This window comes from Pan paniscus, chromosome 5 (assembly GCF_029289425.2).
Source record: "Pan paniscus chromosome 5, NHGRI_mPanPan1-v2.0_pri, whole genome shotgun sequence".
In the NCBI taxonomy this organism is placed as follows: domain Eukaryota; kingdom Metazoa; phylum Chordata; class Mammalia; order Primates; family Hominidae; genus Pan; species Pan paniscus.
The window spans coordinates 46,873,904-47,018,082 of NC_073254.2; the positions used below are offsets into that span (position 1 = coordinate 46,873,904).

Genomic DNA, 144,179 nt, shown 5'->3' on the forward strand with positions numbered 1-144,179 from the left:
CTGAACGCCATAATTATTTGCATTATTATGAGAGTTAGGTGTGCCTGAAAGAAGCAAGGTAATGTCACCAAGATCAGAGCTACTAAAGAAAGAGCAATTATCAAGATTCAGATCTTTTTGACTACAAGGCCTGGGATTTCAATCACTAGAAATATAATAAAGGTGTATGAGAAGTGGATGGCCCAGTTATTACATAAACCCACAGAAAATGAAAATGAAGAGGCTTAAATGAAAGTGGACACACCATGACTGGTGATACTATAGGACTTAATTTTAAGAACAAGCAATAACGTAACAGGCGTTTGAAGAATAGGCAGGACCCCATCCTGAAAACCTTACCCTGGAAGACTTTCAGGTGTGACAGCCATCCTGGCTAGACAGTCCTAGCCTGGCTGGAATAGATGGTTACTGAAGATCCTGTCCAACCCTAGCCTTCTAGGACTTACACATCGTGTGTCTCCTAGGACGGAACGCAGTTTTACCTAACCTTCCACTTTTCTTCTCCCTCTTGTTTTTCTCCATTCTGCCTTCCCAGTATTTGCAGCTTTCCTCCTTTTTTTTTTTTTTTTTCCAACTATACATGCAGTGGCTGTTTCTCTGGATCCAGATGCAGCTCATCCCAACCTCATCCGATCTGAGGGTAGAAGATACACTTCTTCAACAGAGAATGTTCCCCGAACTGGGATGCCCCCACACACCAAGGACAAGGGGAATCCGAAACCATCTTCAGTGTTCTGGGTTTACCACAGGGGAGACATTACTTTACCACAGGGGAGACAGACATTACTGGGAGGTAGAAGTAAATAATGGGACAGAAGTTGGACCAGGAACGAGATGAGCTCTGGGTGTTTGTTCAGCACAATGAAGAGAGAGTGGTGGTTTGTAGAAAGTCCAGAGAAGAATTTCTGCATGGTGACATGTGAAGAAGGAAGGGTCATGGCTCTCACTTCCTGCCCAGAGACTCTGTCAGGAGCCTCCCTGTCCCCCTAGAAGGTTTCCAGGACAGCAAGGCTGGAGACATGTCTTTTCACAATGAGGTCGATTAGTCCCACATCTATTCTCTTACTGGAATCACCTTCTGTGGGATTTTCCATCCTTATTCTAGCCTTCAGGGTGCTGGCACATGTGTGTCCTTCTGCTTAGATCATCGTGAAAATTGTCCTGATTCTTTTCCAGTTGCCTCTGTAACTTCTTTAACGAGTTGTGATAGAGATGTTGCCCAGGAAGCTAATGTTCTATTAGCATAATAAGCAGCGAAGTGTTGGCACCTCTGCTGTCTCCACTGGAGCATCTTCTAGGTACATTCACCAGGAAAGCTGTCCTTGGATGGTGAGTAGGTCAGTTTCACTAGGTGTGATTTCACCTTCTGTCAAAGAGGAAGAGGCAGAAAGTGAAGTGAGAGAACTGGAAAATGTCCAGGGAGATTTCCTCCAGTGCTGCTTTTGGGGAAATAGAGTCTCTTTGTGGGCAGCAACTATTTCTCACAAGAAAACTCCAAACAAGTGCATGAGTTTCTCATCTGTTTTCATGCTGAGTGTGTGTTGAAGTATATAATTTTAAAGCTACATTTACGGGGAAATCTCTTCTTACTATTTTTGTTATCAAATATGGAGGGGGGTGGCGTTTGAAGGGAAGTATTGCAGTAGAGTGAATTCTCACTTCCATTACCACTGTTGGAGATGCACAGGAATCTGTCCAAGTCCTTTAATAGCTCAGCGTGTTTGCTCTTCAGGCTCTAGTGTACAATCAGCTGCTAATCTTGGACTTTGACAAGGGACGGAGAAGGCTCATGAATAATTGTAAATAATTGGAGGAGGAGCCCAAGCCTTCTGGAAGGAAAGAGCCTTTTTCTTTAATAAGTTCTCACTGGTCAGCAAGTCCAGAATTGTGTCCTATGTGAGAATGTGAATGAAAGAGGAGTCAGTGTTGCAGTTTATACTTTAGGAGAGAAAGCAGTAAAGTAGAAATAAAGAAACATCTGTACCAAGAGTCATTGCTAACATTAACATTCTTTTTCTTCCTGACCTGTTCTGCCCACTGTTGAGGGTTTCCCTTGTCCTTGCTGCATGTAAGACTTCTCCAGCTGTTTATCATCAAGTTGTCTTCAAGGATATAGAATATGAGCTTCTCCTGCTTTTTGTTTGTTTGTGTATTTTTGTTTGTTTGTTTTTTTTGACGGAGTCTCGCTCTGTCACCAGGCTGGAGTGCTGTGGCACCATCTCTGCTCACTGTAACCTGCACCTCCCAGGTTCAAGCGATTGTCCTGCCTCAGCCTCCTGAGTAGCTGGGACTATAGGCATGTACCACCACGCCCAGCTAATTTTTGTATTTTTTTAAATACTTTAAGTTCTAGGGTACATGTGCACAACGTGCAGGTTTGTTACACATGTATACATGTGCCATGTTGGTTTGCTGCACCCATCAACTCATCATTTAAATTAGGTATTTCTCCTAATGCTATCCCTCCCCGCTCCTCCCACCCCACGACAGACCCTGGTGTGTGATGTTCCCCGCCCTGTGTCCAGGTGTTCTCATTGTTCAATTCCCACGCAGCCATAAAAAAGGATGAGTTCATGTCCTTTGCAGGGACATGGATGAACCCGGAAACCACAATTTTTGTATTTTTAGTATAAGAGAGAGGGTTTCACCGTGTTGGCCCAGATGGTCTCCATCTCTTTACCTTGTGATCCACCCACCTTGTCCTCAGAAAGTGTTGGGATTACAGGCGTGAGCCACCGCACCTGGCCGAGCTTCTTCTGTTAAATGAACCCTTTCTTCCTGATGATGGAAGAGATCCCCTTAGTTTTTCTTTTACAGTATTTGCAGATCTGTAAACCACAAGTGCCTCTAACAATCTGTCCTGTAGATGTATCTCCTTGGTGAAATTTCACGTCACACACTAAGTGGCAAAGACAGTATTCGAAGCCAGGAAGAATCAAGCCAGAGCCTAGTCCTAATTTCACTGACCCTAAAGGGAGGCTTACATATTTCATCAAGAAATAATCAAGGCAGGACAGAGGTAAATAAATGGTGATAAAATATTAATAGTTATAATCAAATGGACATGGTGGATGAGAAGGGATTTCTGGACATGTGAGCCCTAAACATGGGGGTAACAACAAAACAGGAACAAATGGGGTGGAACTGTGGTATAGAACACGAAAGGTAACAGGTTCAGCCTTAGACATTTTACATTTTTATACACTTAGGACATTCAGCATGAGGTTCAAGAGGAGTTTTTACTATCTCTTTTTCAGAGTCTAAATTCATATTTTTTCTACAACAAGATTCTTAAACTTGTCACTTCTTTACTCATTTTAATGGGTGTTTGTCCTTCTAAGCTTAGAGATTGGGGAGCAGTGGCTGCAGGTGGACATGGTAGAAAACGTGAAGGTGGATGGTTGATTGGACTCAGAGCTTTAGACCTGTCAGGGATAACAGTGTCCATCTTATTTTCATTTGTAGCTTTGAGTAAATCAATAAGTAGTGCAGGGTCTCCAAATAGCCTATCCTTTCTGGAAAAGTGAATTCACCACCTGGCTACATCAATTAATTCTTTATTGCTGGACTACTCTGGCACTCCCATTTTTAGTAAAGTTTATGAAGGTATAATAAGACATTCCAAAAACAGAGTGACTCCACTGCAAAAAAGAAAGACCTGAGGGCAGGAATTATGTCTTATTAAGGATTGTATCTCTAGGCCTTAGCATAGTGCATTCAACAGGTAAGATATTCAATAAATATCACTTTATGAGACAATTCATGCATTTTACAAATGTTTATTGATCAATCAATATATGTCATTTTTACAGGTTGTGGAGCTAGACAAAAAAGAAAAAAATCACTGTCCTCATGGAAGTTAAATTGTACTGACAAAGGAGGAAAATGTCAGGGAGTTAACAATTCAGTCTCTGTGGCTTCCTCCTGTCCTCTCCCTGAAACTGAGATCCAGCCAATCTGCACATCTATTCTGAGAGTGGCCCCGCTTTAATGACTACACCCAGCTGTCTACACACCAGGAGGGGAGGGAACTGCATCCTGAGGCACCAACCCGATTACCCACCCAACAGCCACAGGGACTTCCAGTGACTGGGGCATCATCCTCACGCCACCAACCCCTCTCCTTCCTGTGGCTTTTCTAACTGGAACTGGAACTCAGAAAGTACATTAATCACCAATTTGGGAAGCTATAGGAAAGTATGTTTTCTAATATACAGTGAGAGAATGTGACTGATAAAAACCAATTTTCTTGAGACTTTCTCCCTGGAAAGTGAATATATTTATTCATAGGGCCTTCACAAGCACAGACTAACAAGCAAAGAGCTACATTCACTAGGAAGGAAGACTCAAAAGTAAGTGAAAAATAATAGTTAACCTTTAGATGTTGTGCAATAAATTATTTTTAATTACATTAAATCAAAATAGTGTTAACATATTTTCAGGTAAACCTAGTATATTTACTAATAAATTTAAGTCTTCATAAATATAAAGATAGATCAATGTAAATGTAAAAATCATTTGTTAAACTCCAGAGATTATATAAACAAAAAGTGAACCTAATGTAAAACTGTGGACTTTAGTTGAAAATAATGTGTCACTATTCTTTCATGGGCTGTAACAAATGTGCCACACTAATGTAAGATGTTAATAATAGCAGAAATAGGGGGGAGAGAGGAGGGATCTAGGAGCTCTCTGGATTTTCCATTTTATTTTGTTATAAATCTAAAATTGTTCTTAAAAATAATGTCTGTTAATTTTTTTTTAAAAAAGGAAAGAAGCACTGATACATGCTATGACATGGAAGAACTCTAAAAATATTAGGCTAAGGGAAAGAAGCCACATACACATACACAGATAGTTTATGGTTCCATTTATATAAAATATTCACAATAGAAAAGTTCATAGGGACAGAAAGTAGATTACCTGGGGAGTAGGGGGTGAAAAATGGATAGTAACTGCTTAATGGGTATGGAGTTTCGTTTAGGGCGATGAAAATATTCCAGAACTAGAAAGTGATGATGATAGTCACACAGCAATGTCACATACACAATACCACAGAACTGTACACTTTAAAATGGTTAAAGGGTAAGTTTTATGTTATGTATTTTACCACAATTGAAAAAAATGTTATTAAAATTAATGTGCAAACATTTGTGGAAGAATAATGTGTAGTTTCTAACGTTTATGTGTTTAAATTTATGAGTTTAAAAATAGAAAAAAAAATGATGGCCCAGAAGAGCAAGTCCAGACTGCTGTTCATGAGTGATCCTCACAGGACTGTGTTGCCTCTGACGTCGGCCATCCTGGAGACCAGCAGAGCATCACTGGCAGGCCTTCGTCTTCTCACTTCATAACATTCTTTCCAAAAGTCTTGTTGACATTCTTCTGTCTTCCACATACAGTTTATCTTCTTGAACTCATTATGACTTTAAAATATTTTTACTGTGTTACAGGTACTGCTTATATTTGTTTATTTTATAATTATTAATTTTAAATTGTGCATTTTATTTTGCTCTAACAATAAAATTGACATGTTCATATAGATGATACATAATTTTTCGCTTGGATCGGAAAGTCTAAAACTTTTTTCCTGACTCAATTTCCTGTATCAACTTTCTCAAAAAGTCTGGAGGAGGGATTTTACAACACTTCATAAGATTTTCAAGATTATATTTTAGTGATCAGATTTTTCTCCCCCTTATGCAGCTGTATTTTCTCTCACTTTTTTTAACTGTATTTTTTTTTTAATTTTCTCAGTTCCACCTATGTGGACAATTAATTGTCACCATCTTAAATAAACTGATCAGGCCAGGTGTGGTGGCTCATGCCTGTAATTCCAGCACTTTGGGAGGCTGAGGCGAGTGGATCACTTGAGGCCAGAAGTTTGAGACCAGCCTGGCCAACAAAGTGAAACCCCATCTCTACTAAAAATACAAAAATAGGCCGGGCATGGTGGCACATGCCTGTAATCCCAGCTACTCATGAGACTGAGGCAAGAGAATTGCTTGAACCCGGGAGGCAGAGGTTGCAGTCAGCTGAGATCATGCCACTGCACTCCAGCCTGGGTGACAGAGTGAGACTCTGTCTCAGAAAAAAAAAAAAAAAAAAGAAAGAAAAGAAAAAGAAAAAAAGAAACTGACCAAATGCTTGATTATTCCTTTCATTTCCTCCTGTAGGCTAAATTGTATTTCCCATGGGATTTTCTAAGGGTCCTTGATTATCAGATGTCAGATTGTGATTGATAGGCCGGATCTCAGAGAACCTGGAAGAGGATAGGTCTCTGAAAAGATCAGTCTCCAGCAGATTTTCCTGAGTAGAATTAAAGTACCTTGAGTTGGTACTTCAATGATCATGGGAGCCCCCTTCAAGCAGTTAGAGAAATGAGAAATGATCAGGACTCAGAATATCATTCTGGTTTCCAGAATCCCAGATTGTTATTTTCCTGATATGTTGGAGATGTTCTTGTGGGTACAGAAAAAATGTCCAGAGAACCTACATTAGGGAACCAAAGAATGAAGCGGGGTGCAGAGCCCCAGAGAAGGAAGTTTTGGGGAAGGTGTAGATAGGGCACTTGCTAATCATGTTATAAGAGGAGAGGTATTCAGAGGCACGGTCAGGAGGATTCTGACTTGTTCAGGGGCCACCTTCAAGGGGATGGGGCTTGGAAGAGAGGGGATGGCCCAGAACTCATTTCTTTTGCAATCCATTGCCTAAAACTCACTGTCAGGTGACACAGAGATGACTCTTTCTTTGCAACATGTGCTTGGCAACCTCCGGGACCCATCGCGCCCTGTTCCCAGTCTCCACCTCTCAGTACCAGCTCTCTGACAGGAGTTCCCCCTGGCCCATAGAGCAGATAGTCTTACTATCTTACTGCACAGGTCATCCCATCACCCAGGTGTTAAGCCCAGCATCCATTAGCTGTTCTTCCTGATGCTCTCCCTCCCCCATCCCCCAACAGGTGTCCAGTGTGTGTTGTTCCCTGCCATGCATCCATGTGTTCTCATCAATCAGCTCCCCCTTATAAGTGTAAACATGCAGTAGTTAACCTTTTTCTATACGGTTTTGTACACAGCCTTCCAGATAATTTTGTGCTGAAATATATTGCTTTGTTTTGTTTCGGTTATTGTTTGTATGTTCTGAAATGCCTTCTGAATATCCATTGAAAAATTAATTCCCTTCTGGAGCGTGAAGTACACTGAATTATACACTGATTCCTTGAAACCTGATAATATCATCATCATACCACATAATCCTCTTTCAATCAGCATATTCAATTAATGCACTATCTCATTTCTCAAATATGCTAAGTTATATCAAATCTCTTAGAACTGGACACTACATTAGAGATTAAATTCAACCTGTTCACTTTAAAGATGAGAAAAATAGAGATGAATGAGCTGACAAAGTCACACATAAGTAATTAAGGACTTGCACTGTTAAGTTAGATAGATGTAGATTAGAAGGTAAACATCACCATTTCTTCCTGATTTTTGGCAAACCATGTATGTCTCTAAGATTGTTTCTTAGCTGTAAAATGAGGATAAAGCAATTAAACTTTATAATTATTGTAAGAAAAAATGAAATAATTCCCATAACACATTCAGCATCGTGCCTGGCATACAATTAATATTTTAAAAAACTATTATTTTTATAAATGAAAAACATTATTTGTAAGACTACAAGCAGCGATTTCAGTCTTAGGACTTCCATAGAGAGCTGGGTGTCCCATCATTAGAGCTTACCTGCAAAGCTTCCGTGCCCAGAGCCCTCCTCTCCCACCTGACAGGAAGCAAAGGGAAGCTCCATCTTTCCGTGTTGGTTAATTGTGGCCCCAGAGGTTACCATGACTTAGGAACAACAGGACATGGGGTCGTATTGTGTGTGCTGGGTCTCCAGTGGGTCTCAGAGAACTCAGAGGAGTGACTCTTCTCCTAAAACCTTCTTGAGAGACAGACTTGTGTCAACCTGCCCCAAACACTGGCTTGACTTCCTGATCTCAGAAGGGTAAGGTACACAGGTGTGTGTCTCTCCTCAGATTGTGGAGTTACTTTGCGCCTTCCAGGGACCCTTCCCTTTATGTTTATGGCCTAATGGGGTTGAAGGTGCCATAGTAGACTCTGGTAGAGATTGGGTTGTGTTTGTTACCCTGATTTTCCTCAAAAACTCTTTTGTGGGCTGAAAGGTGTGCTTAAGCTCACCTAAAGCACACACATGGACACACATTCCTGGAGCAGGTGACTTGATGGAGAGCAAGGAATTGATGGAAAGAGCACATAAGGGATCCACATTCTATGCACCTAGGCAGGGAGGCAGGCTGGTTGCCTTGGGCTGGGAGAAGAGGCCATAAAAAGGAGGGAGCTAGTAAGGAGGTAAAGGGGAAACTCAAAGGGGCTCAGACATCGGCTGGTTATGTTTTAAACCACTTATCTCAGGTACAGCAAAATAATACCCTCAGTCCAACTCCGAGATTTAAAAAACAAAAATTAGGCTGGGTGCAGTGGCTCATGCCTGTAATCCTGCCCTTTGGGAGGCCAAGGCCAGCGGATCATGAGGTCAGGAGATCAAGACCATCCTGGCCAACATGGTGAAACCCCATCTCTACTAAAAATACAAAAAAAAACAAAACAAAAACAAAAAACAAATTAGCTGGGTATGGTGGTGTGTGCCTGTAGTCCCAGTTACTCAGGAGGCTGAGGCAGGAGAATAGCTTGAATCCAGGAGACGGAGGTTGCAGTGAGCCAAGATGGCATCATTGCACTCCAGCTTGGGCAACAGAGCGAGACTCCGTCTCAAAAAAAAAAAAAAAGCCCAGCGCCGTGGCTCACACCTGTAATCCCAGCACTTTGGGAGGCTGAGGTGGGGGGATCACGAGATCAGGAGATCGAGACCATCCTGGCTAACACGGTGAAATCTCATCTCTACTAAAAATACAAAAAAATAGCCAGGCGTGGTGGCGGGCGCCTGTAGTCCCAGCTACTTGGGAGGCTGAGGCAGGAGAATGGCCTGAACCCGGGAGGGGGAGCTTGCAGTGAGCCGAGATCGCGCCACTGCACTCCAGCCTGGGCGACAGAGTGAGACTCCATCTCAAAAAAAAAAAAAAAAAAAAAAAAATTGCCACACTCACAGGATCCCAGGTTGCACTCAGAAAGTAACAGCTCCCTCCCAATAGTGATTAGCTTAGGGGTGTACTGGGGTGAGGAGCAGGTGCAGGACCCCATAGCAGAGTTGAGCAGGGAGGTGCTGGGTGCAACCCTGGTTGTCATAATGATGCTGCCCTTGTTCACACTTGAAATGTTTTCAAAGGGCCTCCAGGCCCTGGCCAGCTGTCTGCTGTCATCCCGCACACATTCTGAGGCAGCTCCCTTTCCCCTCAACACATAGAACAGAGATGATGCCATGCTCCCTATAGGTGTCCATCTGATGCTCACTGGAATCTCCATGAGCCCCCAAAGTGTCAGGTAACACAGCTGCAACCTCCTTGAATGAGGCCATTACTTTGCTGGTCTCCTCTGGTATTTAATGAACATAGGACCTGGTAAAATCGTGCCTCAGTTTCTCCTCTGGGTCACATGGTCTCGTGGTAGCTCCCCTCCCTCTGCTGGGGAGGGCAGAGGCTCCCTCCACAGGTGTGTGCCACCACCTCGTACTTACCCAGCTCAGTCTGGAGTTTCTCTGGAAAAAGAAAAAGAATAACATATTAAGGAATTTGGTGTAAGGGAAAGGAGAGAAACTATTTTTTAAAAAAGAAAGCAATTTATACATTATATAGGGAAGCTCAATTCATTAAAAAAATGAAATGCAGAAAAATACTGATTCTTTCCCACAGATTACCCAATGATACAGCTTTTTTTCCTTTTCTCTGCACAACAAAAATGCTGTCACTTCTATCTCCCCATGATTCTGTTGGTTTCTTCTGATATTTACAGCATAAATACTTAGCTATCAGCATGAAAATAACATATGTTCCTTTTATAGATACACAGAAAGTACAAAATTATATGGACATAAACAGTATCACCTATAATTACAAAGTAGAGAGACGAATTATATGTAATATACAATCAGCTTCATTTAAAATTAAAATGTAACATTAACTTTAAAGTTTTTTTAATCTATCCATTTATATGAATAACTGTATACTTATATCCAAATGTGGAGGGTATCCTGAAAGTTTTAGTGCAGTTATAAGTTATTTAAGGCCAATAACTTTTATGTGATTGGAAATGTCAATTTATAGGTAGATGTCATGTTTATCATTGAATAGTGCATCATGAGGATTTTTTTCAAACATTAAAATTATTTAAAAATATCCTTTTTCATTAATGCTATAATGTATAGTAAGACAAGATTCCACACTGTACTGTTGTATTGGGGGGTTGGTTGTTTTTGTTGCTATTTATAAATAAGGCCATAATTAATATTCTATTATGCAAACAGTTGTCTACATCTCTGATTATCTTCATATGATAGATTTCTAGAAGTAATCAGCACAAGACAGCATAGGAAAACATTTCAGTTGAAGAAATATAGCTTTATTTTCTTTACAATGCAATGAATACTTGTGAGTAAAAACAATCAATGCAGAAGAAGGAAAGGTAGAACTCAAAAATAACGGAGGCGCCATAACAGCTATTCAAGTAAAATGTAGTGCGTATATTTCCAGTCATAAATGTTTTATGGCTTTCAATACATATGGCTATATGATAGATAATGTCTCTTGATAAAAATACGAGGTGCTGTGGTGCAGTCCCTGGGACCTCTCCTGCTGATCTGAGCATGTGGGTCCTAGAGGCAGAGCACTGACCTGGGAGGCTGATGACCGACCCCTTCTCCTCAGTGAGGACGGGGTTGTGGACCAAGCAGGACACTGACTCTGCAGAGGCGTTCCTGACCACCAGGGTGGCTTCCACATAGAACAGGCCATCTTCATCTTGGATGTGATGCTCAGACACGGCCAGCAGCTTCTCCCCCTGGATGTCTTCCCAATACACCTGGGGCTCTGGGAACCAGCCCCTTGTAGTGCACACAAGCTGGACTCCACTCTCCCCAGGTCCCTCCATGTGGATGTTAGGGGCAGACCCCAGATCTGCAGAGGGAAGCCACAGCTCTGACACCCAGAGCCCACAGAGGCAGAAATCACAGAGGCTGAGATCCCAGTGATGTTGCTCACAAGGAGGTGGCCGGAGTTCAGGAGTCTGAGAAGCAGAAAGTCGACCTCAGTCTCCCCATTCAAATGTGAGTTGAGATACACTTTATTTGTTCCCCAGGCTGGGTCTTTACATTTTAGCATCTGACCAGTACTTTTCTCCAGATCCAGAAAGGGGAATCGGAGAAGGGGGACATCATGACATTTTGCAACGCCTCTAGCACTGCAAACAGAGATGAGGTGTAATTTATTCATTAATTCCTCTGTGCCATGAACTCTGCCTTTTTCATCTTAAAATTATCTGTATTGGGCACACTGTCTGGTATTTTAGATGATGTCTTGAACTCCAATTTAGATTGAAGATTTAACACAAAGTCAGAAATCACTCCCCAGGGGCCTGTTCTTCCTGCATATTTTGCTGGTGGCTGTGATCTTCGGAAGCAAGTGGATAAACGGGAGCATGTGAAATGCGAATCTCCACGAGTCGTTATTTGTAGCTAAATATTCTATTCAATGGGTGAGATGGTTTTGAGAAATCCTAGTTTACAACAGTTTATGAAATCATGAATTTTTTTTCTCTATTTAACGTGAAACTCCCACACCCAAACTAAGGGGACTATATTTTCCATAAATGGGAATTCTGTCTTAATCACTTGCTGGTAAAAGAGAGATCCACTCCCTTCCCTTGGAGCCTTAGAAAATGTGTGACTTATTTGTAAATGTTCCTGATATTGAAATACATCAGTACATTCCCTGTCCCCCCATGTCAGAAATATATGTATTCCTCCATCCATTTTGAATCACCTTGAACATAGTAACAGTAATGGATGTTAAGAAAAAAAAAAAAGGTATTAGGAAACAGCCTCCCAGGGAAGTAAAGAAGGAAGCAGTATCAGCTGGAGACGTTAACATCTCCAGAGAACTATTTTCCCCATTTGCCTTAGTAATTGGATTTACTTGATTTTCTCTTTAGAGCATGGAGGAGTTAGCCCTGTCAGGGAATCATATGATAGTTTACTTTTCATAAGACAGATCCATTCTTCAGTTGTCCCCTTCTTCCCTATTCCTTCCTGCTTAGCTAATACAACAGCAATATGAAGAACCTTCCCATTCACAGAGGGTGTGTCCAAAAGCATCTGTGAGTCCCCAATTCATAGAACACTAGTATATAACAATCTCCAAAGCACGACATTCTTAGCCTTTTCAGTCTTGTTGATAGCTTTCTAACTGAGGGCATTTCACAAGGAAAGAACATTTTCACGTCTCAGTTTCTGCATAGATGGGATTGGGTAGAGAAAAACCAATGCCCTGAGATACAGATGCCAGATGTCAGCTGGGCTCATTCACGCAGCAATTGGTTTGCTCTTGCGCACCAGCCTTAGGTAGCACAAATGTGTGTCTCAGCAAAATTGCTAAAGACTGCATGTCATGGATTCCAAATAATCCTCAAAAACAGTCAAAACTGTGCAAATTAAATTTGGGAAAATATTTTAACACTAAGCTTGAAGACTCCAGAACCACTTATTTTTAAATCAATCAGGGTAGAGAACTAAGCATTAGGAATTACCTTGATGATTCAAAAGGATTTCCTCAACTGTCACAAAGCTTACCACAAATTAATATATCTCTGCCTCTTGAGACCCTGTGTCTTTCCCCAGATATTCACCTGCTACTTTGAGCAGCAAGCTTGTTTCTCCACAGTAGTTCCCATCCTGGAAATGGCACCAGTATTGTCCATTGTCGGAGGGCTGGATGTTGTGTATCTTCAGTGCCACATTTCCCTTTGCAATGCCATTCTCTATCCACTCTACTTGGCCTCTGTACTCCTCCATCTGCATCTCAGTCACCTCCACTCCATACCTGTGCACAAACACAGGTGTGCTGGGCTCTGAGCGGTACCACCTCACCTCCATGTGCATTGTGGTCCTCTTGGGGAGTAGCTGGCAGGTTAACAGGGCATCTTCCCCAACCCTGGCCAGGATAGGATGAGCAGGGCCAATGACTCTAAAGTCTTCTATAAAATAAGTGAAAAAGAGGAACGAGGAAATGCCAATCAGAAAATCATATGCATACTTTGGGGTGTCCAGCCTGTCAAAATGGAGGCAACTAGAAGAGGGAGAGATATATGTTTAATGTTTTAGAGAAATCCAGCATGATGATTTGCACATCTGTTTGTTACAGAGTCAATTTTGTGTACTGAAAACAAATGCAGTTCAAAAATGTGGGTGAGGTTGCTGTCTGTCACCTACCAGCTATGTGATTTGGTGGCAAATCTATTACTCTTGGTAAGATTTTGAGATTTGAAGTCCTAATTTCTTCATCTTCAAGATATTAATACCAGCATACCTGGGTTGTTTTTATTCTCAAGTAAATTATTTATTCCTTGAGTCATTTATTCTCATGTAAATTGACTTTTTAAATTGGAAACCCGTATTCTTGTTATTAACATTTTATTTTCCTGAAGTTTAGATAATAAATCCATTTATTAGCTTTTTTAGCCTTTCAGGATTCCTCTTCTCTTAGATATAAAACTGTTTTTTGTTTGTTTGTTTGTTTGTTTGTTTTCCCGTCTGGAGTTGGCAGGAGGCCAGTTACTGGGACTATGTACAATGCAGTTTTCACAAGGACATTTTGTGCTGGATTAAGGACACTGGTTTGTCTAGAGATTTTTGGGTCTTCCAAACAAATTCTAAGACATGTCTGATCTCTTCCTTGTTATCTGCAAATTGAAGAGATGTTTAACAGTTATGTATGTTATTATGTTTGATCATTTTATTTCATGTATGATATGTTCTTTCTCATTCCAAATGCTCTGGGGCCATTTGCTCTTTCTCTATGCAGATCCAATCCTGCTAGGAAGAATCTCACCCTACTTAGCTGCTGCTGGGTATCAAATAGATGCTGCTCAAAAGGTGGCTAAAGAGCCTAAGTGGAGATCTGCTTGTATTCTTCATTGATGAAGTCTAAATATGAAGCTAGAACTGAAGACATTCCATCAGATTGACTGTTTCAGGGTAGGGAGCTGCAGCACAAGCACAGAGAAGCCAGCAGCCTCATCACATCACACCAGCTCTGAGGCGCCGAGGCAGACACACCAGCTCTGCGGCGCCGAGGCAGACACACCAGCTCTGCGGTGCCGAGGCAGAGCCTGCGCCCTCTGATGCTCTGTGTCGTGTTTTTTCCCACTTCGCCATGCTGCATTTTCCTTAGGGCTCTGACATCTCCTTCTGACACTGATTTTTTTTTTTTGACACTGAATTTTTAAATAATTATTTTTCAAGGTGCAACATTTTGACGTCAAAATTCAGCTAGTGAGATTTCCAAAGTCCCTTTCTTCTAATTTCTTATTTCCAAGTATTTTTTTAATTGCAGCTTAATTTATGGTAAGAAGCAGCTGCATTTCTTGACCCCAAAGTACTAGAGTGAATTAATAATTTAACGTGGTGCAACCACTGATTCAAGTGCTTTTAATGTCTCATTTAATCCTAAAGCCTGTGCTGGCCTCTGAGATGTAGTTACTGCTGTTATTCTCATTAAAAAGATGAAAGAACTAAGGTATGAGGTGCTCAAGTAACTTTCCAAAGGTGACTCAGCTAGGAGTGGAGGAGCTCCTCAAAAGTGAGGAGTTCCTTTTGGGATACAGGTGGCTTGGCCCCAGACTTACACTCTTAGATGTTGTTCTAGACCTTTGGACCCAGACTAGCTCACTGGGACATTAGACTATACAGTAAAGGGAGAAGGGAATCCTACCTGACTGCTTCATTGTCAGCAGGATGAATAGGAAGGAGGCGACTGCACCAGACAGATTGTACCCTGGAAAATCCACCATCCTCCCTGGAACAAACACAAGGAAACGCTGTGCCTAAGTGAGGCTGTGACACACCCGGCACACTCCATGGCTTCCATTGGTTATGCAGTCTTAGCAGAGAATCCACATCAACCCCTGCACAGTCAATGAAATGGGCTTGGCTCCATTTCTCTGCAATTATTGGTCACATCCAACCCTTTACCTAACGTGTTATATTGTGAGACAATGTAGCAAATGTAAGAAGCCTTGCTTGCTCATTTCTGCTTGCTAGCATACTTTCACAAAGCCCCTAGGTCTGTGATGACCTGCAGCTCTCCAGAAAGATGCTTCAAAGACAAAACAAGATTGAGCACACGGCCTCCCATCTCTCTTGCCTGAGTCACTCTACTCCTTAAAAGATAAGCAATAATAGTCCTTGCCTTTTCCTACACATAAGATAACATCTGATTGAAGGATACCTCTGTAACCTATAACCAGATCTGCTCATACACCCAAACGTTGATGTAGTTCAGCTTCAATGTAGCTTCTGAGCTAATCTGATGTAGTGATTAATATGTAACCTCCTGACATCGAAAAGGATATGGATTTGTTTCTGAATCATAAAGTTTTACTGATTGTTTTGTGCATGAAATATTTTAGTCTATATATTATCATCTGTGTCCAATGATTGTAACCTCTGTATTGTACCCTCCAATGAAAAGAGACAACTCCAATATGAAGAGCCCCTTTCTTTCTGCCTGAACTTCCTTACAAAAGCCTTCCAACTTGTAACAGACTTTGGACCACCCTCAACTTCGTTGGTGTGTCTTCCTACATCAATCCTGACATTTGCCTACCAATAGAACTTTATGAAATTATTCCTGCCTCAACAACCCTAATTTCATGAGACAATATTTTAAGCAATTTTTTAGGTATAAGGAAGTCTTGTGACTGAAATGAAAAAACACTTGAGGTAAAGGAACAATAATATTAAAAAAACCCCAAACCAAACCAAAGCAAACAAAACTCCTTAGGTTCATCTGTTGTGAGCTTGCAAAACTTATAGAGCAAGATTCAAATATTTTTTTCCTGTCCTCCTTCCAACTCCTCCTGCAAAGCCTTTCTTTACCACAGTTTTCTACACATGGAGGAAAGGGCAGGAAGGCTCTGCATCTCCACACTGCAGCCAGAAAGCCAACATTCAGTGCTAGCACTCAGGGAACCCGGGACACAGAGATGCCGTGGAAAGTGAAAGAAAGAGTAGTAGAAAGATAGTCGGGAAAATATCTGTAAGTGGCCTTTTAGAATAGACTTAAAAACACGAATGAATTAAAAAAAAAAAAAAGCCCAAATGGCAGAAACTGGCAAACCCAGCAACGCCACTGTACCAGCTTAACAAAAATACTTCACACAGCTAAAAAGTTTAAAACTTACCAGGACAAGGATAGAAGGCTAGTTTTACCATTGAAAAATACAAACTTCAGAGTGAAAGAAGTCTAAGACTTATTATATGTGATGTGTCAAGTATTTTATTGAAAGAAAACTTGCTTCACACAAAGTAGAGAAACCAGCTCAGGAGCAATGTCAAGTCAATTACAGTTTCCCCCTTTCCAAGAAACTACTGCTAGTAAGATTTTATGGGACAGGGGTAAAATTCAACATTCTGAAATGGAGATTTAACAATCAAATGAGTCAGGAGATTGTTGTTACACAAATATTGCCCATTTGCTTTATAAAAAATATGTACTTTCATATAAGATATCTCTAAGGAAACTTATATGAGCCCATTCACAATACCTAGATCGAAAAGGGCGGTGTGATATTTATGTGAAAATGGGGTTGGGTGTTAGAAGACAATGCAGACCATGAGCACCTTGCCACCTGAAACTTACCAGTCACCTCCCCTTAGACTGAAGGGTGTTGCTGATGCCTCCTTGACTCCTTTTGTGAAAAGCAGGAACTTTTTTTCCCACCAAGTAAGAGTAAAGAAAGCCCCACAACATCCATACCAAGCATGATTTCTCAGCCGTGTGAACTAAAATGAACTCACACTTGCTACAGACCACTTCAGAGGCTTGCGTTCCTGTAGGTCTTTTATGTCAAAGCGGTGGGAGGGAAAATCTACAAGTGAACTCTCAAAAAAATTGCTCAAATCAATGAAGCTTTCGAAGAATGTTGGGAGAATCCATCTCCAGTGCTCAGATAGATTGTGAGAGAATATATCAGGGAGGATAACCACCTTGGACCAGGGTTCTTAATGGGAAAAGAGGCTGTTTTGCCCTTGGAGGACATTTGGCAATGTCTGGGAACATTTTCAGTTGTCACAACTGGGGGAGGGGACATATATTGAGTAGAAACCAGGGATGCTGCTAAACATTCTATGAGGCACGTGGCAGCCCCCACAACAAAGAATCATCCAGCCCAGAAGGCCGGTGGTGCCAAGGAAATGCCCTGCCACAGGGTTTGCTGTCAGGATGCTGAAAAGCTTTGGCACATTTTTTGAAAATAGATAACTAGACTTAAATTGCCATCTTTAAGTAAAAACCTTTTAAAATGATAAGCTTTTGACCCCTCCATTTTACTATTTGGATGTAATGCAAGAATCTTCTGAAACTGCTGTTCCTATTAAATATAGTAAACTTTGGTGTTGTCAAGATATATGATCTAATATGCAAATGTATCATCAAATTCTCAAAAACCCATGTTTAATTTAATTTAATTTTCTGGATAAAGTATAAGTGTTAAATTGTAACAATAAGTGGTAGCTTATGTTTAGGCATTAGATGATGAACAATTCTGAATTTCAAGGCCTATCCTGCACTGCTAAAACTCATGTCAAAGAAAATTGCAAATTACTACGTATCATGGGTCATTAGAACTTTTTTCAGTAAAAGCCTCAAATGTTGCTCCTCAAAATGCCAAGCAGCCATAGTAACTAACTGGTAAGAATAAATTAACTTAGTTCACGAAGTCGGAAGCTTATGTATCTATGTAGACATTAAAAACAGCCATAGTTTATCATATGTTAAAACAATACATTTTTATAGAGAAAGCTAAAATAAGATTTCTAGGAGACAAAGTGAATTGGGTTTTTGTGTGTGTGTGTGTGACCTTGGACATCTTTCTTTACTTTCTTGAGCCTGTATTTTCTTTGCTGTGTGGTGGAGATAATCATCCTAACGTTTTCCAAGCTGTGTCATGACCATGTGACAGAAGAAGACGTTAAGGCTCAGGGACACATGCCCCACATCATCCATGACAAATGAAAATGTGATCCTGGTTTTCTTGTTTTTAATTTCGTGCTTCTTCCTCACTCAGCCTGCTTCACGAGAACACTGTGAGGGTCAAATGGGCTACAATCGCACTTTGAAGACTGCACAGTGGGATATAAATATAAGTGGGAGGCAGTGTAACAGGTGGCAGCATTTCCCTAAAGGACATTGATTCCGTCCGTATGTCCTACTCTCTAATCTGAGACAATGTCCCCAGCTTCCCGTGGCCATCCTTCACCAGGGAATCCAAACCACTCACGTGTCTCCCTCTCTCCTTTGGGGCAAAACCCGGTGCTACTGGGTCTTCTCACTTAGCCCCAGATGTATCTTCATCCACATAGCAGGTGGTCAAAAACAGGTCAGAGCCCTGGGGTGTGCTGATCAAAGACAGAACTGTGGGAGAGCCAGAGAGTGTGGAGGCCTCCTCCAGGACTTTGGGTGAAGGAGGATTTAAGCCATCTCACCCCAGTTGAAGGCAGAGCCAAATCCCAGAGGCCCTCTGAAAATGAGATTGCATTCTGAAAATCAGAATAGCACATTCACCTCCTAACAGCTATAATCCTCTCAAAAGTGAAACTCCGGGGACAAGTGGACTTTGGCTGGGTTCAGTTGTGAATTCTGCAGACGTGCACACAAAATCATGACACTGGCAATTCTCACCTTCCCCAGAAAGCCAAGGCCTTCATGGAGGCCTCATCTGCAACCCCCCAGTTAGGTCCTCACACAGACCCCACCGTCCCACACATCAGGGGGTGCCATCCACCCTTCCCTCCACCTTGCCACACATCAAAGACTCCCAACTAGTGCCAAGTCTCCACCAGAGCATGGCACTCATCGGGCTGGAGTTGGAAGCAAAACTGAATATCAAACGTGCCATCCCTCATTCCACTGATGAGAAAACAGAGACCCAGAGAAAGGAACTGCCCTCTCCAGGATCAGAGCTCTGGGCCAAGGTCCCTTGTGGGCTACTTTATTGCTCTTTTTACTCAGGTACTTTATCTCCCTTTGCTGAGTAATAAAAGGTTTAATTACTCTCAGATATTTACCAAAGAAATGTAATTAGCTTCTCAGCATAATATTCGGGCATGAAGAGTATAATGATAGGCACATTTTGTGTGTGTTTTTGTTTCTGCCAGATTTTCCTTTACGTTCCCCTTAAGTCTGTGTTCCTTGAGCTAGAGGGGGTCTCAGATATAGTCTCAGGATTTCAAGAGTTCTCCAGAACAATTTTTAATTTAATTGCAGATTTTCATGTCGATGTAATAATAAAAGCATATGCAGCATTATGATGTTTCAAGGTTTGAGCCGATTTTTTCCTGAAGTTTCTTTCCCTCCCGTTATGAGCAGCCCATAATTGGGTCCCCTGACTTACGGTTATGATTCTTAATGTAAGGGTTTCCCCCTCCATCCTTCATCTAGACAAAGACCCTCCCCTCGCTGTAGAGGATGAGAGGTTTGGAGGGAAGAGAAACATAATTAAACATGGATGGGGATAGGAGGGTCTTTTTACCCTGGTTCTCTCTCAATTGCAGTAGAGGGGAATGAACCCCACTTCACCTCTGGTTCCCAGAATGGTAGCGATGCCCACAGATGTCCCTCTCAGAGTGGCAGCAAAGGAAAAGTTCCCCAAGGCAAGAAGTGGCAGACTCTGGAATGCTCGAACAGTGGGATGAAAGTTTGCTGCCTAAAATGCTGGGATGGAATGTTCCAGCAAGAGGAGAGTGGCATCAAGGACATAACAGTGATCGTCACCACTGTGGGAAGGACAGTGACGACCAGGAAACACGACGGGATAGTGACATATTGTCGGAGCTGATGATGCAAATGTGAGGAGAGACTTCTACACCAGCCCTGCACCGCCTCCCACCTCAGAACTTAGAAATCACACGGCGGGTGAAGGAGAGGCTGCTATTAAATTAATTGTGTGAAAGCCACTGAATTTATCCGGAAATTACCAGATGAACTCCTCTGTCAGAAGACATACTAATGCTTGGCATACAAATTAAAATCCGTAATAGGAAAATATAGAAATTTATACACCTGAATGTGTGAAAAGATGCCGCTCATTGCATGCATTCTGTAGTATCATCTCTATGGTACCAAATGCTGGAATTATTTGAATTTTTATGGTCAGTCACATCAGCGCCAACTCACCGCGTAAAGAAGCTCTGTTTACATTCGCGTGTGTGTGTTCTCACAAATCATCTGCATACACTTTCTCAGAGGTCTGCCTGTGCTGAGAACTGTGTCCTAAATTATGCTACATATTATGGGAGGCCATTTTGTGCAGGAAGATGTTGGTGTGTGGGAGAGAAAAAAAAGAGTCACAATCTCTGCCATTCTGACTAGAGTCCACCTCCAGGAGAAGCAGGAAAACAAGGCATAAGCTGCTAGAACTGAGGAGAGGGAAAAACAAGCATCCGGCGAGGGCAGGAGGAACAGGAGAGGGGAGTCATGGATCGGCCTGGCCACCAGAGGGCAGCAGAGACGGGCTCACTGTCGGCTTCAAGGCTGTTCCGCAAGTCGATTTACTTACAGACCCTTCTTCAAATGCGGCGGTCACCTGTGACCCATTCATAACTCCCTCAGCCACTAGACGACAAAAGAAGCCCTGAGTTTAGGCTGACTGAGATTTTCATTCTAGCTTTGCTATACATTTGGGCAAGCTTTACTTTGGGTAAGTCTGTTCTTTCCAGGGGTCTCAATTTTCTTAGTTTTTACACAGGGATAGTATGTGGGTGGCTCACATTAAAGTATCGTTGTAAGGATAAAGTAAGAATATAATCGTGATACAAAATCCCTGTATAGCTATTAGGTGTCATTACTGGGAGTGGAAGGTCTTGGAAAGAAGGTGGATAGAAAAACAGAGGAGATTAGAAATGAAGATAAGAAATCAAGGTCAATCCAAGAAATGTCAGGAGTGTTGCTATGAATATGGAGAAGTTCAGGCGACGCCATCAGCTGTTTCTTGGGGACCTGGTTGAAAGATGTTTTGAGAGCTCTCAGATCAACTCACCAGAAAGATGATTACTTTGCGGGGTCTCCCAGCAGTGAGACTTATACAGGTATCGTTTCCTCAGGGAAAGGAAAGAAAAATCAGCAGCTCTCATCTCCTGGAGGCACAGTGGCTTGTCCTCCACAGTCCCCTCGGTTTGCTGACTGACTGGAGGAGAGAGAGCACCTGCAGAAGCCCTGCGACTCCTCCCCCAGATGTGAGTGGGGGGCCTGGGATTCCCGAGGCCAGTGAGGGGAGGGTGGTGCTCACAGGACAGAGGCCTTTCCTCACAGCGTGGCTATGGTTCAATCTGCACCTCTGGCCATTTTTCTTGATTGGCAAAAAGAAGGAAAGAAGGAAAGAAGAAAGGAAGGAAGGGAGGAAGGGAGGGAGGGGGGAGGGAGGAGGGAGGGAAAGAAAAGAAAAGAAAAAAGAAGAAAAAAAAGAAAAGAGAAGAAAGGAGGAAGGGCAGGGAGTAGAACTTCTGAATAGGAAAATGCCCAAACATTTAGGGATGGAGGACTGAGGTATTCTTAGTTCTGGCTGACCTACAGTCTAAGTTGAGCTCTTTACATACATGGCTATCATATACTTTACAAAAAGTGTCTGACAAACCAGTTCCTCTAAAACTTTTAATTTTAAAAAATTTAGGTTGGGTGTGGTGGCTCACACCTGTAATCTCAGCACTTTGGGAGGCCGAGGCATGTGAATCACCCGAGGTCAGGAGTTTGAGACCAGCCTGGGCAACATGGTGAAACCCCGTTTATACTAAAAATACAAAAATTAGCTGGGCGTGGTGGTGCACGCCTGTAATCCCAGCTACTCCGGAGGCTAAGGTAGGAGAATCACTTGAACCTGGGAGGCGGAGGTTGCAGTGAGCTGAGATTACGCCATTGCACTCCAGCCTGGGCAACAGAGTGAGACTCTGTCTCAAAAAATAAATAAAATAAAATAAAATAAAATAAAATTTTACTTTTAAATTTACTTTTATGAAAGAGTTACAGAAGTTTAAGACAATCATAATAATCATCTATTAGTTTTTGAAAATGATGAAATTACTTAAAATTGATTCTACTGCAGGTGGGAGCCTGTAAGACTAAAGTTCCCAGGAAGAGATGTAAGCTTCGGTGAAGCCCACCTCAGTTGACTCCTAAACTAATGCAGATGCCCCCTTGGGGAATTGCGGGGAGAGGGTGCACAGAATGTGTTAATACCATCACACTCCTCCCAGGACCCCAAAGAAGCTGCACTCACAGAGATATCCGGGCATGTCTCACACTGGAAATAGGGTACCCTTCCAAATATTGGGAGAAAGAAGGCAAAGAAAAGCACACCGATCTACTAAGCCTCCTGCATTTGCACCCATCCAGCCTACCATTCATCCTGGGTTCTTTTACTTGGTCCTCTTGGGGCCTCTGAGAGCCCCTCCATCTCTGCGAAGTGCATTCCCCACCGGGCTGTTGCAGTTCCACACATGGCCAGTAGATGACAGGTTTGTTCAAGAACCGCCTCCAAGATTTTACGACTGCACCGCGATTTCAGAGTGGCGGGAGGGACTGAGAGTCCTATTTAGAAACTTCCCAAATCTTAACTGCCAATATCTTTCTTTCTAAAATTGTGTTTTTGTATTTCGTGGTAAACTCAGTTCAAAGCCGCGGATGGGGGCAGGAATAGGAAAACTGCTGCTGCTGATGATGCTACTGCTGCTGCTGCTGAATATGCTTCTCTCTCTTAAAGGTCCCAGCAGAATTCTGCCACTGAATCACCCTGGGAGAATGCGGGGGAAAGAGAGGAGGAGAGAAGGACAGAGAGAGAGAGAGCCAGAGAGGATATGAGGGAGATAGGGAGAGAGGACTGCTTCATTGTCTTAAATTCGTTGTGATCACGTCGCAATACCAGGCACTCTTAAGGTAGCAAAGTAGAAAATACTACAAATTCAGTTCTTAATGTCATTTGCACTTTTGAGAGTAGAGAACATAGGCACTAATATTATAATAATTCAATAACTATGAAGGAATCAAGACAATCTTCAGGAAGGATGTGGTTCATGGGATGGAATGTAAGGAATCGTTCATACTTCATGTAGGTTTAGCATTTCTTGATTACAAGCTAAATAAGGGGTGGATTACTCATGAGTTTTCCGGGAAGGTGGTGGGCATTTCCTGGACTAAGGGTTTCTCTCCTTTTTAGACCTTATAGGGTAATTTTGGATGTTGCCATGGCATCTGTAAACTGTCATGGCGCTGGTGGGAGTGTCCTTTAGCATGCTAATACATTATAATTAGCGTACAATGAGCAGTGAGGACAACCAGAGGTCACTCTTGTGGCCATATTGGTTTTGGTGGGTTTTGGCCCGTTCTTAACTGCAACCCGTTTTATCAGCAAGGTCTTCATGACCTGTATCCTGTGCAGACTTCCTATCTCATCCTGTGACTGAAAGTGCCTTAACCTCCTGGGAATGCAGCCCAGTAGCTCTCAGCCTCATTGTACCCAGCCCCTATTCAAGATGGAGCTGCTCCGGCTCAAACACCTCTGACATTTGTGGACACGTAGAAAAGGATAATTAATGGATTAGCAGGATGAAAGGAAAACTATACCCCAAAGGATAGCCTAGCCATTGAAATTGATATGAACTGGAATATGAAAATAATTGGGGACAATTTAGTTTCATGACCATATATAAAACATTTAACTATGTCTGGTTATGTTTTAACATAAAATTGGGCATGGGAAACTATTTTTTAAATATTTTTAAAATTGACCTGGCTTTTTATTCCAAACTGATATTATTTTATTGTATATTTTTTTGAGACAGAGTTTCACTCTTGTCACCCAGGCTGGAGTGCAGTGGCGCGATCTCGGCTCACTGCAACCTCCGCCTCCCGGGTTCAAGTGATTCTCCTGCCTCAGCCTCCTGGGTAGTTGGGATTACAGGCACCCACCACCACGCCTGGCTAATTTTTTATTTTTAGTAGAGACGGAGATTCACCATCTTGGCCAGGCTGGTCTCGGACTCCTGACCTCATGATCCACTGGCCTCGGCCTCCCAAAGTGCTGGGATTACAGGTATGAGCCACTGCACCCAGCCTGAAACTGATAGTATTTTTAAAATTAGTTTAAACCAAGCAGATTTCACAAAATTTCAGACTCCTTTTGGCGAAGAGTAAACATTGCAGCCTGGAAAGCTTGATTGCTTATATATAAAACCCTAAGAGAGCTATTGAAAATGCCTAGAATGTGTGAATTTAACAATGGTAAAATACAAAAACAAATCGTAATTCTATACACCACAGCAGAATATCACATATAAAATTTAAAAATCACTTCATTATGACAGCAATAAAAACATAAAATACTTAGACATAAACTGAACCAAAAGATGTGTGATGTGAAACAATAAAATATTGATGAAAGAAAATGATAAAATTCTAAATGTGTAAAGAGGTATAATATGTTTTGATTTGGGTAGAATTGATATTTTCGAAATACCAATTCTCAACACAATCTTGATCAATATTCCCACTGGGTTTTTTTGTAGCCATAGAGAATTCTAATATTTATACAAAAATGAAAAGGATCTACAATAGCCAAAACGTACTTGAAAAAGAATAGAAGAAATATGCAAAGCTTGGTTTCAAGTCATGCTTCAAAGCTATGGGCAACATGTCAAGGCTAGTAATGTAAGTTAGAGAAACTTCAACAAAGAATTGTGCTTAGTTATGGGAATACATGAGAGCTTCTGGAATGAAGATGCATAGGAAAGAAATGCAAGAGATGAGTCCTGGGCCCTCAGTCATTTAGAGGTTGGGAAGATGGGGGACTTGGCAAGGTAGGCTGAGACCTGGCTGTTATTCTTGTGTGATGAGAATCCCAGGACAGTGAGATTTAGTAACAAGTCAAGAAAATACATCAACGATGCAGTAGTGGTTAACTACATAAAGTGCTTCTGATATGATGAATAAAATGACGTCCTAGAGATGACCATTGGATTTGGCAACATGGAGCTAACACATGTCAGTGACAAGGAGTTTAGTTAAAGATGTGGACTGTAGCCTGATCTGTGAAGAGTGGAAGAAGAATGGGGAGGAATGGAAATAACAGGTGAAGCCAGTATTTTTAAGGGTTTCCTTCAGATTAGAAGTAAAAATTCGTTAGCAGAGTTGGATTTAGGGAAAAGGAAATGCCGTGGCATGTTTATATGCTGATTGGAATCACTCACTAGAGAGAGGAAATTTTTTTGATAAACTGGGTAAAGATACTTACAACATATTAAACCATGAAAAGGATTAGTACCCAGAACATAGAAAAGCCTCCTACAAATCAATTAGTAAAGGACTATATTTATCTGAGAAAAAAATGGTAAAGGCAAGAAAAAACATTTTATAGTAACATGTATAAATGACATGTGAATATGTGAAAAAATTTCAAACTCTTCATTATAAGTCAGAGAAATGTAAATAAACACCACACTGAAAAAACAATAAAAATATCAAAACCTGGCAAGGATGTGGGTCAATGTTTCTACCAATAGACTTTTCTGAAGGAAATAGAAATTGTTAGGATCATTTTGGAAAACAAGTCAGCATAACATAGTAACGTTGAAAATATATATCCATTATCATACTACGTTACTACTACAATACTACTCTAGAACATACATCAAGAACTGTTGCAAGTTCTTGACAACTTCATTCCTAATAGCAAAACATCAAAACCACTTAAGTATCCATTAACAACTGAATAACTTTATATATTTTCATATCAATTATAGTTATTTATACTATATAGTTATTTATAGTTAAATTCATAAACAGAAATCGCTTTTTTTTTGAGACGGAGTCTCGCTCTGTCGCCTGGGCTGGAGTGCAGTGGCGTGATCTCGGCTCACTGCAAGCTCCGCCCCCCGGGCTCACACCATTCTCCTGCCTCAGCCTTCTGAGTAGCTGGGACTACAGGCGCCCGCCACCACGCCCGGCTAATTTTTTGTATTTTTAGTAGAGACGGGGTTTCACCGTGTTAGCCAGGATGGTCTCGATCTCCTGACCTCGTGATCCGCCCGCCTTGGCCTCCCAAAGTGCTGGGATTACAGGCATGAGCCACCGCGCCCGTTCAGAAATAGCTTTTTTAGGGCTGGTGAAATGGACTTCATCTAGATTTTCTCATGCTTGTTTGTGAATTGGCTCCCCTCTCGATGAGCTGGTGCACTATCATTATGAGTTTTGTGCAACATTGAGTTCTTGCTTGGCAAGTTTTGTAGAATTTCTTTCCTGGGTTTTGCATGCTGAAAACATGGCTTCATTGGGCATTGGTAAATCAAACGGGGAGGAGGCAGTGCGGCAGGTACAGACCATAGTTACAATACTTTAAACCAAAAAGTATCTGAGACAGGTCTCAATCAATTTAGAAGTTTATTTTGCTAGGGTTTAAGACAATGCCCAGAAGACAGGTCTGTGGCTTTCTCCAAAGATGATTTAGAAGGCTTCAATATTTAAAGGTGAAAAGCAGACTGGAGGGAGAATGGAATAGCTCCAATAGTGTACTTTCCTTGGTAATTTTCACTCTTCCTTGGACTATCACATAGGTTGAAACTCTGATATATGCCAAGGTTGTAAACCAAAAAGTATCTGAGACAGGTCTTAAGCAATTTAGAAGTTTATTTTCCCAAGGTTAGGGACATGCTGGAAAGAAAAAATCATCGAATGACACAGGCAATCTGGTCTGTGTCTTTCTCCAAAGATGATTTCGATATTTAAAGGGGAAAAGTGGGCTGACAGGGAAAGAGAGAAGGTATGGCAATCCACATGTTGCAAGGAAAAAGGGGCAGGTAGGGGAAGAGTCAGTTATGTATTCATCTTGCACTCAGTAAATCATCGCTTTGCATATGATTAGGTGAACATAGAGTAGCTACCAGTGGGGATATTTTTAACCTTTTATCTGTAGCTATCTGCCTGGAAACCAAAGGAAAGGCAATTTCTTGCATGACTCAGCTTTCACCTTAATTCTTTCCTTTTGACATGGTGAATTGGGGTGCCAAGTTTTTAGTTTTCTTTCACAATTTATACAAAACACAACTCAACAGACATCCTTATGGCTCAGTGTATGTGGCGGCTCTGGATTCTATTCCTGCTCACCTGGACCTGATTGATCTAATACAGGCAGCCTGGAAACTACTTAGGTAGATGGTGGGGAGGGAAATGTTCCAGCTAACCGTGAGCAAGTAAAATACAACTTCATATCCGTCATTATCCAGCCCCAAATCATCCAACATCTAGGTAATTCCTTGGAATAAGGGAACAAGATAATGGCCATGACCATGTAGGAAAGAATCACATATACAGACGGTTTTCATTCCCAGTCAAAGATCAGAAGATGTAAAGGCAAAGAGAAAAGGTGCTTCCTATGATGCCAGCTCCAGCTTGATAAGAATATATGCTATTTATTATGTGAGGGGGAAACATGTTCAATACAGCTAGCTGCTTCGGCTTCCATGTGGTGTTTGATACCTCTGTTCCTTTTCATTTGGCTCAACTTCCATTAAGCACAAAAACCTCACAAAATGTTCAAAGGGCCAGGGGGACAAATTTGGATTTCATGCCTCACAAATAAAGGAAGGACTCCATAAGATAAAAATACACTTTCCATAGAAACCTTGGAAGTCTAATATGTGGGATAAGGTGAAATAGAAACAGATCATCCTTCATAGGAACTGAATCCTGAGTTCTAACTAACCAATCCTAGACTAGATTTGGGTGATTTGAGATATTAATGCCCTTAGCCTCATTGCCTGACACAAGCAAAACTAAATAACCTCTAGAGAAATATAATATTTCCTGGAGCCTCAAATTATCACTCATATTTTTCTTCTGCATGGCCTCAATTAAAAAATCAATAAGAAAACAAAAAATAATAAAATCCAGGAAAAACATAACAGAAAATAAATATAGGACTTTGACTTCTCTGTGGGATACTGCTAGATTAACTCAACACTCCCAGTACAACAGCTAGAAAAGTTCAAGATTTAAAACACAAAATTCGTACTTTAAAGGAAAAGGAGAGCTGTGGAAGCAACATGCACTAGATGAAATACAATTGCAGAGAATAGGTGACCCTTTTGAGGTGAGCTGACAATCACAGCTCTTCCCCTGCCACCCATGGGGCATTTGCCAATTCATTGTTCATACAGAAGAGGTGTCATGGGCTCAGGAGGGAATCCGCTGGAGAAAGGGAAACCAAGCAAGGGACACAGGGACTGAATAACGAAATTAGATATTTGAGGTTCTCAAATTCTCAAGTTCACGGCCAGATTTCCCCACAAGATATTTCTTGAGCTGTGGTGTAGCAATGAGCTATGAGCCAGGCCCCAAACCCCAAAGGCAGAATGAGGCCTCCTCCATGTTGCTTGTGTTCAGGACACAGAGAACTGCCTTCAGCCTGGGTCTGCTGGGCACAAGGTGGGTCTCCCCATTTTCACATGTGCCTGCTCCTGAAGCCACCTGAGAAGGAGGCCAGGGAGCTTGGCCAGCAAGTACTGAAGTTCAGGGCTGAATCTCTCACTGACATTTGTAGGAACAGAGACCTACCTGGGTCTTAATTAAAAGCTCTGGAAGGAGAGTCATGGCCTCTGATACTGACGGAGTAGTTTGTATTGAAATAACCCTCTTGCTGGTAACAATGATAAATTCTGGACCACCTTCATTTTCCAATTTATTTCATTGTGTTGTGATAAGAACACCTTACATGAAATATACCCTCTTAAGAAGTTTTTAACTATAACACAGTATTGTTAACTATAGGCACAATGTTGTATAGTAGATCTCTAGAACTTATTCATCTTGCATAACTAAAATGTTATATTTGTTGAACAGTAACTCCCCCATTTACCTTGCCCCCAGTCTCTGGCAACCACCAACCTATTCTCTGTTTCTATGAGATTGGCTACCTAGACACCTCATATAAGTGGGATTGAAGCAGCCTCGTTTGTCTGGGGTGACCTGAGGTTTGTTGTCTCGTGACCATGGAGATCAAGGATGCAGACACACAAAAAGTGAGGCTAAGAGTGGAAATTTAAAGAATGTCTTTATTCCTGTCTTCGTTTTGTAATTTACCCAGTCATTCAGGAGCAGGTTGTTCAGTTTGCATATAGTTGTGTGGTTTTGAGTGAGTTTCATAATCCTGAGTTCTAATTTGATTGCACTGTGGTCTGAGAAACTATTTGTTATGATTTCCATTCTTTTGCATTTGCTGAGGAGTGTTTTACTTCCAATTATGTGGTCAATTTTAGAACAAGTGCGATGTGGTGCTGAGAAGAATGTATATTCTGTTGATTTGGGGTGGAGAGTTCTGTAGATGTCTATTAGGTCTGCTTGGTCCAGAGCTAAGTTCAAGTCCTGAATATCTTCATTAATTTTCTGTCTTGTTGATCTGTCTAATATTGACAGTGGAGTGTTGAAGTCTCCCACTATTATTATGTGGGAATCTAAGTCTCTTTGTAGATCTCTAAGAACTTGCTTTATGAATCTGGGTGCTCCTGTATTGGGTGCATATATATTTAGGATAGTTAGCTCTTTTTGTTGAATTAATCCCTTTACCATTGTGTAATGCCCTCCTTTGTCTCTTTTGATTTTTGCTGGTTTAAAGTCTGTTCTATCAGAGGTGTTTATAGTATTCTCTGATGGTAGTTTGTATTTCTGTGGGATCAGCGGTGATATCCCCTTTATCATTTTTATTGCATCTATTTGATTCTTCTCTCATTTCTTCTTTATTAGTCTGGTTAGTGGTCTATCTATTGATCTTTTTTTACAAAAAAAAAAAAAAAACCAGCTCCTGGATTCATTGATTTTTTGAAGGGTTTTTCATGTCTCTATCTCCTTCAGTTATGCTCTGATCTTAGTTATTTCTTGCCTTCTGCTAGCTTTTGAATTTGTTTGCCCTTCTCTAGTTCTTTTAATTGTGATGTTAGGGTGTTGATTTTAGATCTTTCCCGCTTTCTCTTGTGGGCATTTAGTGCTATAAATTTCCCTCTACACACTGCTTTAAATGTGTCCCAGAAATTCTGGTATGTTGTGTCTTTGTTCTCATTGCCTGAAAGGAATTTAACCCATAAGGAGGCCAAGTCAATGCTAGCTTTCAAGGCTTTTAAGTACAGATAACGGTCTTACTTGAGGCAATGTTGCAGGCTACAAATTAAAGCCCTTTGTGATCCAGCAAGGTGAAAACCCCAGGACCTTCCTTTAAGAATATAAAAAGAGGCCAGATACGGTGGCTCACGCCTGTAATCCCAGCACTTTGGGAGGCCAAGGTGGGTGGATCACGAGGTCAGGAGATCAAGACCATCCTGGCTAACACAGTGAAACCCTGTCTCTACTAAAAATACAAAAAGTTAGCTGGGCGTGGTGGTGGGCACCTGTAGTCCCAGCTACTCAGGAGGCTGAGGCAGGAGAATGGCATGAACCTGGGAGGTGGAGCTTGCAGTGAGCCGAGATCGCGCCACTGCATTCCAGCCTGGAAGACAGAGCGAGACTCCGTCAAAAAAAAAAAAAAAAAAAAAAAAAAAAAGAATATAAAAAGCATACCCTGCCAGTAGACTACAGGTGTAATAAAACATCATGGATGACCCATCTCCTCTTCCATGATTACATCCTAAATTGCTATGCCAGAGAAATAGAGAGGCATTGTTTGAAGAATACCATAACTTTCAAGATTTTGTTTAAGGTTATTTGTTCTCCTGCACATCCTCCTGTTATTAATGATCTTTATCCCAATATCGAAGTGGTGCTTCTCCCTCTTTAATCCAACCAATGGATCAAGGAATTATAGCAGCTTTTAAGGTTTACTATCTGAAGAGGGCCTTTGCCCCGGTTATTACGGTAACTCAGGAAGACATTGAGAGGACACTGATGCAATTCTGGAAGGATAACAACAGCTATGGCTACATCAAGAACCTTGCTTGGGATGGGGATGATGTCACCAAAGACTGTGTGAATGGCATCTGGAAGAAGACACTCAGGAGGTTTGTCTGTGAGTTCAAAGGGTTTGCCAAGGATGAGGAGATTGCAAAAATCTACAAGGCTTTTGTTGAGATGGCAAACAACTTTAAACTGAGTGTGGATGAGGATGGCATTAGGAGCTCCTAGAGGTAGTTCCTTGGAATTGACTAATCAGGAGTTGTTGGAACTGAGACAGGAATGCATAGTTGAAGTAGTGGTCAGAAAAAAAGGAAACTGAAGAAGAAGAAGAAGAACCCCAAATAAAATTCCCTGTGCAGGGTTTAGCAGGAGCTTTTGCAGACCTCAACAAGCTCTTTAAAAAGTTTGAAAACATGAACCCCAGCACAGCACGGTTTTCATTAATAAAGAGGAATGTTCATGGTGAATCATCTGCTTATAAGCAAACTATGATGAAAAAAGGAAACCAAGCAAACCACCACAGATCTGTTTCTGAAGAGTGACACCTCCTCAGGAAGAGCCTCAAGCAGGTCCTTCAGGAGGAATTCCAGAAGAAAGTGTAGTTATCATAGGAGATGGCCTCTCCATGTGTGCTATGGCCCCTGAAGATATTTTGGTAGGACAAGATGTGGAAATGGGAAACAGTGATATTGATGACCCTGACCCTGAGTAGGCCTAGGCTAATGTGTGTGTTTCTTAGATTTTTTTTTTAAGTTTAAAAAGTAAAAAAAAAAAAAAAAAATTAAATAGAAAAAAGCTCATAGTATAAGGATATAAAGAAAATATTTTTGTATAGTGTGTTTGTGTTTTAAGCTGTGCTATTACAAAACAGTCAAAAAGTTAAAAATTAAGCTTATAAAGTTTAAAAAGTTACAGTAAGCTAAGGTTAATTCATTATTGTAGAAAAAACATTTTTCATAAATTTAGTGTTGTCTTAGTTACAATATTTATAAAGTCTACAGTAGTGTATAGTAATGCCCTAGGCCCTCAAATTCACTCACCACTCACTCACTGACTCACCAGGGCAACTTCCAGTCCTGCAAGCTCCATTCATGGTAAATGTCCTAGAAAGATCTACCATTTAAAAATCTTTCATATGGTATTTTCATTACACCTTTTCTATGTTTAGATACATAAACAGTTAGCATTGTGTTACAATTACCAATAGTATTCAATACAGTCACATGCTGTACAGGTTTGTCGCCTAGGGGTAATAGGCTGTATCATATAGCCTAAATGTGCAGTAGGCTATAACATCTAGTTTGCATAAGGACACTCTGTGATGTTCACACAAAGATGAAATCACCTAATGACACATTTCTCAGAGCCTGTCCCTTTAGCTAAGTGATGCATGACTTAAGTTTTGCCCCATTTGTAGAGCATGGTCCTCCATGACTTTCAATGAAAAACCCAATAGTTTTCATCTTCTCAATCCTGAAGGGCTGAAGGAGATTTAGGCTGAACTTAAAGAAATTTTCAGCTTAGCTCATTAGTCTTCTACTCCATACATCTTCAACATTTAACAAGTGTTTTGAAAAGGACACCTACAAAGTGCTTGAAGCCATCAACTCTCAAATCTTGTCATTTCAGCACCACATCAAATGACAAAACACTTGCTATTTTCTTAGTCCATTGGAGGAGCCCATTGTCAGGGGCCAAACCTGGATTATTAGCTCCAAACAAGCACTCAGATCAGTAAGTGTCCTCAGGTGATAAGTGGTTGTTGCTACTTGGCATCAATTCACCAGTTCTTCTGAAACTTATGTCTGTTTTGTTTTAGGCCCCTTATCAATGGTAGGTCTTTGTTTCCTCAACACCAATGGACAGCGAAAGATTTTGAACTGCCTTTCAGAAGTTGACACTCTAGTTTTTTGTTTTACCTTCTACCGTACCATCAGAAGTTAACCAACGTGTTTTGAAGAAACCAGTGTGTTTGAGATGCCCCAGTTTTCTAGTTACATCACACTGGCCCCATAATTGCTGCTGATTTCTTTCTTACAGCAGAAAACTGTAGGAAAATTGTAGCAGAAAACTTTCCTACAGCAGAAAATGGTAGCAGAAAAATGGCACTAAAACGCAGCGCACACTTGCAAACAGCAAATGCTACCAAGAGAAACAGTGATGTCCAAACATCAGCTTACATTTGCATGGTTCTTCTTTGGAATTTTTGTTCATCTAGTCCTATTTACTTTCTTAGCTAAACAATGCTTTTTTAAAATATACCTTTAAAATTTTATCCTATTTTGGTAGTTGTTGCCAGTGGGACAATTTGTCCTACTGTGACCCTAATGCATCTTATACTGTGGTGGAAAAAAGAATAAGATTTTAAATTGTGCTTACTGAAAAACTGGATATTGAAACAGACAATGGCCAGACCATATATAAAAATAGGCCTGGCTGGGCAGGGTGGCTCACACCTGTAATCCCAGCACTTTGGGAGGCCAAGGCAGATGGATCATGAGGTCAAGAGATCGAGACCATCCTGGCCAACATGGTGAAACCCTTGTCTCTACTAAAAATACAAATTTAGCTGGGCATGGTGGAGCACAGCCGTAGTCCCCGCTACTCGGGAGGCTGAGGCAGGAAAATCACTTGAGCCCAGGAGGTGGAGGTTGCAGTGAGCCGAGATCGCGCCACTGCACTCCAGCCTGGCAACAGAGCAAGACTCCGTCTAAAAAAAAAAAAATAGACCTTTGACCCACAGCCTACAGCAACCTGCCTGGGGAACCAATTCCCTTATCTACAATGAACAATCCAGCAAGGTAGTCTGCTCTAAGTCCGACTTGCAGGAAGTCAGATTGCTGTCTCTAGTGACAATCCAGGAAGCTAAATAATAACTTTTATAACAATTGTTCTAAAATGGCCAGGACTTGATTAATAACTGACAGTTCCCCCAATATTTGTGCCTGCTTCCAACTTAGGACCAACCAGGGAAAGCTAAATATGCATCCTAACCAATTACATAGGGTACTCCACTTCTAGTTACCCCGTAAGCATTCCCCATGCCAACAGCCTCCAATCAGGTCCCTTTTAACCACTATAAAGTTTCCTACTTCTCTGCCTGCCTTTGAGTCTCTGCCAAAATGCAAATGATGGTGGCTGACTCCTTTGTCATAGCAATTTGTGAATAATCTTTGCTCTTTTCATTTGGTTGATCTTCATGTATTTTCACATTATTAAGCTTTATATAAATTAAAACCCAAGAAGCTAACATTTAATTAATGCCATTTAAGATCTTCTATATCGGATAATGCTATACATTATATTAGGTTTAATATTTCTATTGAATATAGATTTAGTAAATTACTAAAAATGCTAAAAATTCATCAAATATATATGTAAGTGCAAATAAGGAAAATGCAGAGAGATATTAGAAAGGGGTAATATATCCAGGAATAAATATTCAAGATATTTTAAGTTGGAGATATTGTCTGTTGGTACTAAATCAATTTTCCCCTATTTTGTGCTTTTTTCCGTATCACTTGGGGTTGAAGCCTGGACACCACTTCTTCCAGAGTCCCTTTCTTACGAAGGCACTCACTTGCGATTGGAAGGCAGTGGAAAAGTGCTGTCATTCTGCTTCTGACAGCAAGTAGCAGCAGCTGCCAGGAGTGTGGGTTTGTTTAGTGCTGCAGGGCCAATAGTAGCTTCCTGCAGTTCCTGACCTTTGGAAGCACAATTTTGCTTTTTCTGTCCTTACAAAACTTTTGCAATGCACTTCACTGTATTACATCTCTCTGGGCTTAAAATACCTTGAGTGTGTTTTTTCCCCCTTGTAAATCTGGGCTAGACTGAATAATCTTGTAAGTATGTAAACATAAGCAACTATTTTAAAATAACCTGGGTTTTTAAATGTAATACAGATGCTGTTCAACTTATGATGGGGTTAACTCCCAATAAATCCATTGTAAATTGAAAATACTGCGAGTTGAAAGTGTAGAGTATAAGTTGTTCACCTTCATGATTATGTGGCTGAGGCTGCCTGGCATTGTGAAAGAGTATCTTACTGAGGATCGCTGGTCTGGAATAAGATCAAAATTTAAAGTATGGTTTATACAGAATGGATATTGCTTTTACACCATTGAAAAGTCAAAAAATCCTAAGTCAAACCATCTTAAGTCAGGTGTGTCTGTAGTTTAAAAAAGAATTACAAATAAAGAATATCCAATGTTGTTGGGAGTGCAGAGAAGATTTACAAGGTAAACATTGATTTGTTTAAAGTTTGAGAGAAAAAATTAGATAATATGCTTTATGATTTTTAAATGTTAATTTCAAAATAATTATACATTCACAGGAGATGATGCAAATAGTACAGAGAGGTCCCTTGTACCCTTCACCCAGTTTCCCCCAATGGTTACATCATACATAACTGTAGCATAATATTGAAACCAGGAAATCGACACTGATACAATGTGTTTGCAGTTTTCTACTTTATCACGTGTAGATTCATGTAACCACCATGATCCAAATACAGAACTGTACTCCATCACCACAAAGATCTTCCTCATGCCACTCGCCCTCAAGAGTCACACAATTCCCCCACCCCCCACCGTCCCTACACTGTGCCAACCACTAATTTGATTTTCATCTGTATAATTTTATCATTTAGAAAATGTTATATAAATGGAATTATACTATACGTGACCTTCCGAGACTGGCATTCTGTACTCAGAATAATGCCCTTGGGATCTGTATTAGGTGCTCCAGAGCAGTTGTACTAATAGGATATGTATATATAGAAAGATATTTCTTTTAAAGAATTTGCTCACATGATTGTGGAAGCTTACTGAGTCCAAATTCTGATGGAAGAGGCCAGCAGTGGAGGAGACTGGGACAGAGTTGCAGTTTGAGCCCATAGGTAGTCTGCTGTGGAACCAGGAAGAGCCAGGATTGCAGATGGAGTCTGAGGCAATCTGTTGGAGAGTTCCCTCTTATGCTAGTCAGGCACTCAACTGATTAAATGAGGGGAACCCAGTTACGGAGGGCAATGTACTTTACTTAAAATCTACTGACTTAAATATGTAACTCTCACCCCAAAACTGCCAGATGATGTGAAATTCCATGTCCTCTACTTGGCTCCATTGACACTCAGATGGAGTAGATTAAACAACAGACAAAGTCCTCACTTAACATCATCAATAGGTTCTTAGCTGTGACTTTAAGCAAAATGACATATAATAAAACTAATTTGACCATAGGCTAATTCAGCGATCCCCAACATTTTTGGCACCAGGGACTGGTTTTGTGGAAGAAAATTTTTCCATGGATGGGGGTTGGGGACTAGCGGTGGCAGGGAGTGGGATGGCACAACCTCGATCCCTCGCATGCGCAGTCCACAATGCAGTTCACAAAGGTTTGCACTCCTGTGAGAATCCAATGCCTCTGCTGATCTGACAGCAGGCCATTAGTGGTCTGTGGCCCAGGGGTTGGGAACCCCTGGGCTAATTGATGCAAACAAGATTTAAGTTCCTATGGCTTATTTCTGGTCACAAACACATCACCAAACTCCTAAATAAAGACTCAGAACACTTCTAATATTAAACATTAAAATAAATGGGAACTATATATACATTTAAGGTAGGTTTATAATAACAAGTAAGATAATTAATTACCCAGTTTTTGGTGAATTAGTGAGTGATGGCGGTCACAGTGGTGGTGGGTTACATTAAGGAACAAATGTCTGTAAAATGAAAATGGTAAGGAGCACCTCCTGCCACCACACAGCTCAAACGCAAAGAAGAACAAATACGTTGAACTCACTGAGTACTTTTGTACCCCATTGTTTACTATTGTGTAGTTGTATGAATATCATGTACTTTACAAATTTTTATTTTAGAAACACTTCTATTCATTCGCTTATTCATTTTCCAACCTGCTTATTCCAGTTCAAGGTCGTGGGTGACTGGAGCCTATCCCGGAAGCTCAAGGACAAGACAGGAACCAATCTTGTATAGGATGCCATCCCATCCATTGTGGGATGCAGACACACACACACACACACAGAGTCACTCTGCTGGGACAATTTAGACTCACCAATTAACCTAACGCATGTCTTTGGGATGTGGGATAAAACTCAAGTACACAAAGAAAACCCATGCGGACGTGGGGAGAACACACAAACTCCTCATGGACGGTGGCCCTGGCCAGGAACCTATTTATTTTCTCACCAACATTGTAACAAAACGTTGAATAAAACAACGCTATAGGAGGACCCTCTGTGTTTCTCACAGTCCTGGAGGCTGGGAAGTCCAAGATCAAGGTGCTGACAGGTTCAATTCCTGGTGAACTTTGAACTGAAGGCTCTCTGGCAGGGGTGCCTTGTGGCTGCAGGCTGGGTATAGAAACTCAGGCTCCCCAGTAGGCCTCCACTTACAGAATCCTGACTGGGAGGGAGAGGGTCTCATCAATGCTCCCACATGGCCTCTACTGACACCAGGAAGGGAGGAGTGCCTCCTTACACCTGGACAGTGGTGAAAGTCCCAGCTTTACTTGGCCTCCTCTGACAACACCTTGGCAAAGTGGGTGAGGAGTGCTTCCTTGCAACAGGGCAGGTGGAAGTCCAGGCTCTTCACACGGGCTTCACTAACACCACAGTGTGGAGGTGGCTGATTACTGATAGGCGGGGTGAAAGTCCTAGGTCCCCATTTGGCTTCCTCTGACATAAGCCCGATGGGTCTAGGCAGTGTCTCATTATTGCCAGGCAATGGGATAAGACAAAGCTCCTCACTCAGTGTTTGCTGACTGAGGCGGGATGGAAGCCCCTGATTTTTCTGTATTTGACTGGAGTAGTGCGGTTACTGTCAGTTATCTGCCTGGTAGGCTGCTCTTTCTTGTTCCCTTGGATAGAGAAACATGCTTTCCTTAGGATATTTTTGTCTGTGACTACTGATGTTTCCTGTTTTCTAGTTTCTCCAGCACTCATTCCTGGATATATTAGGCAGAAAGAAGACCCATGAAACTCACCACTCTGTCATTCCCCAATCCCATGGTCTGAGGCCAACCTGCTTCTCCTCTTCGTCATTCAAGGGCTTTTTATGTCTGTCTGTAGCTGTACTTAGCAGGAGGAATAGGAAGAATTGTACCTACTCCATCTTGTCTTAGAACCAGAAATCTCTCACCATATTTTTTAAAATATGTTTTTGGCATATATTAAAATATTATACATCTATCCTTAGATCCTTAAATAAACATATCATCTATCCTTAGAGTTAAGTTAATTTGGTAACAAAAATAAAACAAGACTAAAACTATTAATTATGTTAAAGCCATAAAAAATATGCAAATTTTTTCCTAAAATATGGGAAGTGTGCGTGTGTGTGTGTGTGTATCTCCTATGTATACACATATACCATGTGACATATACACATAAAAAAAGACATAAAATGAAAATTGCCGATATATCAATACCCGGGGACAGGGAGTATTCTCAGGTTTAACTAAATACTCATATTAAAGTTTTTACCATAGGCCACACCTGGCTCTCAGATTCACTTAGAAGGATATTAGACAGGAGTCAAAGTACGCCAAAGTGCTGAATCAGGTCATTTTCTTCAGTGGGAGAAGTTCTTGAAACAGTCCATAATTTATTCCAGGTGCTAGTTTCATCCTCTGCCCCCATCCCCCAAGTGACAACTCAGGTACAAGGAGCTGAATTTACACCTGTGGAAGTTGTGTCCACCCTAGCTTAGAATCCTCATGTCATCTACGAGCTAGTACCTCTTATAACAAACCCATGGGCACAGCTTCCAGAGTCCCTGTAAAGGGCATGCTCAGTTACAAGGGTCACTGCATTTGGAAATACCCAAACTATGGGTCCCCATCATTTGTTACGGTTCATGAAATATTCTTCCCAGTAAAGATACAAAATGCCAACCAGAAGCCATTTGTGCCATAAGCAATGTTGTCTAAAAATCCAGCTGACATTCTTCCTCCATCAGGTTTCCAGAAAACAGCTAGAAAATTAGCCTAAGATTAAATACATCATGGAGAAGTAGAAAGGGTGTTATAAAGCATTTATCCACAAGATTCAAAATGAAATACAGTTAATTTTGTCCATTTTAAGAGATTATTTCAACCTTCAAATTATTTAAAAGAAGTACATCCTATATTTTGCGTGCTTATTCAAAAAAGGCATGGTAATACTTACAAAAAGACTAAATATTTTTATAAGTTTTAAATATTTTATAAGTAATTTTATAAATAAAATTACAAACCATTTAAGCGACCTAATTAAATCAAACACACTTTGAGTACGCACATAAGAAAAAAATTAGTTGAAGCATCCTGACTTAAGAAATCCTTGATCTTTCATAAGGTGTCTGAATACTCAATGTCAAAAACACTTATGAAGAATTAAACACTGTTGACCACAAGAGGGAAACCTAGTCCCGGTTATACTACACATTAGAAAATCAAGGGAAAAAGATGTGTCCTGAGAACTTTCGAAATAGTCACATATAAACATAGTATACAAGAAAAAACCAACCGTCATCCCTACCCAAGGATATGTTTGTGGTATGAGTGGTTTTAGTGTTTTGAGTGGACTGGTTCTTGGACTCCACATATTATTGGCTACAGAGATAGAGACTTGATTTAGAAAATCACAGTTGCCACTTTCTAAGTAAGCCCTTGACCAAAAGACTAGATTTCTTTAAACCCAGTTTTCTCAGGTAAAATGGAAATACAACTATTATCTAATAAATATAAGTAAGCTTTAGTGTCATAGTCATAGCAGTAGTATTTTCAATTGGTAAAAAGAAACTGGACCCCAAAAAAGAATTTCAGTGAAAGCAGTAACAGTCTTCTGGCATATTTCTCACCTTTCTTTCTACCTTAAAGGTTCAAAGTTCCTAAGTAATCTCAGAAACCTAAAATAGTTTATTCTCTATCCTCACTATTGGTTTTTAAAAAACATTTTGCAGCATGGACCACTGCTCGTGTACAGATGCTCTCCAACTTAACAATAGGGTTATGTCCCAATAAACCCATTATAACTTGAAAATATCTTAAGCTGAAAATGCATTTAATACACCAATAAACCCATCATAAAGTTGAACAATCATAAGCCAAATTATAAGTCAGAGACCATCTGTATTAGCTTAAGTCTTGGAATGGTTTATTTTTTAGATGCCATTTAGCCACTTATATTCTCTTCTATTTTATTGTGAGAACTAATTCCCCTCTTACATTCTGTGCTTGACCCATGCTATACTTAGTGTGAACAAGAGCCACCTTCTTCTCATGACTTCTATTTTTTTGTGAAAATTTTCTTCACTCATTCACGACATTTGGATTTGAAATCTTACCTACTTAAGTACTTTAAAAAATCATTTTCTACCATCTTTCTTACCAGGAGGCTCTAGTGATTCCTTCTCCACATTTCTAACTTCTCATCTTCACACTCCTTGTCTTCCTAACTTCACTACAGTAAGTGTTTTACATGTTTAGAACCCAGCTCCTTTACTATGATTGCTAACCATGTACCTTAAATAAACCGTCTTCTAGTTTTTTGTTTCTTACTCTCAATTATACCTTTTAGAAAAGAATTAAGAATAGAAAAAGACTGCTACACAGACATTCTTACGATCTTCAGAAATGAGCACAGATCATGCTTAATGAAAAAAGATTTCCAAATAATGCTGCATATGTCCAGAGAAAAGTTGGCAGAAATGACTGTCATCTGGGGGCACTATTGTCTGGACATGGCCAGTTCTCAGAACTCCAGTCCCTAAATTCCCTTCTAACTAAAGGAAAAGCCTCTTAAGGGTCGTATAGAAATCCTGCCACTTTCACCTGAAAGAATAATCTTCAGTTATGTGGCACATGGCCAAGAGTAAAAGTCTTTAGTCACTTGGAAGCAGACAGACACTGTAATGCTAAATAATTGGACATAACATGGAACTTACTGAGGCCTCAAATATCAATTTTACTTTGGGAAAAAGAGCAGGACCCTTAAAAGTGGTTGAAAGTAACTCAAATTTATTCCTTAACAGAGTGATGCTTAATCTAACAAAAAACATGTTATATGCATACTCTTCTCCATTACCTTGTAAGAAAACTGGACTAGGAAACACAGCTTAAATGGCCAGTTCTGCCTCCATTTCCTAAACCGTGTTATAATTATGTCTATGTGACCAGTAACAGACAATGACCATGATTTATACTTTTTCATATGTTTGTTGTTTTGTTTTCAATGTTTGTGGTCTTTCCTCAGTATCAGCTAAGAGGCCATTAACACAGATATCTATTTATGGACATGCGAGACTGTTGTTCACCTCTTTTGCAGAATTCATAAAGAAATGATGGGGAAAACACATCAAAGATAGAGTGAATAAAGCAAACGTGCCACATATACACCATGGAATACTATGTAGCCATGAAAAAGAATGAGTTCATGTCCTTTGCAGGGACATGGATGAAGCTGGAAACCATCATTCTCAGCAAAATAACACAGGAACAGAAAACCAAACACTGAATTTTCTCACTCATAAGTGGGAGTTGAACAATGAGAACACATGGACACAGGGGCCTGTTGGGGGGGTGGGGGGCAAGGGGAGGAGAGCATTAGGACAAATACCTAGTGCTTGAGGAGCTTAAAACCAAATGACGGGTTGATGGGAGCAGAAAACCAACATGGCACATGTATACCTATGTAACAAACCTGCATGTTCTGCACATGTATCCCAGAGCTTAAAGTAGAATAAAATAAATAAGTAAATAAGGAATGATGGGACAAACAAGTTTCTGTTATTGTCTCTCTACTGACCAAAGGGTGGTCAGAGAGTATAGGATGAAGCAGATTTGTGATATCCTTGAATAGATCTGCTCTTTACTATGAATTCTATCATCTACTCCCAGCGTATGTGGGAAAGGGGCCAACTTACTTGCCTGGAATTTAGTGAAATTGTTTTCTAGGGGGACCAAGAGTTTCCTCTACTTGATATGAAGTTGGGTGGTTGAAGATGATAGGATTGGCTTCTGCTTCCATCAGAATCCTAAAGGGCAGGGTATATGGACTAGTTGGTATTGGATCTTGGAAACTGTGATGCATTGGGAATGGTCACACTCCCAGAGTTTGTGGACACAAAGAATGTTTTAGTGTTCCCTACACACCAGACACGGGCTATGAGGGAATCTGAAGAGCCTACCAAACCTTGCACAAGAGAAAAGCTTTACTTGGAACATCATCCAGGCTCAGAGAACACAAATATTTCATTTCCAGTAAGACGTTTCTGGTCTTTTTCTCTTCCTCCCCTTCCCTGAACCTACCCTAGATGAGCTATGGCCTCAAAGTGCCAGTAGAACGTAAGAAGGAAGGAGAACCACACTCATTCCTGCCTTCAACAATTTACACAGGGATAGAAAAAGATTTATATTAAATCAAGTTGGGACTTTCAATTATTATATAGTACCAAACAATCTAATTGCTGAACTAAGATATACTTGTGCAATTTAAGGGAATTGTAGAATAGCATATTAATTAGAATCAAGAAAATAATTCATGAAGTATGCTATAATTCCTACCCAAGCGCAGGGGAATAGCATCTCTAATGAAATTCTCTAAAGAGGCAATAGCAGGCACAATGAGTTTTTGTTTGATTAAAGATTCCATTTAGTGCTTATCCAACCTAGCAATTACATTTGTATGCTTCAGATGTTTTAAAAAAATAAACAAAAGAAAGTACCTTAAATAAAGAATAGGATCAAATAGTATTTAAACAATTGAGTAAATTAAAAAATTATATGAATTAGATTGATTGAAATTGATACTTTCCTAATTCTCCTCCTTCAACACACACACACACACACACACACACACACACGTATGCATACAAACACATCTGAATTCTATAAAATCATTCTGACCTTGATGAGATTCCATAGTTTACTCATGCAACAGAACATAATGTCTAAATGAAGTTTCTGGTCTCTGTTTTACATGGATGATTGAGTAAAATCATTCCCTATTCCTGGAAGAATAGCTAAGAAAGGATTCACAGGTGAGGACATGCGTTTTTTCAGAAGATGAGAACAAAGATGAGAAGATGAGAGCAACAGAATGTCCTGTATCCTAATTCTTTGTGCTGACTTCGGAGTGGCCAATATGATAGAGATGGAAGGAACTCTGAAAACAAATTGCCAGAATTTCTAAGGAACAGGAGATGTTGAGTGAGTGAACCAAGCCATGGACTGGCTGTATGGGGGCAGCTATTAGAGACAACTACCCTTAGACTTCTTTGGTGATTGGTCAAGCTAATCTTTTCCTTCAGAGTCTCTCAATTATAAGACTTAGCTTGTGCCATTTAGAACAGACAAGAACACAGAGAATTATAGAACAATCTGACTACAGGTTCTCAAGTTATAGCAATGAAACTTGTAGTTGGCCGGCAGGAAAATATTCTGAGATGTGGATTCAAAGTTTCTAAGTGTGCACACGTACACACACACACACACCCCTACCTGCATGCGTTTTCTAATTTACAAAGACTACTCAGGTAAAGAGGGGTAATTTCACACCCCAGGAGGTCTGTATAAAGATAACTCTGGTCTTTAAAGCATCAGGTTTCAGGTAGAGGTGAAGAGAGAATGAATCAAAGTCAAACTGCCATCCTCCCAGGTTAAAGATGAGTCCAGTCATCGTGGAGCCCTCTATTAACACAGGACATGCTAGGAAGGCCCATTAACCCACTGCCCTAGCACATTTGTTAACATCCTAGTGCATTTGTTGATATCAACTGTTCACAGTTTTTATTCTGATAGGGATCTATTCCAGCAGACCAGCTTCTGTGACCTCTCAGGATGCGAAAAAGTAACACAAGAAAAGCTTCTTATGTAGTGAATTGAGAAGGAAATACCTAGATCAATATTCCCTCAGCACCTCTGGTAGGAAGTCCTTAGTAGGAGAAAAACACCATGAAGACCCTTAGTGCAGAAGGAAAAGGGGGTAGGGGGTGGTGGAAGGGAAGCTAAAAGAAGGGGCTGGAGGTTCTCAGAATTCAGACCACACAAACAAATGAAGTATTGAGGTCCCAGACTTGATCTGGGCGCAGTGTGAAAGCCCTAACTTATTTCTCCAGAAGAATATGTCCTCTGGTTTTAGACTTGGCACTGTGGGGAGAACCAGAGTGATCTGTGGTGGATATACACACAAACATAGACACACATATTTGCATTTAGTAATTTTTGTAAAATTTCCATTTGCTTCTCTGATCCTGTCTGTATCTTTGGGAATAGATGTAAGAATATTACATCTCTCAGGCTTGCTCTGCCCCAGGTTTCTGAACGTGGAATACATTTCTCCAGTGAAACTCAGTATTATGAGATTTGGGAGGTGGAAGTTAGGCCACAGCCATCTCAGGGACAGGTTTCACAGACATGAGTTTTGGCAGCAGCCTTGTGTTCTAAAGACATTTACTCCTAGGGGCTCTACAGGATCTGCAACATCAGCAGAGGCTTCCTGTGGGTTCCTGATCTTTTAAAATTAGGGGTCTGCAGTGACTTGTGCTCCTCCAGACCCCCTAACAGTTTTAAGGGCTAATTCCCTGTAATATATTCAGTTCTGCTTAGACTGATTACAGGGATTCCTATTTCTTGACTGAATTCTCATGGCTATAGTGGCTCGTCACCATTTGACATCACCAAGAAGTCCTCATTCAGGTGCCTTTGGAAATTCCCTCAAACACACAGGAAATTAGAGTTTGAAAGAAAACGGAGAACCATGAGCACTGTCCAAATAGGAACTTCTCTCCTATCACAGAGAAAGGGAACTGAAAGTCATTTCTCAAGTCTCCCAAATTTAGTAATCTCACAAGAAGAACCAATCAGTGTTCTAGGACTAAACAGTGTCATAAGTTGCTGAGCAACAACTTGGATTGAAGATGCTATTATAATATATGAAATGTCTTTGAATTTACCATGTTTTTCTCAAGCACCATTTAAGAACAAGGCATTATGGCAGCCAGCAAAGGGCAGACATAGAAAATTATACATGGTTTTGCCTCTAAAAGAGGAGATGACAAGCTTAAATCATAGGATCAGACTCTTAGCACAGACTGATACCATAGGCTCTCATCTGGCCCATTCTCCTGACTCTTTACCTTTCAGGAAAGGTATTCCTGAAAAATTGCAGGAGAGACCATGCTGTAGGTCTCTTTCTAGCGATCTAGGAGTTAATGCCACAGTGTGTTCAAAGCCCTTTGATGTGATCAGATAATCAGTAATGTATGGAATATTTGTGTTCATAACTTGTGAGAACGGCTGCATGGCAGGACAAGACCCCAGCACAACAGTATGGAAAATCCACCCTAAGCAGACATGTCATGACTGATGTTGAACAATGGACTCACCAGCCAGGCACGGTGGCTCATGCCTGTAATCCCGGCACTTTGGGAGGCAGAAGCAGGCAGATCACGAGGTCAGGAGATCAAAACCATCCTGGTTAACATGGTGCAACCCCGTCTCTACTGAAAATACAAAAAAAAAAAAAAAAAAAAAAATTGGCCGGGCATGGTGGCGGGCGCCTGTAGTCCTAGCTACTCGGGAGGCTGAGGCAGGAGAATGGCTTGAACCCAGGAGGCAGAGCTTTCAGTGAGCCGAGATCGTGCCACTGCACTCCAGCCTGGGCGACAGAGCAAGACTTCCGTCTCGAAAACAAAACAACAACAACAAAAACAATGGATTCACCATCCGATGGGCTCCCTCACTGCCAGGTCACTCTTCATGGAAGTATTTGTATTCCAGTCCTTTCTGTGGAAAGAACTTAACATTCTCCTTTTCATAACACTGTATCTTCAGAAACAAGAGAGTCGAAGTCTCCTAATTTTCAGGACTGTCTATGTTGAACATCAAAATATATTCTTTAGAGCAGATCTTTAATAATCATATGACAAGAGAAAAACTTTCATAATCTTATGACATGAGGGAAGGAATATTAAAGCCGTTCTGTGGGTTATTATCTCTAACGTTCCCAATAGAATAGGCTTTGCCAGCTGGGTGCGGTGGCTCATGCCTGTAATCCCAGCACTTTGCGAGGCCAAGGCGGGCAAATCACGAGGTCAGGAGTCTGAGACCAGCCTGACCAACATGGTGAAACCCCGTCTCTACTAAAAATACAAAAATTAGCCGGGCATGGTGGTGGGTGCCTGTAATCCCAGCTACTCAGGAGGCTGAGGCAGGAGAATCGCTTGAACCCGGGAGGCGGAGATTACAATGAGCTGAGATCACGCCACCAACTCCAGCTTGGGCGACAGAGCAAGACTCTGTCTAAAAAAAAAAAAAAAAAAAAAGAATAGGCTTTGCCTACTATACTCTCTCATATTCATTGACCTGAATCCTCAAATGAGGTGTGTCCATTAGTCAACTCCAATCTCTTGTCATATGTAAGATGGTAGAGATGAGAAGAAGATAGCTCCTTTACAGCCCACTATTTCCACTAACTACTACCTGTGTTTCAAGATACAGCCTTCCATCCTTCTCCAGTGTTGAGAGTGTTGAACCTCAGAGTTTCTCCTCTCATTTTCTCTAAATGAGATACAATGCCAGCCATCCCAAGCGCTCTTGGCCTGAGTTGATCATCTTGAAGTCTAGGACTCCAAGAAGCATGAAAGAGCTTCTTTAGTGAAGCTATGTCCTCAGTACTGCCAAAATTCAGACAATCTCCATGGCCTGACAATTTACCTTCTATTTGGGTAATTTATTGTCCCTTACGCAAACTCTCCAGCTGTCATGGCACAGACATATGATCTGTATTTAGCTCTCACTTTAGTTGTTTCCATTGATTCTATTCTCACTAATGTGCTTCAGGTATATCCCTGTCTAGAACTCAGATTGGGGTTAAAGAGTCTGTCCGTGATTGACTAACAGTCTTAAATACTTGATTTGTTGTCGTTGTTGTCCTGTTTGTTTGATTAAGAACTTTACTTCTTTATCCAATGAACGGAGTATCTTGTGTCCCGGACCCTTTGCAAGAACCCTTCCCCTAGCAACAGATGCGTCATCTCAAAATATTTTTCTGATTGGCCAATGAGTAATTGATTTGCATTTTAATGGTCAGACTCTATTACACCCCACATTCTCTTTTCTTTTATTCTTGTCTGTTCTGCCTCACTCCCGAGCTCTACTGACTCCCAACAGAGCGCCCAAGAAGAAAATGGCCGTAAGTGGAGTCCCTGTGCTAGGATTTTTCATCATAGCTGTGCTGATGAGCGCTCAGGAATCATGGGCTATCAAAGGTAGGTGCTGAGGGAATGAAATCTGGGACGATAGACTACGAAGCATTGGAGAAAAGACCTATGGACATTTGGAAGATAATGTGTGGAGTGAAAGAATAGTGTGACAGGTATTATGTGGTCTAGACAGAAAGTATAACAAATTGTGGTTTGGTGGAGTTCTTCCCTCACCACAAACTGAAGTAAGTCAAATTTGGTTTAGAGGATCAAAACTGAGTTGTGTATTGATGAATAGCACGGTCCTGCTACAAGCCAAACTGGGGGTGGGGGTGGGGGTGGGGGAGGAAGAATATTTTCTGGCAAGCATTAACAAGTTATACTTCTGGGCTTTAATTATTCTTTCTGGAAAATTAGTAAAATTAAAAACTAAAAACCACACATAGTTTTGCTAGAATTAAATGAAAAAAAAGTTATTAGCCCTGTTCTTATCTGAATACATGATACAGTAGTTATTTTTTGGAGTGTAAATCCTGTCGGTATATATTGAGCACATATATTGTGTTGAAGATTACTAGAAGGAAAAGTCATCAAAAAGCAACAATTTACCCCAGGAAAAGGGGAGGGAAGGCATGCTGATATGAGTTGCCTCATGGGACAGTGATAGCCATTCCCTGCCTTCCCATCTCCATGGTACAGCAGATCTTATATCATGTTAACTTAGTAATATTTCCAAGAGAGTAGAAAAATAAGTAAGGAAATGGGGAATCTGATATTATTCTCTCTCATCTCCAGAGCAACATTGGTGCTGTTGTACAGATGTACTGTAGAAAAGTATTCTTCACCCAGAGTGACTCCCACAGAAGGTGTCAGGTAGACTTGAAATAAGCAAAGTAATAACCCAGCTCCCATACCCATAGTGGCAATTGTAGATTTCTGTTGCCCCAAAAGAGCCATACATAGGGACACTTACCTAGAAAGACAGAGGCTCTTCCCTTGGTTTGTGAAGAGGCAGCTAGTATATTTGTGTGTGTTTGCATAGATGCAAACGGTAAATAAATTCCTAGGTTTATCAATACACAGTCAAACATTAAAATCTCTCATCTTGGCTGGGCACGGTGGCTCACGCCTGTAATCCCAGCACTTTGGGAGGCCGAGGCGGGCGGATCACGAGGTCAAGAGATCGAGACCGTCCTGGGCAACATGGTGAAACCCCGTCTCTACTAAAAATACAAAAAATTAGCTGGGTATGGTGGCACACGCCTGTAGTCCCAGCTACTCGGGAGGCTGAGGCAGGAGGATTGCTTGAACCCGGGAGGCGGAGGTTGCAGTGAGCTGAGATGGTGCCACTGCACTCCAGCCTGGCGATAGAGCAAGACTCCGTCTCAAACAACCAAAACAAAACAAAACAAAATATCTCACCTTATCTTTGAAGACTAAGGAAAAAAAAAAATCTCCCACTCATCGATACACTCCACAGAGGCAGCATACTCTCCAAGTGTAGCTTTCTCTTTTCATGTTCATTATTCCCTTGGTGTTGGTTATTCTCAATGTCAATCATAATAGAACATCTTCCATAATAACAGTCCCAATTTAAGGAGCATTAAGATAAAAGGTGGAATTGCCAAGGTCAATCCAGACGAGAACCTTCTCACAGAGGTAACCACCGTGTGGGTTTGGATGCTGGGAAGCAGGGGGACTATGACGCTACAAGGTCTCAGTCTTAATTTTTGGAGTACTTCAGTCCCCAGGTATATTTTCCATAGATTTGGCCCTTAAATAAAAAGAAGCTTCTGACTCTAAAATGTAAACCGTGCTTGTTACAGTCTTGTTGATATATTAAGAAATTACTCACCTTATCTCTTAAAAACAAACCCCTGACAGGATCAAAACCACAGCAGGGCTACATAATAGGAAAACTATACATAAATAGGTAGAATAATCTGCTCAGGATCACTAGGTAAGTTGCTGAATAAGAATTCAAGATGTTTTTGATCCCAGAGTTTAAAACCCAACCTTTCAAACAGCGTTTCTTTCTTCTTAGAGTACAATGTTCTGAGAAAGAGATGCTTTGGAATTCTGGCCTAAGTGTATTTAATGCCCGGGTAAAGAAAGTGAGAGAACATTTCTCTTTAGGGGCTGCTGCTGGATTTCTAAAAAGAAAATAATTTCTCAGCTAGTAACATGGAGCCAAACAACAGCTTCACAAGGCTCTGGGTTCTTTAGCCCTCATCTCCTTCAATCCACCCTCTTTATAACCAGTCCTTCTTGTTTTTCCCCTCCCAGCTTTGTTCAGCAGCATGCCCTTCACCCAGACCTTGTCTTGTCACTCATCCCTACTCGCCATCATTCTTTCATTCCTCTTGGCCCAATCTCTCTCCACCACTTCCTGCCTACATGTATGTAGGTTATTCATTTCCCTCTCTTGATTCCCCCCACCCAACTCTCTTTCTCCATTTCTTGCCTTTCAGAAGAACATGTGATCATCCAGGCCGAGTTCTATCTGAATCCTGACCAATCAGGCGAGTTTATGTTTGACTTTGATGGTGATGAGATTTTCCACGTGGATATGGCAAAGAAGGAGACGGTCTGGCGGCTTGAAGAATTTGGACGATTTGCCAGCTTTGAGGCTCAAGGTGCATTGGCCAACATAGCTGTGGACAAAGCCAACCTGGAAATCATGACAAAGCGCTCCAACTATACTCCAATCACCAATGGTACCTCCCTCTCTGCTGCACTCCTGGACATGGGAATCCATAGTTTGAAAGTAGTTGCTTCAGCTCTTTGTGTTAGATTATTGTAACTGATTTTCCCTCCAAGGGCCTAACCTTGCCATTAACAAGCCCCAAATTCTCATGCCAGAGGTCTGAGAACTTTATGGGTTTGATCCTATCTTGTTGTGCTCAAGTCTTGTCTCTGTCATCCATGGTCTCCTACGAAGTCATTGCCCTAAGTTCATGCTGGGGGAGCCAGAAGGGAAGTCCTTGGATATCTTATACCTCAATATTGGCTCAATTTCTTGGGGAGGGGGTGCTGTCAGAGATTGTTATCTGAGGATGTGACATAGATTTCTCAGGGCACAATTTCAACTACTTTTTCAGCTTTAGGGTTTTTAGATACGTTTGTACCACAATTGAGCATGGGAGGGAGAGGGGTGAGCCTAAGCAGTGATGGCTGATTTCTGTCATGTCTGTCATGTGTCCCCCAGTACCTCCAGAGGTAACTGTGCTCACTAACAGTCCTGTGGAACTGAGAGAGCCCAACGTCCTCATCTGTTTCATAGACAAGTTCACCCCACCAGTGGTCAATGTCACGTGGCTTCGAAATGGAAAACCTGTCACCACAGGAGTGTCAGAGACAGTCTTCCTGCCCAGGGAAGACCATCTTTTCCGCAAGTTCCACTATCTCCCCTTCCTGCCCTCAACTGAGGACGTTTACGACTGCAGGGTGGAGCACTGGGGCTTGGATGAGCCTCTTCTCAAGCACTGGGGTATGGACCAACACTCAATCTCCTTTATTTCAAGGTTTCCTCCTATGATGCTTGTGTGAAACTCGGTGTTCTAACTGTTTCATAATATCTGCTACAATTAATATAACTGTCTTCTCCTACTATCCAGCTTCCTCCTTTTTTTAATCTGTAATTCTCTCAATACATCACTCTGTCTTCCTCTTCTTTAATCTATGAATAACTTTTCTCTTTATTAAGAATCCTACATTTGATTCTGAGTGTTACTTCTTCCCACACTCATTACCATGTACTCTGCCTTATTTCCCCCCAGAGTTTGATGCTCCAAGCCCTCTCCCAGAGACTACAGAGAATGTGGTGTGTGCCCTGGGCCTGACTGTGGGTCTGGTGGGCATCATTATTGGGACCATCTTCATCATCAAGGGAGTGCGCAAAAGCAATGCAGCAGAACGCAGGGGGCCTCTGTAAGGCACGTGGAGGTGAGTTAGGTGTGGTCAGAGGAAGACATATATGGAGATATCTGAGGGAGGAAAACAGGGTGGGGAAAGGAAATGTAATGCATTTAAGAGACATGGTAGGAACAGATGTGGCTCTTGATTTCTCTTTGCTAGAACGAATCAGACATTGGTATCATCTGGTATCCCAAAGCTTCAGGGTCTGTCATCCCTTTCCATAGACGGGCACCTCGATCATGGCTCCAGTCTTAGAAATCATCTCCAGTACCTAAAACCATTGTTTCACATTAGAATACTGAGTCTAGGGATCTAGAAAATACATTAGAATATGGAGTCTAGGGATCTAGAAAATACTGAGTCTAGGGATCTAGAAAAATAAGCCTCAAGATTTGGGCACATCCTAGCTTGTATTTTCTGGGGCAGGTCATCAGTCCAGAAGCATTTCCAGATCCTGGCTCCTTTCAGGTTAGGGTCAATTCATTGCATGAAATGGGAATCTCTTAGAGGCCAATGCCTGCTTCTGCTCCTTTAGTTTCAAATGTAGTATCAGAAACTCTAAAAAAAGGTAAAGCATGGTTGCTTATTATGTTCAGTTGGAGAGTAGGGTATACAGTTAGTTCATGTTGGAAAGGTTAGATGAACATTGAATTTTGCAAAGTCAAAGGATTAAGAGAAAAGAGGAAGGAATCTGAAGCAAGGGGCTCAAAACTGATCTTAAATTCCTTAGTAAGTATGTGTGTCTTGCTGTAGGTGATGGTGTTTCTTAGAGAGAAGATCACTGAAGAAACTTCTGCTTCAATGGCTTTACAAAGCTGGCAATATTCCAATCCTTGACCTCAGTGAAAGCAGTAATCTTCAGCATTTTCCAGCCCTATAGCCACCCCAAGTGTGGTTATGCCTCCTCGATTGCTCCGTACTCTAACATCTAGCTGGCTTCCCTGTCTATTGCCTTTTCCTGTATCTGTTTTCCTCTATTTCCCATCATTTTATTATCACCACACAACGCCTCTGGAATAAAACATACAGGAGTCTGTCTCTGCTATGGAATGCCCCATGGGGGCATCTCTTGTGTACTTATTGTTTAAGGTTTCCTCAAACTGTGATTTTTCTGAACACAATAAACTATTTTGATGATCTTGGGTGGAATTTTTGGTGTTTAAGCCAGTTCTTTGGGTGGCGGTGTAGGGTGGGGAGTCGGTCCTGGGGAATATATGTGATCCTTTCCTGGTAAAATATCTGAATGTTGAATTTATCTTATAAATTCTAGAATTCATCAGACATATCCCAGTTCATTTGGGCTTGGTCTCATTTTGTGCATCTGCAGGCAACCCTCTTGTTGTGGTCTAGTCCTCATCAGGAAAACCTAAAGTGGGGTTGGTTTGTTGGGAGATCTCTACTGAGCAATGATAAAACTATATCTTCAGTAGAGTGAATCTGAAACCCCAAGGTATGGATCTCAGAATGCATGGGATGGAGGGGAGTAGATGGGGTTAGAGTGGGGAGAAGGAAGACAGAAGAATCCATAAACATTGCAGGATTTACGTGTCAACATCGTTCATTCCAGATTTAATGAGCAAAGAGATTGGACACTGAAAACTGGCCTTACCCATTCTGTTAGACATAGTCTCAGATGCCTATTTTATTACTGAGAGAGTAGTCTGACTGATTCTTGAAACCACCTTATATTTGAAGATGTGTCTTTGAGTGGAAAAGCTGAGTGAAATTTGGGGTTGGGGAGAAGGATATGACATTAAGATGAGAGGAAAGAATATTTGAAACACAATGAACTGTTGTTGCTCATTTGTCTATAAAACTATGACTTGATATTTATTTCTAAAATAGTTTCCAGAACCTGCCATAAACCACAAAGATAAACTATTCATGATAGTGTGGTAGACTGCAAATAAATGCTGTTGAAATGAGTTAGGCTTGGGTTTCATCTTGGCTGTATCATTTACTAGGTATGTTTTCACTGGTATCTTACTTAACTTAGCCTCACATTACTCATGAAAATACTGGTGTTAATTTTTACTACATTGAATTAATATCAGAATTAAAAGGAAAACGCAAGCAAAGGAATTAGATACATGCTTAGTGATAATAAAATATTGCAAAAAATTATACGTTCTGTTGTTTTTCTCAAAATTTCTATAGCCTGATGATAAAAATCTAAGAGAAGCTAAACAAAACAAGGATAAACCAAAGCATCATGACCTTCTAAGCCTTACTAATAAATAAGAAGTTTCTCGGCCGGGCGCGGTGGCTCACGCCTGTAATCCCAGCACTTTGGGAGGCCGAGGTGGGTGGATCACAAGGTCAGGAGATCAAGACCATCCTGGCCAACATGGTGAAACCCCATCTCTACTAAAAATACAAAAATTAGCCGGGTGTGGTGATAGGCGCCTGTAATCCCAGCTACTCAGGAGGTTGAGGCAGGAGAATCGCTTGAATCCGGGAGGCAGAGGTTGCAGTGAGCCGAGATAGCACCTCTGTGCTCCTGCCTGGCAACAGACTGAGACTCCGTCACAAAAAAAAAAAAAAAAAAAAAAAAAGTTTCTCTACTGTTGGTTCAGAGAATCAAAGCAGAATTTTGAGACTACTGAAGGTAGAATAGGTACGAGTGTCTTTCTTACATGACTACAAACTTTATTATAAAATAAATAGCTTAACACAGAGAATACACTAAAACTTAGATAAGTATGGATTAAGAAAGCAAAAAGTAAACCCATATGCTACCATGTAAGAAAATCATTTTTGGATGGGCACGGTGGCTCACGCCTGTAATCCCAGCACTTTGGGAGGTTGAGGCAGGCGGATCACGAGGTCAGGAGATTGAGACCATCCTGGCTAACACGGTGAAACCCCGTCTCTACTAAAAATACAAAAAATTAGCTGGATGTGGTGGCGGGCGCCTGTAGTCCCAGCTACTCGAGAGGCTGAGGCAGGAGAATGGAGTGAACCCGAGAGGCAGAGCTTGCAGTGAGCCGAGATCGCACCACTGCACTCCAGCCTGGGAGACAGAGTGGGACTCCGTCTCAAAAAAAAAAGGAAAACCATTTTAATAGACTTTTATTTTTAGAGCTGTTTTAAGTTAACAGAAAAATTGCAGAAAATGTATAGAGAGCTCCCCCATCCCCAGTTTCTACAATGCTTAACATCCTGTATTAATGTGGAACACTTGTTACAACTGATGAACCAATACTGTTAATTATTATTAACTAAAGTTCATAGTTATACAAGGGTTCACTCTGTATTACACAGTTATATGGGTTCTGACAAATACATAATATCATATATCCACCATTACAGGATCATACAAAATAGCTTCACTGATCTAAAAATGCCCCAGGCTCCATCTACACATCCTTCCCTCCTCCCTCTGAACCACTGGCATTCTCTGAGCTATTTACTATTATTTTGCCTTTTCCAGAATGTCACATGCTTGTAATCATACAGTATAGAGCTTTTTCAGATGAGATTTTTTTGTTTAGCCATATGCATACAGGTTTCCTGCATATATTATCATAGCTTGATAGCTTATTTTTCTTTAATGTTAAATAATACTCCATTGTATAAATGTACTATGGTTTATTTACCCATTAGTCTATTGAAGGACATCTTGGTTGCTTCTAATTTTTGGCAATTATGAATAAAGCTGCTATAAACATCCATGAACAGATGTTTGTGCAGACATAAGTTTTCCATTTTGGATAAATACATAGAAGTGCAATTGCTGGATCATATGGTAAGAGTATGTTTAGCTTTGTAAGAAATGACTAGAATATCTTCCAAAATGGCTGTATCATTTTGCATTCCTACCAGCAATGAATGAGAGTCCCTGTTGTTCTATATCCTTGCCAGCATTTGGTATTCTGGGGTTTGGGATTTCAGCAAGAAAGCCATTTTAATTTTTTTTTATTTTAAAATAATTATAGATTCATGGGAAATTGCAAAGACAGTACAGAGACATTCTGCATACGCCTTCACCCAGTTTCTCCAAATGTTTATATTTTAAGTAATTATAGCACAGTAGCAAAACCAAGAAAATACCTTGATACAATGTGTGTGTATAGTTTTATGTATATGTCTTATCACATTTGTAGATTCATGTAACCACCACCACAATCAAGCACAGAGCTATTGCATATCACAGAGATCTTCTTTATGCTTCCCTTTATAGCCAAATTCCCCCCACACAATCACCTTAACAACTTAAAACCACTAATTTCTTTGCTATTAATCTCCAGAATAGTGTCATTTTGAAAATACTAGTTAAATAGAATCACGCAGTATGTGACTGGTGTTTTTCACTTAGCATAATACCCATGAGATCCATCCAAGCTGCTGCATATATCAACAATCTTTTTTTTTTATTGCTAAGTAGTATTCCATGGTCTAAATGCAGCACAGTTTGCTGAACTATTTGCCTGTTGAAGGACATTTTGGCTGTTTCTAGTTTGGGGTCACTATAAATAAGGCTGTTTTGAACATGTGTTTAAGGTTTTTCTATGAGCATGAGTTCATGAGTTTTCATTTCTCTGGTATAAATGTCTGGGATATAATTCATGGGCATATGGAAATATATGTTTAGTTTTTCAAGAAACTGCCAAACTTAGCCAAGTATGATGGCTTATACCTGTAATCTCAGCACTTTGGGAGGCCAAGGAGGAAGGATAAATTGAGGCCAGGAATTTGAGGCCAGCCCCAGCGTCTACATTTTTTTTTTTTTTTTTGAGACAGAGTCTCACTCTGTTGCCAGACTGGAGTGCAGTGATGCGATCTCGGCTCACTGCAACCTCCGCCTCCCAGGTTCAAGCAATTCTTCTGCCTCAGCCTCTCGAGTAGCTGAGACTACAGGTGTACACCACCACGCCCAGCTAATTTTTGTATTTTTAGTAGAGACAGGGTTTCACCATGTTGGCCAGGATGGTCTTGACCTCATGACCTCGTGATCCGCTTGCCTTGGCCTCCCTAAGTGCTGAGATTACAGGCATGAGCCACCGTGCCCGGCCAAATGTTTTGTTTTGTTTTTGTTTTTTGTCAGGTGGATGAGGTGGCATGCCCCTATAGTCACAGCTACTTGGGAGGCTGAGGTGGGAGGATTGCTTGAGCCCAGGAATTTGAGGCTGCAGTGAGCCACTGCAGTTCAGCCTATCTGACAGAGCAAGATCCTGTCTCCAAAAGGAAGGAAGGGAGGGAAGAAGGAAGGAAGGAAGGAGAAAAAAGAAGGGAGGGAGGGAGGAAGGAAGAAAGGAAAGATGGAAGAAAGGAAGGAAGGGAGGGAGGAGAAAGAGAAAGAAAAAGAAGGAAGGAAGAAGGGAAGGAGGGAGGGAAGGGAGGAAGGGAGGGAGGGTGAAAGGAAGGAAAGAAGGAAGGAAGGAGAAAGAAAAGGAAGAGAGAAAGAAAGAGAGAGAAAAAAGAAAGAAGAAAGAAGAAAGAGAAAGAAAGGAAAGAAGGAAGGAAAGAAAAGAAAGAAAGAAAAAGAAAAGGGAAGGAAGGAAAGAAGGAAGGAAGGAAGAAAAAGAAAGAAAGGAAGGAAAGAAAGAAAGAAAAAAGAAAGAAAGAGAAAGAAAGAAACCGATATTCTCTAATTGCTTTGTGGGAGTATGGCCACTTTCATCATATTGATTTTTCCTTTCTTTTTTTGAGATAGAGTCTGGCTCTGTCGCCCAGGCTGGAGTGCGATGGCGCGATTTCGGCTCACTGAAACCTCCGCCTCCTGGGTTCAGGTGATTCTCCTGCCTCAGCCTCCCTAGTAGCTGGGATTACAGGTGCACACCATCACGCCTGGATAATTTTTTTGTATTTTTACTAGAGATGGGGTTTCACCATGTTGGCCAGGCTGGTCTCAAATTCCTGACCTCAGGTGATTCGCCTGCCTTGGCCTCCGGAAGTGCTAGGATTACAGATGTGAGCCACCGCGCCCCGACAATACTGATTCTTCCTTTTCCATGAACATGATATTTTTTTCCATTTATTTGTGTCATCTCTGAGTTCTCTGAGCAGTGGTTTGCAGTTTTCCTTGTAGAGATCTTTCTCCTCCCTGGTTAGCTGTATTCCTAGGTATTTTGTGTGTGTGTGGCAATCGTGAATGGGATTATGTTCCTGATTTGGCTCTCAGCTTGACTGTTGTGGTGTATAGGAATGTTAGTAATTTTTCCACATTAATTTTGAATGCCAAGACTTTGCTGAAGTTGTTCATTAGCTTAAAGAGCTTTTGGGCTGAGACTATGGGGTTTTCTTGATATAGGATCATGCCATCTGCAAATAGGCATAGTTCAACTTTCTGTCTTCCTGTTTGGATGCCCTTTAATTCTTTTTCTTGCGTGTTGCCCTGGCCAAGACTTCCAATACTATGTTGGATAGGAGTAGTGAGAGAGGGTATCCTTGTCTTGCGCTGGTTTTCAAGGGGAATGCTTCTAGCTTTTTCCCATTTAGTATGGTATTAGCTGTGGGGTTGTCACAGAAGGCTCTTATTATTTTAAGTTATGTTCACTTAATACTCAGTTTATTAAGAGTTTTTAACATGAAGGGATATTGAATTTTATCAAAAACCATTCCTGCATCTATTGAGCTAATCATGTGGCTTCTGTCTTTAGTACTGCTTATGTAATGAATGAAATTTATTGATTTGCATATGTTGAACTAACCTTGCATCACCAAGATAAAGCATACTTGATCATTGTAGATTAGCTTTTTAATGTACTGCTGGATTCGGTTTGCCAGTATTTTGTGGAGGATTTTTGCATCAATCTTCACCAATAATATTTGCCTGAAGTTTTCTTTTGTGTGTGTGTCTGCCAGGTTTTGGTGCTGATCCTGATGATGCTGGCCTCATAGAATGAGTTAGAGAGGTATCCCTCTTCCTCAATTTTTTGGAATAATTATAACAGGAATGGTACCAGCTCTTCTTTGTACATCAGGCAGAATTCAGCTGTGAATTATTCTAGTCCTAGGGTTTTTTTTGTTTGGTAGTCTACTTATTACTGATTTAATTTCTGAGATCATTATCAGTCTATTTAGGGATTGAATTTCTTCCTGGTTCTGTCTTGGGAGGGTGTACGTGTCCAGAAATTTATCAATTTCTTCTAGGTTTCCTAGTTTATGTGCATAGAGGTGTTTTTAATATTCTCTGATAGTTATTTGTGTTTCTGTGGGGTCAGTGGTAATATCCCCATTGTAATTTCTGAGTGTGATTATTTGAATCTTCTCTCTTTTCTTCTTTTTTAGTCTAACTAGAGGTCTATTTTTTTTATTAATTTTTTTTTAAGAAACCAATTCCTGGATTCATTGATCTTTTGAGTGTTGTTTTTTTTTCTGTCTCAATCTCCTTTAGTTCAGCTCTGATTTTGGTTATTTCTTGTCTTCTGCTAGCCTTGATATTGGTTTGTAACTGGTTGACCAGTTCTTTTAGTTGTGATGTTAGGTTGTTAAATTGAGGTCTTTCTAACTTTTTCATGTGGGCATTTGATGCATAAATTTCCCGCTTAACACTGCCTTAGCTGTGTCCCAGAGATTCTGGTCTGTTGTATCGTTGTTCTCATCAGTTTTAAAGAACTTCTCAATTTCTTCCTTAATTTCATTATTTACACAAAAGTCATTCAGGAGCAGGCGGTTCAACTTCCATGTAATTGTAGGGTTTTGAATGAATTTCTTAGTCTTAATTTCTAATTTGATTGCACTGTTGTCTGAAAGATTGTTTTTTATGATTTCAGTTCTTGTGCATTTGCTGAGGAGTATTTGACTTCCGATTATGTGATCAATTTTAGAGTACATGCCATGTGGTGATGAGAAGAATGTATATACTGTTGTTTTAGTGTGGATAATTCTATAGATGTCTATCAGGTCCATTTGATTCAGTGCTGAGTTCAAGTCATGAATATCTTTGTTAATTTTTTGTCTCGATGATCTGTCTAATATTATCAGTGAGTTGTTAACATCTCCAAGTATTATTGCGTTGGAGTCTAAGTCTCTTTGAAGGTCCCTAAGAACTTGCTTTATGAATCTGGGTGTTCCTGTGTTGGGTGCTGATATGGTTTGGCTGTGTTCCCATCCAAATCTCACCTTGAATTGTAGCTCCCACAATTCTCACATGCCACGGGAGGCATCTGGTGGGAGGTAATTGAATCATGGGGGCCGGTCTTTCCCATGCTATTCTCATGATAGTGAATAAGTCTCATGAGATCTGATAGTTTTATAAAGAGGAGTTTCCCTGCACAAGTTCTCTTGTCTTGTCTGCCACCACGTGAGATGTGATTTTCACCTTCCATCATGATTGTGAGGCATCCCTAGCCATGTGGAACTGTCAGTCCACTAAATTTCTTTCTTTTGTAAACTGCCCAGTCTCAGGTATATCTTTGTCAGCAGCATAACAGACTAATAGAGGAGAGTGGAGCACTGCTGAAAAGATACCTGAAAATGTGGAAGTGACTTTGGAACCATATAACAGGCAGAGGTTGGAACAGTTTGGAGGGCTCAGAAGAAGATAGGAAAATGTGGGAAATTTTGGAACTTCCTAGAGACTTGTTGAATGCCTTTGCCCAAAATGCTGATGGTGATGTGGACAATAACGTCCAGGCTAAGGTAGTCTCAGATGGAAATGAGGAACTTGTTGGGAACTGGAGCAAAGGTGACTCATTATGTTTTAGCAAAGAGACTGGTGGCATTTTGCCCCTGTCCTAGAGATTTGTGGAACTTTGAACTTGAGAGAGATGATTTAGGGTATCTGGCAGAAGATATTTCTAAGCAGCAAAGCATTCAAGAGGTTACTTGCGTGCTATTAAAGCCATTCAGTTTTATAAGGGAAGCAGAGCATAAATGTTTGGAAAATTTGCAGCCTGACAATGCAATAGAAAAGAAAATCCAATTTTCTGAGGATAAATTCAAGCCGGCTGCAGAAATTTCATGGGTAACGAGGAGCTGAATGTTAATCATTAAGACAATGGGGAAAATGTCTCCAAGGCATGTCAGAGGTTTTTTTTTGTTGTTTGTTTGTTTGTTTTTCCAGAGTCTCGCTCTGTCGCCCAGGCTGGAGTGCAGTGGCACGATCTCGGCTCACTGCAAGCTCTGCCTCCCGGGTTCATGCCATTCTCCTGCCTCAGCCTTCCAAGTAGCTGGGACTACAGACACGCGCCACCATGCCTGGCTAATTTTTTGTATTTTTAGTAGAGATGGGGTTTCACCATGTTAGCCAGGATGGTCTCGATCTCCTGACCTCATGATCCACCCACCTCGGCCTCCCAAAGTGCTGGGATTACAGGCGTGAGCCACCATGCCTGGCCATGTCAGAGGTCTTGATGGCAGCCCTGCCCATCACAGGCCTGGAGGCCTAGGAGGAAAAAATGGTTTCTTGGGCTGGGCCCAGTGTCCCCGTGCTGTATGCGGTCTTTGGACTTGGTGCCCTGTGTCTCAGCCACTCCAGCTGTGACTAAAAGGGGCCAACATAGAGCTCAGGCCACGGCTTCAGAGGATGCAAGCCCCAAGCCTTGGCAGCTTCCATGTGGTGTTGAGCCTACGGGTACACAGAAGTCAAGAGTTGAGGTTTGGGAACCTCCACCTAGATTTCAGAGGATGTATGGAAATGCCTGGATGTCCAGGCAGAAGTTTGCTGCCTGGGCAGGGCACTCATGGGGAACCTCTGCTAGGGCAGTGCAGAAGGGAAATGTGGAGTGGGCACCCTCACACAGAGGTCCCAATGGGGCAGTGCCTAGTGGAGTTTTGAAAAGAGGAACACCATCCTCCAGATTCCAGAGTGATGGATCCACTGACAGCTTGCATCATGCACTGGAAAAGCTGCAGACACTCAATGCCAGCCCATGAAAGCAGCTTGGAGGGAGGCTATATCCTGCAAAGCCACAGGGGCAGAGCTGCTCAAGACCAGGGGAACCCACCTCTTGCATCACTGTGACCTGGATGTGAGATATGGAGTCAAAGGAGGTCATTTTTTGGAGTTTAAGATTTAAGTGCTCTGCTGGATTTCAGAGTTGCATGGAGCCTTTAAGTCCCTTCATTTTGGCCAGTTTCTTCCATTTGGAATGGGTACATTTATCCAATGCCTGTACCCTCATTGTGTCTAAGAAGTAACTAGCTTGCTTTTGATTTTACAGGCTCATAGGCAGAAGGGACTTGCCTTGTCTCAGATGAGAATGTGGACTGTGGATTTTGAGTTAATGTAGAAATAAGACTTTGGGGTACTCTTGAGAAGGCATGATTGGTTTTGAAATATGAGGACATGAGATTTGGGAGGGGCCAGTGGTGGAATGATATGGTTTGGCTCTGTCCCCACCCAAATCTCACCTTGAATTGTAGGTCCCATAATACCCACGTGTTGTGGGAGGGACCTGGTGGGAAGTAATTTAATCATGGGGTAGGTCTTTCCCGTACTATTCTTGTGATAGTGAATAAGTCTCATGAGATTTGATGGTTTTATGAAGGGGAGTTTCCCTGCACAAGTCCTCTTCTCTTGTCTGCTGCCATGTGAGATGTGCTTTTCACCTTCCACCATGATTGTGAGGCCTCCCCAGCCATGTGGAACTGCGAGTCCATTAAACCTCCTTCTTTTGTAAATTGCCTAATCTCAAGTATGCCTTTATTAGCAGCGTGATAATGGACTAATATAGATGAATATATATTTAAGAAATGGATAAATTCCTGGACACATACACCCTCTCAAGATTGAACCAGGAAGAAACTGAATTCCTAAACAGACCAATAATGAGTTCTGAAATTGAGTCAGTAATAAAAAGCCTACCAACCAAAAAAAGCCTGGGACCAGATGGATTCACAGCTGAATTCTACCAGATGGATAAAGAAGACCTGGTCCTACTCCTATTAAAATTATTCCAAAAAAATTGAGGAGAAGGGATGACTCCCCAACTCATTCTGAGGCCAGCATCATCCTGATACCAAAACCGGGCAGAAACAACAAAAAAAGAAAATTTCAGGCCAATATTCTTAATGAACATAGATGCAAATATCCTTAACAAAATACTAACAAACCAAATTAAGCAGCACATCAAAAGCTAATGTACCACGATCAAGTAGATTTTACCCCTGAGATGCAAGGTTAGTTCAACATATACAAATCAACAAATGTGATCCATCACATAAAGCAGAATGAAAGACAACAACCACCTGATCATCTCAATAGATGTGGAAAAGGCTTTTGATAAAATTCAACAGCACTTCATGTTAAAAATGCTCAGTTCATGCCTGTAATCCCAGCACTTTGGGAGGCTGAGGTGGGCAGATCACAAGGTCAGGAAATTGAGACCATCCTGGCCAACATGGTGAAACCCTGTCTCTACTAAAAATGAAAACTTAGCTGGGCATGGTGGCATGTGCCTGTAGTCACAGCTACTCAGGAGGCTGAAGCAAGAGAATCGCTTGAACCCAGAAGGCGGAGGTTGCAGTGAGCCAAGATCATGCCACTGCACTCCAACCTGACAACAGAGAAAGACTCCATCTTAAAAAAAAAAAAAACCTCAGTAAACTAAGCATTGGAGGAACATACTTCAAAATAATAAGAGCCATCAATGACAAACCCACAGCCAACAACATAGTGAATGGGCAAAAGCTGGAAGCATCGCTCTTGAAAATCAGCAGGAGACAAGGATGCCCTCTCTCACCACTGTTTTTTTTTTTTTTTTTTTTTTGGAGACAGAGTCTTGCTCTGTCGCCAGGCTGGAGTAGTGCAGTGGCGCGATCTCAACTCACTGCAACCTCCGCTTCCCAGGTTGAAGCAATTCTCCTGCCTCAGCCTCCCAAGTAGCTGGGACTACAGGCACATGCCACCACGCCTGGCCATTTTTTTTTTTTTTTTAGTACAGACCAGGTTTCATCATGTTAGCCAGGATGGTGTTGATATCCTCACCTCGTGATCCACCCACCTTAACCTCCTAAAGCACTGGGATTACAGGTGTAAGCCACTGTGCCCGGCCCTCCCTCACCATTCTTATTCAAGATAGTATTGGAAGTCCTGACCAGAGCATCAGGCCAGAGAAAGAAATAAAGGGCATTCAAAGAGGAAGAGTGGAAGTCAAACTATCCCTGTTTGCAGATGATATGGTCATGTGTCTAGAAAACCCTAAATCTCCAAATCTTGGCCCAAAAGTTCCTTTAGCTGATAAACAACTTCAGCAAAGTTTCAGGATAAAAAAAATCAACACATAAAAATCAGCAGCATTCCCATACACAAAGAACACTCAAGCCGAGACCCATATCAAGAACATAATCCCACTCACAATTTCCACACACACACATATTACCTAAGAATACAGCTAACTATGGAGGTGAAAGATCTCTACAAGAAGAACTACAAAACACTGCTCAGAGAAATCAGAAATGACACAAACAAATGGAAAAAATTATCATGCTCATGGATAGGAAGGCTCAATATCATTAAAATGGCCATACTGCCCAAAGTAATTTATAGATTCAATGCTATTCCCATTAAACCACCATTGACAATCTTCACAGAACTAGAACAAACTACTTTAAAATTCATATGGAAGCAAAACAGAGCCTAAATAGCTAAGGCAATCCTAAGCAAAAAAATAAAGTAAGAGGTACTATGTTACTCAACTTCAAACTATACTATGAGGCCACAGTAACCAAAATAGCATGGTACTGGTACAAAAGCAGACACACAGACAAATGGAACAGAATAGAGAGTCCAGAAATAATGCTGTACACCTCCAACCATCTGATCTTTGACAAAGATGACAAAAACAAGCAATGAGAAAAGGACTCCTCATTCAGTAAATGGTGCTGTAGTAACTGGCTAGCCATATGCAGAAGACTGAAGCCGGACTCCTACCTTACACCATATACAAAAATCAACTTAAAATGAGTTAATGACTTAAATGTAAAACCTAAAATCATAAAAACCCTGGAAAGTAACCTAGAATATACCATTCTGAACATAGGACTTGGCAAAGATTTCATGGCAAAGACACCAAAAGCAATCACAACAAAAGCAAAAATTGACAAATGGGACCTAATTTAACTTAAGAGCTTCTGTGCAGTAAAAGAAACTATCGACAGAGTAAATAGAAAACCTAGAGAATGGAGAAAATGTCAAGTCCTAATTCGGGAAAAGGAGTCAGGCTGGTGGGACCAGAAGAAAGCAAAGAGGTAAAGCAAATAAGCTATAAGTCTGTCTTTCTTCATAGTCCAGGACACACAGCCCTCCTGTGCAAATAACTCACAGTCTTCCTGTGCCCAACTATCATCAGACATCTGTAAGCTAGCTCACTGCAACCCTGGCATTATTGCTACTGCACGTAGCACTCTGCAGCCTGAGAACCATCCTATAAAATCTCCTGCAAGCCTTTGTTTCCGTGCAGTTAGCTTCTCTTCTGCTGGCCTGCCTGTTGCCTCCTTGCAACGTATTTTCCTACTTTCTCTAATAAATCTGCTTTTTTTTCTACCTACAACTGTCTTGGTAAATTCTTTTACCCTGGCGCCACTGGCCCAGATAGTTATTGCTCACCTGCAACAGAAAATATTTGCAAACTATGCATCTGACAAAGGTCTAATATCCAGAATCTATAAGGAACTTAAACAAATTTACAAGAAAAAAACCAAACAACCTCATTAAAATATGGGCATGGACAGACATGAACAGACACTTTTCAAAAGAAGACATACATGCAGCCAACAAACATAGGAAAAAATTCTCAACAGCACTAATTATTAGAGATATGCAAGTTAAAATCACAATAAGATACCATCTCATACCAGTGTGAATGGCTACTATTAAAAAGTCAAAAAATAACAGATGCTGGTGAGGTTGCAGAGGAAAGAGAATGCTTATACACTGCTAATAGAAATGTAAATTAGTTCAGCCATTGTGGAAAGCAGTGTGGTGCAAAGAACTAAAAAGAAAATTACCATTTGATTCAGCAATCCCATTACTGTGTATATACCTAAAGGAATATAAACCATTCTACCATAAAGACACATGCACACACATGTTCATTGCAGCACTGTTCACAATAGCAAAGACATTGAATCAACCTAGATGCCCATCAACAGTGGACTGGTTAAAGGAAACGTGGTACATATACACCATGGAATACTATGCAGCCATAAAAAGAATGAGATTGTGTCCAGAATTGGTTCCTTCCGGTGGGTTCTTGGTCTCACTGACTTCAAGAATGAAGCCATGAACCCTCGTGGTGAGTGTTAGAGTTCTTAAAGATGGTGTGTCCGGAGTTTGTTCCTTCAGATGTTCAAATGTATCCCAAGTTTCTTCCTTCTGGTGGGTTTGTGGTCTTGCTGATTTCAGGAGTGAAGTCGCAGACCTTTGCCATGAGTGTTACAGCTCTTAAAGGTGGCACATCCAGATTTCGTTCCTCCCAGTGGGTTTGTGGTCTCGCTGACATCAGGAATGAAGCTGCAGACCTTTACAGTGAGTATTACAGCTCATAACGGTAGTGTGGACCCAAAGAGTGAGCAGCAGCAAGATTTATTGCAAAGAGTGAAAGGACAAAGCTTCCACAGAGTGGAAGGGGACCTGAGTGGGTTGCAGCTGCTGGCTAGGGTGGCCAGCTTTTATTCCCTTATTTGGCCTTGCCCACATCCTGCTAATTGGTCCATTTTACAGAGTGCTGATTGGCACGTTTACAAACTTTTAGCTAGACACAGCGCTGATTGGGGCGTTTCTACAGAGTGCTGATTGGTGCATTTACAAACCTTTAGCTAGATGCAGAGTGCTGATTGGTGTGTTTTTACAGAGTGCTGATTGGTGCATTTACAATCCTTTAGCTAGACAGAAAAGTTCTCCAAGTCCCCGCCCAACCCAGAAGCCCAGCCAGCGTCACCTCTCAAGATCATGTCCTTTGCAGGAACATGGATGGAGCTGGAGGCCATTATCTTATGCAAACTAACATAGGGACAAAAAACCAAATACCACATGTTCTCACTTATAAGTGGGAACTAAACATTGAGTACACATGGATACAAAGAAGAGAACAGTAGATGTGGGGACCTACTTGAGGGTGAAGGATAGGAGGAGGGAAAGGATCAGGAAAAATACCTGTGAGGTACTATGCTTATTACCTTGGTGATGAAATTATCTGTACATCAAACCCACCTGACATGCAGTTTACCTATAGAGCAAACCTGCACATGTATCCCTAAAACTAAAATAAAAGTTTAAAATAAAAAAGAAAGAAAGTAGTCCAATACTTTTTTCTCAGTGAAATGCTTATGCAAACAAATATCATACACTTTTATTTCAGAGATTTCGGGATCATAAAGGGTGTGTACCAAGGACAGTTTGTGACTAGCCTCCTCACATTATCCCTCACATTATCATTTCTCATCTCTTCTCCCCTAAACTTTCATGCCAACAGCAGACTAGGTAAGTTTCCCTTTCCTGCATCTCTAATGACCCAGGGCGATTAAGGTCTCTTTCTCCAGCCCCCTGCACCACCATTCCAACCCCCCTCTCATCTCATCTCTGCCCGGAAGGCTGGAAGGACAAGCTGAAGCTCCCTCCTGTGTTCCCTCCGACAACAGACACACAGACAAATCCCCACTCTACACTCACCTACCTGAGCCCTCCTAATTCCTTCTGGCTCACAATCCTACACCCTCCCACAGGGTGCTTACGTGTGCATACACAAACACTCCCTGTTCTCAGGGACCCTACTCCCCTCCCCCACCCGCCTTGCTCACCTCGCCTTTGCATGGAGAAGCTCTCAAAAACCCCGTAGTTGTGTCTGCAGTAGGTGTCCAACAGACCCCGCAAGCAGCCCAAGAGTTTCTTCTGGCTGTTTGCATTCCTGGACTCTTCTCCGCTCCAGCTCCACCACCTCCCGGAACTTTCCCACGTCGCTATGGAAGCGCGCATACTCCTTCCGGTGTGGATGAGTCTCTGCACAAACCGCATCCGCTCTGTCCCATTGCAGAAATAGCACTCGTGTTTAATCTGCTCCAAGAAATGTGCCGCAGGCACATGAAGAACCGGTTTCTTGGGCGGCATCCTGCGAAAAGAGTGATGGCTATGCCCACAATTAGCAGGGTGCGGGGCGAACACCTTGACTGGCCCCCACCGGCCACCCCCGACCACCTAGGGGTTCGTCTTCCATCTGCCTGAGGCGGAGGGAGGCTGCGAGGGGCGTGGAATACAATTTGGGATCCGCTACCCATTTCCGAGCTGAGCTGGACGCCTCTTTGTAAGGCTCTGGATCAGGATCATCTTCCTCATCACTGTCTCCTGCGATTCCTCCTCCTGGGAGCCTCCATCCAAAAGACACTTCCTGCTTCCTCCTATCATGCCACACTCTACTCATTCCTTAAACAAGACCCACTGCCTCCATTCTGTAAATGCTTCCTTAGTGCTTACCTTGTGTCTGACCTGTGCTGTCTCCTGGGAATCCAAACGGGAAAAATAGACCTCTCCCCTCCGCTGGAGGAGCTTAAGGAGAAGTGAAATTGATGGCAAAAAACCAAACACGCAACACCTTATACAGGAACGAAAAATGTTAAGAGAAGTGTGGAGTTCTAAAAGGAAGAATAGGATGATCTAAATTACATTAGGGTGCCAGAGAAGGACTCTGAGAGTGACAGTTCAAATGTGAACTGTGGGAACATGTGTGAAATGTGAACTGTGGGTTCAAATGTGAAACCCACAGGTTTAGTGGGTGTGAGCCAGGCGGCAGAGTGGAGCCCGTGTGTGTCTCTGGACAAAAAGGGAGGCACATTTCAGGTAAGCATAATACCATGTACAAAGGCCTGAAAGAATTGATGAACTTCTTCAAGAAATCAGAAAAAAAGTGCACTAAAGCACAGCATGAAGGAAAGGAGGGGAAAAGATTAAACTGGAGAAATCACAAGAAGGGAACAATTAAAATCATTGTCATGTTAGGATTTCGATTTATACTAAATGTAATGGGAAACAGTTGAAGAGTCCATGACCCCAACACAGGTCCACAAACTTTTTTTTTGGACTTTCTAAATCCAGAAAACTCAGGAATTCACTTGCTGTTGTTTTTAATTTGTTGCGGAAACTCATTTGGCAAATCTGATCTGAAGAGATAAGGAGTCAAAAGTGTCACAGAGCTCTTATTGGTGACATGTGCATCTGTAGTTTCAATATCTATAAACATAAAAACATACATATGCATGTGTAAATATACACAGATTTCAAATACTGTGCATGTATATATTTTTGATGTTTTTGTATTTATGTTTAAATGAACTATGAAAAATCAAAAATAAAGAAAAATCCTTGTGTTTAATAAAAATGAGATGAATAGAAAGCATTTTAAAAATAATTTTTTATTGTTTTTTTAAGTTCTGGGTACATGTGCAGGATGTAGAGGTTTGTTACATAGGTAAACGTGTGCCATGGTGATTTGCTGCAGCTATCAACCGATTACCTAGGTATTAAGCCCAGCACGCATTAGCTCTTTTCCCTAATGTTCTCCCCAACTCTGCCCTCCCCCAACAGACCCCAGTAAGTGTTGTTCTCCTCCCTGTGTCCATGTGTTCTCATTGTTTAGCTCCCCTTTACATGTGAGAACATGCGGTGTTTGGTTTCCTGTTCCTGTGTGAATTTGCTGAGGATAATGGCTTCCAGCTTCATCCATGTCTCTGCAAAGGACGTGATCTCATTCCTCTTTATGGCTGCATAGTATTCCGTGGTATATATGTACCACAGTGAATAGAAAGCATCTTACATTATCAGTAGTATAAAATGTAGAATTACTGCAGAAATCTGAGGCATTTTACTGAAAAATATTTGTGACAGTCATCACCATTTATGACTTATAATTACCAGTTGTTGAAAGTTAACAGAGATAGTAATTATCAAGAACACATCAAAATTTTGAAATAAACTGCATAATGCAAAAAATAAAAATGAAGATCTTGAACCTGCATTGATTGAATGGATTCATCAAGAAAGCAGTGAATTTATGCAACTGTCTAGTTTTTTTTTTTTTTGGTAATGAAACAAGCAAAACTAAACCATGAAGAGCTGAACTAAGAGATAAATGTGTTTTAAAAGTTTGAGTCTAGAATTTTTAGAAGAAACACAATGTAAACTAGTGATCTCAGCCTTGGCACTATTGACATTTTGGACTAGATAATATTGTCTTGGTGAGAGGAGCTCTCTATTAGCGTCCCTAGCTTCTACTTGTTACATGTCAGAAGAAACTCCTGGTGTGACAACCAAAAATGGCTCCAGACATTGCCAAATGTTCCCTAGGGAGTTGGGAGAGGGAAGGGAGGGATAGAGGGGTGGTGAACCATCCCTGGGTGAGACCCACTAGTGTAAACCATCTGAAAAATCTATGGTTAAAAAGCCGCTATTAATTATGGAACATTTGAGATTTACACTGAAAACTCTGTCAATATTCTATCTATTTAAAATCTTGGTCCTACATAAAACTTAGGATTTTTAGGAATCTGATCCCAGTGCAGAGCTATTTTTCTAGCAAAATTAATTCATTCAGAACCAAGGTTTACTGATTTATTTGCCTTGCCAATCAGTTGCCAAGTCATATTCTTAATTTCTGTGTCACTGGTCCACTACTCACTGCCTCAGCTAATTCATTTTCTAACTTTCAGTTTCCTACTCCCAACAATACAAGGAGGCATCAAATTACCAACCTTGGACAGAGGCAGAACTCTCATTTCTGTAGTTAAGCCTTCTCAGAAGGGGAGTGCTATGGTTTGGCTGCGTAAGCATTCAAATCTTGTCTTGAATTGTAGCTCCCACAATTCCCACGTGTTGTGGGAGGGACCAGGTGGGAGATAGTTGAGTCATGGGGGCAGGTCTTTCCCCATGCTGTTCTCATGACAGTGAATAAGTCTTATGAGATCTGATGGTTTTATGAAGGGAAAAACCCTTTTGCTTGCTGTCATTCTTCTCTTGTTTGCCATCATGTGAGACATGCCTTTCACCTTCCGCTGTGATTGTGAGGTCTCCCCAGCCACGTGGAACTGTGAGTCTATTATAGCCCTTTTTCCTTATAAATTATCCAGTCTTGGGTATGTCTTTATCAGCAGCCTGAAAATAGACTAATACAGGGAGAAACTAAGAAGATGGCATTCTCTCATAGATAGTTTCCAAAAAACGAGCAAGTCCCCAGATTTTGAGTAGAGACTTTCACAAGCTCCCTTCACCCTTCAGAAATGATAGCAGAGATGAGAGCACTTTGGATGAGATAAGGTCTATCTTATTATTCCCAAATTCTCTGAGCACCTTCTTCACAGATAAGAATGTTGAAAAATAAAAATATGTGAAGTTGCCGTCACTGTAGCTTGCATGGTTAGCACTGCAGTCTATGCTCATGTGCCAAGCTTAGATTGCCATATTTAGCAAATAAAAATAGAGGGTGCCTAGTTAAATTTGGATTTCAAATACATTATTGTTGTTTATCTGAAGTTCGGATTTAACTGGGTATCCTGTACTTTATTTGGCAACCTGAGCCCAACTTGCTAATAATGCTCAGAAGGAGTGAATTTAACACTTCTTTGTGTTCTTTAACACATGCCTATGACAGCGTGCACATAGGGAAGTTTTCAAATGATAAATGCAAAATGAGTGAAAGTTTCTCCTTTACATTGGGACTAGTAGACCTTGCATCTCTCTCCCACCCTGAGACACACCCTGTATATAAGAAATTCTATCAATAATTCAGACTCAGTCTAGTCACTATTCACTAATGCTGGTTGTAAGCTCAGGCTCTAGAATCAGGAAATCTGAATTTAAACATGACCCCTTCTACTTGGGTTAATTTTAACAACCATTAACCTTTAAAAATATATATAAAATGGATCCAACAGTAATATATTCCTCACAGGATTATTGTTGAGGGTAAAACTAAGTAGTGGCTCTTCTTAGTGCTGATAATATAATAATCACTCTAATATATTACCATTTTATTTTTACAATCCCTATAAAGGAAAGCTTCATTATTTTTCTATTCCTTAACTTCTAAAGCAAGTAACATCTACATCATGATTTGGCAATTGTCTTTTATTAATTTATCACTAATTACCATTTTAAACACATGAGGGCAGAAACACTGGTTTATGTATAATAATTCATATGCCTAAACCTCACACAAAAGGAGAGTGCTGATATCGAAGAGAGGGACTTTGTATATACTCAGATTTAAATTGCAATCTGATTTCTAGCACTAACTTTGTGACAGTGGGTAAGTTACTTATACCCTTTGAATTTTAGATTCCAAAGATGTATATGCTTTTAAATACCAAAGATATGATAGGATAGGTATTAGATTTCCATACCAAAATTCATAAGCCTGGTAATTAGTCACTGCAAAATATTACAATACTCCACGCTGATACAGACCAGATTTGCTTTGTTTATTACTCCATTCTCATCACCCAGAGTAATAACTAGTATATTCTAAGTCACTAATAAATATTGGCTATATGAACTAATAGCCTTTTGCGTAAGCTGTCACCACTGTACCCGGGGCCTTCTAGTGCTTCATTGCCAATGACTGAGCATCTGTCTCTGGTTCACAGGTCATCCTGCTTCTCTTCAGCTTCTTTGTTCACTTTCTTTAGGTCCAGCTGGCTCCCTGATCCCAGAGCATAATCTTTCCCTGAGGCTTGCTACTCAAAAGAGTCAAACTTCATCCAGCCCTCACTTCTTCCACCCGCTCTTCAAATGGTCCAATCCACTTTCCATCCTGGATACTCCACTGACTGCAAATATCAACTCCTCCAAACTCAGCACTTGCTTCTCTGTCACATTCTCACTTCACTCACCTGTCAGTGGTTCTCACCACAACTGGCCACTCCCTCGCCTCGAAAAAATCATTTTTCTTTGATTCCCATGCATCACATTCTCTTGGGTTTTTTTTTTCTCCAGCATCTCTGGGGAATCTTCTCAGTCCCTTATGCTCTCCTGTGGCCCTCTGATATTTTTTCTACACAAAAATCTATCTCCCTCTGCAACCTCTTCCACTTCCCTGGAATTTAACACAGAACCTGCATCGACCCCAACATAAATACCTCCAGCCCTGGCCTCACCCTGAACTCCTCTCTGATATTCAGTTGACTTCCTGATTGCTTCATGTGAGTTCAAAAATCATCTCAATTTTAATAAACACAATTGTCATTTCTAATCACCCACTTCAAATCATTTCCTCCCACATTCTTCCCTATTTCAATAAGCAGCACCACCATCCACCTACTTATCAAGGCAAAATACTTAGAAATAAGATACATTTAATCCATTAACAAGTCATGCAAAAAGACATCCCAAGTCTGTTCACTTTATTTGGATCTGTCTTTGTTACTACTACACTACATGAAGCCAAAAATTTGTCTTCCCTGGAGAATTCTGCTGTTTTCCACTTGTGAACCCCAACAATCCAATCTCCACATAGCAGCTAGAATTATTTTTAAAATTGAATATTATCGGGGGACCTGCCCCAATAATCACGTAGGTTCTTTTCTATTTTCCTAAGCGTCGGCCAGCTTGAGAAATAAAGGGACAGAGTAGAAAAGAGAGAAATTTTAAAGCTGGGCATCTGGGGGAGACATCACACGTTGGTAGGATCCGCCATGCCCCACAAGCCACAAAAACCAGCAAGTTTTTATTAGGGATTTTTAAAAGGGGAGGGAGTGTGCAAATAGGTGTGGGTGACAGACATCAAGTACTTAACAGGGTAATAGAATATCACAAGGCAAGTGGAGGCAGGGCAAGATCACAGGACCACAGGACGGAGGCGAAATTAAAATTGCTAATGAAGTTTCAGGCACCATTGTCATTGATAACATCTTATCAGGAGAAAGGGTTTTGAGATCAACCGGTCTGACCAAAATTTATTAGGCGAGAATTTCCTCTTCCTAATAAGCCTGGGAGTGCTATGGGAGACTGGAGTCTATCTCACCTCTGCAATCTCGACCATAAGAGATAGGTACGCCCCGGGGGGGGGGCCAGTTCAGAGACCTACCCCTAGCTGCGCATTCTCTTTCTCAGGGACGTTCCATGCTGAGAAAAAGAATTCAGCAATATTTCTCCCATTTGCTTTTGAAAGAAGAGAAATATGGCTCTGTTCTGCCCAGCTCACCAGCTGTCAGAGTTTAAGGTTATCTCTCTTATTCCCTGAACAATTGCTGTTATCTTGTTCTTTTTTCAAGGTGCCCACATTTCATATTGCTCAAACACACATGCTGTACAATTTGTGCAGTTAATGCAATTATCACATAGTCCTGAGGCGACATACATCCTCCTTGGCTGACAGGATTAAGAGATTAAAGTAAAGACAGGCATAGGAAATCACAAGGGTATTGATTGGGGAAGTGATAAGTGTCCATGAAATCTTTACAATTTATGTTTAGAGATTGCAGTAAAGACAGGCATAAGAAATTACAAAAGTATTAATTTGGGGAACTAATAAATGTACATAAAATCTTCACAATCCACGTTCTTCTGTCATGGCTTCAGCCGGTCCCTCTGTTTGGGGTCCCTGACTTCCCGCAACATAATATTAATGGACTCTCCTTGTAACCTCCCAGGAGCTTCCAATATGTTTAAATAAAACTTAATTCCTTACTATGGCCACCAAGGCCGAATATGATGCAGCTTCTGACTTTCTCTCTCTCTTACCTCATCTTCTGCCACTCCACCCCTTGCTTTCCATCCTTCAGCCCCTCTAACCTTCTTTCTATCTCTTCAACACAGCACACACCTTCCCATTCCTTGACCTTTCCCCTTTTCTGTCTTGTCTGGAACACTTGTCCCTTAGATCTTCACATGGCTGTCTTATTGTTCTTGTCTCAGCTAAATGTGAGCTCTCCTCAGGGAGGGCTCCCAAACTACCTGTGAATCCAATGTGAAGTGAAGTTGGGTGAATCCAATTCTCTCTGTCCTATCACCCTGATGTCTTTCTTTAAAGGCAATATTGCTCTCTGAATTTTTCTTTTTGTTAAATATTTATTGGGATATTGTCTGTCTCCTCTGGTACTGAGTTCCATGAGAGTAGGGATCTTTTTTATCTTATTCAGGTAGAATTCTCTGAGCCTAGAACAGAGACCAGAACATAACTTTTGCTCAGAAACATACCTGTGGTCTAAATGAATAAACTGAAGTTCTGGGAACTGATCACTCTGGGTATTCTAGAAAGCAGAAAAGGTCTCAAGCTCCTGGACCCTTTCATTCTAATGACATGCTATATCCCTTCACCTCCCTGTGAGAAATTAAGGCAAACTTCCTTTCTCTCCTCTTTCTAGTTGGAAGAAGGATTCACAGATAAGGAAACAGTGATTGTAAGAAAGAAAAAAATTTTCATTAAGAATTATCTCTTTTCTGCTGGGCGCAGTGGCTCATGACTGTAATCCTAGCACTTTGGGAGGCTGAGCAGGCAGATCATGAGGTAAGGAGTTTGAGAACAGCCTGGCCAACATGGTGAAACCCCGTCTCTACTGAAAATACAAAAATTACCTGGGAGGTGGAGGTTGCAGTGAGCCGAGACTGCACCATTGCACTCCAGCCTGGGCAACAGAGCGAGACTCCATCTCAAAAAAAAAAAAAAAAAAAAAAGAATTATCTGTTTTTTGTTTTAATAGTTTAAGTTTTAGGGTACATGTGCACAACGTGCAGGTTTGTTACATATGTATACATGTGCCATGTTGGTGTGCTGCACCCATTAACTCGTCATTTACATTAGGTATATCTCCTAATGCTATTCCTCCCCTCTTTCTCCACCCCACAACAGGCCCCAGTGTGTAATGTTCCCCTTCCTGTGTCCATGTGTTCTCATTGTTCAATTCCCACCTGTGAGTGAGAACGTGCGGTGTTTGGTTTTTTGTCCCTGCGATAGTTTGCTGAGAATGATGGTTTCCAGCTTCATCAGTGTCCCTGCAAACGACATGAACTCATCCTTTTTTATGGCTGCATACTATTCCATGGTGTATATGTGCCACATTTTCTTAATCCAGTCTATCATTGTTGGACATTTGGGTTGGTTCCAAGTCTTTGCTATTGTGAATAGTGCCACAATAAACATACATGTGCATGTGTCTTTATAGCAGCATGATTTATAATCCTTTGGGTATATACCCAGTAATGGGATTGCTGGGTCAAATGGTGTTTCTAGTTCTAGATTGTTGAGGAATCGCCACACTGACTTCCACAATGGTTGAACTAGTTTAGAGTCCCACCAACAGTGTAAAAGTGTTCCTATTTCTCCACATCCTCTCCAGCACCTGTTGTTTCCTGACTTTTTAATGATCACCATTCTAACAGGTGTGAGATGGTATCTCATTGTGGTTTTGATTTGCATTTCTCTGATGGCCAGTGATGATGAGCATTTTTTCATGTGTCTTTTGGCTGCATAAATGTCTTCTTTTGAGAAGTGTCTGTTCATATCCTTCGTCCACATGTTGATTGGGTTGTTTGTTTTTTTCTTGTAAATTTGTTTGAGTTCTTTGTAGATTCTGGATATTAGCCCTTTGTCAGATGAGTAGATTGCAAAAATTTTCTCCCATTCCATAGGTTGCCTGTTCACTCTGATGGTAGTTTCTTTTGCTGTGCAGAAGCTCTTGAGTTTAATTAGATCCCATTTGTCAATTTTGGCTTTTGTTGCCATTGCTTTTGGTGTTTTAGACATGAAGTCCTTGCCCATGCCTATGTCCTGAATGGTATTGCCTAGGTTTTCTTCTAGGGTTTTTATGGTTTTAGGTCTAACATGTAAGTCTTTAATCCATCTTGAATTAATTTTTGTATAAGGTGTAAGGAAGGGATCCAGTTTCAGCTTTCTACATATGGCTAGCCAGTTTTCCCAGCACCATTTATTAAATAGGGAATCCTTTCCCCATTGCTTGTTTTTCTCAGGTTTGTCAAAGATCAGATAGTTGTAGATATGTGGCATTATTTCTGAGGGCTCTGTTCTGTTCCATTGGTCTATATCTCTGTTTTGGTACCAGTACCATGCTGTTTTGGTTACTGTAGCCTTGTAGCATAGTTTGAAGTCAGGTAGCATGATGCTTCCAGCTTCGTTCTTTTGGCTTAGGATTGACTTGGCAATGAGGGCTCTTTTTTGGTTCCATATGAACTTTAAAGTAGTTTTTTCCAATTCTGTGAAGAAAGTCATTGGTAGCTTGATGGGGATGGCATTGAATCTATAAATTACCTTGGGCAGTATGGCCATTTTCACGATATTGATTCTTCTTATCCATGAGCATGGAATGTTCTTCCATTTGTTTGTGTCCTCTTTTATTTCATTGAGCAGTGGTTTGTAGTTCTCCTTGAAGAGGTCCTTCACATCCCTTGTAAGTTGGATTCCTAGGTATTTTATTCTCTTTGAAGCAATTGTGAATGGGAGTTCACTCATGATTTGGCTCTCTGTTTGTCTATTATTGGTGTATAAGAATGCTTGTGATTTTTGCACATTGATTTTGTATCCTGAGACTTTGCTGAAGTTGCTTATCAGCTTAAGGAGATTTTGGGCTGAGACGATGGGGTTTTCTAGATATACAATCATGTCGTCTGCAAACAGGGACAATTTGACTTCCTCTTTTCCTAATTGAATACCCTTTATTTCCTTCTCCTGCCTGATTGCCCTGGCTAGAACTTCCAACACTATGTTGAATAGGAGTGGTGAGAGAGGGCATCCCTGTCTTGTGCCAGTTTTCAAAGGGAATGCTTCCAGTTTTTGCCCAATCAGTATGATATTGGCTGTGGGTTTGTCGTAAATAGCTCTTACTATTTTGAGATACGTCCCATCAATACCTAATTTATTGAGAGTTTTTAGCATGAAGCGTTGTTGAATTTTGTCAAAGGCCTTTTCTACATCTATTGAGATAATCATGTGGTTTTTGTCGTTGGTTCTGTTTATGTGCTGGATTACATTTATTGATTTGCGTATGTTTAACCAGCCTTGCATCCCAGGGATGAAGCCCGCTTGATCATGGTGGATAAGCTTTTTGATGTGCTGCTGGATTCGGTTTGCCAGTATTTTATTGAGGATCTTTGCATCGATGTTCATCAGGGATATTGGTCTAAAATTCTCTTTTTTGTTGTTGTGTCTCTGCCAGGCTTTGGTATCAGGATGATGCTGGCCTCATAAAATGAGTTAGGGAGGATTCCCTCTTTTTCTGTTGATTGGAATAGTTTCAGAAGGGATGGAACCAGCTCCTCCTTGTACCTCTGATAGAATTCGGCTGTGAATCCGTCTGGTCCTGGACTTTTTTGGTTGGTAAGCTATTAATTATTGCCTCAATTTCAGAGCCTGTTATTGGTCTATTCAGAGATTCAACTTCTTCCTGGTTTAGTCTTGGGAGGGTGTATGTGTCGAGGAATTTATCCATTTCTTCTAGATTTTCAAGTTTATTTGCATAGAGGTGTTTATAGTATTCTCTGATGGTAGTTTGTATTTCTGTGGGATCGGTGGTGATATCCCCTTTATCATTTTTTATTGCATCTATTTGATTCTTCTCTCTTTTCTTCTTTATTAGTCTTGCTAGCGGTCTATCAATTTTGTTGATCTTTCAAAAAACAAGCTCCTGGATTCATTGATTTTTGAAGGGTTTTTTGTGTCTGTATTTCCTTCAGTTCTGCTCTGATCTTAGTTATTTCTTGCCTTCTGCTAGCTTTTGAATGTGATTGCTCTTGCTTCTCTAGTTCTTTTAATTGTGATGTTAGGTTGTCAATTTTAGATCTTTCCTGCTTTCTCTTGTGGGCATTTAGTGCTACAAATTTCCCTCTACTTTAAAGCTAGAATTAGTTTCTAAAACTGAACATGAATTGACTCTCCTTGTAACCATCCAGTAGTGTCTCACATCTATTTAAATAAAATTCAGGCTGGGTACGGAGGCTAATGACTGTAATCCCAGCAGTTTGGGAAGCCAAGGCAGGCAGATTACCTGAGGTCAGGAGTTCGAGACCAGCCTGGCCAACATGGTAAAACCCTGTCTCTACTAAAAATACTAAAAAATTAGCCTGGCATGGTGGCAGGCGCCTGTAGTCCCAGCTACTTGGGAGGCAGAGGCAGGAAAATCATGTGAGCCCAGGAGGCAGAGGTTGCAGTGAGCCGAGGCCACGCCATTGCACTCCAGCCTGGGGAACAAGAATGAAACTCCATCTCAAAAAATAAATAATGAAATAAAAAAATGAAAATAAATAAAATAAAATTCAAATTTCTTACCATAGACATCAGAGCCTAATATAATGAGGCTCCTGACTTCCTCTCTGCTTCCTACCTCATCCTCTGCCTCTCCATTTCCTTGAATGCTGTAGTTCAGTCTCTCTAGCCTTCTTTCTGTCCCTGCACATAATTTCCCACACCAGGGCTTCCCACCCCCCGCCAGCCCCATATTCTGTCTCCCTGGAACTTTCGTCCCTTAGATCTTCACATGGCTCTCTACTTATTTTGTTGTCTCAGCTGAATATCACTTTCACAGGCAGAGCTTTCTAAACACTTGAACTAAAGTTGGGTGAATCTATTTCTCTCTTTTCCACAAACGTGATGTCTTTTCTTCAGTGCACTATGACTCTCTAACGTTATCTTCTTTGTTAAATGCATATTGGGTTAATGTCTGTCTCCTCTATTGTTGTGTAACTTCCATGAGAGTCGGGACCCTCTCCATCTTAATCAAATACAATGATTTGAACTTGGAATGGAGCCGAGTACACAGTAGCTGCTGAGAAAAATAAATGTGGTTTACATGAATAAACCAGGGATCTGGGAACTGATCACTGTTTGGATCCTGGAAAGCAAGAAGGGGCTCAAACTCCAGCACTCTTTCATTTTGATGTCACACTAGACCCCTTCTCCTCCCGGTGTGAAATACAGGCAAAGTTCTTCTTTCTCCTCCTTCTAGCTGTAAGAATTCACAGATAAAGATTAACAGTGATTTAAGAAATAATAAATTTTTAAATTAAGATTCATCTATTTTTTGCCTGGGTGCGGTGGCTCAAACCTATAACCCTAGCATGTTGGGAGGTCAAGGCTGGAGGATTGCTTGAGTCCAGCAGTTTAAGACCAGCCTGGGTAACATAGCAAAGTCTCATCTTTAGCAAAATTACAAAAATCAGCTGGGCGTGGTTTCCTGCCTGTAGTCTCCACTACTCTGGAGGCTGAGGAGGGAGGCTCGCTTGAGCCTGGGAGGCAGAGGTTGCAGTAAGCCTAGATCATAACACGGAACTACAGCATGGGTGACAGAGCCAGGCCTTGTCTCAAAAAAAGGAAAAAATCTCTTTCAATGGATCTCATAGTGCTCTGGGTCTGTGCAAGCTTTAGGAATTTCTGGAAATGATGACAACATAGCTGGGGAAAAATAAAAACTGGAGGAAGAGGTAAGCAGACATGGCTAATTAAGGAAAGCTGAGGGCATGACGGGTGAACCTATGAAATTTCAGACAAGACCCCAGTAAGACAATGAGTTCCCAGGACTTGCTCATTGACTTTCAGCCCTATGGGATGTGAACAATGTCCGCATTGTCTCTGTAACCCCACACAGTATATAGTTTGAACATTATTAAATTTCTGATATTTGACTGTTTTTGACTTACAAAAATAGAATTTCATATAATTTATCCTACGTTAGTTAAATATCTTCTTGTTATGTCTAGTTAGAGCATGTAGGACATGTAGGAGAAATATCTATAGAAAGGTTAGAAGAGATTCATAATAAACACTAAGCCGGGCCAGGTTTTCCGAGGATGCCTTAAGTTCTTTAGGCACCAAAGAACACCCCAGAGATGCTCTTTATCTGTAGGGTGACTCCAAGTACTAAATATCTTAGCTTCAGTTCCAGGGATTTTTCCCCATAAGAAAGACAGAGCACTAAGTATAACTTCTGTCGGAGAACCTACATACACCACAGGGATATAGGCTTTATAAACATTGGAGTTCAGAAAGAAAAAGAAAGGAGATAATGGGGAGGCCATTGGTACATCCTCACATTTGAGGAAGAGGGGCCAACACCAAAGTTCCTGTGGAGGACATAACCCAGGATCCTCTAGAAGAGACCCTTTGAATTACCTTGACTCCCACAAAATTTTCAGTAAAAACGTCATTTTGTCTGACGTAAGTCAACATAATAAAGGGAAGTGCTGTATGGGGAAATTATTTTAGCATCCATATTGCCAAATCCTCTAAACACCCTGAGGACACGTGATGCAAAGGTTTTATTGGTGGAGAATTAAAAAGAAATGATCTGTACGAAGGCCCCTTACACAGTCTCATGGACTGTGTCATGAGCAAGTAGTCAAGCTCCTTTCGTGGAGGAGGTAATTTGGGATCCAATAATACAGATGCACAATCTCTGACCAAAACGTCACAAAGTCTTAAGGGACATGGCCTGGGCACAATGTTAACAAAACTCCCTATTTTCCCCACCCTATAGTAGCTCAGCACCCACAATGTGCACTTATGTCAGGTGTCCCCAGCCAAAGCCAGTGGGAAGCTCAGCACCATCAGTGTCACTGTCAGCGCTGCCATGCAGGAGCCTCCAGGGAGCTTCAGACACACCATGCTGGAGAACAGGAAAGGACCAGGGGCCAGAGGAGGAGGCAAGTCTTACTCAGGAAGAACTATGAACCCCTCCACCCACATTCCAAATTACGGGGAGGAAGTTACTGACTTTCTTGCTCCTGGGTCGGGTAATCTCGTGTTGGAGAACCAATCAGCATCTGAGTTCAATAGCATCATCAGTTGCTGGTCAGAGATGCTGTATGAAGGTCCTCTTCTGAAACAGAATTTCCTTCTTTAAAGGATTGTTTTTAAATTAGTGCTTGAAAGATTTGATCCAGTTGCATGTAAAACACTTTAATTGGGTCCGATTGTGAGCCAGCTCTGTGCTGGTCAGTGATGTGTTCATAAGTTTGAGCCTTGTAAGAGCATTCATTTCCCACTTGACAAGACAACTGTTTGCAGAAGTGAGTGTGTGAGTGTGTTTAGGAGTAAAGGAGATGGAAGGAACATGGTTGTAAATCCGGAGACATTTAAACTGGTCCTTATTGCACCATATCTTAATGTTGTAGATTTGGGAAAATTATTTCATGTCTCACAGTTGAAATGAAGGCACTGTGATCTTTCAGGTCTTTCAATACTGGAAAATGCTGTGATTCTGTGGATGCCTGAAGGAGCAGCAGCCCCGGGTATCTGATAATATGACAGAATGACAGCTATTGACTAGAGAGCTTAATCCGTACCTGTTTACAGGTAGGGATGTCTTTAATAAGTTAAAGGAAATTGAAAGTTTGTTAATAATTTAATCTGAGTAAAAATATCTTTTTCAAGTGTGTCTCCTGATGCTGCCCCCAGGTTTAGTGGCCCCTCCAGAACACACACAGGCAAGGGGCTAACAGGGGCCACTTGTGTGGAATGGAGGGTCTGAAGGTGCCTTTGTATGGCATTTACCCTAACAATGTGATAAGGTCAACTGTGCAATCCAAGTATTCATGGGTCTGAGAGATCGATCGAAGACTGTGAAAGTCAGCTGTTCATAGAACAACTCTTTTTTTTTTTTGAGATGGAGTCTGTCTCTGTTGCCCAGGCTGGAGTGCAGTGGAGCGATCTCAGCTCACTGCAACATCTGCCTCCTCGGTTCAAAGATTCTCCTGCCTCACCCTCCCAAGTAACTCTGACTACAGGCACTTGCCACCATGTTTGGCTAATTTTTTGTATTTTTAGTGGAGATGGGTTTCACTGTGTTAGCCAAGATGGTCTCGATCTCCTGACCTCATGTTCTTCCTGCCTCGGCCTCCCAAACTGCTGGGGTTACAGGCGTGAGCCATCGTGCCTGGCCACATTATGTTTTAAAATAATGAATGTTTTATGTGAAGAGTGTTCAATCCCTCATTCTTGGTTCCCATTATGATTTCCTCATTTGATTGAGGCTATAGCACTTTATATTATGTTTCTCTTGTTTTATCATAAGGGAAGATACAAGACGACTTTGCTAACTAATACATTTCACAATATTCAGGAAAGAGAACACTAGGGAAAACTATGAATTACATCAGTCGATGTAACTATGTAATATTAAACATATTATTATACATTTAGATAATTACTATGCTTTTTATTAATATAAATATAACATCTAAGATTCAGAATGGACTTCAGAATACAACTATGCTTATAAAGTTCTGCATTAATTCACATGCTACCACATAGGCACTCATTTGTCTTTTGTTTGTTTGTTTGTTTGTTTTGAGATGGAGACTCGTTCTGTCGCCCAGGCTGGAGTGCAGTGGCGCGATCTCTGCTCACTGCAAGCTCAGCCCCCCAGGTTCATGCCATTCTCCTGCCTCAGCCTCCTGGGTAGCTGGGACTACAGGCGCCCGCCACAACTCCTGGCTAATTTTTTTGTATTTTTAGTAGAAACAGGGTTTCACCGTGTTCGCCAGGATGGTCTCAATCTCCTGACCTTGTGATCTGCCTGCCTCAGCCTCCGAAAGTACTGGGATTACAGGCGTGAGCCACCGCGGCCGGCCTAAAGTCTGTAACCTGTCTTTATGGAGAACTACTTTTGAGGCCGTACACTTCTTTCTGTAACAATATTGTCTAAGTAATGGTATGGCGAAGTTGTTTGTACCTTTTCTGGAGCTATATTGACATTCCATTTAGTTAAAGCCTACTTTGTTTCTTGGAATAACTGATGTAAGATTTGATCTATAGGAGCGGCCAAAAGAATGTCATCCATAAAATGAATGAAGTAAGCAGTAGGAAACATATTTCGAGGCTCCTTTAATGCCTGTCCTACAAAATGCTGACATAACGTAGGACTGTTAAGCATGCCTTGGGGTAAAACTCTCCATTGATAGCAAGAAACAGGTTCTTTTTGATTAATAGAAGGCACAGAGAAGGCAAATCAAGGCTTATCCTTCTTGTGTAATGGTATAGTGAAGAAACAATCCTTAAGATGTACTACTACAAGAAGCCAATCTCTAGGAATGACCACTGGAGTTGGCAAACCTTGCTGTAATGGACCCATTGGTTCAATTTGTGCATTAACTCCAAACATGCAGCAGTCACCACCTTCCGGACTTTTTTGGAATAACAAACACTGGTGAATTCTGGGGGCTTACTGACTCCTTTACATGTCCTGTGTCCTGTTGTTCTTATACTAGCTGCTGAAGTTGTGTCAGCTTCTCCTGAGATAGGGGCCATTGATCCACCCATACGGGTTTGTCACTGGCCATTCTAATGGTAAGGCAGAGGGTGGAGGAGAAATATCAATGACCCTCATCAGAAATCCTGACGTCCTAGCCCTCTTCTATCTGTTTTTTCCAGTTATTGATATTGGGTTAGCTTTTCCTCGTAGGAATTTCCCTAAACCTTTCCCACTCTGATATCCCATGTCCTTCAACATTTTAAATTCTGGGTTATCAAAGTTTTCATTTGTAAGTCTCATATTCCATGCTGTAAGTCAGTCTCGATCCCATAAATTGATTGCCATATTTGCAACATAAGGCTGAAAAGTACATGGCTGTCCATCCGGACCAAGACAAGGTAAAATGTCAGCACTCTGTTGAACACTTTTAGCTGCTCCTACTCCCACTAGGGATGTGGAGGTTAGTCTGAGAGACCATACTGGGGGTCAGTCCTTACTGGATATTACTGACACTTCCACTCCTCTATCCATAAGTCCTATGGGCTATGGGATGGGATAGATAGACTTCCCTTGTAGTTGTGCTCCCAAACCCTTTATTTCCTCGTTTCTCCTTTCATGGAGAAGGATTTAATTTGCAGGGAATAAGCAACGACCGAGCAATATATTCTCCCAGTTCAAAAATGCAAAGTTTTTCGACATTAAAACTACTTGAATTTCTCCTTCATAAATGGAATCAACTATTCCAGGGACTACAGTCATGCCTTGCAAGTTAAGGGGGCTTTTGCCTAAAATTAGTCCTATGTATCATGTTGGTAAATATCCCCAAATGCCAGTGGGAACCTTGGTAGGTTTGTCTCCTCCAACTAATGTAGTTCTTTCTCTGGTGGGGATATCTAATCCTCCACTTCCTGGTGTTCCTGAGGTGAGGAACACCAGGAATCAATGTTTTTCCTGAGACCCATCCCTGAAGTGGGACGTGGGCTGAACTGGAAATGCCCTCATTGTTTGAGGGGCCCGGGTCCAGGCCCCCTTCTAGTTTCCCGACATGGGGATGCTGTTTCAATGAAATTTTGAGCAGCACTGATTAGCCTAGTGATTTCCTTTGTTACAGTGAGGACAAAGTCCTGGTGTTTTTTTCCGCTGGGTGGGGCACTGCATCGTAATGTCCTTTCTGTCCTGAAATCTGGCGGAATTCCTTTTTAAAATGTCCAGTTTTGGCTGGACACGGTGGCTCATGCCTGTAATCCAAGCACTTTGGGAGGCTGAGGTGGGCGGATTACAAGGTCAGGAGATCGAGACCATCCTGGCTAACATGGTGAAACCCCATCTCTTAAACAAATACAAAAAATTAGCTGGGCGTAGTGGCAGGTGCCTGTAGTCCCAGCTACTTGGGAGGCTGAGGCAGGAGAATGGCGTGAACCTGGGAGGAGGAGCTTGCAGTGAGCCGAGGTTGCACCACTGCACTCCAGCCTGGACGACAGAGCGAGACTCCATCTCAAAAAAAAAAAAAAAAAGTACAGTTTTTCCACAGTTATAACATTTTCCCATTTTAGGGTTTGACCCTTGGTTCCTTTTAGATTTGTCAACTGCTAAATTAGCCATTGCCTGCACTAATATTGTAGAGCGATGAAGCTCAGTTCCCACATCTTGACAAGCTCTGAGAAAATTTCCCAAGTTTTTTGTACACTTCACAGGTGCCGATGCACGTTTACAATCTGCATTTGCATTCTCAAAAGCTAGAGTTAAGGTTAGCATCTCTGCAGCAGCGGTGTGATAAATCTGATGCTTCATTGCCTTCTATAGTCATGCAAGAAATTGTGCAAAAGCTTCTTGCGACCCTTGCATGATATGTAAAAAGGATTGCACTGGGACTCCCTCTTCTGGAATTGTGGCCCAGTCACATTTAGCAGCCTGTGCACACTGCTGGCATTTGGGAGTGCCATTTGATGTTCCAGGTCTGAATAAGGGCCATTTCCTAAGAGCATGTCCTCTGTAATGTCTCTGTGTCCAGCCACACAATTCCGTCTAGCTTGGTCTGCACACATTTCTTGCCAATTTAAATTCCATGTCAGGTATGCACTAGGAGACAAACAAGTGTGAGCCAAATTCTTTACATCGAAGGGTAGAAGGCGCACAGCACCAAATACAGATACTAGCAATCCTAAAGTGAACAGGCTCTGTACACCATTATTTACCACACTCCTTTTAATTCCTTCAACAACTTAAACTCTAGTGGAGTGTGTTCATGAATAAGCTGCTATGGATTATTTGGATCAGGCCTTACAGAAATAGGAAGAGTGCAAGGTCCTAAGGGCTCTCCAGCTATGGCAGCACAGTGTAAAATTCTCTGTATTGGGGTCTCTATTTCTGCTACCGAAGGAGGCAGTACAGATGTTTCTGCTATTGGAGGAGGTGGTATAGGCCAATTTTTATCCTCCTTCTCCTGTTTTTTATTTGGAGCTGTGGGTGGGACAACAGATTTTTTCAGATTTTTAGACTCAGAACATCACTCCTGCTGTCCAGCAGAATAAGAAGGAGATAATGGCAGAAGGACAGTATGGACTAAACTCCAAGTGGAGAAAACGGAAGGATCAACTTTGAGACCTTTTTACTGAGCCTGTTTTAATCCTTCTGCTCTGTCCCAATTTTCCATATCAAGAGTGCCTGTCTGTGGGAACCATGGGTTATGCATAATAACCTCCTGCAGCATTATAGTTAATGTCTGAGATCTAACCTGAGCACCAGATTATTTCAACAAAACTTTAAGCAACTGCACATAATGTTTTTCTTCAATAGACAAATTCTGCCTCACGTTACCCTGATTCAGAAAACTTCCTGTTCCCAATACTTCTTTAGACCACTGACCTTATATTGCTCCCAGTACCTCTTTAGGGCACTGACCTTATATCAGCTGCCAGCAGACTCATCTTGGGGTCCCCATTCGTCTTGTCAAATTCAGTTCCTGTGCTCCACCAGATCTTCTTTGTTCACATTCTCATGTCCCTGTGTTTAGAAACCACTATGGTGTCGCCCTGTCGCTGTTTGAACATCACTATGCCATGGACCCTGTTGGACTGAACATAGGAGGATGAACGTGGAAATAAAGACAAAAGAGTATATTTGGAAGAAGGGGTCAGGGGCACCTTGCTCTTTGTGAACAAAGGCCCTGAGCCTTGAGCTTCCTTTGTATTTACTGAGAAGAGATAGCAAGAAGAGGGTCGTTGTCGGTCTGCTGCTTGCTCCAGAGCAGCCTTGCAAGACTGCATTCCTTGAACAATAGGTTCTAGATGTCCCAGTAGATAACCTGAAGGAGCTCAGCGCCAGGGAGTGATTGCCCTCAGCAAACCTTCTGGTGGCCAGCACAGAGGAGAGTTTGCCCCTGCTCTGTATTCATGATAAACAGTTTGCTGTTTGATCATATTGCCTCAGTGGAAATTCTGAGTTGGTCATGATTCTCCAGCCTCCGGCTCTCTACACTGAATGGATTCAACAAGAAAGTGGTTGAATTTATGCAACTGTCTAGTTATTTATAATGAAACAAGCAAAAATTAACCATAAAGAAGTGAATTGGGTGATGATTGTATAAAAGGTGTGAGTCTAGGCCAGGCATGGTGGCTCTCGCCTGTAATCCCAGCAATTTGGGAGGCTGAGGCGGGCAGATCATGAGGTCAAAAGATCGAGACCATCCTGGCTAACACGGTGAAAACCAGTCTCTATTAAAAAAATACAAAAAAATTAGCCAGGCGCAGTGTCAGGCACCTGTAGTCCCAGCTACTCGGGAGGCTGAGGCAGGAGAATGGCATGAACCCGGAGGCAGAGCTGGCAGTGAGCCGAGATTGTGCCACTGCACTCCAGCCTGGGTGACAGAGTGAGACTCCATCTCAAAAAAACAAAACAAAACAAAACAAAACAAAAAGATGTGAGTCTAGACTTTTCAGAAAGAGCACAGTGTGAACCAGTGCTCTCAACCTCAGCACTATTGACATTTTGGACCAGGTAATTCTTTGTTGGTGATGGAGGCTGTTGTGTACATTGCAGGTTCTCTAGAAGTGTCCCTGGCTTCTACTCATGAAATATCAGAAGAAATCCCTGTTGTGACAACCAAAAATTCCTCCAAACATTGCCACATGTTCCCCAAGGGTGATGAGAGGGAAGGGGGGGTGGTGAACTATCCCTGGGTAAGAACCATGGGTGTGAACCATCTGAAAAAATCTGTGTTGAACAAGCCACTATTAGTTATGGAGCAGCTGAGAATTACTTTGAAAAACATCTGTTGAAAATCTTGGTCCTACAGAAAATGAAAATGTTGTAGAATTCTGGTCCCAGTACAGTGCTATGTTTCCAGAAAATGAACTTGTGGAGAACCAAGATTTACTGATTTCCTTGCCTTTATAATCAGTCATCAAATCATATCATTTATCTTCCATAGCATCTTCTTTCTTAATTTCTATGCCACTGGTCCACTAATTATCTGTAGTAATGAATCACAACCAGAGCCATTTTATTCCCATTTAATGCCCCAACTAACTCATTTCTCTCAGTCTCCCACTCCCAACAATACTAGCAGGCATCAAATTTCCAGCCTTGGCCAGAGGTAGAACTCTTGGTTTTGTAGTCAATTCCCCTCAGAAAGGGAGAAACCAAGAAAATGACATTCTCATACAGACAGTTTGCAAAAATGAGCAGGTCCCCAGACTTTGAGTACGACCTTTGCAAAGCTCCGTTTGCCCTTTAGAAACGATGCCCTGGATCAAAAACGTCTGTCTTTTTATTCTTAAATTATCTAAGCACTTTCTTTACAGAGAGAAATTTAAAAAATAAACATGTGTGAAGTCGCTGTCACTGTGGTTTGCATGACTAGCACTGTAATCCATGCTCATGTGTCCCAATTAGGGTCAAAAGGTTTGGCAAATAAAACCAGAGGATGCCCACTTAAATTTGGATTTCCAGTAAATTATGGTGTGTATCTGAAATTCAGATTTAACTAGGAACCTGTATTTTATTTGGCAACCTCAGGCCAACTTGCTAGTCAAACCTCAGAACAAGGAGTGATTTAATACTTCCTTGTGTTCTTCAACACATGCCCAGGAGAGACATATAGAACTTTTAAAATGATAAATGCAAAATGAATGAAAGTTTCTCCTATACATTGGAACTAGCAGCCCTTGCATCTCTGCTCCCACTTCAAGAAACAACCTGATACATATGAATATCAGGAATTCTGTCAATAATTCAGACACAATCTGGTCACTACTCACTAATAATGGGCAGACTCTCAATCTCTAGAATCAGAGAATCTGAATAGAAACATAATCTCTTCTACTTGGGTCAGTTTTTACTAACCAAAGCCTTTTTGTAATCTATCAAATGCATTTAATAATAGCATCATCTTCACAGGATTATTTTGAAGTGTAAAATTAAATAATGACTTCTTAGCACTGACCACATAATAAACACTCAAAAATATTTTCATTTTAATTTTTTATGATCCCTTTAACTGCAGCTCACATTATTTTTCTTATTCCTTGATTCTAAAGCAATTAGTATCTTCATCATGATTTTGCAATTGTTTTCTGTTCTTCTATTAGTTTCATAAAGAATTGTCATTCTGAAAACATAGGGCAGAAACACTAGCTTATGTCTAATAATGCAGTATACCTAAACAAACCTCACACAAAAGGCATCTGCTGACATAGGAGAAAGGGACTTTCTACATGCTCAGATTTAAACTGCAATCTGATTTCTAGCACTACATTTGGGATACTGGGTTTTACTTATATCTTCTCAATTTTAGATTCCAAAGATGTATATGTTTTTAAACACCACAGATAAAATAGGATCATTATTGAAATTGTATACTGAAAATCAAAGGCCTGGTACACAGTCACTGCAAAATGTTATATGGCATGTACTGATGGAGACCAGATTCATTTTATTCATCACTCCATTCTCATGACTTAGAGTAGTAGCTGGCATATTCTAAGTCACTAATAAATATGGGTTGTGTGAAATATTGGCTGTGTGATGTTTTGCATGAACATTCACCACTGCACACAGGGACCCTCTCGTATTTCCTTGCCAATAATGACTGAGCATCTCTGGTTCACAGATCCTCCTGCTTCTCTTCAGCCTTTTTAGCCTTTTCCTTTAGATTCAGCTGGCTTCCTGAACCCAGAGTGCAGTCCTTCCCTGAAGCTCTCTACTCAGAACAGTCAACCTTAACCTCATCCTCACTTCTATTTGCTCTTCAAATGGTCCAATCCATTTTCCATCCTGGATACTCCATTGACTGCAAATACCAACTCCAGCAAACCCAGCACTTGCTTCTCTCTCACATTCTCACTTCACCCACTTTGTGATACTCATTGGCTTCTCCCTTCTTCTTGAAAAAAATCTGTTTTCCTTGACTTACATGCATTGTGTTCTCTTGGTTTTTCTCCAACATCCCTGGGGCTCCCTCTCAGTCCCCTTTGCTGGCCTGTGCCTTCTTCTTTTTTCTACACACAAGCTATTACCCTATGTATCCTCTTCCACTCCCTGGAATTTAACAGAGTACACGTATTGATGCCATCAACATAAACACCTCCAGCCCTGAACTCACCGTGAGTCTCTTAAATTCCCTTGACCTTCTGATTGTTCCACATAAATGTCAATAAATCATTTCCAACCACCCACTTCAAATAATTTCCTCCCACAATTTTCCCTATCTCAATAAACAACACCACCATCCGCTTATTTGTCAAGACAAAATCCTTAGAAATAAGCTTGATTGTTCTATCTCCTTTACAGTAATCCATTAACAGGCTAAGCAAATTACATGCCGAGTCTATCCACTTCATCTTTTTCACTGTCTTTGTCACTAATGCACACCAGGAAGCCAGGAGCCTGTTTTCCCTGAGGATTCCCTGCTGTGCTCCTAAATAGTCTTCCTGACCACTTGCGAACCCCAGCAATTCAATCCCCACAAAGTAACTAGAATTAGTTTTAAAAATTGAATATAAATGGACTCTCCTTGTAACCATGCAGTAGCTTCCCATATCTGTTTAAATAAAATTAAAATTTCTTACTAAGAACATCAGGGCCTAATAGGATGAGGCTCCTGACTTCCTCTCTGCATCCTACCTCATCTTCTGCCTCTCCAATTCCTTGCTTCCTATACGTCAGCCCCTCTAGCCTTCTTTCTGCCCTGCACGTAATTTCCCCCACCAGGATTTCCCCCACATTTTGTCTCCCTGGAACTTTTGTCCCTTAGATCCTCATGAGTGTCTACTTATTTTGTTGTCTCAGCTGAATGTCACTTTCTCAGGTAGAGCTGCCTAAGCATATGAACCAAAGTTGGGTGGATCCAATTCTCTCTTTCCACAAACCTGATGTCTTTTCTTCCGTGCACGATGACTGTCTGAAATTTTCTTCTTTGTTAAATGATTATTGGGTTATTGTCTATCTCCTCTATGATTGTGTAACTTCCATGAGTAGGGACCAATCCACTGTATCTTACTCAAATAGAATGATTTGAACCTAGAAGGGAGCCCAGTACACAGTAGCTGCTGAGAAAAATAAGTGTGGTTTATATGAATAAACCAGGGTTCTGGGAACTGATCACTGTTTGGATCCTGGAAAGCAAGAAGGGGCTCAAGCTCCAGCACTCTTTCATTTTGATGTCACACTAGACCCCTTCTCTTCCCTGTGAGAAATACAGGCAAACTTCTTCTTTCTCCTCCTTCTAGTTGGATGAATTCACAGATAAGGAGACAGTAATTTTTTTTCTTTTTTTTTTCTTTTTGGGATGGAGTCTAGCTCTGTCGCCAGGCTGGAGTGCAGTGGCATGATCTGGGCTCACTGCAACCTCCGCCTCCCGGGTTCAAGTGATTCTCCTGCCTCAGCCTCCCGAGTAGCTGGGATTACAGGCATGTGCTACCATGCCCAGCTAATTTTTTTATTTTTAGTAAAGACGGGTTTCACCATGTTGGCCAGGATGGTCTCGATTTTGTGGCCTCGTGATCTGCGCACTTCGGCATCCCAAAGTGCTGGGATTACAGGCATGAGCCACTGCGCCTGGCCAAGGAAACAGTAATTTTAAGAAAAAAGAATTTTTTTTTTTTTAATTAAGATTCATCTCTTTCCGGCTGGGCATGTTGGCTCTCATCTGTAATCCTAGCATGTTGGGAGGCAGGAGGATCGCTTGAGCCCAGGAGTATAAGACCAGCCTGGGCAATATAGCAAAATGCAGTCTCTACCAAAATTACAAGAATTAGCTGGGTGTGGTTTCCTGCCTGTAGTCCCAGCTACTCTGGAGGCTGAGGAGGGAGGATCACTTGAGCTTTGGCGGCAGAGGTTGCAGTGAGCCTCTATCGCACCACTGCACTACAGCCTGGGTGACACAGCCAGGCCCTGCCTCAAAAAAAGAAGAAATTATCTCTTGTGATGAACCTCATAGTGCTCTAGGTCTGTGCAAGCTTTAAGGATTTCGGGAAATAATGACAACATAGCTGGGGAAAAATAGAGAGAAACTGGAGGAAGAAGTAAGCGGACATGGCTAATTAAGAAAAGCCGAGGGCATGATGGGTGAACCTATAAAATGTAGGACAAGACCCAAGTAGGACAATGAGTTTCCAAGACTTGCTCATTGACTTTCAGCCTTATGAGACGTGAACAATGTCCACATTGTCTCGGTAACTCCACTCAGAGTATATAGTTTGAACCTTAGCAAATTTCTGATATTTCACTATTTTTGACTTACAAAAATATAATTTCATATAATTTATCCTACATTCATGGAGTCTCTTCTTGTGGAGTCTAGTTAGAGCATATAGGAGATGTAGGAAAAGCTAGTATAGAAAGGTTAAAAGAGATTCATAATAAACACTATCCTGGGCCAGGTTTTCAGAGGATGCCTTAAGTTCTTTAGGCACCAAAGAACACCCCATAGATGTTCTTTGTCTGTAGGGTGATACCAAGTACTAAAGATCTCGGCTTCAGCTCCAGGGATTTTTCCTCACAAGAAAGAAAGAGCACTAAGTATAACTTTTGTCAGAGAACCTACATAAGCTACAGGGATACAGGCTTTATAAAGACTGGACTTCAGAAAGAAAAGAAAGTAGATAATGGGGAGGCCACTGGGTACATCTTCACATATGAGGAAGAGGGGCCAACACCACAGGTCCTGTGGAGGACATAACACAGGATCATCTAGGAGAGACCCTTTGAATTCCCTTGACTCTCACAAAATTTTCAGAAAAAAACCTCCTTTTGTCTGACTTAAGTCAACATAATAAATGGAAGTGCTGTATGGGGAATTTATTTTAGCATCCTTATTTCTAAGTCCTCTAAAGACCCTGAGGACATGTGATGCAAAGTTTTATTGGTAGAGATTTGAGAAGAAATGACCTGTATGGAGGCCCCTTACACAAGTCTCATGGAGAGGGCAAGTAGCCAAGCTCCTTTTGTGGAGGAAGTAATTTGGGATCCATGTGATAAAGATGGGCAATCTCTGTGGAAAACGTCACAAATTCTTAAGGGACATGGCCTGGGCACAGCGACAAATTTAGGTCCCTACTTTACCCCCCTTATAGTAGCTCAGCAACCACAGGGTGCACTTAGGTTGGGTGTCCCCAGCCAAAGCCAGTGGGGAGCTCAGCACCATCAGTGTCACTGTCAGCGCGCCATGCAGGAGCCTCCAGGGAGCCTCAGACACACCATGCTGGAGAACAGGACAGGACCAGGTGCCAGGGTAGCAGGCAAGTCTCACATTCAGGGACAACTATGACCTCCCTTTACTCATATCCCCAACACAGGGAGTAAGGTACTAATTTCTTTGCTCCTGGGTTGGGTAGTCTCGTGTTGGGGAACCAGTCAGCATCTGAATTCAATAGCATCATCAGTTGCTGCTCAGAGATGCAGTATGAAGGTACTCTTCTGAAACAATTTCCTTCTTTAAATGATTGTTTTAATTTAGTACTTGGAAGGTTTGATCCAGTTGCATGTAAAACACTTTAGTTGGGTCCTTATTGTGAGCCAGCTCTGTGCTGGTCAGTGATGTGTTCACAAGTTTGAGCCTTGTAAGAACATTCATTTCCCACTTGACAAGATAACTGTTTGCAGAAGTGAGTGTGTGAGTGTGTTTAGGAGTAAAGGAGATGGAGGGAACATGGTTGTAAATCCGGAGACCTGTAATCTAGTCCTTATTGCGCCATATCTTAATGTCATAGATTTGGGAAAATTACTTCATCTGTCACAGTTGATATGAAGGCACTGCGATCTTTCAGGTTTTTCAATACTGGAAAATGCTGTGATTCTGTGGACGCCTCAAGTAGCAACAGCCCCTGTGTATCTGATGATATGACAGAATGACAGCTGTTAACTGGAGAGGGTATTCTGTACCTATTTCCAGGTAGGGATGTCTTTAATAAGTTAAAGGAAATGGAAAGTTTGTTAATAATTTAATCTGAGTAAAAAGGTTTTTTTTCAAGTGTGTCTCCTGATGCTGCCCCCAAGTTTAGTGGCACCTCCAGAACACACACAGGAAGGGGCTTGCAGGGGCCACCTATGTGCAATGGAGGGTCTGAAGGTGCCTTTGTACAGCACTTACCCTAGTAATGTGATAAGGTCAACTGTGCAATCGAAGTATTCAGGGGTCTGAGAGATTGATCAAGGACTCAAAGTCAGCTGTTGACAGAACAACACTGCTGTAAAATAATTAAATTTTATGTGAAGAGTGTTCAATCCCTCATTCCTGGTTCCTATTAGGATTTCCTCATTTGATTGAGGTTATGGCCCTTTACTATTATGCTTCTTTTGATTTCTCATAACGGAAGATATAAGAAGACTGTGCTAACTAATACGTTACAGAATGTTCAGGAAAGAGAACCCTAGGGAAAAACTATGAATTACATCAGCTGATATAATCTTGTAATTTTAAACATATAATTCTACATTTAGATAATTATTATGCTTTATATTAATATAAATGTGACATCTAAGATTCAGAATGGACTTCAAAGTACAACTATACACATAAAGCTCTGCATTAATTCACACTGTACCACAGTTCTGATAGGCACTCCTTCCTTATGTGCCTTAGTGTTTCCAGGAGCAGGATTCTCACCATGCTGCAATAAAAATCAGCATTTGACTTTGTACTCAGAATTGTACTAAAAGCTTTCTATGCTTCATATTTTTATTTAATTCTCACATCAGCTCAGTAAAATAAACACCGTTTTCATGCTTACAGGTGGAGAGACTAAAACGATGGAAATAAAACAAATTTTGCCAAGATACACTAGTAAACAGTACACTATAGATTGAGCCAAATTATATACCTCTCAAGCTCAGCCATTAGATCATACTCCTTCAGAAAGAAGGGGAAAAGCAAAAGCAAAAGAAAAAAGAAACAAATTTGTGAAAAAAAGAAACTAATTGTGATAGTAGTAATCCAGGAAATCCAGCTAAGGTTCATGTTAGTATTTCAGGATAAAAGGGTGGTGATGCTGGCAGTGGCGAGCTGTCCAGAGTGGCCGGCTGCAGCGGGAAGTTGCAAGCGGTGGCGGCAGGAGCCACTGAGGGAGCAGTGGCCGTGGTGGGACCCTTGTGCCCCATGTCCCCTGTGCCTCGCGTCACTGAGGCAGCTGACTGCACTGACCCCACTCTTGAGCAGCCAGCAGGACTGCCCCCAGGCCCAGAGCCTTCACCACTCCTGCGTTGCTGCTCTCACCCTGCAGTTGTGGGGAGGGCATGGAGCTGGGGCCACCCTTCAGTGACCCGGGGTGGGACGTGGGAGTGGCCTCACTTAGAGGACCCGGCCAGCGGCAAGGCCGCTGTCCCGCCCTGCCAAGGGCGCCCAGTTTCTGCGCCTCAGGAAGAGGCTCTGCTTGAGGCTGTCCAGGGTTTTGTCCCCGCGGGTGGCCACCGAGCCTGATGCTCCTGACAGCCAGGCCCGGGTTGTGATCTGTTCCCCAAGGTGCCTCCCCCACCCCATCCAGGCGAGAAGGAGCCCCGGGCACCCTGAGTGCTAGGAGAATAACTTGCAGAGACATCACCCTTGCCCCACGTGCTGGCCTGCGCCCAGCGAGGGGAGCGGCCCACCCCAGGCTGCCAGAAGGTGTGACAGGGGATACCTGCAGGCTCCATGGAATGGGTTGGAAACCCCACCCTCCCGGCCCTCCCCGCAGGCAACAGGATCCAGGCCTCTCTACACTCCACTCCCTCAAGGCTGAGAAGGCCCTCCTGTCCATGCAGGCTTGGGGGTGTCTGTTCCCACTTTCTGGCCTCTCCCTTGGCCTCACTCGGGTCCCAGGTGCCCACTCTGATCTCAGAGTGGAGTTGGGGCAAAGCCCCAGTGCTGTCACAGACTGGCTGGGTGTGTGCACGCTCAGGGAAGTGTTGACACACCAGCCTTTTGCCACCTCAGTCACAGGGAAGCCAAGGGAAGATGGGCATGTAATATTTGAAGTAAGTTTCTTATAGGGAGCATGTCGAAAAGTCATTGCTTTTCACTCTGACATTTGTCTTTTTACACACTTTACATGTAATGCAATTATTAATATGTGAGCTCTTATGACTGCCATCTGCTTTTTGTTTTCTTTTTTGTTTCCTTTGGTTTTTTCTTCTCTGGTTTCTTTTCCTATTTTCCAATGTGTTCCTTAAGCAATTTTTAGAATTCCATTTTTAAATTAATCTTTTTTTGGTGTATCTCATTGTATAGTTTTCGTGATTTATCTGTCTGTTAACATAACTTATCATAGTCTACTGGTGCTGACATTTTACCAATTTGACTAAAGTGTGGAAACTTTACCTCCTTTATATCCTTTTCCACTTCTGCATGTGTAATATATATGTTTTATTTTCTCTACTTGCATCAAAACCACATCTGTCAATGTTGTAATTTTTGCCTCAACCATCAAGTTAATTTACAAAACTGAAGAAGTCTGTTGTATCTAACCATATTTTTACTCATTTGTTGTTTACTTTTTTCCCAATTGTCCAAGATTTCTTCCATTATCATTTCTATTCCAGTTAAAGCACTTCCTTTAGCCCTTGTTTTAACATAAGTCTGCTAGCATGAAATTCTCTTGATTTTCCTTCCTCTAAGTATGTCATGGCCAGGTGCAGTGGCTCACGCCTGTAATCCCAGCACTTTGGAAGGCTAAGGCAGGCGGATCCCATGAGCTCAGGAATTCGAGACAAGCCTGGGCAACATGGCAAAACCCTGTCTCTGCCAAAAATACAAAAAATTAGCCAGGCGTGGTGGTGTGTGTCTGTAACCCCAGCTACTCAGGAGGCTGAGGTGTGAGGATCACATGAGCCTGGGAGGCAAAGGCTGCAGTGAGCCGTGGTCGCGCCACTGCACTCTAGCCTGGGTTTTTTTTTTTTTTAAGATGGATCAAAACTCCATCTAAAAAACAAAAAACAAACAAAAAAAGAAAAGTAAAAGAAAAAAAGTCATGATAGAACATTTTATAATAATGTTTTTACTGGATATACATTCTAGGTTAACATTCCTTTCAGCCGTTAAAATATCTTGTGCCACTTCTGTCTGGTCTGCATGATTTCTACTGAGCAATCCACTGTCATTTAATTTATTTTCTCCTGTGCATGAGATGTCCTTTCTCTCTTGCTGCTTTCGAGATTTTTTTTGGCATAAATTTCTTTGGATTTATTTTCATTTGGGTTTGCACAGATTCTTGAATTTTTACATTTAAGCCTTTGTCCAAATTTGGAAAGTAGTCAGTCTTCCTTCAAGCACTCTTTGGGCATCACCCATTTGTCATTTCCAAGACTCCAGTAACACAAATTTCATACCTTTTATTATAATCTTACAGATTTATCAGCATGAAATCATACTAAATATTATGAAAAACTTTACAAAATAAATATGCATGTAATAAATAATTCAAAATGTACAATGTACTGTGCATGTAATGAATAAACTATTCAAAATGTACAATGTACTGAAGCTGACAAATAACATAAAATAGGAAGAGTTCCACATCTCATAGAGAAAGTAAGTCCATTCTATAAAGATTTCCCAAGACAAAACCCCAGGTTCATCTAGCTTCAGTAACTATTTTAAAATATTTCAGGAACAAACAACACTAACTTTACACAAACTTCAAACATATTTGAAAAAAGGAAAAGCACTTGCAGTTACATTTGATGAGATCTGTGTAAACTTTACATCAAGACCTGAAGGGAACTCTACAACAAATAGGAATTAAGAGACCAATAACTCTTATGAGCCAAGTTCTTAAGAAAATTTAGCCAAGTGAATTCAGTGATATAAAAGATGGCTACTATATCATGACCAAGTGGAGGTTATTCCAGAAATGTAAGGTTGTTTGAGCATTTGAGAATCAATCAGTGTGATTCACTACATTAACTGAAGGAAGGAGAATACACATGCAACCACCTGGATAGAGTCATGAAATACGATTTGACAGAATTCAGCACTTGGCCTTAATTTTTAAAAAACCTGTTTTCAAACTTGTATTAAAAAGATATTTTTCCAATCTGAGAAATGATAGCTACCCAATTGCACACATTAGTCTCAGCAGTGAAATATTTAAAACTGTCTCCTTCATATCTAGAGTACTAGAGGAGTTAGGCAATGATAATGGCAAGAAAAATATATCAAAGAGATAATAACTGCATCCAGGTAAAACGGTCATTATTTACTGTTGACATAATCAGATACTTACAAAATAAAAACAATAGAGAAGCTCATAGATTTAATAAGTAAATTTAAATAATGTTGCTGATTACAAAGTCAGTATACATTAAACCAATTATGTTATTGATATAGTTTGGATGCTTGTTCCCTCCAGATCTCATGTTAAAATGTAACCTCCATTGTTGGAGGTAAGGCCTGGTGAGAGGTATTTTGGTCGAGGGGCAAATCAGAACTGTGAGTCAATTAAACCTTTTTCCTTTATAGATTACCCAGTCCCACGTATTTTCTTATGGCAATGTAAGAATGGACTATTACAGGTGGGAAGGAAAAGTAATTCTTTATGAATAACACACTGAAATAGGGTTAACGGGAGCACTTTCAAAACTTGTTCCCATCATTTTATTATCATCACAAAATGCTTCTGGAATATACCGCATAGGATTCTTTCTGTATTGTAGAATTTTCCAAACATTCTATGGGGACATTCTGCATGTACTTATTGCTTCAAGTTTCTTCAAATAACGATTTTTTCTGAATATACTATACCATTTTGATGGTTCTTTGGTGAATTTTCTGGTGTTTGAGCTGGTTATTTGCAGTGAGGGGAGCAGGAGGTTTTATGTGATCGCTTCATCCTGAATTGTCTGAATCAAATGTATCATATAAGGTCTGTTATCGTTAGAGAAGTCAGATGGTCAGAAATGAGCAGGCAAGGGAGTCCCTGGGAAAAGAAGTCTTGGAGTCACTGCCCTTTGATAATCAGCACTGTGCACTAATAGCAAAAAGGGCAATGGCTACACTGGCTACATCTGGCCTTGTGGTTGGTCCCTCCACCCCTGGAGGGAACTTATCAGGCCCTAGCCTAAAACAGCCATGGCAGGGACTTTCTCCACTGATGAAATTGTGCACTCCTCCAAAAACTTCCTGTAGAATAATCTTTTGCTCATTATAATAACAAAAAACACACCTCTGGGTGGAGATTTTTAAATACTGAGACATGCAACATGTGCAGTAACATGTGCAACCACAGAGCATGTGCACCAAAAGAGTCCTCCTGAAATATGTTTGCAAGTGACACCCCCTCAAGCCCCTTCATGAATAATCATGTGAGATTCTCATAGAGTCCTTCAGCACTGGCTGCTGCTGGCTCCTTCTTTTGAGCAGCCCACTCTGTCTCCTCTTTCAGAGCGTACTGTCTCTTTAAATAAACACTGCTACTACTATTTTTCCAGCTGGAACAGCCCAGAACTGTTTTCCACTCCTCCCTAGGAATGTACTTTATTTTCCTTCAATAATCTGTGATACTTAACCCTTGCTATGCATCTCTTGGCTGAATTCTTTCTTCCAGGTTAGACAAGAATGGAAGATTCCTATACTTCTTAGTAACAGAATTAAACAGAAATATCCAGGCTCATTGGGTTGGTCTCTTTCTGATCATGTGCAAGCAATTCTGTTGCTGTGTTCTCATCCTCTGGAGGAAAAAGCTAAAGCAGGGTTTTTTGTTTGTTTGTTTGTTTGTTTGTTTTGTTAAGAGATCTCTACTGGGCAATGGGCTCAGAATCAGTTTTTGGTTCTTGAACCTGCAAGTCAATGACACGCCTGTAGCTTCAGTAGACTAAATCTGAAACCCTAGGGTTTGGCCTCTGAGAATGGGTGAAACAGATGGAGAGGAGGAGACACGGGGTAGACTGGGGAGTAGAATGAGAGGAAGACCCACAAATATTACAAGATTTACATATCAGCATTGCTCATTCCAAACTTAATGAGGACTGAGATCAGACACTGAATATTGACATTGCCTGTTCTTTAAGAAAAAGCCTTGGATGCCTGTTTTAGTATCAGGAGAACAGTCTGACTTATTATTGAAACCATCATATATTTGGACATGTGTATTCGGATGGAAAAACTGAGTAACGAGAGCAGGGGCAGGATACGGCATTATGATGAAAAGAAAATATTAGAAACACAGTGAGCTCTTGCTAATTTGTCTGTAAAAGTATGACAGTATTTATTTCTGAAACGGTTATGAGAACCTACCACAAACCGTAAAGATGAGTTATCCGTGACAGTGTGATAGACTACAAATAAATATTGAGTTAGATTTGGATTGCATCTGGGCCGTATAATTTACAAGCTATGTTTTCACTGGTATCTTGCCTACATTACCCTTGGATTCCTCATAAAAATACTGATAGTAGTTTTCACCACATTGAATTATTATCAGAATTAAAGGGAAAATGTAAGCAAAGTAATTAGGTACCACGTTTGGTGATAAAATATTGCAAAAACTGTACATTTTTTTCTCAAAATTTCTACACCCTGATTATAAAAGATAAAAAAGCACACCCCAAGCCAGCATGACTTTGTAAGACTTACTAATAAATAACAAATTTCTGTACCTATGGTTTACAGAATCCAAGCAGAATTTCTAGAATATTACAGAGAGAATAGGCATAAGTGTTTTGTAACATATCTACAATTTTAATATAAAATAAGTAGGCGAGTAACAGAGAATGCCGTCAAATGCAGACAAATATGGAATAAAAAAGCAAAAATAAATCCATATCATTTTATGTAAGGAGAACATTTTTTAAAGCAGTTTTAAGTGTACAGAAAAATTGCAGAGAAAGTTCAGGGAGTTGCCACACCCCTTCTTCCCTAAAACAGCCCTCTGTTCAGTTTCTCCTACTACTAACATCCTTCGTCATTGTGGTACACTTGTTACAACTGATGAACCAATACTGATACTTACTGTTACTGAGGTCCATAGTTAAATTAGGGTTCATTCTTATTATACAGCTCTATGGGTTCCAATAAATACATAATGCCATATATCCACCATTAAAGTGAAATGGTGGATAAAGTGAACCCAAGAGTCCCTTAGACAGTTTTTGTTTAAATAAACATACAAATGGACACTTTGGGTCTTAAAGCTTGAAACTTATATTTGTTTTATCTGAGTTTCTTTCCAAATAAAGATCTCCCAGACCTCTCAAAAAGTATCAAAGAACTGGAACTCACCAGATCATCTCATTCAGACAATGAGACTCCCTGTTCCTCATTCATCATGATTGTTCCCTTACCCCTCCCTAGTTCCTGTTTTCCCATACCTAGCTACGTTTCTTCCCTGATATGTAAACTCCTAATTTTAGTCAGTCACAGAGATGGATTTGACACTGGTCTCCCGTATCCTCAGCTGCAGCACCTGATTAAAGATTAAAGCCTTCTTCTTTGGCAATACTCATTGTCATCTCAGTGATTGGCTTTCTGTGTGGTGAGCAGCAAGACCCAGACTGAAGCCCTTGTGTGCAAGACCTAGACTGAACCTGGTGTTTTAGTAACAAAAGTATCCTATGAAGTAGTTTCACTGACCTAAAATTGTCCCAGACTCCACCTTCTTATCCATTCCTCTTCCTGCTGAGCCCCTGGAAACCACTATTTACTGTCTCTGTATTTTTGCCTTTTCCAGAATGTTATATAGTTGTAATCATATGGGATATAGTTTTTTCAGACTGGCTTCTTTCACATAACAGTATGCATATAGGGGCTGGGCGTGGTGGCTCACACCTGCAATCCTAGCACTTTGGGAGGTCGAGGCAGGCAGATCATGAGGTCAGGAGTTCGAGACCAGCCTGGCGAATATGGTGAAACCCCGTCTCTACTAAAAATGCAAAAATTAGCTGGGCGTGGTGGCACGCACCTGTAATCCCAGCTACTTGGGAGGCTGAGGCAAGAGAATTGTTGGAACCTGGGAGACTGAAGTTGCAATGAGCTGAGATCACGCCACTGCACTCCAGCCTGGGCCACAGAGCGATCCTCTGTCTCAAAAAAAAAAAAAAAAAAAAAAAAAAAAGAGAGAGAGAAGAAACAGTATGCATATAGGTTTTCTCCATGTCTGTTCATAGCTTGATGGCTTGTTTCTCTTTAATGTAGAATAATAACCCATGGTATGGATATACCAGAATTTGTTTATCCACTCACTTATTGGAAGATTCCATGGTTGCTTTGAATTTTTGGCAGTTATGAATAAAGCACTATAAACATTCGTGTACACTTGTTTGTGTGGACAGACGTTTTCCACTGATTTGGGTAAATACTTCGAATTGCAATTGCTGAATCTTATGGTAGAGTATGATTAACATTATAAGAAACAGCCAGAGTGTCTTCCAGATGAGGCAGGAGAATAGGATCTGGAGGCAGGGAACCTAAGGCGGTTTCACACTGACTTCTGAATAGAATTAAATTCAAAAGAAAACCCTAACTTTCTATGCCTAAGTAACGAAATAACCAGAGACTACTCCCTTTGCAAACCCCCACCTTTTCTTCCTGGCATACGGTAAATGAAAATTACCTCTGATTGCTTGTTTTTTGCAACTAATCAGATGTTTGCATAGGAGTATAATTTTGTAACTTTATTTTGGCCTCTGATTGGTTGCAGAATTGTTTTCCTCAAAATATCTGCAGCCTACTAATAAAAATCTAAGAAAAGCAAGATAAAACAAGCACAAACCAAGGTGGCATAACCTTGCAAGACTTATGAATAAATTACAAGTTTCTTTATCTATAGTTTAGAGAAAGCTGACTCTTGAGAATGTTGCAATTAAGTTTTTGTTAACATATCTACAATTTTAATATAAAATAAATAGATGAACAATAGAGAATACACTCAAACTCAGACAAGTATAGAATGAAAAGCAAAACTAAATCCATATCCTCCCATGTAACAAGACCATTTCTAAAGCAGTTTTAAGTGTAGAAAAATATTTCAGAGAAAGTTTACGGAGTTCCCACATACTTCCTTCCCTAAAACAGCTCTCTGTTCAGTTTCTATTATTAACATCCTGCATTAGTGTGGCACACTTGTTACAATTAATGAACCAATACCGATACTTATTGTTAACTGAGGTTCATAGTTACATTAGGGTTCACTCTATTACACAGTTCTATGGGTTTGGATAAATACATAATGTCATGTGTCTACCACCCAAGTGAAACCAACCCAATAGTCCCATAGATAGTTATTTGGATAAACATAAAAATTGACCCTTCTGCTCTTAAAACTTGAAATTTACATTTTTAAAATCTGAGTTCCTTCCTCAAGAAAGGATCCTGAGGTCTCTCAAAAATTGTCAAAGAGCTGGAACTCAGCAGATCATCACTTCCAGACCATGAGATGCCAGTCCCCATCATTGATTATGATTGTTTCCTTATTGTCTGGAGTTCTTGTTTTCCCATACCTAGTAACATTCCTTCTTTGCTACATAAATCCCTAATTTTAGCCAGTCAGGGAGATGGATTTGAGGCTGATCTCCCATCTACTCAGCTGCAGTGCCTGATTAAAAATTAAAGCCTTCTTCCTTGGCAATATTTGTCATCTCAGTGATGGCTTTGTGTGAGGCCAGGGTAGGAGCTAGACAAATCCAGGGTATTTCAGTAACAAAAGCATCATACAAAGTAGTTTCCCTAACTATGCCTGAGGCTCAACCTACTCACCCATCCTTCCTCCTCCTGAATCCTTGGCTACTTAACTGTCTGTATTTTTGCCTTTTCCACAGTATCATATAGTTGTAATTATACAGTATAGAGCTTTTTCAGACTGGATCCTTCCACTTAGCAATATGTCCATAGGTTTCCTCCATGTGTTTTCATAGCTTGATATCTTATTTCTCTTTACTGTTGGAAAATACTCCATGGTATGGATGTATCACAATTTCTTTATCCACTGACCTTGAGGACACCTTGGGGGCTTCCAATTTTTGGCAATTATAAATAAAACTGCTATAAACATCCATGCACAGGTATGTGTGTACATAAGTTTTCCATTCATTTGGGTAAATACTCAGAGGTGCCATTGCTGGACTGTATTAAAAGTATGGTTAGCTTTGTAAGAAATACCCAGAGGGTCTTGCAAAGTGGCTGTACTGTTTTGCATTCCCACCAGCAATGAATCAGAGTCCCCGTTGTTCTACATCCTTGCCAGCATTTGGTTTTCTGAGAGTTTTGGATTCAGCCCGAAAAAAATTGCTTTTTTTTTTTTTGAGACAGAGTCTCGCTCTGTCACCTAGGGTGGAGTGCAGTGGTGCGATCTCAGCTCAATGCAAGCTCCGCCTCCTGGGTTCATGCCATTCTCCTGCCTCAGCCTCCCAAGTAGCTGGGACTACAGGCACCCGCCACCACACCCGGCTAATTTTTTTGTATTTTTTTAGTAAAGACGGGGTTTCACCATATTAGCCAGGATGGTCTCGATCTCCTGACCTCGTGATCCGCCCGCCTCAGCCTCCCAAAGTGCTGGGATTACAGGCGTGAGCCACGGCACCCGGCCGACAAAAAAATGCTTTTTAAAAACTTTTTACTTGGAAATCATTATAGAGTCACAGGAAATTGCAAAGACAGTACAGAGAACATATGCTTACCCTTTTGAGAGGTGAAGCCAGCTGTACTTCTGGGTGGAGTGGGGACTTGGAGAACTTTTCTGTCTAGCTAAAGGATTGTAAATGTACCAATCAGTACTCTGTAAAAACGCACCAATCTGTGCTCTCAATCTAGCTAAAGAATTGTAAATGCACCAATCAACACTCTGTAAAAATGCACCAATCAGCACTCTGTGTCTAAAGGATTGTAAGTGCACAAATCAGCACTCTGTAAAAATGCACCAATTAGCACTCTGTGTCTAGCTAAAGGATTGTAAATGCACCAATCAACATTCTGTAAAATGGACCAATCAGCACTCTGTAAAATGGACCAATCAGTGCTCTGTAAAATGGACCAATCAGCAGGATGTGGGCGGGGCCAAATAATGGAATAAAAGCTGGCCACCCAGGCCAGCAGCGGCAACCTGTGGGTCCCCTTCCACGCTGTGGAGCTTTGTTCTTTCACTCTTCACAATAAATCTTGCTGCGGCTCACTCTTTGGGTCCGCACTACCTTTATGAGCTGCAACACTCACCACGAGGGTCCGTGGCTTCATTTTTGAAGTCAGTCAGACCAAGAACCCACCAGAAGGAATAAATTCCGGACACATTTTGGCAACCACGAAGGGACTATCACCTATCACCTATCGCCAAGCAGTGAGCACCATCAGACCCTTTTCACTTGCTATTCTATCCTATTTTTCCTTAGAATTCGGGGGCTAAATACCGGGCACCTGTTGGCCAGTTAAAAGTGACTAGCACAGCCGCCGGACTAAAGACATGGATGTCAGGCTTTCTGGGAAAGGGCTCTCTAACAACCTACTGTGTCTGGAATTGGTGGGTTCTTGGTCTCACTGACTTCAAGAATGAAGCTGCAGACCTTCACGGTGAGTGTAACGGTTCTTTTTTTTTTTTTTAATACGGAGTCTCCCTCTGTCACCCAGGCTGGAGTGCAGTGGTGCCATCTTGGCTCACTGCAAGCTCCACCTCCCAGGTTCGAGCCATTCTCCTGCCTCAGCCTCCCAAGTAGCTGGGATTACAGGTGCCTGCCACCACGCCCGGCTAATTTTTTGTATTTTTAGTAGAGACAGGATGGTCTCGATCTCCTGACCTCGTGATCCGCCCACCCCGGCCTCCCAAAGTGCTGGGATACAGTTCTTAAAGATGGTGTGTCTGGAGTTTCTTCCTTCTGGTGGGTTTGTGGTCTCGCTGACTTCAGGAGTGAAGCTGCAGACCTTCGCAGTGAGTGTTACAGCTCTTAAAGGCAGCACATCCAGAGTTTTTGTTCCTCCTGGTGGGTTCTTGGTCTCGCTGGCTTCAGGAGTGAAGCTGCAGACCTTCATGGTGAGTGTTACAGCTCATAAAGGTGGCGCGCACGCAAAGAGTGAGCAGCAGCAAGACTTATTGCGAAGAGCGAAAGAACAAAGCTTCCACAGCATGGAAAGGGACCCAAGTGGGTTGCCGCTGATGGCTCAGGCAGCCTGCTTTTATTCCCTTATCTGACCCCACCACATACTGCTGATTGGTCCATTTTACAGAGAGCTGATTGGTCTGTTTTGACAGAGTGCTGATTGGTGCATTTACAAACCTTTAGCTAGACACAGAGGGCTGATTGGTGTGTTTACAATCCTTCAGATAGACAGAAAAGTTCTCCAAGTCCCCATCTGTCCCAGAAGCCCAGCCAGCTTCACCTGTCACCAGCATTCGCTGCAGGACTCTGCAGCACCCAGCCCTGGCACTCCAGCAGCCCAGAGGGAGCTCATCCCCCAATCATGCCCAGCAGATGCCGGCTGGCCGCTCTGAGTGCAGGGCCCGCCAAGCCTGCGCCCACCCAGAACACACACCAGCCCACAAGTGCCATATGCAGCCCTGGCTCCCACCCATGCCTCTCCCTCCACACCTCCCCACAAGCAGAGGGAGCCAACTCCGGCCTCGGCCAGCCCCAGAGAGGGGCCCTCACATTGCAGCAGCAGGCTAAAGGGCTTCTCAAGTGTGGCCAGAGCAGACGCCAAGGCCGAGGAGGTGCCGAGAGTGAGCAAGGGCTGCTGGCACATTGTCACCTCTCACCCCGACTCTTCGGAGTTGGAAGTATTGGTTTGCCTAGAACCAGCTTCCACTTTTCCTGTACTTCTGGGTTGAGCTGAGGGTCAACAGAGAAGAAGCCGTTCAGCTCTGGAGTCTTGACAACAAGTTGGTTGACCCTGTGGCCATGAGTGGAACTCTCAAAGTCATGTCACCCAAGTGAGACTCACCCATCTATCCTATCTATCCTGACCCTTGCCTCTTGGGTCCTAATGCCTGTCAGACAAACTTCCTCCCGCCTCACTTCTCTGAGGCTAGTCCCACTTTTAAAAACCACTCCCTGTCTCTGGTGCTTTTCTAGTTTCTCCTATAACAATGATTTCTAGTATAAACCTCAGGACTCTGTTCCCTTCTTTAGGCACTCAGGCTCACCAATCAGAAAGAAATAATTTTTGCCCAAAGCCCCATCTGCTGGGCGGGACTTTCTGGAATTTTAGGATCCCTCCTGAGACTAACAGGCCTAACAAAAGCTATTCCTGAAGCTAGGATATGGGGAGCTTCAGAAATGATATCCTTCCTATTCAAGTGAGGACAAAAGGCGTCACTCTTCCAACCCTGGAGATCCCTTCCCACCCTCAGGGTATAGCCCTCAACTTCATTTTTGGGGCATAACATCTTTATAGGACAGGGGTAAAGTCCCAATACTAACAGGAGAATGCTTAGGACTCTAACAGTTTTTTGAGAATGCATTGGTAAGGGCCACTAAATCTGATTTTTCTTGGTCCTCTTTGTGGTCTAGGAGAACAGGCAAGGGCGCAGGTTTTCGAGAATGTGTCACTAAGGGCCACTAAATCCGACCTTCCTTGGTCCTCCTTGTGGTCTAGGAGGAAAACTAGTGTTTCTGCTGCTGCGTTGGTGAGTGCAACTATTCCTATCAGCAGGGTCCAGGGACCATTGTGGGTTCTTGTGCAAGAGGTGTTTCTGCTGCTGTGTCGGTGAGTGCAACTATTCCAGTCAGCAGGGTCCAGGGATTGTTGTGGGTTCTTGGGTGGGGGAGAAACAAACAAACAAACCAAAACTGCAGGCGGTTTTGTCTTTCAGATGGGAAACACTCAGGCAACAACAGGCTCACTTTGAAATGCATCCTAAGCCATTGGGACCAGTTTGACCCACAAACCCTGAAAAAGTGGCGGCTCATTTTTTTCTACACTATGGCTTGGCTCCAATATTCTCTCTCTGATGGGGAAAAATGGCCGCCTGAGGGAAGTATAAATTACAATATTATCCTGCAGCTTGACATTTTCTGAAAGAGGGAAGGCAAATGGAGCAAAATACCTTATGTCCAAGCTTTCTTTTCATTGAAGGAGAATCCACAACTATGCAAAGCTTGCAATTTACATCCCACAAGAGGACCTCTCAGCTTACCCCAATATCCTAGCCTCCCTGTAGCTCCCTTTCCTATTAATGATAAGCCTTCTCTAATCTCCCCACCCCGAAGGAAACAAGCAAAGAAATCTCCAAGGGACCACAACCCCCCTGGGCTATCGGTTATGTCCCCTTCAAGCTGTAGGGGAAGGGGAATTTGGCCCACCTGGGTATATGTCCCCTTCTCCCTCTCTGATTTAAAGCAGATCAAGGCAGACCTGGGGAAGCTTTCAGATGATCCTGATAGGTATATAGATGTCCTACAGGGTCTAGGGCAAACCTTTGATCTCACTTGGAGAGATGTCATGCTATTGTTAGATCAAACCCTGGCCTTTAATGAAAAAAATGTGGCTGTAGCTGTAGCCCAAGAATTTGGAGATACTTGGTATCTTAGTCAAGTAAATGACAGAATGACAGCTGAAGAAAGGGACAAATTCCTTACTGGTCAGCAAGCAGTCCCCAGTATGGATCCCCACTGCAACCTCAACTCAGATCATTGGGACTGGAGTCGTAAACATCTGTTGACCTGTGTTCTAGAAGGACTAAGGAGAATTAGGAAAAAGCCCATGAATTATTTAATGATGTCCACCATAACTCAGGGAAGGGAAGAAAATCATTCTGCCTTCCTTGAGCTGCTATGGGAGGCCTTAAGAAAATATACTCCCCTGTCTCCCAACTCACTCGAGGGTCAATTAATCCTAAAAGATAAGTTTATTACCCAGTGAGCCACAGGAATCAGGAGAAAGCTCCAGAAGTGAGCCCTGGGCCCTGAACAAAATCTGGAGGCATTATTAAACCTGGCAACCTCGGTGTTCTATAATAGGGACCAAGAGGAAAATGCCGAAAAGGAAAAGTGAGATCAGAGAAAGGCCGCAGCCTTAGTCATGGCCCTCAGACAAACAAACCTTGGTGGTTCAGAGAGGACAGAAAATGGAGCAGGCCAATCACCCAGTAAGGCTTGCTATCAGTGTGGTTTACAAGGACACTTTAAAAAAGATTGTCTAATGAGAAACAAGCCACCCCCTTGCCCATGTCCACTATGTCAAGGCAATCACTGGAAGGTGCACTGCCCCAGAGTGCAAAGGTTCTCTAGGCCAGAAGCCCCCAACCAGATGATCCAACCACAGGATTGAGGGTGCCCAGGGCAAGCGCCAGCTCCTGTCATCACCCTCACTGAGCCCTGGGTACATTTAACCATCGAGGGCCAGGAAATTGACTTCCTCCTGGACACTGGTGTGGCCTTCTCCGTGTTAATCTCCTGTCCTGGATGACTGTCCTCAAGGTCCATTATTATCTGACGAATCCTGAGGTCACCTGTAATAACCACCTCCTCAGTTATAATTGGGAGACTTTGCTACAGATACTAAGTATCCTTATCTAATCCTACATGCCCATGCTGCAATATGGAAAGAAAGGGAGTTCCTAACCTCTGGGGGAACCCCCATTAAATATCACAAGGAAACCATGGAGTTATTGCACGCAGTGCAAAAACCCAAGGAGGTGGCAGTCTTACACTGCCAAAGCCATCAAAAGGGAAGGAGAGGGGAGAACCACAGCATAAACAGCTGGCAGAGGAAGGGAAAGACCGGCAGAAAGGAAAGAGAGAAAGAGACAGAAAATGTGAGAGAGAGAGAGAGGAAGTGACAGAAACAAAGAGGGAGTCAGAAAGAAAAGAGAGAAGAGAGAAAGGGGGGAAAGACAGAAAGAGAGAGACAGAGGAAGAGACAGAGAGACAGAAAGTCAAAGAGAGAAGGAAAGAGAGGAAGAGACAAAGAAGGAGTCAGAGAGAAAGAGATAGAAGTAGTAAAGAAAAAACAGTGTACCCTATTCCTTTAAAAGCCAGGGTAAATTTAAAACCCATGATTGATAATTGAAGGTCTTCTCCATAACCCTAAACACTCCAATACCACCCTGTTGTCAGTGTAAACAAGGGCATAGCCCGAAAGCACTGAGGCCACTGACAACCTGTAGCCTTTTTATCAAAAATCCTTAACCCGGCCAGGTGCGGTGGCTCATGCCTGTAATCCCAGCACTTTGGGAGGCTGAGGCGGGCAGATCATGAGGTCTCAAGATTGAGGCCATCCTGGCTAACACAGTGAAAACCCGTCTCTACTAAAAATACAAAAAAATTAGCTGGGCGTGGTGGTGGGTGCCTGTAGTCCCAGCTACTTGGGAGGCTGAGGCAGAAGAGTGGTGTGAATCTGGGAGGTGGAGCTTGCAGTGAGCTGAGATAGCACCACTGCACTCCAGCCTGGGCAACAGAGCGAGACTCAGTCTCAAAAAACAAACAAACAAACAAACAAAATCCTTAACCCAGCAGGTTTCCTAACAGGGGATCTAAATCTTAACTAATTAATATACAAAGGTCCAACCAGATCTAGGGGGAACTCCCCTCAGGACAGGATGATAGATGGTTCCTCCCAGGCAATTAAGGATAAAGACACAATGGGTATTCAGTAAGTGATAAGGGAACTCTTGTAGAACCAGAGTTAGGAAAATTGCCTAATAATTGGTTTGCTCAAATGTGAGAGCTATTTGCACTCAGCCAAACCTTAAAGTACTTACAGAATCAGGAAGGAGCCATCTATACCAATTCTAAGTTAATATGGACTCAATGAGGTCTTATTAATAGCAAAGAATAATTGAAATCCCAAACTTACAAAGTTTTCCACAAAAGTAAAGTTTGCTAAAAGTTAACAGTGTAACATATTATCCTAACTTCTAATCTTATAGAAATCAGACCCTATCTGTGCCCCTCAAAGCTCAAGTCCATCAGCACAGGGCCATACAACTAATACCCCTACTTATAGGGTTAGGAATGGCTAGTGCTACAGAAACCGGAATAGCAGGTTTATCTACTTCATTATCCTACTACCACGCACTCTCAAAGGATTTCTCAGACAGCTTGTGAGAAATAGCAAAATCTATGCTTACTCTACAATCCCAAATGGACTCTTTGGCAGCAGTGACTCTCCAAAACCGATGAGGCCTAGCCCTCCTCACTGCTGAGAAAGGAGGACTCTGCACCTTCTTAGCAGAAGAGTGTTGCTTTTATACTAACCAGTCCAAGATAGTACGAGATGCCACCTGGCATTTACAGGAAAAGGCTTCTGAAATCAGACAATGCCTTTCAAATTCTTATATCAATCTCTGGAGTTGGGTGATATGGCCTCTCCCCTTTCCATTGTCCTGTGACAGCCATCTAACTATTACTCACCTTTGGGTCCTGTATTTTTAACCTCCTTGTCAAATTTATTTCCTCTAGGATTGAGGCCATCAAGCTACAGATGGTCTTACAAATGGAACCTCAAATGAGCTCAACTAACAACTTCTACTGAGGACTCCTGGACTGACCCACTGGCCCTTTCACTGGCCTAAAGAGTTCCCCTCTGCAGGACACTACAACTGCAGGGCCCCTTCTTTGCCCCTATCCAGCAGGAAGTACCTAGAATGGTCATCACCCAATTCCCAATAGCAGTTGGGGTGTCCTGTTCAGAGGGGGGATTGAGAGGTGAAGCCAGCTGGACTTCTGGGTCGAGTGGGGACTTAGAGAACTTTTCTGTCTAGCTAAAGGATTGTAAATTCACCAGTCAGCACTCTGTGTCTAGCTCAAGGATTGTAAACACACCAATCAGCACTCTGTAAAATAGACCAGTCAGCACTCTGTAAAATGGACCAATCAGCAAGACATGGGCAGGGCCAAATAAGGGAATAAAAGCTGGCCACCCAAGCCAGCAGTGGCAACCCACTTGGGTCCCCTTCTGTGCTATGGAAGCTTTGTTCTTTCACTCTTCACGATAAATCTTGCTGCTGCTCATTCTTTGGGTCTGCACTACCTTTATGGGCTGTAACACTCACCGCAAGGGTCTGCAGCTTCATTCTTGATGTCAGCGAGACCTAGAACCCACCAGAAGGAATAAATTCTGGACAAACTTTCACCCAGTATTTCCAAATGTTTATATCTTAAGTAGCTCTAGCACACTAGCAAAACCAGGAAACTGACTTTGGTATAATATGTGTCCATAGTTCTATGCCTTGTCCTATCATTTTTGCAGATTTATGTAACCACCACGCAATCCAGTGGAGAGCTATTCCATCCCACAGAGATCTCCCGCCATGCTGCCCTTTAGAGTCACACCCTACTGCCTACACATCATCACCCTGACAACTGACAACCACTAATCTCTTCTCCACCAATCTCTATAATAGCGTCATTCTGAAAATGTTACATAAATAGAATCACACAGTATGTGACTTTTGTGACTGGCATTTTCCCCTCAGCATAATGTCCTTGAGATCCATCCAAGATGTTGCGTGTATCAACAATTTGCTCTTTTTTATTGCTAAGGAAAACTCTATCAGACGGAGGCACTGCAGTTTAACTATTTCCCTGTTGAGGGACATTTTGGCTGTTTCTATTTTGGGGCTATTACAAATAAAGCTGTTGTGAACACTTGTGTAAGATTTTTGTGTGAACATGTGTTTTTATTTCTCTGATATAAATGTCCCAGAATGTAATTCCTGGCTCATGTGGCAAATATATGTCTAGTTCTTTAAGACACAGCCAAACTATTTTCTAGGACTGTGCCATTTTACATTCTCACCATCAGTGTATGGAAATCCAGTTTTTCTTCATTATTACCAGCGTTTATCATTGTTAGTTTTTAAAATAATTTTAGCTGTATTAAAAGGTGTGTAGTGCTATAATATCAAGTTCTTAATTTGCATTTCCCGGATGGCTAGCAATTTGCATGTCATTTATTGTGCTTATTTGCCATGTATATATATCTTCTGTGATAAAATGTCTCTTCATACCTTTTGCCAATTTTGTAATTAAATGTTATAGTCTTCAATCTACTATAGATTTTATAGTAGAGCTTTTATAGTTGATTATATATTCTAGATAATGTATTCTTGATAATATATGTGGTTTTAAATATTTTCTTCATATCTCTAGCTTACTTTTCATTTCTTAGCTGGATACCTTACAGAACAAAAGTTTTTACATTTTGATAAAGCTCCATTTATTGATTTTGTTTGTTTTTGTTTTTGTTTTTTACACATAGCGCTTTTGGTGTCATATCTAAGAACTCAGAACTCAAGACAACAAGCCCTAGCTCCTGACGATTTTCTCATATGTTTTCTTCTAAACGTTTTACATGTAGACATGATTTAATTGGGGTAAGTGTTTTCACAAGATGAGAGAATTTGTTAAGTTTCTTTCTTGCTTCTTTTTCCTTTTGCTTCTTTTTTGCTTTTGTTTCGTTTTGATTTGTCTATGGATTTCCACTTTCTCCTGGATCATTGTTTGAAAAGACTCTAGACTCTATTACCTTCATTGAATTCTTTTGCATCTTTGTCAAAATGAGTTGGCATAGGTATATTTCTGGATTCTCTGTACTGCTCCACTAGTCTCTGTCTATCCCTGCACTAATGTCAATCAATATTGATTACTGCAGCTATAAAAATTCTGAAATTTGGTTACAGTTACTTCTCTATGTTTTTTTTCTATGAAATTTGTTTGACCTATACCTTTTAGAATAACTTTCTCTACAACTATTATAAATCTTGCTGGAATTTAGAGAGAAATGGTATTAAATCTGGATATCAAATTGGGGAGAATTGACATCTTTACTATATTTAGGTTTTTAGTTGATTAACACAGTAAATCTCTCCATTTCTTTAAATTTTTTATTTCTTCAGGATTTCAGCATATGGATTGTTCTGTTGGTACACTTATGAGGATTTTTGAGTGAAGAAAATTTATGGTTTTTTTTTTTTTTTTGGTTTTTATTTTGTTGTTGTTGTTTCTTTCTTTCTTTTTTTTTTTTTTTTGAGACGGAGTCTTGCTCTGTCGCCTAGGCTGGAGTGCAGTGGCACCATCTCGGCTCACTGCAAGCTCCGCCTCCCGGGTTCACACCATTCTCCTGCCTCAGCCTCCTGAGTAGCTGGGACTACAGGTGCCCGCCACCACGCCCAGCTAATTTTTTTGTATTTGTAGTAGAGATGGGGTTTCACTGTGTTAGGCAGGATGGTCTTGATCTCCTGACCTCGTTATCTGCCTGCCTTGGCTTCCCAAAGTGTTGGGATTACAGGTGTGAGCCACCAAGCCCAGCCTTATGTTGTATTTTTAATATTTGTTTTGATTTCTTTGTTACTGTATATTCAAATAAAATTGATTTTTTGGTTGATCTTGAATTGTGACTTTTGTGAATTTCCTCATTACCTGAAGCAGAGGAGGAAAAGCGTTCAGTCTTCCACCATTAAGTGTAATTTAGCCACAACATTTTTGTAGAAGTTATTTATAAAATTCAGGAGGTAGTCTTTGATTTCTACTATTTTGAGGGTTTTTTTGTTGTTGCTGTTATCTCAAATGAATGTTGAATTATGTCAAAGGCCTTTCCTACATCAATTGATAAAATCAAGCGATGCTTTGGCTGGGTGCAGTGGCTCATGCCTGTAATCCCAGCACTTTGGGAGGCTGAAGCAGGTGGATCACCTGAGGTCAGGAGTTCGAGACCAGCCTGGCCAACATGGAGAAACCTCGTCTCTACTAAAAATACAAAAATTAGCAGGGCATGGTGGCGGGTGCCTGTAATCCCAGCTACTTGGGAGGCTGAGGCAAGAGAATAGCTTGAACCTGGGAGGCGGAGGTTGCAGTGAGCCGAGACTGCACCATTGCACTCCAGCCTGGGTGACAGATGCGATGTTTCTTCTTTAGTTTGTTAATATGATGGATGACATTGATTGATTTCAAACATTAAACCAGACTTGCACCCTAGAATAAACGCTACTTGGAATAATTTACATATTTTTTCAGTTTGACTGATTTTTATTTGCTAACATTTTGTTAGGGAGTTTTGCATCTACAGTCATGTGAGTATATTGCTTTTTATTATTCTTTTGCTGTACTATTTTTGTGTGCTTTTGATTTTAGGAAATGCTGTCCTCATAAAATAAGTTGGGGTGTGTTCTGTTCTCTTCTGTTTTCTGGAGGAAATTTTGCAGACTTGTGTTAATTCTACCGAAATGTTTGGTAGATTTCTCCCGTGAAACTATTCTGGCCTAGAGATTTCTCCTTCAGCAGTCTTTATGTTATAATTTCTATTTCTTTCATAATTATAGAGCTTTTCAATTTATCTATTTCGTATTGAGTTAGTTGTAATAGTGCGTACTTTTTAAGGATTTTTTTCCATTTCACCTAAGTGTTTTTGGTGTATTCTTTTGGTGGACTATTGATGTCGAAGGACCTCTAGTGATATAACATGTTTCAATCCCAATATTGGTGTTTTTTCTCCTTTTTCCCTTTTATTTTGTCCTAGAAATTTGTCAGTTCTATTAATCTTTTCAAAGAACAAACTTTTTCTTTCACTGATTTTCTCTCTCCTTTTTGTTTTTTTTGTTTGTTTGTTTGTTTGAGACAGAGTTTTGTTCTTGTTGCCAAGGCTGGAGTGCAATGGCACAATCTTGGCTCACCACAACCTTTGCCTCTCAGGTTAAAGTGATTCTCTTGCCTTAGCCTCCCAAGTAGCTGGGATTACAGAAATGTGCCACCACATCCAGCTAATTTTGTATTTTTAGTAGAGAGGGGGTTTCTCCATGTTGGTCAGGCTGGTATCAAACTCCCGACCTCAGGTAATCTGTCCCCTTGGCCTCCCAAAATGCTGGGGTTACAGGCGTGAGTCACCAAGTTCTGCCCTTATATTCATTTTTTTTCTTCTTCTTGCTTTAGGTTATTTTAGGCTACTTTTCTAGATTCTTGAGGTGGGAACTGAGATTACTGGTTTCTGACCTTTTCTCTTTTTTAGTGTATACGTTTTGTACTATAAATAGTTTTTCAAAGCACTGCTTTAGCTATGTGCCAAACATTTTCATATGTTGTATTTTCATTTTCACTTAGTTGAATATATTTTTATTTTCCTTAAGACATCTTTTTTGATCCACGGGTAATTTAAAAGTATGTTATTAAGTTTCTATGTGTTTGGAGTTGTACCAATTTTCTTCATGTTATTGATTTCTGCTTCAACTCCATTGCTTCCACAGAACTCAGTCTGTATTATTTCAATTCTTTCACATTTGTTAAGGTTCCTTTTATGGTCCAGGGTATGGTCTATGTGTCTATGTTGGTAAATATTCCATGGACAGTTAAAAAAATTATATTCTGTGGTTTGGTGTGGTGGTCTGTAAATGTCTATTAGATCTTATTGGTGGATAGTTTTGTTGGGTTTCATTATCTTGCTGAGTTTCTATATAGTTGTTTTATTAATTTTTCAGAGATGTGAAGTCTCAAAGTTTAACTGTGTATTTACTTGTCCATTTCTCCTTCCAGTTCTGACCATTTTTGCTCTACTTATTTGTAACTTGGTTGTTTGGTGCACACACATTTAGAGTTGCTCTGCCTTCTTTGTGAATTAACACTTTTATCATTATGTAGTGTTTCTGTTTGTCTCTCAGAATATTCATTGCTCGGTGTATTTTATGTTATCTGATATTATAGCCATTTCTGCTTTCTTTGACAAATGTTTGCATGGTTTACTTTTTTCCATTTTTCTATTTCAATCTTCCACTCTTGTAATATTTGCGGTAAGTTTCTTATAGGTAACATATCAATGGGTCATTATTTTTCACTCTGACATTTGTCTTTTTAGACGATTTACATGTAATGCAATTATTAATATGTGAGCTCTTATGACTGCCATCTACTTTTTGTTTTCTTTTTTGTTTCCTTTGGTTTTTGCTTCTATGTTTTCTTTTCTTGTTTTTCGATGTGTTCCTGAAGCAATATTTAGAATTCCATTTTTTAATCAACCATTTTTTGGTGTATCTCATTGTAGAGTTTTTGTGATTTATCTGTCTAGTAACTTATCATAGTCTACTGGTGCTGACAGTTTACCAATTTGACTCAGGTGTAGAAACTTTACCTCCTTTATATCCCTTTCTATTCCTTCATTTATAATGTATATCTTTTATTTTCTCTACCTGCATCAAAAACCACATCTGACAATGTTGTAATATTTGCCTCAACCATCAAATTAACTTACAAAACTGAAGAAGAGAAATCTGTTGTATCTACCCATATTTTTACTCACTCTATTGTTTATTTTTTTCCTGATTGTCCAAGATTTCTTCCATTATCATTTCTATTCCAGTTCAAGGACTTCCTTTAGCCTTTGTTTTAGGATAAGTCTGCTAGCATCAAATTCTCTTGATTTTCCTTCCTCTAAGAATGTCATGGCTGGGCGCTGTGGCTCACGCCTGTAATCCCAGCACTTTGGGAGGCCAAGGAAGGCGATCCTCTCAGCTCAGGAGTTTGAGACCAGCCTGGGCAACATGGGAAAACTCTATCTCTACCAAAAACACAAAAAATTAGCCAGGCATGGTGGTGCAGGTCTGTAATCCCAGCTACTCAGGAGGCTGAGGTGTGAAGATCACATTAGCCTGGGAGGCAGAGGCTGCAGTGAGCTTTGGTTGTGCCACTGCCCTCCACCCTCCAGAGTGACAGAGCAAGACTTTATCTAAAAAACAAAAACAACCACCACCACCACAACAACAGAATGTTATGATAGAACCTTCATTTTATGCCAATATTTTTACAGGATATACATTCTAGATTAACATAACATTATTTTCAGCCATTAAAATATCTTGTGCCACTTCTGTCTGGTCTGCATGATTTCTAATGAGCAATCCACTGTCATTTAATTTATTTTCTCCTGTGCATGAAGTGTCATTTCTATCTTGTTGCTTTCAAGATTTTTGGCATAAATTTCTTCGGGTTTATCTTCATTTGGGTTTGCCCAGATTCTTGAATTTTTACGTTTAAGTCTTTGTCCAAATTTGGAAAATAATCAATCTTCCTTCAAACTCTCTTTGGGCTTCACCCATTTGTCATCTCTCTCTAAGATGCCAGTGACACAAATTTCATATCTTTCATTATAGACTTACAGATTTATCAGCATGAAATAATATTAAATATTATGAAAAACTATACAAAAATTTGCATGTAATGAATGAGTTACTCAAAATGTACAATATGCTGAAGCTGACAAATAACATAACATATGATGAGTTCCACATCTCATACAGAAAGTAAGCCCATTCTATAAAGCTTTCCCAAGACAAGATCGCAGGTTGATCTAACTTCAGTAATTATTTTAAAATATTTAAGGAACAATCAACACTACCTTTATGCTAATTTCAAACATATTTGAAAAAAGGAAAAACACTTGCAGTTACGTTTGATGAGATGTGTGTAAACTTTAAGATCTGAAAAGAACTCTACAACAAATAGGAATTTATAGACCAATAACTTTTTTTTTCTTTTTGTTATACTCTAAGTTCTAGGGTACATATGCACAACGTGCAGGTTTGTTACATAGGTCATGTGCCATGTTGGTTTGCTGCACTTATCAACTTGTCATTTACATTAGGTATGTCTCCTAATTTTATCCCTCCCCCAAGTCTCCCATACCCCAACAGGCCCTGATGTGTGATATTCCCCCGCCCTGTGTCCAAGTGTTCTCATTGTTCAATTCCCACCTATGAGTGAGAACATGCGGTGTTTGGTTTTCTGTCCTTGTGATAGTTTGCTGAGAATGATGGTTTCCAGCTTCATCCATGTCCCTGCAAAGAGGAGCTGGTACCATTCCTTCTGAAACTACTCCAATCAATAGAAAAAGAGGGAATCCTCCCTAACTCATTTTATGAGGCCAGCATCATCCTGATTCCAAAGCCTGGTAGAGATACAACAAAAAAAGAAAATTTTAGACCAATATCCCTGATGAACATCGATGCAAAAATCCTTAGTAAAATACTGGCAAACCACATCCAGCAGCACATCAAAAAGCTTATCTATCAAGATCAAGTCGGCTTCATCCCTGGGATGCAAGGATGGTTCAACATTCACAAATCAATAAAAGTAATCCATCACATAAACAGAACCAATGACAAAAACCACATGATTATCTCAATAGATGCAGAAAAGGCCTTTGATAAAATTCAACAGTGCTTCATGCTAAAAACTCTCAATAAACTAGGTATTGATGGAAGGTATCTAAAAATAATAAGAACTATTTATGACAAACCCACTGCGAATATCGTACTGAATGGGCAAAAACTGGAAGCATTCCCTTTGAAAACTGGCACAAGACAGGGATGCCCTCTCTCACCACTCCTATTCAACATAAGTGTTGGAGGTTTTGGCCAGGGCAATCAGGCAGGAGAAGGAAATAAAGGGTATTCAATTAGGAAAAGAGGGAGTCAAATTGTCCCTGTTTGCAGATGACTTGATTGTATATTTAGAAAACCCCATGATCTCACCCCAAAATCTCCTTAAGTTGATAAGACTTCATCAAAGTCTCAGGATACAAAATCAATGTGCAAAAATCACAAGCATTCCTATACACCAATAACAGACAGAGAGTCAAATCATGAGTGAACTCCCATTCACAATTGCTACAAACAGAATAAAATACCTAGGAATCCAACTTACAAGGGATGTGAAGGACCTCTTCAAGGAGAACTACAAAGCACTGCTCAATGAAATAAAAGAGGACACAAACAAATAGAAGAATACTCCATGCTCATGAATAGGAAGAATCAGTATCCTGAAAATGGCCATACTGCCTAAGGTAATTTATATATTCAATGCCATCACCCTCAAGCTACTAATGACGTTCTTCACAGAATTGGAAAAAACTACTTTAAAGTTTGTATGGAACTAAAAAAGAGCCCACATTGCCAAGAATCCTAAGCCAGAAGAACAAAGCTGGAGGCATCATGCTATTTGACTTCAAACTATACTACAAGGCTATAATAACCAAAACAGCATGGTACTGGTACCAAAACAGAAGTATAGACCAATGGAAAGGAACACAGGGCTCAGAAATAACACCACACATCTACAACCATCTGATCTGTGATAAACCTGACAAAAACAAGAAACAGGGAAAGGATTTCCTATTCAGTAAATGGTGCTGGGAAAACTGGCTAGCCATATGTAGAAAGCTGAAACTGGATCCCTTCATTACACCTTATACAAAAATTAATTCAAGATGGATTAAAGCCTTAAATGTTAGACCTAAAACCATAAAAACCCTAGAAGAAAACATAGGCAATACCATTCAGGACATAGGCATGTGCAAGGACTTCATGACTAAAACACCAAAAGCAATGGCAACGAAAGCCAAAATAGACAAATGGGATCTAATTAATCTAAAGAGCTTCTGCACAGCAAAAGAAACTACCATCAGAGTGAAGAGGCAACCTACAGAATGGGAGAAAATTTTTGCAATCTACCCATCTGACAAAGGGCTAATATCCAGAATCTACAATGAACTCAAGCAAATTTACAAGAAAAAAACAAACAACTGCATCAAAAAATGGGCAAAGGATATGAACAGACACTTCTCAAAAGAAGACATCTAGGCAGCCAACAGACACATGAAAAATGCAAATGTACATCATCAGAGAAATGCAAATCAAAACCACAATGAGATACCATCTTGCACCAGTTAGAATGGCGATCATTAAAAAGTCAGGAAACAACAGATGCTGGAGAGGATGTGGAGAAATAGGAACACTTTTACACTGTTGGTAGGAGTGTAAATTAGTTCAACCATTGTGGAAGGCAGTGTGGCTATTCCTCAAGGATCTAGAACTAGAAATACCATTTGACCCAGCGATCCAATTACTGGGTATATGCCCAAAGGATTATAAATCATGCTATTATAAAGGCACACGCACACGTATGTTTATTGCAGCACTATTCACAATAGCAAAGACTTGGAACCAGTCCAAATGTCCATCAATGATAGACTGGATTAAGAAAATGTGACATATATACACCATGGAGTACTATGCAGCCATAAAAAAGGATGAGTTTATGTCCTTTGTAGGGACATGAATGAAGCTGGAAACCATCATTCTGAGCAAACTATCACAAGGACAGAAAACCAAACACCGCATGTTCTCACTCATAGGTGGGAATTGAACAATGAGAACACTAGGACCCAGGGTGGGGAACATCACACACCGGGGTCTGTTGCGGGGTGGGGAGCTAGGGGAGGGATAGCATTAGGAGAAATACCTAATGTAAATGACGAGCTGATGGGTGCAGCAAACCAACATGGCACATGTATACCTATGTATCAAACCAGCACGTTGTGCACATGTACCCTAGAACTTAAAGTATAATAATAAAAAATAATTATTAATTAATAAAATAAACACTAAAAATGCTGTCTCCTTCATATCTGGAGTAGTAGAGGAGTTAGGCAATGAAAATGGCAAGAAAAATATACAAAAGAGATAATAGTTGCATCCAGGTAAGATGGTCATTATTTACTCTGGGCAAAATCAAGTACTTAGAAAATAAAAATAATACTATAAATGACGAGTTAATGGGTGCAGCACACCAACATGGCACATGTATACGTATGTAACAAAACTGCACGTTGTGCACATGTACCTAAAACTTAACGTATAATAAAAAAATAATAATTATGAAAAAGAGAAAAATATATAAAAATAATAGACAAGCTCATAGATTTAATAAGTAAATTTAAATAATGTTGCTGGATACAACATCAGTATACATTAAACCAATTATGTTATTGATATAGTTTGGATTTTTGTACCCTCCAAATCTCATGTTGAAATGTAACCTCCAATGTTGGAGGCGAGGCCTGCTAACAGGTTGTTGGGTCAGGGGGCAGATCCTTCATCATTGGCTTGGTGCCATCCTAGCTGAAATGAGTGAGTTCTGACTCAGTTCACAGGAGATCTGGTTGTTTAAAGGAGAGCAACTCTTCCCCACTTTCTCTGTTCTCCTGCTCTCACCATGTGATACCTGGGCTCCCCTTTCCTTCTGCCATGACTGTTAGCTTCCTGAGGCCCTCACCAGAAGCAATTGCCAGAACCACACCTCCTGTACAGCATGCAAAACCCTGAGCCAATGAAACCTCTTTTCTTTATGAATTGCCCAGCCTCAGGTGTTTCTTTTTAGCAATGTCAGAATGAACACAATTATGCTCTACCATAAACAAATAGAAAACAAAATCAAGAAAATAGTTTTATCAATTTCCTCACTTCTTTGTTTTTTTCTTCTACTTTTTCAAAGTTAAATTTGCTTTCTTTTGATTCTTAAGTTAAAAGTTTATATCTTTGATTTTGACATATTATCCTTTTATAAAATAAGTATTTAAAACTAAATATTTTTCTTTAAGGACTCCTGTGGTTGCATATCAAAAAATTTAAAAATTTCTTTTAGTATTATTTTATTTTAAATTATTTTCTAATTTCCTTCTGATTTCCTCTTTGACAAGCCATAGATTATTTAGAAATGTATTATTTTACTTCCAAAAATTTGGGCAATTTTGTCCATCTTACTAATTTGTAATTTGATAAGACTTCCTAGAATATACTCCGTATGATTTTATTCTTGTGAAAATAATTGGGACTAGTTTTATAGTCATAGTAGTTCTATTTCATTGATAATCTTTGTGCAGTGTAAATAAATAAATATTCTGTAGTTGTCAAATGTTGTCAGTCTATATGTCAATTATAAATGCCAACTAAGTCAAGATGGTTGAAAGTATTGCTCCTATCTTGATTTCCTTCCTGATCTTTGTTTGCTCAAAGCTACAGAGATGTTTGTTGTCTTCTATCTACCTCCCTACTTCCCACACCACCAGCATGAAGTCAGAAAAAGTTCTGGAAGGAGAATGAGCTGGCAAGGTAAAATAGACATATATTATTCAGGGGGCCTCCATAGATTGTAATGCATCACACAAGCCCACGGGGCTATTTACAGCTCAGCTGCTTTGTCCTCACTCCCTCACAATCTCCCTTTCTCAGGCAGGCTTAATCTTCCACCCATGTTAAGATTCAGTAGAGGGACCAAAGAATAAGAGTGGACACTTGTCCCTGCTCACCTAAGTGGAATTTGGAATTTTTATATTTTTTATCTATGGCTCATTAAAATTTTAAAAATAAGATTATTTTCCAGTTTATCCACTTAGTTTAGTCTATATATTTTTTTGTTCTTATAGTAACAGTGACAATTCTTGCAATTTTCTACCTCCTAACTGGCATTATGGTTTATGATTTTTTCCAATCCATGTTGATAGTCCTACATAATTTACTTAAAGCCCCGAATATTATTCCTTTCTATGGCTATCCCACAATTTACCTTTCTTCTATGTAAATGTTGAGATACATTTTTTCTCTCCTGTTACTTTTTTTATATGTCATCATGGACATACAAGGAAAAATTTACTGAGACTGTAAAAACGTAGAATGGAAATACTGTATTATCCAAACTACTCATAGGTTTACACCAATCTATGCTCACAGTGCCACACACAGCACCAAATGTCATTCTGCAGTGTGCTGTCACTTCACATGTTGCATAGCTTTTATGATGTACACAAGTTTTATAATCAAGACAAATTAATCAGTTTTTCTTTAGAATTTGGAAATGTTTTTGTTATTCCAAACTGTGGCTCAACAAACGACCAATTTCATGTCTCCTTGGGCTTATGTAGGATTGGTTCTCTAAGACAGATGTTTAGAATGGGATTTTTGTTGTTTTCATCAAGCATGTAACAATTGTAGTTTGAGTTTTAATAGATACTACCACACTGCCATCCACTCACAATGCTAATAATATGAGAGAATATATTCCCATTGAATCTTCTAAATCCTTGATTTTAAAACAAACTATTGTATTTGCCAATTTTGTGGGGGGGTGTTGGGAAAAGGACTTGTGGGGTGCCTATATAAACTGGCCATAAAAATATGGGACAATAAGTTGTGGAAAGCCACAAAAGGCCTCTGAGGAGAAAAGCCTCCTAATTGCCATCATGTTCCCATGCTCAGAGCAAGACCCGCTCTCTTATCTGTAAACACTGTGTTCAAGGAGAAAGACCCTCCTTTGAAGCATTGGAATGTGGACAGATGTACAGACTCCTAGTTAAGCCTGCTCCCGCTAGCTACTCTCTGATAAGTTAAAGATAAGCTGTTTGAGCACAAAGGAGATTCATTTAAACCGCTATTGCTGTAGATTACGCCTATGACCCACTGCCACCCTTTCACTGTTTGTCCCTGAACATCTGCTTCTTAGATCTAAGTGACTGTACTCAGTAAACAGTGTGGAGACCAGAACTCTGGGCCTTTTGCAGCCTCCAGTTTGCAACTGGCCCCCTGGCTCCCACCTTTATTAACTCTTAACCTGTCTCTTCTCATTTCTTCTGTCTTCACTGGACTTCGGGTACTCCACGGGTGGTGTTGAGGCTGGTCCCCAACAGGGGAGAAACAGTTTATTACATTGCTGTTTGAATTTGGATTTTTCAGTTCATTGGTGAGTTTGAGCAAATATTTATATTTACTGACTATTGGAATATTCTCTTCAATAGTCAGTCTATATCCTTTGTCCAATTTTCTGTGGCATTTCCATTAATTAATTTATTGATTAGCTAATAATTTTTCTTGAGAAAGTTAGCCCATTGTCTGCTCTATGTGATCAAAATTTTTCCAGAGCTTCATATACTTCTTTCAATTTTGTTATTTTCTTCATGCAAAAAATCAGTAATTTTCTTCAAATATTTTTTCATTTGAGTCTTCTGGATGTTGTTTTCCTTAGAAAGTCTTATTTTTTAAAAAAGAATTATTTTAACAGGTTTACTAAAGCATAATTTACATACTACAAAATTCACTCATTGTATATGTAAAATGTAATGATTTTAGTAAATTAATAGATTTGTGCAATTATCACAACGATCCAGTTTTATAACATTTCTGTCATGTCCAAAATTTCTCTATTTATAATTAATTCCCACCAATACCCCAAGCCCTAGGCACCCAATGATCTGCTTTTTGTGTCTATGAATTTACCTTTTCTAGGTATTTCAAGTAAATGAAATCATACAACATGTAATCTTTTGTGTTCAGATACCCTCGCTTAGTTAACATTATTGAAGTTCACAAGTTTTGTAGAAGGTATCATCATTTTCTTTCTTTTCTTTTCATTTATTTTCTCTTTTTTCATTTGTGTAAATTTACAAGGTACAAGTGTATTTTTGTTAATATGCGTAGATTGCATAGTGGTGAAGTCAGTGTTTCTACAGTATCCATCACCCAAATCACATGCTGCATTGTCCCCATTAAGTAATCTCTCATCATCCGGAGTGCAAGGGTTGAAACTTGCCCTGGGAAAACTGCCCTCATGTTCATGTTCAGGGGAGCCTGTCAGATAAGTCTATTTTTGTTCCCTTTTACTGTTGAATGATATTGCTTTGCATGGGTGTAGTTTATCCATTTACTAGTTGCAGGACATTTGGATTGTTTTCAGTTTGGGCCAACTAAGGCAAAGCCTGTTCTGAACACTTGAACACACATCTTTGTGAGGACATATGTTTTTATGTCTCTTACATAGATTCCAAGGAGTGAAATTGGGGAGTCATATGGCAAACATATGTTAAACTTTTTAAGAAACTGCCAAATTTCCAGGTATTTGTAAAATCATACACTCCCACCAGCAACACATAAGGGTTTAGAAAGTCTGTCTTCAAACATAATTATAATGATGATGATAGTATTAGAAATAACATGTCTTGTTAATTTTATATTTTCTTTTTATGTTTCAATTTTTATTCAACCAGGATCCATTCAGTGAAAAAAACGAGTTTGGAATACAGCTTACCAAAAACTGAAACTAAATATCAACTCTTTCTGTTTCTAATTCTAGACTTTGTTTTACTAGCATATTTAATGAAAAAGAGAATCAGTAACAATGCATTTTTAGGCTCACACCTGTAATCCCAGCCCTTTGAGAGGCCGAGGCGGTTGGATCACGAGGTCAAGAGATTGAGACCATCCTGGCCAGCATGGTGAAACCCCGTCTCTACTATAAATACAAAACTTAGCTGGGCGTGGTGGCATGTGCCTGTAGTCCCAGCTACTTGGGAGGCTGAGGCAGGAGAATTGCTTGAACCTGGGAGGCAGAGGTTGCAGTGAGCCGAGATTGTGCCACTGCACTCTAGCCTGGGGACAGAGTGAGACTCCGTCTCAAAAAAAAAAATGCATTTTTAAAAATAAATGTATAGTATGTTTTACCATCTTACAGAGCTAGTCATTCCTTACTCTACTTTTTTTCAAAAATTTCCCTGGAAAATGAATTTACCTCATAAAATAACATGTCAGCATACTTGAATTCTAAAAACAATCCTTTTTGCTTGCTTTTTGGTTTTATTGTAATTGAGTTAACGGCTGACATTTCATACTCTCTCTCTCTCTCTATATATTTCTATATATATATATTCCATATATATTCTATATATATTCCATATATAGATATTCCATGTATATATTCCATATATATAGATATTCCATGTATATATATATTCCATACATATAGATATTCCATGTATATATATATTCCATATATATATAGATATTCCACGTATATATATATATATTCCGTGTGGGGGTGTGTGTGTGTGTGTATATATATATATATCTATAAAACGACCCAAAACCCTGAATTGAGGATGCCTATCAGGAATCTATAGGCCTTAATGTGGAATTTAACTACAAATACTAACAACCCAATGGTACCACAGTCTATCATTTCCCTACCCTGAAATCAATCTCTCCTACTCTAGCCACCATTTCTTTACTTTTAAAAATGTATGATTTTGCTCCTTTTCTTCCCATGTGTGTCAGGCCCACTCTACAAAGGTTGAATCCTGGCTTGTCTGAGCCCATGTGATCCCACGGTCATTCCAATGTGTGAGAAAGTGGGTACTGGGAACACTCTGGAAACAGTTTAGTTGCTCCTTATAAAGGCACACAGGAAAAAGTAGTATCCTTTTCCCACCTCTGGGAGTTGCTGTGAAAGAATAAGAAACCTAAAGCTGCTGCAGGGGTCCTCCGACCATGGCAGGAAAGCTGATGTGCTGTGTATTAAGAGAGATGAGCGATGAAGTTCAGGATCGCTGGAGGTGCCACTGGCCAGCTGAGTTGAGCAATCCTGGAGACAACCAGCATTGGATCTAACGGCTATGTGAGATCATGGGTTAAAAAAAAATAAAGCCTGCTAGATGGGATTTCCTGCTATTAGCAGCAGAAGGCATTTTCATTGAAATACTCATCTTGGCCGGGCGCGGTGGCTCAAGCTTGTAATCCCCGCATTTTGGGAGGCCAAGGCGGGTGGATCACCTGAGGTCAGGAATTCAAGACCAGCCTGGCCAAAATGGTGAAACCCCATCTCTACTAAAAATACAAAAATTAGCCAGGCTTGGTGGCAGGCGCCTGTAATCCCAGCTACTCGGGAGGCTGAGGCAGGAGAATCGCTTGAACCCGGGAGGCGGAGGTTGCAGTGAGCCGAGATGGCGCCACTGCACTCCAGCCTGGGGGACAAGAGTAAGACTTTGTCTCAAAAAAAAAAGAAAAGAAAAGAAATATTCATCCCACACATTTTCGTTCTTCTTTATACTTCCACACCACAAGTCTCATATAAAATGAGACAAATCATTTCCTCAACTTAGGGAAGAAAGCCTATCTTATTGCAACTCTGGAATCAAACAGATCGGACATAATTATCAGCTTATTATATTCCTATAGCATTTATAGTCTTACAGGATTTCTATGTACTTGTACATACCTGCTATATATGTACAAGTAACATGCAATATAGCTAAAAATAAAATATGCATAAACATTGAATTTGAATGAAAGTAAAATAATTGTCTCTGACAGTAGAGAAATTATGTTCAAATGATTATTACTTTGAAATAGGCTTCTGCATTGATTATGTACCGTTTAGATTTGACATATTTGATACTGACTCTCAAAACACAATGGAGAACCCTCCATTTTCTAAATTTGTCATTCTCTGAAATCTGTACAAGTCCTTGGATAATATTGTATTATTGAAGTTTCTGGAATGAAAAATTACATGCAATTTACAGTTATGGATACGCAGTATTTAGAATAGGTTAAGGAAGAGTTCTGATTGACTTGCTAGCTGGTTTCTCATCTCATGTTGGCCAAGTTGTTTCAGTTGTTATAATCTGTTCTCAATTTTTATGCATTGCCTTTTTAAATTTAGGTTTACTTTTATTGACAAGTAAAAATTGTATAGTATATTTATGTTGTACAGCATGAAGTTCTGATATATGCCTATAGTGTGGAATGACTAAATCAAGCTATTTAATATGTGCATTACCTCACATACTTATGAAATACATATAAAAACCATTATGCTATTAGGAAATAATCTTCCCTTTTTCTTTTCTTTTTATTTTTTGTCTTTGGAGCCAGGTGGAACAGATGATTTTTAACTCTGGGCTTCAGAAAAATTTAATAACGTAGTGCATTTGTGGCACACGGGGGAGTACAGATGCATGGGAGGCCGTAGGGTTAGGTAAAGGGGAGCACTAAAGTTGAAGATGAGGCACTGCCATCAATGCTGGGACTTCAGGCCAAGGGCAGGAGCTGAGGAAGCCACAAGGATGGACATTTTCTGCAGAGTTGCTGAACCGGTAGCAACCAGGGCCTGAGAAAGTCCTCTCTTGTGGAAGAATAAGAGCCAAGCAGGAAAGCTTTTCATCATGCAAAGCTGGGGCAGAAGGTTCCCCCTCGAATGTGGTCATCTGCACTTCAGCTCACGAGTCCTGCAGAGAGAGAGGAAAGTGTTGTTTTCAGACCTGGTTCCACTAACAGCTTCTTTTCCTCTCTTTCAAGGACTCAGATGAGAGCACTGCAGGAAGAAGAAAAACAAGTTCCTAAGTCTCCCTGAACCAATACTCCTGCAGAGCACAGGCCTAAGTGGAGAGGAGGAGTTTTGGTATAAATTGCCTGATCAGGAATTTGGATCCAAAGTCTTTCCTGCTATTTCTGTCTCATGCCTTATCACCTCTGCCATCATTCTAGGAAAACTGAATCTGTTTCTAAAAGAGGATTAAAAGGTATTACCTGTTGGGTGAAGTCCAGAGTGCCCTGGGAAAAAGAGGAAAAGATATACACTTAAAAGATATGGAAGCAAATCTGTCCTCCAACACAATGTCCCAGCCCCAGATCTCCCACCTGAGATTTCTCTAGCACCACAACCCACACCAACCAGGGTAGAGAGGAGCAGAAACAGACCATGTGACCCATGAAGCATGACCTGTCTGTCACAGGATCCAGTGTAATTGCATTAGCCTTAGTGGCTCTTCCTTAATTTGCTCCAGGATTTCAAACCAAAGGACCCTTAACTAGTTAACCTTTCTCTTATCTCTGCAGGCCACAAGCTATTATGCTTTTGACATAGTAACCATGCATTAATGGTTTCTGGATTAGCAGGACATTGGAGGTCATTTGTGGAAAGAAAGGCTTTATCCAGGGCCACTCATATACTGAGAACTAACCTCAGCAAAACCCTATTTCCTCCTCTGGAAAAGTCTATGGAGAGAGCCACTACCAAAGGCTCCTCACCTTTCTGATTCTTGAAGTAGATGAACAGCCCGGCCCCAAGGAAGAGCAGGCCCAGCACAAAGCCCCCGACTCCACTCAGCATCTTGCTCTGTGCAGATTCAGACCGTGCTCCTGGGAGAGAAAGCCAGATTTAGTGATTTTTATCCCAAATTGAACCTTTTTAATTGAGACCCTGCAATATTCATAGCTTTGAAAATGGGGAAGAAGTCTGCTCTGTAAGAACTAAAATAACTAGCCATTTCTGGAGAAAAAAAAAGGTTTTCAAATCACACTGAACAGTTACAAGTTTCAGGGATCAAATTCTTTCTAATATTACAGCCCTGATGTAAGGCACGACTTCAACATCTGATAAACAGAAAGCCTGAGACTCAATGAGGTTAAATAGTTTGTCTAGAGTGACAGAGCTAATAAAAGGCAGAGCTGAGATTGGACTCCCCTCATGTCAGGAAGGCCCCTACACTTCTCCTCTTCCCAGATCACAACAAATAACTCAGATCAACAGCACCAGAAACACACTCTCAGACCCAGAGGCAGGGTCTGGAGCCCTGGGAGAGGGGGTGACCCTGACCTGTGACATCATGGGGAGGTTCGAAACAAGGACAGCCTCTCCTTCCTGCCAGGAATGACTGCTTCCCCAGAGGATACAGGTGTTTCTAGAAACTATACAGGGCTACCCCCAGTGACCTGTGCTGATGGAGATGAGAACATGGAGCAAACGAAAATAGGATGTGGGAGATGAGAAACCTGACACTCAGGGATTAGTAAAGTTTACTTCTTGGTGGTTGAGAAATTTATGAAGTCAGAAAGCTGCTCACTCCATTCCACTGTGAGAGGGCTCGTCACGCTTGGGTGCTCCACTTGGCAGGTATAAACCTCTCCACTCCGAGGAACTGTTTCCAGCATCACCAGAATCTGGAAGGTCCAGTCTCCATTCTGGATCAGGCCTGTGGACACCACCCCAGCCTTCTCTTCCTGGCCGTTCCGGAACCACCTGACTTCTATGCTGCCTGGATAGAAACCATTCACAGAGCAGACCAGGAGGTTGTGGTGCTGCAGGGTCTGGGTCCTTGCAGGATACACAGTCACCTTAGGCTCAACTAGGAGAAAACAAAAGTAGAGGGAATGACTCAGGAAGACAGAGTGAATCTCCCTTTTTGGCTGTTTGTCTGCTTCTCTGTAAACCCAGGCTCTGGCCTTGACCAGGCCTCCAGCACAGCTGGCCATGAGGCCTCACAGTGTCATCAGCCTGGAATTTAATCTTTATAGTGGGGGCTCATCAGATTTGAGAGATGTGAAAAACTGTGTTTGTTTCTTCATCACTTGAAATTGGGATGCATTGTCAAAGTGTTTACAAATCTTTGGAAGCACAGAGTGTAGTAATTAAAACTGATACCTGAGCCAGGTTGCCTGGCTCAAATCCAAGGTCTGCCTTTTACTGGTTGATGCTGGAAGAGTTTTTAGATTCTTCTGTGTCTCAACTTTCTCACCCATAATAGAGGATAATTATAGTAATTTACCTCTTGGGGTTATATGAGGATTAATGCATGTAAAATATATAAAACAATGACTGAAGATAGCCTTTAATTTATGAGGTCATAAAGCTTCTCACTCCATTCCACTGTGAGAGGGCTCATCACACTTGGGTGTTCCACTTGCCACCTATTTATCATCCTTGTACAGCTTGAGAGAAAAATATGATTTAAAGTAATGTGGATAGATAAAGGGACTGAGTAGGGTACAAAAGGAGACTGAGTATGAATGTTTAGGAATACTACTGCCATGCACTCACACCTTAGAACACCACAGAAATGGTTGTGCCCCTGGGAAGGTAGGACAGACAGAAATGGTTTTCCAAATCTTTAAGTTCCCAGGAAAGCATGAGTCATAAAGCAGAGAGAAGGATTAAGGAAAGTTATTTTAGTTTTGAAAATTCTTACATTTACATTTAGCTGATCAATGCATCTCCCATGCAAACAAGCATAACTATTATTATACTATCATTGTAAAATAATTTTTCTTTCCAGAATGACATTTGGATCAAGTCAGGCAGGGTCTGGGACTCATTACTTGGGGTGCTTATGCCTAGGAAAATCCCTAACACCAGCAGACTCAATAAATACATTTTTTTTAAGAAGGAAGGAGAAACCTGGAGACAAAAATACCACAAAATGATAGATTTAAGATGGTTTGTAAACCATTAATAAAAGTTTTGGAATATATTTTATTAAACAGAAATGTTCAAATTCTTAACATAGAAAAGAATTTTCAAAATCAACATACAAATCAAAAACTGGAGAAAATGTGGAATCAAATATCAATAAAGTGTTAATAATCTTACGGTACAAAGAACCCACAAAATCACTGAGAAAAATACTAAGCCCTGGAGATAACAGAAAATAGATCATTGTCCATTACCTACCAAATACAATAGGGAATTCTTAGAGCAGTAATTATAATTGGGCAATAAATAGGTCAACATAATTCAAAAGAATTCCAAATAAAAAAATAAATTAAAAATTAACCAGAAACATATATTTTCAACTTTTGGTGAATGTCATAATAAAGGTCAACAAAGGGGAAAGTGAGATAAGTTGTGTCACAACTATTATATATAAAAGAATAATAGGTAAGTAGTAGAAAACTATTAGCATTATAATAAAATAGTAACAGTGTGTTAAAATTTTAATCAAAAAGTTAGTTTCACAGTCATTTCAACTATGTAAAAATATACACACTAAGAAAACAAACAGAAAAAATAGCAAGAAATTTAGACCTAAAGAAGCTTCAGAGGTGCCTCAGAGGTCTCCTCAATTCCCCTAGAAATTAATCTAATGCTTTTGCAAACAAACACCACACACTTTTATTTCAGAGACTGCATGAAGGGTGGGTGCCAGGGACAGTCTGGAACTGGCCTCCTCATATTATCACAAATCTTCCACACCCCTCAGCTCTCCTCCCCTAAACCTTCACCCCAACAACACACACCTTACACTTCCCTTCCCTGCATCTCTAAGGACACGAGACAACCAAGGTCTCCTCTCTCTCCAGCCCCCTGCACCCACCTCCCATGTCACCTCCCCACAGAGGCCTCCAAGGATAAGAAGAAGCCCCCTCCTGCTTCCCCTCCCACAAAGGCCACAAAGACAAATCCACACTCTACACACACACCTGTGTCCTCAGAAGTCCTTGCTCAAGATTGAGAGGATTCTAAATGCTCACAGATGGCGCGCTCCCTCTCTGTCTCTCTCTTCCTCTCTCTCTCTCACACACACACACTCACACACACTCAGATTCCCAGCTCACAAGGACCCAGGCCCCGCCCCCCACCATGCTCACCTCGCCGCTGCACTGTGAAGCTCTCACCAACCCCGTAGTTGTGTCTGCAGTAGGTGTCCACCGCGGCCCGCCTCTGCTCCAGGAGGTCCTTCTGGCTGTTCCAGTACTCGGCGTCAGGCCGCCCCAGCTCCGTCACCGCCCGGTACTCCCCCACGTCGCTGTCGAAGCGCAAGTCCTCCTCTTGGTTATAGATGTCTCTGTGCAGGAACCGCACCCGCTCCGTCCCGTTGAAGAAATGACACTCATGCTTATCCTGCTTCAAGAAACGTGCTGTGGGGACACGAAGGATCCGGTCACAGGGGCGGCCTCCGGGGAAGATACTGACAGAGACGCCGCCATCCCGGGCTCCCTGGGCGGGGTGCGGGCACTGGGAACCTTAACTGATCCCAACCGTAACCCCGACCACGCGCAGCCCAGAGGCTCATCCTCCGTCTTCCTGAGGCGAACGGGGTGTCTGGGGGACCAGGCGGGAAAACCCCTTCTGATCCCAAGGCTTTTGGGACCCCCTCCCCGCCTCCAGCCTATTCTGGAGACCTCCAAGCAGGAGCTGGAGGAGGATCCGCCCAGCACCGGAGCCCGCGCCGCCTCCTCCTGGGAGCCTCCACCCCAAAGACAATCTCTGCTCCTTCTCTCATCCCACAGGCTTTACCCGTTTCCTAACTCCCACCGCGGTCATCCTGTGAACACTCCCTTAGTGATGACCTTGTGCCAGGCTTGCACTGCCTCTGGGAATCCAAACACGGGAAAACAGACCTCTCCACTCCGCTGGGGGAGCTTAAAGAGCAGTAAAAGTGATGGCCAAAAACCAAACACACAAGAGCTTAGACAGGAATGAGAAATGTCTGAAGTGTGGAGTTCCAGAACACAGAGTAATAGGATGATCTCAATTACATTAGGGTGCCAGAGGAGGACCTCTGAAGGGTGACAGTTCAGATGTGACTTGGCAGGTTAAGCAGGTGTGAACCAGGGGGCGGAGTAGAGACTGTGTGTCTGTTTGGGCAAAACGGGGGAAGCACATTTCAGGTTTAGGAAATACCATGCACAAAAGCTTGAATTGATGAACTTCTTCAAGAAACTAGAACAAAGTTCACTAAAGCAGAGAGGCTGAGGGGAAGGAGGGTAAAAGATTACACTGGAGACATCACAAGAAGCCAGATATTGAAAAGCCTCGTGGGTGGTGTTAGGATCTGAGATTTATGCTAAAGACAGTGGGAAAGTATCAAAGAGATTTAAGGAGAATAAAACCATAATCCCATGAATGTCCACAAACCTTCCTTTGCATTTCTAAATCCACAAAGCTCAGATATTCAGTTAAAAGAAATTTGTTCATAAAACTTATTTGGCAAATTTCATCTGATAAGAGTAAGGGGTCAAAAGTGTCTCAGTCTTATTGGTGACATGAGCTTCTGTAGTTTCAATACATGTAAACATACATACACATATGTGTGTAAATATACACATATGTAAAATACTATATATTTTAGATGTTTTTGTCTTTATGTTTGATTGAAGTGTAAAAATGACAAAAATAACTAAAAAATAATCCTCTGGTTAAAAGTGAAATGAATAAATAAAAGCATTTTACATTATGAATCATACCAAATGTAGAATCACTACAGAAATCTCAGGCATGTTAGTGAAAAATAATTGCAGAGCATCACTATTTGTGACTTATAAGGGCAAGTTGTTGAAAGTTAATAGAGGTAGTGCTGACCAACAACTCATGAAAATGTTGAAAAATATTGCATAAGGCAAAAACTAACTATGAAGCTATTAAACTTGCATTGACTAAATGGATTCAACAAGAAAGTGGTTGAATTTATGCAACTGTCTACTTTTGCATAATGAAGCAAGCAAAAATAAACCATAAAGAACTGAATTGGGCGCTGAGTGTATAAAAGATGTGAGTCTAGAATTTTCAGAAAGAGCACAGTGTGAACCAGTGCTCTCAGCCTCAGCACTATTGACATTTTGGTCCAGATAATTCTTTGTTGGTAAAGGAGGCTGTTCTGAATATTGTAGGTTCTCTAGCAGTGTCCCTGGCTTCTACTCATTAAATATCAGAAGAAACCCCTGTTGTGACAACCAAAAATTGCTCAAACATTGCCACAAGTTCCCCAAGGGTGATGGGAGGGAAAGGAGCGGTGGTGAACGATCCCTGGGTAAGAACCACAGGTGTGAACCATCTGAAAAAACCTGTGTTGAACAAGCCACTAGTGGTTATGGAGCAGCTGAGAATTGTATTGAAAAATATCTGTGAATATCTTGGTCCTACATAAAACGAATGTTTTATAGAATTCTGGTCCCAATACAGTGCTATCTTTCCAGAAAATGAACTTGTTGAGAACTAAGATTTACTGATTTCCTTGCATTACCAACCAGTCACCAAATCATATCATTTGTCTTTCATATCATCTTCTTTCTTAATTTCTCTGCCACTTGTCCACTAATTATCTGTAGTAGTGAATCACAACCACAGCTATTTTATTCCCACTTAATGCCCCAACTAACTCACGTCTTTCAGTCTCCCACTCCCAACAATACTAGCAGGCATCAAATTACCAGCCTTGGCCAGAGATAGAACTCTTGGTTTTGTAGTCAAGTCCCCTCAGAAAGGCAGAAACCAAGAAAATGACGTTCTCATACAGACAGTTTACAAAACATGAGCAGGTCCCCAGACTTTGTGTAGAGACCTTCACAAAGCTCCCTTTGCCCTTTAGAAATGATGGCAGAGAGGTGTGCACCCTGGATCAAACAATGTCTATCTTTCTATTCCTAAATTATGTAAGCACTTTCTTTACAGACAGAATGTTAAAAAATAAACATTTGTAAAGTCACTGTCACTGTGGCTTGCATGGCTAGCACTGTAATCCATGCTCATGTGTCCCACTTAGGGTTGACAGATTTGACAAATAAAACCAGAGGATGCCCAGGTAAATCCGGATTTCCAATAAATTGTGGTCGTGTGTCTGAAATTCAGATTTAACTAGGAACCTGTTTGTTATCTGACAACCCTAGCCCAACTTGCTAGTCAAACCTCAGAAGAAGGAATGATTTAATACTTCTTTATGTTCTTCAACACATGCCTATGATAGACTTATAGAACTTTTAAAATGATAAATGCAAAATGAATGAAAGTTTCTTTTATACATTGGAACTAGAAGCCCTTGCATCTCTGCCCCCACTCTAAGAAACAACCTGGTACACATGAATATTAGAAATTTTGTCAATAATTCAGACACAATCAAGTCACTACTCACTAATGACGGAAAAACTCTCATATTCTAGAATCAGAAAATATGAATTGAAATATGACCTCTTTTAAATGGGTCAATTTTTGCCAACCATAAGCCTATTTGTAATCTATCAAATGCATTTTATAATAATCCTCACAGGATTATTTGTAAGTGTGAAATTTAATAAAGAGTCTTCTTAGCAGTGATCACATAATAAACACTCAAATGTATTCCCATTTTAATTTTTTGATCCCTATAACTGGAGCTCACATTATTTTTTCTATTACATGATTCTAAAGCAATTAGTATCTTCATCATGATTTTGCAATTGTCTTCTGTTCTTCTATTAGTTTCATAAAGAATTGTCATTCTGAAAACAGAGGGCAGAAACACTGGTTTATGTCTAATAATGCAGTATACCTAAACCTCACACAAAAGGCACCTGCTGACATAGAAGAAATGGACTTTCTACATGCTCAGATTTAAACTGCAATCTGATTTCTAGCACCAAATTTGTGATACTGGGTTTTACTTATAACCTTTCAATTTTAGATTCCAGAGATGTACATGTTTTTATATACCACAGATACAGCAGGATCATTATTGAAATTGCATACTGAAATTCATAGGCCTGGTACACAGTCACTGCAAAATGTTACATGGCATATACTGATGGAGACCAGATTCATTTTATTCATCACTCCATTCTCATGACCTAGAGTAGTAACTGGTATATTCTAAGTCACTAATAAATATGGGCTGTGTGAAATATTGGCTGTATGACCTCTTCATGAGCAGTCACCACTGCACACAGGGGCCCTCTAATATTTCCTTGGTAATAATGACCGAGCATCTCTGGTTCACAGGTCCTCCTGCTTCTCTTCAGCCTCTTTAGCCTTTTCCTTTTGATCCAGCTGGCTCCCTGAACCCAGAGCACAGTCCTTCCCTGAAGCTCGCTACTCGAAACAGTCAACCTTAACCTTGTCCTCTCTTCTACTCGCTCTTCAAATGGTCCAATCCAGTTTCCTCCCTGGATACTCTACTGACTGCAAATATCAGCTCCACCAATCCCAGCCGTTGCTTCTCTGTCACATTCTCACTTCACCCTCCTCTTAGTGGTACTCACCACAATTGGCCTCTCCCTTCTCCTTGAAAAAAAAAATCTATTTTTCTTGACTTACACATATGATGTAATCTTGGTTTTTTTCCCAACATCCCTGGGCTCTTTCTCAGTCCCCTTTGCTGGCCTGTGCCCTCTTCTTTTTTCTCCAGACAATCTCCCTATGTAACCTCTTCCACTCCCTGGAATTTAACACAGTACACCTATTGATGCCACCAACATAAATACCTCCAGCCCTGGCCTCACCATGAGTCTCTCTTTTTTTTTTTTTGAGATGGAGTCTTGCTCTGTCACCCAGCCTGGAGTGAAGTGGTGCGATCTCGGCTCACTGCAAGCTCTACCTCCCTGGTTCACGCCATTCTCCTGCTTCAGCCTCCCCAGTAGCTGGGACTACAGGCACCCGCCACCATGCCCAGCTAATTTTTTGTATTTTTAGTAGAGACGGGGTTTCACAGTGTTAGCCAGGAAGGTCGTGATCTCCTGACCTCGTGATCCGCCTGTCTAGGCCTCCCAAAGTGCTGGGATTACAGGCATGAGCCACTGCGCCCGGCCCACCATGAGTCTTTTAAATGCTATTGACCTTCTGATTGCTCCACACAAATGTCAATAAATCATCTCAAACTTAAACAAAACTTTTATTTCCAACCACCCACTTCAAATCATTTCCTCCCACAGTTTTCCCTATCTCAATAAACACCACCATCTTTCACTAATTTGTCAAAACAAAATCCTTAGGAATAAGCTTGATATTTCTACCCCCTTTACAGTAATCCATTAACAAGGTAAGCAAAATCCACTTTATCTTTTTCACTGTCTTTATCACTAGTGAACTCAAGCCTGTTTTCCCTGAGGATTCCCTGCTGTGCTCCTAAATAGTCTTCCTAACCACTTGTCAACCCCAACAATCCAATCCCCACAGAGTAGCTAGAATTAGTTTTAAAAACTCAATATAGGCCAGGCACGGTGGCTCACACCTGTAATCCCAGCACACTGGGAGGCTGAGGCAGGTGGATCACGAGGTCAAGAGATCAAGGCCATCCTGGACAACATGGTGAAACCCTGTCTTTACTAAAAATACCAAAATTAGCTGGGCGTGGTGGTGCACTCCTGTAATCCCAGCTACTTGGGAGGCTGAGGCAGGAGAATCTCTTGAACCCAAAAGGCAGAGGTTGCAGTGAGCCGAGATAGTGCCACTGCACTCCAGCCTGGTGACAGAGCAAGACTATATCTCAAAAAAAAAAAATTAAAAAATGTAAAAAAAAGACTATAAATTGACTTTCCTTGTAACCATCCAGTAGCTTCCCATATCTATTTAAATAAAATTCAGGCCATGCGCAGTGGCTCACGCCTGTAATCCCAGCACTTTGGGAGTCTCAAGCGGGCAGATTACTTGAGGTCAGGAGTTGAAGACCAGCCTGGCCAACATGGTGAAAGTCTGTCTCTAGTAAAAACACAGAAAAAATAGCTGAGCATGGTGGCAGGTACCTGTAATCCCAGCTACTTGGGAGACTGAGGCAAGAGAATCACTTGAACCCGGGAGGCAGAGGTTACAGTGAGCTGAGACCATGCCATTGCACTCCAGCCTGGGCAACAAGAATGAAACTCCCTCTCAAAAATAAATAATGTAAATAAATAAATTAATTAAATAAAATAAAATTCAAATTTCTTACCATGGACATCAGAGCCTGATATGATGAGGCTCCTGACTTCCTCTCTGCATCCTACCTCATCTTCTGCCACTGCATTTCCTTGCTTGCTCACTTCAGTCCCTCTAGCCTTCTTTCTGTCCCTGCACATAATTTCCCACACCAGGGCTTCCCCAATTCGGTCTCCCTGGAACTTTCGTCCCTTAGATCTTCACGACTGTCTACTTATTTTGTTGTCTCAGCTGGATGTCACTTTCTCAAGTAGGGCTCTCTAGACATATGAACTAAAGTAGGTGAATCCATTTCTCTCTTTTCCACAAACCTGATGTCTTTTCTTCAGTGCACTATGACTCTCTGAAATTTTCTTCTTTGTTAAATGCTTATTGGGTTAGTGTCTGTCTCCTCTACTCTTGTGTAACCTCCTTGAGAGTCGGGACCCTCTCTATCTTACTCAAATAGAATGATTTGAACCTAGAAGGGAGCCCAGTACAGAGTAGCTGCTGATAAAAATAACTGTGGTTTATATTAATAAACCATGGTTCTGGGAACTGATCACTGCAAGGATCCTGGAAAGCAAGAAGGGGCTCGAGCTCCAGCACTCTTTCAATTTGATGTCACACTAGAACCCTTCTCCTCCCGGTGAGAAATATAGGCAAACTTCTTCTTTCTCCTCCTTCTAATTGGAAGAAGAATTCACAGATAAAGAAACAGTGATTTAAGAAAAAAGAAATTTTTCATTGAGATTCATTGCCCGGGCAATGAATTCACCGTGCCTGGGCGCGGTGGCTTACACCTACAATCCTAGCATGTTGGGAGGCCAAGGCAGGAGGATTGTTTGAGTCCAGGAGTTTAAGACCACCCTGGGCAACATGGCAGAAATCTCATCTCCAACAAAATTAGTTGGGCTTGTAGTCTCCGCTGCTCTGGAGGCTGAGGAGGAAGGATAGCTTGAGTCTTGGAGGCAGAGGTTGCAGTGAGCCTATATCGGACCACTGCATTACAGCCTGGGTGACAGAGCCAGGCCCTATCTCAAAAAGAAAAAAAATATCTCTTTCAATGGATCTCATAGTGCTAAGGGTCCATGCAAGCTTTAGGGATTTCTGGATATGATGACAACATAGCTGGGGAAAAATAGAGAGAAACTGGAGGAAGAGGTAAGCAGACATGGCTAATTAAGGAAAGCTGAGGGCATGATGGGTGAACCTATGAAATTTAGGACAAGACCCCAGTAAAACAATGAGTTCCCAAGACTTGATCATTAACTTTCAGTCCTATGAGATGTGAACAATGTCCACATTCTCTCTGTAACCCCACACAGAGTATATAGATTTAACCTTATCAAATTTCTGATATTTGACTATTTTTGACTTACAAAAATAGAATTTCATATAATTTGTCCTATGTTAGTTGAATCTCTTGCTGTCATGTCTAATTAGAGCATGTAGGAGATATAGGAGCAAATAGTATAGAAAGGTTAAAAATGATTTGTAATAAACTCTAACCTGGGCCAGGTTTTTAGAGGATGCCTTAAGTCCTTTAGGCACCAAAGAATACCTCATAGATGCCCTTTAACTGTAGGGTGACTCCACGTACTAAAGATCTCAGCTTCAGCTCCAAGGATTTTTCCCCATAAGAAAAAGCACTAAGCATAACTTCTGTCAGAGACCTTGCATACATTACAGGGTAAACATTGGAGTTCAGAAAGAAAAGAAAGGAGGTAATGGGGAGGCCACTGGGTCCATTCTCACATATGAGGAAGAGGGGCCAATATCACAGGTTCTGTCAAGGGCATAACACAGGATTGTCTAGGAGAGACCCTTTGAATTCCCTTGACTCCCACAAAATTTTCAGAAAAAAACTCGTTTTGTCTGACATAGGTCAACATAATAAAGGGAAGTGCTGTATGGGGAATTTATTTTAGCATCCTTATTTCTAAATCCTCTAAAGACCCTGAGGACATGTGATGAAAAGGTTTCATTGGTGGAGATTTGAGAAGAAATGACCTGTATGGAGGCCCCTTACACAGTCTCATGGAGAGGGCAAGTAGTCAAGCTCCTTTTGTGGAGGAAATAATTTGGGATCCCATGATAAAGATGGGCAATCTCTGAAGAAAATGTCACAATTTCTTAAGGCACCTGGCCTGGGCACAATGTTAACAAAACTCCCTATTTTCCCCACCCCATAGTAGCTCAGCACCCACAATGTGCACTTACGTCGGGTGTCCCCAGCCAAAGCCAGTGGGGAGCTCAGCACCATCAGTGTCACTGTCAGCACTGCCATGTAGGAACCTCCAGGGAGCTTCAGACACACCATGCTGGAGAACAGGACAGGACCAGGGGCCAGAGGAGCAGGCAAGTCTCTCTCAGGGAGAACTATGATCCCCCTCCACCCACATTCCAAATTATGGGGAGGAAGTTACTGATTTCCTTCCTCCTGGTTTGGGTACTCTCGTGTTGGAGAACCAATCAGCATCTGAGTTCAATAGCATCATCAGTTGCTGGTCAGAGATGCTGTATGAAGGTCCTCTTCTGAAACAGAATTTCCTTATTTAAAGGATTGTTTTAAATTAGTACTTGAAAGATTTGATCCAGTTGCATGTAAAACACTTTAACTGGGTCCCTATTGTGAGCCAGCTCTGTGCTGGTCAGTGATGTGTGTTCACAAATTTGAGCCTTGTAAGAGCATTCATTTCCCACTTGACAACTGTTTGCAGAAGTGAGTGTGTGAGTGTGTTTAGGAGTAAAGGAGATGGAGGGAACATGGTTGTAAATTGGAGACCTTTAATCTGGTCCTTATTGCACCGTATGTTAATGTTGTAGATTTGGGAAAATTATTTCATGTCTCACAGTTGAAATGAAGGCACTGCAATCTTTCAGGTCTTTCAATACTGGAAAATGCTGTGATTCTGTGGACGCCTGAAGGAGCAGCAGCCCCGGGTATCTGATAATATGACAGAATGACAGCTGTTGACTAGAGAGCTTAATCCGTACCTATTTACAGGTAGGGATGTCTTTAATTAGGTAAAGGAAATGGACAGTTTGTTAATAATTTAATCTGAGTAAAAATATCTTTTTCAAGTGTGTCTCCTGATGCTGCCCCCAAGTTTAGTGGCACCTCCAGAACACACACAGGCAAGGGGCTAACAGGGGCCACCTACGTGCAATGGAGGGTCTGAAGGTGCCTTTGTATAGCACTTACCCTAACAATATGATAAGGTCAACTGTGCAGTCCAAGTATTCGTGGGTCTGAGAGATCGATCGAAGACTGTGAAAGTCAGCTGTTCACAGAGCAACTATCTTTTCTTTTTTTTTGAGGCGGAGTCTTGCTCTGTTACCCAGGCTAGAGTGCAGTGGTGCGATCTTGGCTCACTGCAACCTCCGCCTCCTCAGTTCAAATGATTCTCCTGCCTCAGCCTCCTGAGTAACTCTGACGACAGACACGTGCCACCACGCTCGGCTAATTTTTTGTATTTTTAGTGGAGATGGGGTTTCACCGTGTTAGCCAGGATGGTCTCAATCTCCTAACCTCGTGTTCTGCCTGCCTTGGCCTCCCAAACTGCTGGGGCTACAGGCATGAGCCATCGTGCCTGGCCACAATTCTGTTTTAAAATAATTAATACCCTCCCCCTCCCCCTCCCCCTCTCCCTCTCCCTCTTTTCACGGTCTCCCTCTGATGCCGAGCCAAGGCTGGACTGTACTGCAGTCATCTCAGCTCACTGCAACCTCCCTGCCTGATTCTCCTGCCTCAGCCTGCCGAGTGCCTGGGATTGCAGGCGCGCACCGCCACCTGACTGGTTTTCGTATTTTTTGGTGGAGACAGGGTTTTGCCGTGTTGGCCGGGCTGGTCTCCAGCTCCTGACCGCCAGTGATCTGCCAGCCTCGGCCTCCCGAGGTGCCGGGATTGCAGACGGAGTCTCGCTCACTCAGTGCTCAATGTTGCCCAGGCTGGAGTGCAGTGGTGTGATCTCAGCTCGCTACAACCTCCACCTCCCAGCCGCCTGCCTTGGCCTCCCAAAGTGCCGAGATTGCAGCCTCTGCCCGGCCGCCACCCCATCTAGGAAGTGAGGAGCGTCTCTGCCTGGCCGCCCATCGTCTGGGAGGTGAGGAGCCCCTCTGCCCGGCCGCCCAGTCTGGGAAGTGAGGAGCACCTCTTCCCAGCCGCCACCCCGTCTAGGAAGTGAGGAGCATCTCTGCCTGGCCGCCCATCATCTGGGATGTGAGGAGCCCCTCTGCCCAGCCGCCCAGTCTGGGAAGTGAGGAGTGCCTCTTCCCGGCCGTCATCCCATCTAAGAAGTGAGGAGCTTCTCTGCCCGGCTGCCCATCGTCTGGGATGTGGGGAGCGCCTCTGCCCCGCCGCCCCGTCTGAGATGTGAAGAGCGCCTCTGCCCGGCCGTGACCCCGTCTGGGAACTGAGGAGTGTCTCTGCCCCGCTGCCACCCCGTCTGGGATGTGAGGAGCCCCTCTGCCCGGCCGCCCAGTCTGAGAAGTGAGGAACCCCTCCGCCCGGCGGCCGCCCCATCTGGGAAGTGAGGAGCCCCTCCGCCCTGCAGCCGCCCCGTCTGGGAAGTGAGGAGCGTCTCTGCCCGGCAGCCGCCCCGTCCGGGAGGTGGGGGGCAGCCCCCGCCCGGCAGCCGCCCCGTCCAGGAGGTGGGGGGTGCCTCTGCCCAGCCACCCTGTCTGGGAAGTGAGGCGCCCCTCTGCCCGGCCGCCACCCCGTCTGGGAGGTGGGGAGCGCCTCTGCCCGGCTACCCCGTCTCGGAAGTGAGGAGCCCCTCTGCCCGGCTGCCACCCCTTCTGGGAGGTGTACCCAACAGCTCATTGAGAACGGGCCATGATGACAATGGTGGTTTTGTTTAATAGAAAAGGGGGAAATGTGGGGAAAAGAAAGAGGATCAGATTGTTATTGTGTCTGTGTAGAAAGAAGTAGACATAGGAGACTCCATTTTGTTCTGTACTAGGAAAAATTCTTCTGCCTTGGGATGCCGTTAATCTATAACCTTACCCCCAACCCCGTGCTCTCTGAAACATGTGCTGTGTCCACTAAGGGTTAAATGGATTAAGGGCGGTGCAAGATGTGCTTTGTTAAACAGATGCTTGAAGGCAGCATGCTCCTTAAGAGTCATCACCACTCCCTAATCTCAAGTACCCAGGGACACAAACACTGCCGAAGGCGGCAGGGCCCTCTGCCTAGGAAAACCAGAGACCTTTGTTCACATGTTTATCTGCTGACCTTCCCTCCACTATTGTTCTATGACCCTGCCAAATCCCCCTCTCCGAGAAACACCCAAGAATGATCAATAAATACTTTTAAATAATAATAATAAATAAAAAATATTAATAATTAATATTTTATGTGAAGAGTGTTCAATCCCTCATTCTTGGTTCCCATTATGATTTTCTCATTTGATTGAGGCTATAGCACTTTACTATTATGTTTCTCTTGTTTTATCATAAGGGAAGATATAAGACGACTTTGATAACTAATACATTTTAGAATGTTCAGGAAAGAGAACACTAGGGAAAACTATGAATTACATCAGTTGATGTAA

At 41.3% G+C, this 144,179-nt stretch overlaps 3 protein-coding genes and 1 long non-coding RNA gene across 5 annotated transcripts; 2 read left to right on the plus strand and 2 right to left on the minus strand.

Annotated features, from left to right (window-relative positions):
* The first annotated feature begins 805 nt into the window (after nt 1-805).
* On the plus strand, nt 806-4,343 carry LOC103783503 (uncharacterized). Its single transcript, XR_008625595.2, has 2 exons — nt 806-1,337; nt 3,813-4,343. It is a non-coding gene; the product is annotated as an uncharacterized LOC103783503 (long non-coding RNA).
* A 1,603-nt stretch (nt 4,344-5,946) lies between these two features.
* BTNL2 (butyrophilin like 2) lies at nt 5,947-68,489 on the minus strand. Of its 2 annotated transcripts, XM_034961810.3 has the most exons (4): nt 66,916-68,489; nt 14,900-14,983; nt 12,816-13,163; nt 5,947-9,675 (listed from the first exon to the last, which is right to left on the minus strand). In XM_034961810.3, exons 1-4 carry the CDS (start codon nt 67,220-67,222, stop codon nt 9,569-9,571), a joined length of 846 nt encoding a protein of 281 aa, XP_034817701.3. In that variant the 5' UTR covers nt 67,223-68,489; the 3' UTR covers nt 5,947-9,568. The 2 variants fall into 2 exon arrangements, 1 of the variants encoding a protein (XP_034817701.3); XR_010112419.1 differs by lacking the exons at nt 12,816-13,163; nt 66,916-68,489 and adding an exon at nt 45,493-47,103 and having other exon boundaries at nt 9,624-9,675.
* LOC100987081 (HLA class II histocompatibility antigen, DR alpha chain) lies at nt 47,219-52,377 on the plus strand. Its single transcript, XM_003829759.5, has 5 exons — nt 47,219-47,376; nt 49,782-50,027; nt 50,519-50,800; nt 51,090-51,255; nt 51,982-52,377. Exons 1-4 carry the CDS (start codon nt 47,295-47,297, stop codon nt 51,242-51,244), a joined length of 765 nt encoding a protein of 254 aa, XP_003829807.4. The 5' UTR covers nt 47,219-47,294; the 3' UTR covers nt 51,245-51,255; nt 51,982-52,377.
* A 59,672-nt stretch (nt 68,490-128,161) lies between the features above and the next one.
* On the minus strand, nt 128,162-141,037 carry LOC134730587 (HLA class II histocompatibility antigen, DR beta 5 chain). Its single transcript, XM_063605264.1, has 6 exons — nt 140,845-141,037; nt 132,630-132,899; nt 130,109-130,390; nt 129,294-129,404; nt 128,793-128,816; nt 128,162-128,491 (listed from the first exon to the last, which is right to left on the minus strand). Exons 1-6 carry the CDS (start codon nt 140,942-140,944, stop codon nt 128,478-128,480), a joined length of 801 nt encoding a protein of 266 aa, XP_063461334.1. The 5' UTR covers nt 140,945-141,037; the 3' UTR covers nt 128,162-128,477.
* Nucleotides 141,038-144,179: the final 3,142 nt, after the last annotated feature.

Bases quoted from the DNA above. Each gene is read 5' to 3' on its own strand.
- LOC100987081 (XM_003829759.5), top strand. From the start codon at position 47,295: ATGGCCGTAAGTGGAGTCCCTGTGCTAGGATTTTTCATCATAGCTGTG. The intron at 47,377-49,781 runs GTAGGTGCTGAG...CTTGCCTTTCAG, and splicing joins GGAATCATGGGCTATCAAAG to AAGAACATGTGATCATCCAG. The intron at 50,801-51,089 runs GTATGGACCAAC...ATTTCCCCCCAG, and splicing joins GCCTCTTCTCAAGCACTGGG to AGTTTGATGCTCCAAGCCCT.
- BTNL2 (XM_034961810.3), bottom strand. From the start codon at position 67,222: ATGCCGCCCAAGAAACCGGTTCTTCATGTGCCTGCGGCACATTTCTTG. The intron at 13,164-14,899 runs GTAGGATTCCCT...CTTATTTTATAG, and splicing joins GCTGACAATGAAGCAGTCAG to AAGACTTTAGAGTCATTGGC. The intron at 9,676-12,815 runs GTGAATATCTGG...TTCTTTTTCCAG, and splicing joins CTTGCTGCTCAAAGTAGCAG to AGAAACTCCAGACTGAGCTG.
- LOC134730587 (XM_063605264.1), bottom strand. From the start codon at position 140,944: ATGGTGTGTCTGAAGCTCCCTGGAGGTTCCTACATGGCAGTGCTGACA. The intron at 130,391-132,629 runs GTGAGCATGGTG...GTTTTCTCCTAG, and splicing joins CTTCACAGTGCAGCGGCGAG to TTGAGCCTAAGGTGACTGTG. The intron at 128,817-129,293 runs GTGAGGAGCCTT...TCTTTTTCCCAG, and splicing joins CTACTTCAAGAATCAGAAAG to GGCACTCTGGACTTCACCCA.